The sequence below is a fragment of the Archocentrus centrarchus genome, chromosome 7 (assembly GCF_007364275.1).
Source record: "Archocentrus centrarchus isolate MPI-CPG fArcCen1 chromosome 7, fArcCen1, whole genome shotgun sequence".
NCBI lineage: Eukaryota > Metazoa > Chordata > Actinopteri > Cichliformes > Cichlidae > Archocentrus > Archocentrus centrarchus.
This window is the reverse complement of record NC_044352.1, coordinates 15,587,069-15,730,397: the sequence shown is the minus strand read 5'-3', so window position 1 is coordinate 15,730,397 and position 143,329 is coordinate 15,587,069. Positions and strand designations below refer to the sequence as shown.

Below are 143,329 nucleotides of genomic sequence, written 5' to 3'. Positions count from 1 at the left end.
CCTTAGTCCACCCTTATATTATAAAGTGTTACCCCTCATAGAAATGCAGCTGCTTTGATTAGAGTACAGGCGCTAAAGGACTTCGTTACTTTCCATAAGTGTCAGTGAACACACACACACACACACACGCACACACACACACACACACACACTTCATGACTTTGACACCGACACTTTGTGGCTGCAGCCGCGACTCCAGACAGGGCTCATCTGTGCGTGTCTCTAGAAGCAAGGAATGTTGGTAGCATCAGCCCAGGAGAGGCTGTGTCTGTCTGGGTATGGATGCTGCCCTGTCACCCACCCCACTGCTCCCACTCCACGCCTCCCTCTGCCTGCCTAAACAGCAGCACCAGCAGCAGAAGCACCAGCATGGCATGAGAACCCTGAGACAGAGTCTGCATACAGACAAGAGAGGGAGGCTGGAAGCTGAAATCATTTGTACTAAGCTGTGTGGTGGAAGTTCGCAAATAATAATTTGCCAATTCATTCAGCCTTTATTAATCAATGTAACATTCCTCCTCCCACGTGAAACCTTGAAAATGTTTTTCACTTGACCTGTTAGAAAGGGTGTTTTGGAGTATTTGTCACAGCAGCAGCAGTGTGACAGGAGGCAGCAATAGTCTAATGTTGGGGGAGGAAAATATCCAAAGTATTTACAAAACACCCGTGACACGTGTCAAATCAATGCTGCTTTGCTGTTTGTAGTCGGCTCTTGATGCTACCAAAGTGTTGCCAAAAAGAATTCTGTAGTGCTGTGGCTCTTCAGCTGGGTATTGCATTTTCTGACTTTATGAAATGAAATCTGTGTGTGTGTGTCTTTCCCAAGAAACACTCATGAATTCCAAACTGCTTTCACAGATTTTCAGAGGCGTGAACGGGTCTTTCTTGCACGCTCCCTCTCATCGCCCTCATTCCCTTTTTGTCAGTTCAATCGCATTTTCAGTGAATCCACAAAGTTTACTGAAATAACTTTGAAGTACAATCTGTTCTAGATTACCAGAGAAATGCCATCTTTTGGGACTTTTATACTTCTCATTTTCTTAGTTGATTTGTTTCCTTGTTTTATATTATCTATCTATCTATCTATCTATCTATCTATCTATCTATCTATCTATCTATCTATCTATCTATCTATCTATCTATCTATCTATCTATCTATCTATCTATCTATCTATCTATCTATCTATCTATCTGTCTGTCTGTCTGTCTGTCTTCCTTTTATCTGAGTTCATTCACTCACTTCATGGCAGTACATGAAAATGTATCTGCAAATGTCAAACCTCTTCTGTTGTCATTTCTTCAAGCCTTGTTAGGACAGTTATTAAAGATCCCTGAACAAGTGCAACAAAGGGGCAGACAATATCATTTTCCTTGTCATTAGACATTGAAATTCAGCATCCATGACACTGACAGGTTTGTGTCTTTCAGGTATGACTGGGGTGAATGTATTGCTGTTGTCTGAATGGAGCATTTCAATGGAATTTATAATATGACCTATTTCTGACATTTCTCACTACCGAGTTCTTTGTGTTTTAAACTCACACAATAACAGCAGTCTGTGTGGGATAAACTGTGGATCACTTTTCATTGCTTTGACATGAGGGTGTTGGGCTATATCTGTATTGATGACCATGATATTTAAAAATGAAATATTGTTACCATATTAACAATACACACATGATAACACCATAAATAATCCAGTGCCTGTAACTAAGAACTCCCACATTCTGCACTTCCAGTATCATAGGGAACACTTGTTAAATAGTTCGGAAGAAAAGGAGACCCATTGAGATGTTGCTTAAATAGAAGGGGTTGAGACAACAAATATAAGCCTTGTGAAATTCTTTTTTTTTTTTATCATAAAAAAAAAAAAAAATATATATATATATATATATATATATATATATATATAGGTATTAGGCACATCACAGCACTGTTTACAAACATTTTTGAAAGAACTTACCAAAGTCAAGTGTGGTACTGTTATAGGATGCCAACATTGCGGCAAGTAAGTTCATGAAATTTCTTCCCTCCTCGATATTCCATGATCAACTGTATATGGTATTATTGCAGAGTTGAAGGATTTAGAAACCACAACAATTCAACATGAAGTAACAAAGAATGTAAAGTTACGGAGTTGCAAAATGCTGAGGCATTTAAAACTTGGCATATCTCGGCATATTGCGCTGTGTGCCCTTAAAAAGTCTGAGGAAAGTGGACAAGTGGCGGACAAAAGAAGAAGTGGCAGGCTTAAAAAAAAAAAACGTTTACAGCAGATGAACAGTATCTGAAAGTTATGACCTGAAAACATTAGAAAAAGAAAAAAAAAACCCCAGCAAAAACCTGACACAGGACCTGAGAGATGCATCTGGCCCTTCAGCTGATCCAGCTACTGTTCACTGAAGCCTCAGAAATGGTCTCAGTGGAAGAGTGGCTATCAAGAAGCCATTTTTAAGGAAGGGAAAAATTACACAAGAACTGGTGACAGGTCTTATGTAGTGATGAATCCAAATTTGAAATTTTTGGTTGAAATCATTGTCAGTATATTCAGAAAAGGTCAGGAGAGAGGTACAACAGTGAGTGTCTACAGCCATCTGAAAAGTACGCTGGAGGCTCTGTCATGGATCAAGGCTGCATTTCAGCCAGTGGTGTTGGGGGTCTTGTCAAAAACTCATGGAAACATGAACACAGAAAAGTACTGTCAGATTTTGATCTTTTGGCCATACAGTACCATCTGGAAAGTGTCTGATTGGCAACAGCTTCATTTTTCAGCATGAAAATGATCCCAAACACACAGTGCAGTAAAAGTTAGAAACGGATAGAAAACACACAGTCACGATAGAGGCTGGACCTCAGCATTTTCAAAGCAGTGTGGTAGCCAACAATCAAGGAAGAGCTTTGGAATGTCTTTCAAGAAGCCTGGAGAACTATTCCTGAAGACTACTTAAAGTAATTACAAGAAAGCTTACCTAAGAGTGTTCAGACTGCGCTGAAGAATGAAGGTGTTTATCTAAGACATTGACTCTGAAGATCATTAGAATTGTACAAGCTGTGTTTTTGCTTTATATACTGTATTTTCATATATGTTTGCGTGGTGCCATGGGTGCCATCAAAGGAGTATATCCTTAAAAGGCCAGTCTCCTTACATTAGCATAATCCTAGTGTTTTTTTGGCCAAATTGGCTTCCTTGTAAAAAAAAAAAAAAAATGAAAGGAGATTAGGATTGTTTCATTTCAGTTCCTACCTATAATTGATACGCGCTGTACTACTCTCAGGAAGAACTGTGAGCGAATTACTGTAGGCTGCCTGCACCTTGTTGTTGGTTCCAATTTAGAAGGTTTCTGAATTTTGTTTCAAGGACAGAGTGTTGTTAGATACCCCAATCTGCAGGAAATGCTGACTGACAGTAGATATTGCAGTAATATCTTTGTTAAGGAATTACTTTGTTTATTTTATTTTATTTATTTTTTGTCATTGCTTATTTTGTTGTGAAAATCTGATAATGTGACAAACGTACTTTTATCAATTGAAAAAAATGCATTGCAGAAGACACAGCAAAACATGCACTAGATTACTTCATTTTGCATGTATACTCTTGTAAATAAGTGCGTCCAGTACATTAATGTAAGAATATAATAGACTGAAAATATACTGTAAACATTTGCTACATTATAAAAAGTCCAAACTTATAAAAGCTCTGCAGAGAGGGCAGGTGTGGCAGAATCCTTAACTAAACTCATTAATTTTTAATGTATAGATTGTAATAAGATTTATAATAAGTTTTTTTACTACATGACTTAAGTTGAATTTTATGCACAATTTTAATATACAATACTAAAATATACAGAATCACCTTATCTAGAGGCAAAAGTGCATGTTGCACTGAATGCTAAATATACCAAGATGTGTTTGTTTGGGTCTAAATTAAGCATTGAATTTGATTGTAAGAAAAAAATGACACTGAAACACATGGACATGAAAGGAAGAACAGGTTAGGATGAAAGATGCTGTGTGGTTGGCTGAAAGCAGTTGGAATGATGCACCACACAGCGATAAGGTGCTTCTGCCAGACTTCATAGGAAACACACACACACACACACACACACACACACACACACACACACACACACACACACGCACACACACCATCTGTTACAGACGCACATGTAATTCAGGGGCTAAACATTTACTTTACATGACTCAGACAGAAAGTCATAGAGATACCTTGTGCAGTTAAAAAAATTACCTTAAATTTTCATAAATAAATAACTTTTTAAAATTAAAGTTCAAGTACTACTACTTTACCATGGATGATTTGGATGATTGATTTTAGCTGATTACAAGGTGTTATAAATCAAGTCCTTAGCACAACACCAGGCCTTGAAAAGGCAAATAAGGAGATAAGGGACACCACACGTTCTTTGAGCTGAGTGGTTTAGATTAACATTACATTTTATCTGTCATGAGATGAGAGATGTTTGCTTTGTGTAAAATAAAAATAAAAATGCATTTTGTAATATAATGTAGCTTTGTGGCTGTATTCAGTCCACAGACTGACACAGCCATTCACATTTGTACTTAAACTGTATTTTTTTTTTCAGCGATTATATTTTGTATTTTTTTAATTGTTTTACATGTGTGAATAAATTATATTTTGCCTGTGTTTATTGCCTATTTAAGTCTATTAAATATGTGATATATGGTATTTGGTCTCCTCCCATTTTTTTTTTTTTTTTTTTGCCACTGGCTTAGCTTCTTCTGTACGTTCACATTTGGCACAACTCCTGTCTCCTGAAAACCAAATTGCTAAAAATAAAATTTTATGATGATGTGATATATACCAACTCAGCAGTTTTGTTTTTCTAATCTAAAATTTAAAGCATAAAACAGGCAAACTGAACCAGTCAAGATAGTAAAAATGGCGTCACTTGCATATGTATGGTATTTGATGGGACCGGTTTTCTGCCACTTTGATTGACGAGTGTGGCGTAGCTCCGTTTTTCTTACCCAAATGTATGCGTGTGTGTCGACAGAGCTGGTTATGTTTGGCTTCAAATAGAGTTTGGGTCACGACTGGAGGGCTCAAGGTCAGAGTTTAGCACCAGCTTCAGGCTCCGCTGTGTCATCTGCCTTTGTTGGGTAAATCACTTCCCTTCTGCCAGGGTCAAGGTTTAGTTAGGGTCAAAGGTTACCAACAGCAGCGGGTATCTTATGAGGCAAGGTGCTGCGTCTGTTACGTCTGCTGTGTCACAGACACAAAGAAACACACGGGCACACGCTTAGACACACATACACACACAGAAGCTTTGCGGGCCTTATCTGGCCAGTGCAAAGCACCATAAGAGCCAGACGTCTCCCCCCCTGATGTAATGCTCATGTTTAAACTGCTGCTTAATAAGTCTGATCTCCATATCTAATTGACACCCCCACAACACACACATTGATCTCTACCCCAATGACATGCATCACATTTTAAGACTTAAATGGCCTCTTATACTGTGTCACTTATTCCCTCTGTATCTCTTAAAAAAACACAACCAATGAGAAAAAAAAAATAGCCTCTTACTAAATGGTCTTTTCTGTACCTGACTCCCACCCCCCACCCATCCATCCATCCATCCATCCATCCATTTCTCTGCTCACTCCTCCTCCTCCCTCAGCTACCAGCTGAGCCTGCTGACGGTGGCGGCTGTGTCAGGGCTGAGGTCTGTTTGTGGGTGAGGGGAAGGAGCAGAGGGATTTTGGGGGTTGCTGGGGATGAATAAGGTCGTCTGATTGTGTGACACGTGCCGACTGTTGTTTCTGCTGCTGATTCATAGCATCTCCCCCACTTTAAAAACACAAGCTGGCACACGCACACACAGAACCTCAGAGCCCCCCGCCGCTTTTATCTTACTTAATCCATCCATTCGAGTATATACGCTTGACAAACATGGCGGTCTCCATGTAAAGACGCACAAATATGCACAGCATACAGACATACATGCCCAGCTCATCCCTAATCCTGATTGGCTGAGCACACCAGAAGCAGGCAGGGGGGTGGGGGGTTAGAGAATTAAGGTCACATGGTGTGTGCTGCTGTAATCCTTTACTGCACCCAAGGACGGTTTGGCCTCCATCACCACCAGCAGCAGTCACCCCTGACAGAAGAAGAAAAGGGGAACAGTGGTTTCTCTGGGTGGCAGTTCATGACCATGTTTTAATAAGAAGATCAGACGTGTTTTACACACAAAAGTCTGGTGTCGCAGCCCTGCCTGCCCTTAGCTACTGTAAATGAAACAACATGGAGGATGATGTATCAGTGCTGGTAAAAATAAATGGGTGTGTTCATGTAAATGTGAGCTATAGATGCAGACAGAGAAAGAGGAGCGAGTACAGTAGTACAGTATGAGGTGTTGTATCTCCGGGGAAGCTGAGGTGACAGACCGGTACGCCTCTCACTCCAGTGATTTTGCCTGCTGCCTGCTGCCTCATATACCCACAGCTCTACAGTCAGTTGCCATGGAAACAAGACGATAGGGTGTATATTTTTTGGGTAAAATGTACATTAGCGTGTCGAGGAGGATGGGCTGGTGGTGGCACAACGGAGTAATGCCTGTTTGACTTATTCATTCATCTGTGTGTACGTACATGCACTTAAATATATAATGTATATATGTGCGTGTGTGTGTGAGCGGGTTTCATGTTGTCTGGCTTCCACTTTTGTCAAGTACTCCTTTCCTGCCTGTTCACCTAAGGGAGGGAGGATTAGGTGATTAGTGTGAGATTATCGGGAGGTGAATCCCCTGGTTCCGCTAACGACTCAACAGTGGTTCACACTTAGACACACACAGACACACATACACACACATACTAAAGCATCCTGCTGTAATTTCCTAGCTCCATCAGCACCCCTTGTTCTATCACACTCTGGAATAAACTGAGAGGCCCAGATGAGCTCCAATGTTGCAACAGTGTGAGCAAGAATGTATGTGTGTAGTATTGTAGTATGTGTATGCATATTCATATTTGTTTCTAACTGTACTGTACATGCACATACTGAATGTGTATGGATCCATTGGCCAAATTCCTGCACATCACTGTTTGTGTTTAATTTCCCATGAATCAGCAGACTCTGGGTAAACAGAAGCAGGACTAGTTTTAATTACAATGTTAATTGATAGGAAACAAAGGGGGCTTAATTAGGTGCAATGAGGCAATGGGCACAGTGGCACTGTGGACTTAATGATTCAGTGCACTCAGTCTGCCGATACAGACACTCATCTGTACCAGCGTGCGCAGGCACACACACACACACACACACACACACACACACACACACACACACACACACACGCGCGCGCGCGCGTGCGCACGCAAACATAAACACACAGAGAAATTAGAGTATGTGGGAAATCCTGAGAAGGGAGAGAATGAGGCAGCGAGGCAGAAATTTTAAGTTGTCATTGTCATTTATTCACTGTGTCTGTTCTTGTTAACAATTTACTGATATGCTGTTGCTCCACATACTAATGTTGTGGAATCGCCAGAGAGCAGAGGAGGAACAGAGAGGGAGAAGAGAAAAAAGAAATCAGTAGGGCTGCAGCGGAAAACGTTGCACAATCCAATCAATATTTTCGAGTCACAGGCAGCATCAGTCTCAGAAATAAACCAAGCTTGATAAACCGCATATAAAATCACTGCCAAACTCTGACAGATGCTTCTGAAAATTTATCTCAGTGACAGGAAATTTGTATGGCATCCAGGTGATTTGATGTCACTCTATTTGCTTAGCTAAGCATACATGTTTGATGACTTTGATAATTGAGCTTTTGTTTGGGACCTCCCTCCTTTTCCCTGCTACCTACACCTCCTCCTTCTCCATCCCTCCTCTCATCCTTTGCTCCGTTATTGCTGTGATATTTTTCTCTTCTCCATCCCAGAAGTAATTTGGCTTGTGAAATTGCACCTTTTTCCTCAGCACCCCCCACCCCCACCCCCCCACCCACCTCCTTGGAGTGTTCCTCTTCGATTTCCTGTCTGGGTGGCTGCAATCACTCTTGCCTTGTCCTTGGTCCGCGACCTTGGGCCAACATCGACTCCAATCCATCGTCATGGAGATGACCCAACATCTATCACCATGGAAACAACCTCTGAACAGTGGTGGGCCACACCCCACCCTTAGGACTCAGAAGAGTCACCGCTGCTTATACATACACATTAAATCTCACATGCACCCAGATACTAAGCAGTACACTGGTTCTGCATAGGCATATGTGGAGATATTATTGGTTGTTTTCATTGTTTGGTATTCCTGTGAGCTGCTACTTCACTGTGAGAAGTCTGAAAGTCAAGCGAGAGCAAGATCACGGAATTCAAATAGAACTTTCTCACAAAGTGAACAGCACGCAAATAGATCTCTTAGATGTATCAGTCACATTGATATGCTGTGATTAAAGAACGGCGAGATAAGGCGAATGAAAGAGATAGAGATAGGAGAAATGCAGGGAGAGATAGGCACATAAAAGGACAGAGCAGTGGCCCTTCGGGCTGCTTGATTAACTTCTCTGAATGCAGCACTCCCTGTTCTATTTTCAGACATTAACATCAACAAATAAGCCAAAACAGAAATAAGCATAATCACGATTATCCTCCTCATCCTTACTTTTCTCAGCAGCCCTGTCCTTTTTAAGTGTATCACTGCCCCGGTCATCACAATAGGTGTCATTCCTCCATCTTCAAAATGCCACATTGTATTAAAAATCCTCCTCTTACTGATTTCTCATCATGATCCAATGGTTACTACTAAATTTTTAAAAAAATATCTACTGTAGTTCTGTCAATCAATTGTAGTTCTTCAATTAAAATGCAATTATTTCTGCTTCCCCAAGCATGCATAGTACTTCTGTTTCTGCATATGTGGCCATTCAGTATCAGGTAAAAGTCATTTGTAACTGGGCTGATTCTTAGATGCCACCATTGTGTTGTATGTGTTTAAGAGCTCTGCCAAATAGACTTCCTCCGTCTCTATTGCTGAAAGCCCAGTCAGTCTCATGGCATGTGTGCATCTTTTATTACTTCCAATTCAGCACTAAACCCCAGAGAAAAGAGGAGTTGGCAGTTGGAGTGAATGGGAGAGAGGGGAGATCAGGATGAAAGGAAGGAGAAGAGCGGGAGAACTAAAAATAACACACCACCCCTCCATTTACAGCCTCCCAACCTCAACCCCACCCCTCTCACAGAAAGAGAGGGAAAAAATCTGTGGACCCCTGTTGGAATTGCCAGTACCACTCAAGCGTACTCTTATGCAAATTTTGCTGTGTCTGTGTCAACGGTTGCCGTGTTAACAGGGGGAGCTGTGGTACGCAGGCCCTCCTCACTGCCACATCATTTGTTTAAGTCATCCAAACAAAAGCCAGGGGAGAGAGCCACATGATTGGTGAAATATGCTTGTGTGGGACCACTGCAGTGGAATAATGATTGCGGCATTACTCTTGCGTGTGCCAGGGGCTGTGTGGCCATTTCATGCCAGCACTGAGTGAATGTAAGAGATGTTTATTCATGAGGGAAAGACAGAAAAAGGGGGGTAATAAAGGATGGTGGGGAGGTGATACTGATATTACTCCTCTGTGAGCTGCCTGTGTCTATATGTGCTTAGACTTTGGGCCAGCAGAGGGAGGAAGTATAGGATAGAACCCAGGAAGCCTGCAGGCACCAAAAAGAAACTTCTCTATACTGTACCATTAAAATTGAAAACTAAATAAATAAATAATGAAGGTCAAGAACATTATGGGTTAATGAAAATAGAAAATGTCTGTGGTGTATATTTTCTTTTATTCATGCTCTTAGAGATGAAAGTGACATACAGACAAAAATGCTTCTTTTAAATGCTTTTAATTGAATTAGATTAACATTTTCCATCTAAAGCAATTTTGTATGCTTGCCTGATAGTCAGTACAGTCAACACAGCGGTTGTTCTGCAGAGATGCTACAATGTATGTCATTTAATTTGTTTGTGGTGACTTCTGAACAAAATGGTAAAAATCCACACAGAAATTGGCTGTTCTGGTCACTGCCATCTTCTTTGAAGTTCAAACATCGATAATTAAACCAGCCAAGACATGAGAAACAGTCACAAAGTATAAAATTAATGATTTGTAGAGGGTTTTAAGAAATGCAAGGGCAGATTCTTGGCATAGGTCAACTACACAGCCACCTAGAGTGCCACCAGTTGGATTGGCACCAAAGATGAGGGAAAAAATATTTTGTCATTGCTCCATATTTTTAATATTTCTCCTATATTACCTTCTCTTCATTGGCTCTTCAATATTCATGCCCCATCTTATCTTAAAGACCTCATAGCACCATATCACCCCAGTAGAGCATTTTGCTGTCAGACTGCGGGCTTACTTGTGGTTCCTAGAATAGCTAAAAGTAGAATGGGAGGTAGAGCCTTCAGCTTTCAGGCCCCTCTTCTGTGGAACCAGCTCCCACTTTGGATTTGGGAGACATACACCCTCTCTATTTTTAAGATTAGGTTGATCAAGCTTATAGTTAGGGCTGGATCAGGTGACCCCAAACCCTCCTTTAGTTACACTGCAATAGGCCTAGGCTGCTGGGGGCTCCCAAGATGCACTGAGTGTTTTGTTTTCATTCACCTATTTTCACTCTTTATGTGTTTATACACCACTCTTTATTTAATCATTAGTTATTATTAATCTCTGGCTCTCTTCCACAGCATGCCTTTTGTCCTGTCTCCATCCCCTCACCCCCAACTGGTCACAAGAGTTGTCTGCCCCTCTCTCTGGTTCTGCTGGAGGTTTCTTCCTATAAAAGCGAGTTTTTCCTTCCCACTGTTGCCAAGTGCTTGCTCATAGGGGTTTCCTCAATTGTTGGGTTTCCTCCGTATTATTGTAGGGTCTTTACCTTACAGTGAAAAGTGCCTTGAGGCAACTGTTGTGATTTGTCGCTATATAAATAAAACTGAATTCAATGGAATTTAACTGAATTGCATTGAATTGTTTGCCAGTGACATCCAATAGCCCCCACATATTGTTAAAAATACTGTTCACACTGCAGTAAACAGCTGATCCTGCAACTTCAGACAGACTGTAAATGTGTATATGTGTAGTTGTGCAAATAAATAGTGACTATGATCAACATCCCAAATTTAAGACATCACTTATATTGCAAGGTAGAAAATCTGGACATTTTGCTATTGATAGCCTATCAGCTACTAACGAGGGCACGCTAATCTAGCCCAGAGCCAGCCTCAAGAATATGCAACCAGAGCTGGAGACAGTGTTGCTTTGGACTAAAAGTGAAAGCAGTGATAGATGGTCAGCCCTGCAGACTGCTATTGATAGTTTAGGGTGATCATTACATTCTCACCATGCACTGATCATTTGTTGGGTTTCCTGCTTGATATATCTTCCCTCTCACATTTAACACCAAGCTAATTACAACATGGATAGAACAGTCTCACTCAGATGATCAAAGACACAGAGTTCTGTGTGTATGTTCAATGCTTCAGTGGGGGGATATAACACTGCAAATCAACACACAGATATGGTCTCACACACACACACACACACACACACACACACACACACACACACACACACACACACACACACACACACACACACACACACACACACACACACACACACTATGAGCACTTGTGATTGGCAGCAAAGCTCAATTAGAGGCCTTCCTTGTATGCACCCATCAAGAGAAGCTTTCACAGAAACTTATCAGTCATCCACATGATGACATGCATATTTTAGGCTTCCCTTCCTGCACTCCGCATCTTGTCACTTCTCCTCCCCCACTCCTCATCTTCCATGTTTTCCTCCCTCACACTTCCCCCCCTCATTATCAACCCGAGAAATTACGCTCTAGCTACCTGTTCTGTAAATATTTCTCAATCCTGAACTAATTTCCCCAAACAGGTCACGCCCACCTGTGTTAAGGTGTTCCATATAGTACAACAAATAGGGGCAAAAAAGCCTCCATGCCCACCATGAGGATGCAGTTATTGATGTGCATGGTTGCATGCACCAAAACATGAAACATTTTCTAAGTCCCCCCATTTTGCTCCCTGCTGTTATTGCATCTCACTATACGTAGAGACTATTTGCGCAATCACAGCCAAAAGTGACATAGCATCAAAGAAATATGACAGCAAAATACACAAGCTATTGAGACTGTGACAGAGAGACAGGAAGATTGCAGATATTAGTCACAACAGGAGGTAGCGTTCTTGTAGCCTGCTTTTACCACATGGCCCTCCACAAAAAGAGGAAAGGTGTTTATTTATAGAACTGCATCTGACTACTTATTTTAAAAAAAATACTACAATCTGATGATCTTAAACTTTTCATTTCACTTCTCTTTGCAGTACACAACCGAGTCTAACAGGATCAAAGGTCAGCCTGATGAGTGCACAAGTACGTGTGTGTGTATGTGTGTGTGTTCACAGCGTCATTTCTGTTCACCCCTCAGCACACATCTTCAGGCCCAGTGGCACGTTTAGCCAGCCAGGTGTGAAACACAGAGAAGGCCAGATGAGGAGAAAACTACATTCAGTGGAGCAGAAATAACGCTGCGCTGCTTATGTACGAGGTTCTTCTCCACAGCAACCCAGCGGCGTCCCTTAGAACCACAGTTAATATTTCGCGATTTGCTATTTCTGACGTTCCCCGTCTTTGATGTCAGAGAGGCTTTTGTGGCTCTTCGCCACACGGAGAACAAAAGCCAGTGCTGACAATGCAAAGCTTGAATGCATATTCAAGTTGCCGCTGCAAAGTAATCCAGTAATCACTATCTGTTCGACACAAGAGTTTGGAGGATGAGTGTTTGTGTGTGTGTGTGTGATTGTGTGTGTGTGTGTGTGTGTGTGTGTGTGTGTGTGTGTGTGTGTGTGTGTGTGTGTGTGTGTGTGTGTGAATAATTGCGTAAAAGGGTGGGCTTTTGAACATGCCTGCATGTATGCGGTGTTTTTTTTGGGGTGGGGGGGGTGTCTGCATGTACCTGAATGCAAGCCTATGTTCATGCATGTATTGGTGTGAATATGTGTCAGGACCTAAGCGGCATGCTAATTCAGATGAGAGGCCACAGTAGTTATCGGTACTGAACACGCGCCCCTGTCAGTGTGAGAGTCTTTGTTTGGGGGCTGTGCAGTTTAGTAATGAGAGGGACTCTGTCGCCTCCGTGTGAGCTGTGGAGGGAGAGGAGAAAGATACAAGAGCAACACACACACACACACACACACACACACACACACACACACACACACACACACACACACACACACACACACACACACACACACACACACACACACACACACATCCCCTTCTGTTTTCTTCTCATAGGCGCTGCTTTCTTGACCAACCTCAACAGTACATAAATTCAGAGACAGTCACAGAGCAGTGCTATTCTCAAGAGCCCATATCAATATATCTCTATTTCTCCACTTCATCCCCTGCGCAGTTGTGCAGTTTCCTCTTTGTGGCAAAATGATTATTTATTATTTTAAACCACAAGCTCAAAAACATTTTTTGATGTAGACTAAAAAGCTAAGCTTTTTCAGAGATTATATGATTCTCTAAATTTACCTATAGGAAAAATTATATAAATCTGTAACCCACCTTCCCACAAGGGTTTATCTATACCTCTTAAATGTCATTAATTCAGGTTTATTATGTATCAGTTATGTCAAATTTAAAGGACACCATGACACCATGTCATCATGATGAATATGTTCATGAATATCGCAACTCTGACAGCGCTGATACCTTGAGTTGCGTGTGGCCATGGTTAGCAAAAAAATGAGAGGAAAGGACATGAAGAGATGGATGGAAATGGGGGAGGGCCCAGTATAGTGCTAAACTTTGAGCCATGTACACCAGCCATTCAGATCCGACCTTGTAATCAAAGAGAGCTGAAAAGCAATTAACTAGGACAATTATAGCAGTCAGAAGAGGCTGAATGGTTGGCTAAGTAAAGCAGTGTGTCATTGAATGGAGATTAATTGATGAGGGGAATATTTCAAGGTCTCTATTTGGCCTCTAGAAGTTTAAGTGAAACATGTTTTGTCATTGTCAAAGCCCAGAAGCCCATTCAGGGATTTCCCCATTCTCATTATCTGGTTGAGTTACCAAAACATTAAGAGGTCAAAAAAATAATCATCTTTCTATTAAAGTAATATATAGTTAAAAAGTCCATATAATATTATGTTATTCATTTTATATTAATATTATTATCAGTAATGGGACTTTAATGTGACACGTTAGACATCACCTGTATGATATGATGTCTTCCAGTTCTAAAGTTTTTAGCTATATTTTAATTTTGAAGAGGCACAATAGTTGATTTAAATAGGAGAAAATCCCTTCTGATTCCTATTTCACTTGGTTATGAAGGGGCAGATATTTTGACAACTGAAAAAGCTAACATACAAAATCTTCTTTAAAAGAAAAAAAATAATCTAAGAGCAGCTATTAGTAAAAAGCCAATCTGATATAATCTATGAGCCTATGAGCAAGATATTTAAAGTCAAGATGTGAGAAAAAAATAAAGAGATGACTGCAGGATCTTCAGTGTTTATACTGGGGCCAACAGGGTCAGGAAGGCAATGTGTGCTGGCTGGTCGTGGAACAGCATTTAACAGTAGTTCAAATATGACTGAAAATTGAATGCCTTCTGACTAAGTACCATCTCAGCACTCATCTTCATCAGTTGTTGTTTTTTTGTTTTTTTTTTCCTGCTGGAGCATTGTGTACTTGGACAACAAGATACCAGCTGGCTTGTCTGGCACATACAGGTTCTCTACAGTCACTGTGGAGAAACTCAGTACTCCTCCTCGCTCTGTTACAAGGGTCCACACAGCATGCATCACACATGAATAATCACATTTTATCACTACATTCAAACACACTTGAGCCCTGTACTCTTTCCCCATTTCATTTTCTAGTGCTGTGTGCTTCGTCTATCAATAATTCAACAAGCGACAAGATGGAGGAGAATGATTGAGCTTGTTTTCTCTTTATGGTTGGACGACAGTCAGTCCAATTAAAAGTGGAGACAGTGGGTTTTTTTTTTTTTCCGATTTCCCCTCCATTTTTGGATTAATTAACATGAGTGTGTGTATGTGGTTTGAATAGAAGCACAGAGCACAGGGCTTTGCCTGTGCCTAGTTATCAGTGAGGGCCAGCCATGCTGTTGTCTCACTCGGCCTCACACTCAGTCAACGGTGAACTAAATAGCAGGGAGAACCCTGTCACTCACACACGTGCACACTTTGGCACGCACAGTATGTACAAATTCACATGTAACAATAAATACACCTAAAGATGAAACCGGGTGCAATGTAAAAAAGATAATAAAGCGCAGCATGCTTGTGATTTTTAATGAGTTAAACTGCCTTGCAAGTGGAACTGGATCACTGGTGTTCATTGATGATGTGACTGCTGACAGAAGTAGATGGATGAATTGTTAAGTGTACAGAGCTGTACTCTCTGCTCTGTGCTGCTGCACAGTGCAAAAGGATAATCACCCAAAGCACACTGCTAAAGCAACCCAAGAGTTACTCAAGGTGAAACTCTGAACCTGATCTCAAACTGATAGAGCATGCTTTTCAGTTAGCAAAGACAAAACTGAATGCAGAGAGACCCACAAACAAGCAGCAAATGAAGGTGGTTTGAAGTAAAGATCAAGCAGAGCATCTCAGGCATTCGATGATGCCCATGGGTTCTAGACTTCAGACAGTTATTGACTGCAAAGGAGTTTTATCTAAGGATTTAAGACAATCTTTATAATATTTAAAATTATGTTAGTCCAAAAGCAATTGTCCAATTACCTTTGAGCCTTAGAAAATCTATAAAAATGTCTGTAATTCCTACACATCAATCAACACAGCAATACTTGTGTTGAACCCCTTTGAAAGTCTGCACTTCAGTCACATCTTGGTTCAAAAACTCACAAACTTAACTGTAGCTGCAATATAACCTAAATTGCTGTTGTTTTTGTTCAGCTGGTTAATCAGTTGGTCAATATCACCGCTGGACGACTTCTGTCCATAAGAATGAGAGCAGTACACCAATCTGTCAGGAGCAGCACCTACAACTAGACCAAGCTAGATGTAAAAGTCTGCTGTGATCATAATGGAAAAATTACACCACAATGGGAATGTTCAAGTGTATTACTCAGGAAACGACTCCTGCATCATTCCTTTATTTGTGATGGAACCACCAGCTGATAAACTTCTATTTTCAGAAATCCTATGAATACGGGAGGTGCCAGTTTACCAGCTCCAAGTGTGTTGTTATCATCACAGGATAAAATAACAAAGATGAAAGTATTGAAAATGTTACCAGTACTGCCTCTTTCTGTTTATTATGTATAATTCATTTAGACTAATCAGGCTAGCTGGTATAATGCACTCAGTGCGCTGCAGCTGATTTGCTCTAAAGATACGTGCAGATGTCTTTTCCCCCTCGCAACCAATCGATTAGTTGATGTAGAGACGATTTCAGTACATTATCTTTGGTTTACTACAGACCTACTGAGTATGAGGTTGTTATTGAAAAACATAATGAAAACAACAGGCGTGTGAAAACCCTAGACTGTAATAAACCACAATTATCCTTTAAGCTGTAGACCTGAGATTTGACCTGGACCAGCTTTGCTTTGTTTACTTTTCTGGGAATATTTTTAAGGGTTTGTTGTGTTAACCTTACATCTCTGCCACAGCTAGAAGATTTACATCTTTTTTTATTAATCCTCATTGCACAATATTTGCACAGAGAATGACTTAGAAACCCACATATGACTTGACATTGAGTCATCGCCCCAATGATCTCTATTAGGCTAATTAAGCCAATTAACCTACTGAAATAATTCAGTGAGGCCACAGCACCACCTCGCCAAGGCTGAACGAAACCCTGAAGGTACATCACACAGAGGCCTGTGTGTGACTGATCCCTTCCCAGATACACCAAAAGGACAAGCACTGTTTCATATCATTAGCATAAACAAATTAGGGCATCGCTCTCTCGTTAGGCCAAATATGTCTCATTAGTGCCACAGCTGAACAAACCTCCTGATTAGGCCGCACTGTCTCCCTTTGAAGCCCGCAAAAGGAGAGTCTATTTTTTAATTAAGCTCATTTGCATTTACAAATGAGAAGCTAATTAATGAGACTCATTTTCTGGGGCTTTTCTAGTTTGGCAGGAAGCATGTGGAACAGTTTTTACCTGTACACAGAAAAACAAAGAGTCAAAAGAGGACAAGAACATGTGGTTTGGAGAACTTACAGAGCCAATATTGTTTCCACTCTTGAAACTAACAAATGGATGTTGTTACATATTTTTAATTGACATAATTGACAGAGCATCCTTTGTACAATTCCTCCTACTCAAATTCACAAAAAAAAAAAAAATCCTCTCTTTTTTTATAACGTGGTGGTTATGATAGAAGGTACTCATTCAGTTTTGTGTTTGTGGGAACACGTTAGCTAGAGGCCTCTTCTGGTGAGCCCAAGGTGGGCAGGATGGAGTAAGGGGAGGTGTGGGTGGTGTGTCATGCAAGGACAAGAAGGTGACAGGGCAATTACAGTGTGCACGAGTGTTAATGTGTGTGCCCGTGTTTTTGAACGTGCATGTGTGTTAGAGTCAGAAAACAGGGAGAACAAGAGGGAGAGAAAGAGGGAAAGAGAGGTGTGATATCATCAATTAAATAACCCTCCCACACAGCATCTGGTGCTCTCTCTCAGGCCGTCTGTCTCGTTCCCGACCATCGCTCGGCGATTTTCTGCCTCTCTGTTTCTTTTTCCTCTTTCTGTGGGTTAGTGGCGTCAGTCCTTCTTAACTTGAGCAAACTAGTTAGCCCAAGTTAGAGGGTGCAGCTACACTCCCTCTGCCTCACTGAGCATTGTATCTCACTTCCATATATATATATGTGTGTGTGTGTGTGTGTGTGTGTGTGTGTGTGTGTGTGTGTGTGTGTGTGTGTGTGTGTGTGTGTGTGTGTGTGTGTGTTCACAGGTTGGCTTTAACACAGAAGCTGATGGAGGGTAAAACCTGAAAATAGAAGAGTTAATGCAACCAAGTGGAACACTGTTGAGGGTAAAATCACTGACCGCATGTTAATAAGGCAGATGTGCACACTTTGCTTATTAATTCTTAACTCGTTGCGTTAACTGTGCTACTTTGGTTTTGGGCTCACTCCATGATTCAGTGAGACACTTTTTCCATGCTAATGAGACCACTGTCCTCTCTGTCTTCCTCGGCTTCACCATCTTTCCTCCTCTGATTTATTATGAAATGAGGCCAGTTCATGTGTATTGTGGTAAGACTAATATGAGATCCAATGATGAGGACAAAGAAAGCTTTTATATTAATAGGATGAATCCAATTATAAGTTTATGTGAACTGAGCTAGCAGGGAAAATTAATTTGCATTTTAACATTTTGGTTTTTGATGTTAGATTCAAAGATGAGAGGGAAAGAGGGGAAGCTCTGAAATGAGAAAAGGGGGGAAATTACAGATGTGCAATTTGGTGTGAATGGATCAAATCAGCAGTTGGATCTTAAGGTAAGAAGTGATGAATGGAAACGGGAGATGGTGTTGCACATTAGGCTGAGACATAGGGTATGTTTTTTTTTTTCATGTCTGAGTGTTATTCTTTGTGTGAGTGTTGATATGGGGCAACATCTCTCTCTTCATGTGCATGATTTCAGAATCTAGGTCAGCCTGGTGAATTAGAAACAATCTGCATCTCTCTGCATGCCTACAGTGAAACCATCCAATGAGGATCCATGTGTGTGCACGCGACACCCACTCACACAAAAACACACATACGTACACATCAATCAAGCCCTAACAAATATAATCCAATTTTAGATATGAGCGCTAGTGTCTCAAAATTCTCAAAGATTTAAGAGAGGAAAATATTAAAGGCATTTCTGTTAGGCTTGCTGACAAAAAAAAAAAAAAGATGTGTGTCTTTGACAAATGAGGGCATTTTTTTTTCATACCGCAGTTCAGTGCATGAGAATGACACCAGTGTGTGGGAATGAGTGGGATTTGATGGAATCTGTGCTTTGTTGTAGAAACACTCTTGGTTAATGATATGCCTCTCTCATCCAGCCCGAGTCTCGGATCCCCTCCCATTCTGCAAGCGAGAGAGATAACGAGGGAGCAGACAGCCCAAAACTTCACACAAAGAAGAGAGGAATCAGCACAACCGCAATCTCAGCCTTCACTCGCAAAACTTTCTCTTCTTCTCTGTCTTCTGTTTGCCGCCAGTCTTCAGATGCTTGTTCAAACTTGTTCAAATACGCCTACCGATCAAGTAGGGGACAGCTGCACTTGTGTAACTTAAACGTTGGAGGCCTCTCTGGAAACAAGTCCAATCTGAATGTAATGTATAAACAAAACTGAATTCGAGGGTAGCTCGAGGCAGGAACTGCAGTGAGGTGACAGAGACGCTTTGAGTCCGTGACTCATAACTAAGAGGAGTGTTTGCTTGAGAGCGTGCCTGTCTTCACTCTGTGCATGCTCGTGCGTGTGCACTTGCCTTCCACATACAGTACATGTGTATATGGGTGTGCATGAGTTTACGCAAGCTTATATGTAGTATTCATGCATGTATGTGTACGACTCACTGGGACACAGGCTCGTCCCCCTCTAGAGCACCATGCTCTGATGGATGTTAATGTGGACTGACGCAGGGGTGTCCCCCGAGGGAGGGAACATGGCCAACAAGGGAGAAAGGGTGTGTATAAGTGTGTGCATGTGTATGTGTGTATGAGATGGGGAGGGGGATTCATTCTTCTAATCCTCTCCCTTCTTCACAGAGCCAGAGCAAGGAAGAGGCACTGAACCGCCCAATGAATAAATAAAAGCCTCAGCCCCTGCCTCCTCCTTTCCCCTCCAGCCCAAAGCCCTGCACAGGAGCACTTAAAAGCATTTTAACAAGAGAGTCACTTCATTAAATATGAGCTTCCTGTCCACAAAAACCCTAGAAGGAAAACTCTGGGTGACTTTTCACATTGTTAAATATAAGGAAAAATGTGTATGTGTGTGTGTGTGTGTGTGTGTGTGTGTGGGGGGGGGGGGGGGGGGGGGGCATTGATGGGAGTTTGAGGCAGACAGAGAAACTATTGCGCAGAGAGACAAAGGGAGAGAAATGTAGCAAAGCTGGGGAAAAAAAAGGACAAGCAAGGCGAGATAACAGGAGCAGTGAGGTGGAAATCGGTGAAGACCTGTCAGATCTCTCTAAATTTGCACAAAGCACACATCAGAGCAGTTTTGTGTTCATAGCGCATCCTTTTTATGTCTTTTTTTTTTTTGCGGACTGTTACCTGTTTCAAAGCTTTGACAGAAAACAAATGTCATCAAATTACATTACAGACTTGAATAAGACTGGGGGGGGTTCTACTGTGTGATCAGCTCAAAATATTAAACTTAAAGTTGAACTACTTAAAGCTGATGTGGCAACAAAGAGCTTTTTCCAGAATTTTGTAGGAAGTTTTGTAGGAAAAAATGTTTCCTGGTATTTTTGAATCCACTGCAAGAAATGCTGTTATTTTAACACTGAATCCTGCTCAGTGTTGCATTAATGTTGAAAGAGACTGCTGTTAAAAGAGAATATATTGCGTCTGAGCACTTTTCAGGTTCAAGTTCAGGTCAAAAGTCAAATCAGTGTCACATCTGAAGACTAGAAAATGAATCACACACACACAAAAAAAGCTGATGGTGATGTCATGGTGTTTATAAAAAAGTAGATTCAGTCTTAATTTTCATTCTATCTTTTTGCCCACTGTTTAACTTCAACTTCAAAATACATTTAGAAATATGATGGTCACACTAAACACATTCATTCTGTGAATGCAGAGACAAAAAAATACATATATATATATATATATATATATATATATATATATATATATATATATATATATATATATATATATATACATACATATGTTTTAGGGGTGGGACTCGATTAAAAAAATTAATCGAATTAATTACAAGCTTTGTAATTAATTCGATTTCAAAATTAATCTCATTTTAATCACATTTTAAGACTTAACATGAGAACTATTAATTTAAGTTTGGTTGATGAATGAATCAATATACAAGCTTAAACTTCAAAATGTTATTTTCCCACCAGTCTACTACACAGACCAACGAAGGGTGGAAGTCCTCCTGTGATAAGCAAACTCCTGAAATTAAAGTTAAGCATCATAACTGGATAGTTTTAGTCAACATTAATGTCTCACTTGTTATAGTTGGAAATTAATCATTCACTCAGCTGTATTCCTTGATGTTGTTATGCTTGTTTTAACAGCTTATTTTGAATAAAGACTTAAAATTAAACCACAAAAATGAGCAAAAGTTCGTTCTCCGTTTAACCAGCTGCTTTTACACAGCTGTGCTTCGCACTCCCGGTTGGTAGGCGACATGAGCTACGCAGAGGTGACGGCAGGCGATGCTGATATGTAGGCTAGCCGCTCACTTACAATCTTTGCGGTCTTCGTGGGCTGCAAAGGACGTGGGCCGGGTCCTTTGAAGGATGCGGCCCCCGAATTTGGACATTGTGCGTCGATATAATCTGTATGCCGGGAACTCGTGCACTGAGAAACGTTCCACGGTGCAAAGTGCGATTAAAATGCGTTAAAATTTTTAATTCGTTAATTTCCCCGTAATTAATTAATCGAAATTAACGCGTTAAAGTCCCACCCCTAGTATATATAAATAAATATATATATCAGTTCAATACTTAACCCTTGTGTGGTTCTGTTGGAACTGTTTTCACTATTTACCAAAAGAAAACTTTGCAATTTATCATTCTTTCAACCTCAGATTTGGCTCAGTTACATTTTAATGACTTCACAGGGCTAACAGAAATGGCAATTATTCTTGTGCAAGACATCAAATCTGAGCAGGAACTTTTCACCCTTGATGCCTTCTACAAAATTATCCTAACCGGGAGATGTTCCTTGATCTAAATTCTGTTCTAGATCTAGTAAGAACAAAAAGATGAGCTGCCATGATGGACAGGAAGCCACAGTATACATGCATTAAGAGCAAGAAATATACATATATGCAACACACACAGCAAAACTCTGCCCCCCATATGTTATATATGTTTGCATGAGTAAGGTGGGGCTGAACCATAGACTGGCATGAATCTGTTCAATTTCTTATTCAGTTTAAAGATGTAAACATCAATAGTGATGACAAGCTTTGCTTCCTTTATATATAAACATGTTTTTTCCACCCATATTTTGGTTATGATTTTTCTCTTATTACTTTTTATGGCAAAAAACTAAAAGTCTTTTTATTCACAAATGGTCTATAACTGAGGTAAATACCAAATATTAACCACATGTGGTCTTTATTGCTTGGAACTGGGATAAACATAACATCTGTTAAGTATTTTTACATACATTTTTATGGCTATATTGATTCAAAAAACTAAAACATGCAGTGAGTCTATCAGCCCAGCAAACACTGGCTGAATAACAAAAAATGACCACACATGGATTAATATGGCATTCAGTGCGTTATGTTTGGCCTTCAAGATGAATCTAACTCACCAACTTTACTCATGGAGGAAAGGACATTTTTCCTTTGAATGAAACTCCTCCTGCTCTGTGGTCTCATGTCAGCAGCTGCAGCTTTTTCTGGCCAACAAAAAAGGGAAAAGCTTCAGGAGTTGCTAAAAGTTTGCAGCCCCCTAAATAATAACTGTGGGGTATGTCATTTCATCCATTTTTTAAACAGCAAATAGCAAATATTGAACTGCACCAGTTATTATTTGTTTATTTGTGTATTTGTTTTTCCTTTGGGTAAGAGCAAATTTCATATTCTTTTAGATAGCTGCCTACATCCCTGTGTAGGTATCTTATTGTTCTTTGACTCAATTGTGGCATCCTGGCAAAAAGAGGAAGTACAAGGTTAAGAGGAGCCAACTGACATCTTATGATATTGTTCTGGATCGGGCAGTTCTGAAAGAAAATGCAAAAAAAGAAAAAACAATAAAGCACTGATTTAAATGTGGACATAGCAAAGACAAACATCTAAATACCAGCAAGGTTTGGGAGAGTTACTAAAGCTAGACCAGTCCACATACACTCACAGGCCGCTTCATTGTCAATCTGCTCTTGACACAAATATGTGATCAGACAATCACATGGCAGCAACTCATGCATTTAGGCAAGTTCAAAACAGGGAAGAAAGGTGATTTAAGTGACTCTGAACATGGTATGGTTGGTGGTGGTAGACGAGTTGGTCAGAGTCTTTCAGAAACTGCTGATCTACTAGGATATTCCACCACAACCATCCCTAGAGTTTACTGAGAATGGTCAGAAAAAAGAAAATATCCAGTGAGCAGCAGTTCTTGGGACAAAAATATGTTGTTGATAGCAGAGGTCAGAAGAGAATGGGCAGACGTCTTTGAGCTGACAGAAAGGCAACAGTTACTCAAATAACCATGTGTTGTAACCGAGGTATGCAAAAGAGCACCGCTGAATGTACAACACATCAAACACTGAAGCAGATGGGCCACAGCAGCAGAAGACCACACCAGGTGACACTGATGTCAGCTATTTTATATCATAAATTTATAAATTTTAACCCAAGCCATGATCTTTTCTGAAGCTAGTCAAGTAGATCGTGGTATCTCAAACCTAACCAACAAGTGAAAGCAAAAGTAAAAAAATCATATGTCAAAAGCTGGCAAGAGTGTCTGAGATGACAACATCCACAAAATGAGTTAGTAAATAGTATGCTATTGTGTGGTTTGCATTATTTATTGCCAAGCTTAATCTCCATGCAAAAAACCTTAGTTATGGATTAGTTGGGATATTTCAAACAACAAGTGCAGCATGTTGAAAAGACAAGAGCCACCAGTGCACTGGGGCTCAGGGCAGGATTTTAGCAAAGTCCATCCAATTAACAAACAGATGGGTTGGCTGGTTATAGCCAATTATTTTTTGCTGCTTACTAATTTTATTTATTTATTTTACATGAAAATACAATTGTTGACTCCTCTGACCTGCAATATGATTGGGTTAAAATAGCACATCATCATCAGACCAAAGCAGCGCAGACTGTTAGATAACATCTTTATGGCTTACACAGTCAGTAGTAGTCAGCTGGCAGTGAAAACAGAGATGGATGTTCACACAGCCTCTTCTGTTCTGTCTCTAAACAATGCATTTCCTTTCAGCATAAATTGTTTGATGATTTTGACTCCAAATCTGTGATGTACATCTGTCATAAAGGAAAGGCTGGTTTTATGCTGTTTCAGCCGCGTGTGACTCAAAGGTGAGGTGGTAACCTCCAGAATGGAACAATCAAGTCAACGCAGACATGTGAAAACTGGTTGTTTATCAAATGGCCACTTTAAAAGCAAGTCAGTCCACACAGATGATCACGCTCAACTTTACAGCCTGGTACAAAATAAACAAAAGAAAACAGTTTATGTGTATAATTTTCATAAAAATCATCCATTTAAACTGTATTAAGTTTTAAAGTTGTCAAGTCACATGTGCTGTTTTGTCTATCCTGGCAGTTTAAATAAAGGTGGCTACACACACAGTTCATGGACTATAGTCTAAAAACTTTCTGAATGATCTCACAGTAGCTATGTCCATCTTTTATATACAGTATATGGTTATTCACTTACTGGCAGTAAATCTCAGTTTTGTTTCTATGGAAAATATTACAGTTCCTTTGTGCTACTTCTCAAATGTCATTATCACTGAGTGAGAGAGAAATTTTAAAACAAAGAATATAAGTGACTTTCTGCATGTCAGTCCTCACAAACATAATTTATATAGGAGAGTTTCAGCATTGCCAACATCGAATCACTAACAAATATAATTGAGCCCAAGATGTTAAAGCACTATTCAGGACTGACTTAATCTAAATCTGTCACTGATTCAAACTGTTACTTTCAGTATATTACAAAAGCACAGTTTAGAACATCACCTGCTCAGTAAATAACTCTCTTCTATATCTATCACATCATATTTGTTTCTTCTCCATTTGTTCCTTCTTGAAGCTTATAACCAGGTGGTACATTATATCACAGCTAATTGGTACCTTCAGATCAGGTAAAGAAATTACCACTCACTTTGCTGATTCATACTGTTTCGAATGTTGAAAGATTTACTTTTCTTTTGATATACTGGACACTGACATTTTTTAGTTTTAAGTTATGTGGATATTAAGCGATATATGTGTCATTGTCCTTCTGAAACATTAACCTGTAAGTTGTATAAAGCTCCTAACTTTTCATTATTATGTTGGTTGAAACTTAGAATTTTCCAGTGGATAAATGAAATCTATCAGCTCATATATATATATATATATATATATATATATATATATATATATATATATATATATATATATATATACATAGAGAGAGAGAGAGAGAGAGAGAGAGAGAGTACCAGTCAAAAGTTTGGACACACTCACTAATTCACATGAATGGGATTAGAAACACCAACTGACCTAACCCCAGTAACTGCATGTCTTGGGACTGTGGGTGGAAACCGGAGCACCCGGAGAACATGCAAACTCCACATGCAAAATTTTAATAACACTAACAGCTACTGGATTTTTTTTTCTTTTTTTAAACTATGAATCAAACTGCAGAAGGAATAGAGCAAATCTTCTGTACTTTTTCCTTTTTTAAGTCTTATTCGTACTGTATTTCCAGTGGTAGGTGCAACCACATAGAAATAGCCATATGCTTGCACTCTACATGTTACAGTACTAACTTTTTGATCAGAACTGAAGCAGTATGAACTTAAACAGCATTACAAACTCAAAAGACTGCTGTGTGACAAAGTTTTGCCAACAAAATCGCATTTTCCCGACAGCATTTACCGTAGCTCTATGCGCTTGCTGATTAAATCATTCGGCTCTTTAAACCTGTTTACACATCTCGACCTGACTCAGCTGCTCCTTGCTCTAACCTTTGTTACCTTCCAACATGCCAACCTGCAGGCCAAATGCCAAAGATTACTGAACAGACCATTTGGAAGCTTTGGCGTGGGTTCGTCTATCACCCAGTGGATTTAATTCCTGAAGATGCTGTTTCTGAGTGTCTGCAGACTGTGGCAAAACTTGCTGCTCCTGTTTTCTTGACTAGCAGCTGTTAAAGACTCTTAAAAGAGGGCATATTCTCTGTTATGCCAGCTCTATATTTTCATTCTAATCACTGTCGAGTAAGATTGCATGTACTAGCAGTTTATGGCGCTCCATCAGTTCATCCTCTGTCAAGTCATTTTAGTTCTTGTCTCTTTAAGCCCACTAACTCCCTAAAAGCTTAAACGTCCACTTTCTTCTTATTGGCCAAGTTATGGAAGCCTGCAAAAGGGGGAGCACCCAATCCTTGTGAGGTGTCCTGCTGATACATCCTGGGCATCCAGATGACTGTACAAAGAAAACCATTATTTGAAACTGCTGCCAAATTCAGTGTGAATATCTGCATCATCATAGAATAAGTTGCCTTTGGTCACTGTTTTGCACATCATTTCTGCTACTGCCATGATTCAATATGCAGTTGGTAGAAGTTTTTTTTTCCCTGTGGCATCAACACAATTATCACAGTAAGTAAAAGGCATTGTACTTTTTTAAGCAATGAGCTTTATGTAATACAGGCAACATGGACCTCCTCCCCAGCTCTAATTCAGTATAGTCAGTGCCCTTTGAGGATTCAGTCAAAGATGTATTCATATATTAGTGACCACCTCTACTTTAAACAATTCGCTGCTCATGGAGAAAAGGCTGGAGGGCCACTTTTGTTTTTCAGAAAAACAGGTTTAAGGCATCTTTTAGAAGCTGGTGAGTGGGCACCCGGAAAGAATGTTTTTTTGGACTTGATTATGATGCATGTTCTTAAATAGCCGTAGAGATGCATTTGACAGCTGAGACCACACGACTCACTTGTGAATCGGTTCCGTTTTTGTGCCACTCATTTAAACATTCTGTGTTGACTTATTACAGAGTACGGCTGCGGCACCTTTAAGGGGGGTGAAAGGGACTCTAAACTGGGTCAGAGTAAAAATATCTTCAACAATTATTCATGGGACCCCGCCTATCTCTACCATACCTCCACCCTGTGAAAAATCTGCATTGCACTGCAGTGAGAGGAGACAAAATGGAGGGAAAAAGAGATATGGCGCGAGGAGAGTTATGCAGGATGGAATGTCGGGTTAAAAAAGAGCAAAGACAAAGTCGGGGGGGTAGTTTGTTTACTTGTTTTGGCTCGGCTTGTGATGAAACGTGGGTGCAGTGGGTGATGTACAAAGTACAATGTGCAATCTGCTCTTGACAAAGATTTTCTCTCATGTTCAATGCCAAATTTTGCCAACTTTCGCCCTGTCATCATCAGAAAACATCTCCCAAAACAGTAACATTTCAGCTGACTGCTACGACTGGCTGAATTAAACATTTATCAAACCAATCACAGCTATCTTGTGCTAACTAACTTCATGTCAATTGTAACATGAAAGTAGGGGTTTGGACTGGGGAAAGGCTTTGCAAAACAGAAACTTTGTGAAATCTCTCTGATTGGGCAGGTACAAAGTGTGTCCAGTGTTTTGTGACAGCATGGGGATTTTTGGAGACTTGGGATTGCATGCTTAAGCTTGAGTGAGTCTGAGGTTCGGGTTTGTTTCATGAGTGCCCATCCTGAAAGCATCACGATTGGAGCAATGAATAAAATAAAGGGCTCTAATTATTTGTGCAAAAGAAGAAAAAAAAAAGCTAGATTCCAGTGCAGCAGAGGGGTGTCATGGCTGCCAGGTCCCTGCAGGTCTGCACTGTAAATCCACACATTAATCAGAGTCGGCAGGGAGAGATCAAAGGAGCCTGTTCCATCTTTACTCAAAGCAGCACTTTGATGTATGTGTGTGTGTGTGTGTGTGTGTGTGTGTGTGTGGTGGTGGTGGTGGTGGAGGGGTGGGGGGATAGGGAATGAGTCAGACAGACAGAGAGCGCAGGTTGAAAGACAGCTTGAAAAGAAAACTCTCATGCGCATCCCGCTCAGGTTTGATATACATGTTAGCAATAATCAAGACCTGGTCTAACTTTGAATATCTGCACCTGCTAGGACTTTAAAAAAAACAAAACAAAATAAAATAAAAAGCTCTTACAAATTGCTCCCATTGCACTGCATTCACGGGACTCTACAAGCAGCAGAACTAACACACATCATCATGACAGTGTGAAGCCGACACAGCCGTGTGTGCAACATGGATGCTCGCGTCCACACGTCTGCATGCAATCCACATATTCATAAACACATTTGCCTACGTGCTCGCATGTATTGTTCCTGTCAAATGTGACCGCCGCCAATTTCAGTGCAATACAAAGTACTTTCCTGCCCCATGGTGGTCCTCCGCTCTCACTGCAGCGTAAAGCCCTTTTCTCACAGCAGACACAATCACAGCAGGTTCGCTTGGCAGCTGAGCCTGCAGTTGCCATGGCAACACGGACCCGCAGCAGAGGCTTTAAAAGCATCATGTATTATTAGTTGGTGTGTTGACACTTTTGTGTTTCTTCTATTCTCTGTGAATCGGGAGCTTTTAGTGCCCAGTCCTGCTCGGAAAAGGTGAGGACTCTGTGTAGTGAACGCTTGAGGATCTGATCTCAGTGAGCTGAGAAGGAAAACTACACCACTGCTGCATCTACTTGTAAGGCTACGTTTCTCACTCTACAGTAGATCAATAGTTTAAAAGTTAGTGATCTTAGTAGTGCTCAGTGTACACATCAGAGCTTTGTTTTTGTTTACATATTGTTAAGAAATAGCTTTAAAAAAATGTTTTTAAAAAATCATCAATCGTTAGATGAAAATAATATCTGTGAGATAGAAATAATAGATTCAAATCACCCAACATGATACCAGAAATGACCAGTCTTTACAGACAGAGTTTTTTTTAAATTTAGTTTTATTTCATGTGTATAAGGTATTGCTTTCAATTCATGGACATTTCTGCCATCTGCTGGCCAAAATATTGCACATTCACCTTTGCATATTAGAAAAAGAAACATTAAAAAAAAACAAAAAACTATGACATGGTCAAGGTGCAGTGCTATTCATCAGAATAAATCTGGAGTATGTAGTATTCAAGGTCACACACAGGCAAAACTGTTAATATACAACGAAGTTTTCACCAGCAATCAACATGTAAACAGCTGATTTGTAAATACCAGATCCTTATTTATTTAATTTATATATCTTATTTCTATCTTGTATTATTTATTATTTCGGCACCTGGAGGACGGGTCCAAAAAAATTTCACTGTATTGTGCAATGACAGTAAAGATATCTTAGCTTATTTACAACCATCTAAAATTTTAACCCACACAGAGCAGTTTGTGATCAGTGTCTCAGATCTAAAATTCCTCCTCCTGATCTCTGTTGTCTGTATCATATTAAAATATACAACTCAAAGGGCACATTAATGTTTATATGCTGAGGATATTGTAGATTTTGGTGTTTGTTGTCATTTTACTTTTTGACATCCAGTGTGTGAAGCTATGTATACTTTGCTATAAGCATCAACCATTTGTGTGTGGAAAATCTTTCGGCCCTGTTGTATTTTGTTCCAGTTTTCTTTCTTTCTTTTCTTTCTTTCTTTCTTTTTACTGGAGATAATTTTATGTGTCACACTAGGGAAAGCACAGATAATAAAATGAATGAGAGCTAAATTCCATTAAGCTACTGCATTTTCAGAGTCATGGTATTGTGCATGGTTGCAAACGAAGCATCTGATTGAAAACAAAGCAGGTGTTTTATATTACCTTGTCTTTAAATCCACCCTGTAAGCACTTGGGAACTGAGGAGACTAGTTGTAATTTTGAATGGAAAATCGTGTCAGAGTCATGTCTGTTTCTAATGGAGTGCTACCCGAGAGATTGAAGATATTACCCATTCATTCAGTTTTGCCATTTACTCTTGTGCTTAATGATAAAATTCTTGAATTCTTTGGAACTGAAAGTTCATCCTCATGCAGTCTTTCACATGTGAACTCCTTTTCCATCTTTACTTCTGAAAGAGTCATCCCAACTGGGGTGCATTTTTAGGTGCAATCATTTTGATCATTCACCTAATTAGTTGTGAGATATTAACCAGGGGTACACAACAATTTCAGTCTTTTTCGCTGTTTTGTGGCTTCTGTCCCAACCTTTCAGAAACATGTTACTGGCATTAATTTCAAAAACAAAAACAAGAAAACAAACAATTACATGTCTCAGTTTCAGCATTTTATACATTGTCTTTATTCTATTTTATATGAAGTTATTTCAGTCTAATGATCTAGTTTTTAAATCATTTGCAATCACCATGACCTATGATGGCTGGCACAGTGGTACAGTGGTTTAGTTTGTTGCCTCATAGCAAAAAGGTCCAGAGTTCAAATGCATGGGTCAGCTGAGGTCTTTTTCTGTTAAGTTTGCATTTTCTCCCTGTGCCTGTGTGGGTTCCCCAGCATCCTCCCACACTACAAAACCATGTTGGGTTTTTTAGGCTATTCTGTAAATTGGCTGTAGCTTTGAATGGTTTTCTGTCTCCCTGTCTCCCTGACAGACTGGTGACCTGTGACCTCTCTAGGGTGTAACCTGCCTTTTGCCCAGTGACAGCTAGGATATGGTCCCCTGCAACCCTGAATTGGACAAGTGTTTACAAAACTGGATGGATGCAAATCATTGTGTTCTATTTGATTTATAATTCACACAGTGACCCAACTGTACCCAGTGCCCAACAGTAACCCAACAGGGTTATAAAACCTGTGGCTGTCCTACCATAAATCAAAATATCTGCTGTAAAAAACTGACTTGCAAGAGGACTGCAGACCAAAATCTATTTTTCTAATTGCTTTCTATTCTAATATCAAAATTTAATTCCAGTTCTTTGATGTATTCTGCAGAATTCCACATATTTCATAGGAAGGTTTGTGTGTGTTTATCCATCCATCTCCACTTATCCTGTTTGGGGTCACAGGGGGGCTGGAGCCTATCCCAGCTGACATAGGGCGAGAGGCAGGGTACACCCTATACAGGTCGCCAGCCTGTTGCAGGGCCAACACAAAAAGACAGACAACCATTCACACCTATGGACAATTTAGAGTGGCCAGTTAACCTAACCTCAGTAAGTGCATGTCTTTTGACTGTGGGAGGAAACCGGAGTACCCACACAGACAACATGCAAACTCCACACAGTGAGAGAGAGAGGCCCAGGCCAAGGTGGAATCAAACCCATGCCTTCCAGATGGCATTCTAACTGTGAGGCAGCAGTACTAACCACCACACCACCGTGCTGCCCTTTATTTATTCATTTTTTAAAATGTATTTTAACCAGCTGATCCATGCATGGATTCACTCCTTTGTTGTCATCTACCTTTTGATTAGATTGGTGACCTGCCCGGGGTGTACCCCACCTCTCATCCTACGACAGCTGGAATAGACTCCAGCCCAACCATGACCCTGAATTGGGTAAGAGGAAGAAAATGAATGGATGGATGGATGGATGGATGGATGGATGGATGGATGGATGATCAGCCTTGAATTAATTCATTTATGCTAAGTCTGGCTATTCACTCCTCTAATCTTGTGTTTTCTGTAGTGTTATCATGATGTCTTGTTCACTGCTACACTGCAGCTGCCACTGGTCAACAATAATTAAGCTGAATGTCTTAAAATTCAACACAGTAAGCTGCTTCAGAATGTCAGAATAAAGGGTTAGCACACAGCTAAACAACTAAGTCGTTATACATCAACTTGTAGTATGTGTCAGTTTTGATATAACACTAATTCCCAATCCAAAAGAGTGCAAATACAATAACAACAACATAAGGTAGCATGCCAAGAGTTACTAAGACAAGTACTCCCATGGAGAGACTCAGATTTCACATGTTTTACTGAGCATTTAGACAACTTCTAATGCTGTGCTTCCAGGGGCCATTAACCACGTAGATGACTTGACTCATGGTGCAATATCTCTTTTCCACAGCAACAACTGTACACGGTAACATCGGCAGTAACAAAACTAGAAATACCATCAGATGCAGTAAACACAACTCCCTTAACTCAAAGACAAACACAGTGTTCCAGGGGCATGAGAGGAGGTTGCAGTGATGATACTATATGTCAAGCACATAACAGTAATTACATTTGCATATGATCAGAATGGCACACTTTCTCCCCTCATTAAATGCAGGTGCAACCCTCTGTCATTGAGCTTTGCTCATACAATAAATCATTCTGCATGATGAAGGTCAAACAATGAAGTGGCAAGAAGTAAAAACGCATTTTTTTTTTAATGCAGGTAGACTTCTGCATTACACGTTCAACACTACACGAGGCTTCAAGAGTACTGCATGGAATCAAAGCGTATGAAATGATTAAAAAATAAAATATATATGATGAACCTCGCCAAGGTGCTGTCAGAGCATTTTAAGGCATCTCCACAAGGTGGCACCATCACCTAAACAAGAACATGCACAAACGTGAGAGGACCTGAGTGCGCAGAGCTTTGTATAGAAAGTCTAGCTTTAGTTAGTTATGGGAGACATCATTGTGGTGTAATGCTCCATAATGAACTCAGAGCGGCACCGCTATCTTAGCTATCAAGTTAGGCTTCCCTAATGGCAGTTAGGACACCTGTTTCTCAAGCTCAGGAACTGTTTGACTTGCACCACAACACTTACAAATATAATGAGGTTTTTATAACGATTACCATCTGGCATATAATTTTATTGTAAATGTTTCTTTAGCAAAGCTTTCAAGTTGATGCTGAACTAATTTACTTCTATTCTGTCAAACTCCGATTGTTTATTCATGCAAAGAATAGTATTGGCCCAGAATATTATTGTAAAATGTATAAATATTTACCTGTTCTCGTGAGATTTGGTTACTTACTCTATTTGTCTTTCAGTAATCAGACTGAACCGTGTAAGGTGCCACCTGATGTATCTATCCCTGAGCTTTTGATGGTGCTGATAACAGAGTGCAGGTGAAAGGCGGTCAGGAGGCCTGTAAGTTTATTGTTAGTGCTATCAATCAGGAAAGCTGAACAATTGAAACTGCCTCCCAAAGCTGTCAATGCACTGTCATCTCGTCTATCTGTCACAGTCTTTTCAAAACGCAAAAGGCTGAATCAGAATGAACGGAGCCTGGAGGTCACGTTCTCAAACCTCACAAAATCCTTATGTCCTTCACCTCATCCCTCACTATGTTTCTGATCTAGTCTTCTTCAGCCAGGTAAGTACTTTTCTCCGACAACCTAACAGTCTGTCAAGGCTTGAGCTCTTCTTGATGTGTGCGTTATATATGTTTAAAGCATGATAAATATCCCATAAATATCTCTAATTTCAAGTTCATTTAAATCCCCCTAAAATAACAGTTTCGTTAAATGTATATTTATTCGTATACAATCGCGGAGAGCACAAGGATACACACGGCTGTGCTGCGCGTCAGTTTGCGTTGCATTTATCACTTTATGATTGAAAGTGGGAGCAGACCTGCGCTCTTCCTGAGTTAATTAAAACGCCCCCCTGATTGGACGGGCAGATAATCCCGGCGGGCCTCGTGCTCCTACTAACTTGCAAGCAGGGCAGAGCGCCAGTCACAATCTGCCCAAGGCGAGGGAGGGCAAGAAAGACGCGCGAGAGGAAACCGACCGTACGAAAGGGACACGAGCGCTCCGATCTCACCGAGCACAGTTAGAGAAGTGTTATTGAACGTGGGCTATGCGCGCAACAAGGGGGGAGCGCAGTGTACAGAGGAGGTGAATGCATGTAGAAGCTCAGCTTCAGATTCACAGACTCCTTCTTGAAGAGTCATTGCACTGACAGAGGAAAGGAGTGAAGAAGGAGAGGAACTCCTTGAAAACAGCAACTCTTGGAGAGAACTACGTGAGAACACGCTACAGTCCTCAAAACAAAAGCTAGGATAAAGGAAGCACGGAAGAGTAGACTTTTCCTGGTCAGAATCTGCTGTGGAAGAGAAAATGAATGTTAGCGAAGAGAACCTGCTCAAGTCCATCAGCAACGACGCGCTCCTCGACCTGACGCAGCGCTACGGCCAGTCAGCCTTCGGGTTTGGCGCTGGCCATGGTGCTGGAAGTCCCGGTCGGTACCCGCTCACACCGGCCACTGATTTCCTCTCCGGGCAGACCGCGAAGTCCAACGAGAGTGGCGGGGAACACACGAGCGACGACGAGGATGGCTTCGACTCGCTGGAGTCCCGGAAAAGGGGCTCGTCATTTGGGGACGATAAGCCCGGAGGGGCCCTCGCCAAGAAGACCAAGGAGCAACGATCCCTGCGGCTCAGCATCAACGCCCGGGAGAGAAGGAGGATGCATGACTTGAACGACGCGCTGGACGGCCTGCGCGCCGTTATTCCTTACGCCCACAGTCCCTCGGTGAGAAAACTCTCCAAAATAGCCACTCTCCTCCTGGCCAAGAACTATATCCTCATGCAGGCGCAGGCTCTGGAGGAGATGAGGCGGCTGGTGGCGTATCTGAACCAAGGACAAACCATAACTTCACCGATCCCCACCGCCCTGGCGCCCTTTGGACAGGCTGCCGTATACCCTTTCTCGGGTTCCGCACTCGCCACCTGTGCCGAGAAGTGCACTACTTACTCTGGGGCACCGTCGAGTCTCTTCAAACACTGTAACGACAAGCCTTGATTTGCTTTAACTCTCTTTCCTGAACTTTTAGCCTACCTATACTGCACCCGTGTCGGTCTCTCACCCACTCTAAGTTAATTTAAAACCATTCTGTGGAAAATGAAACGATTTTAGTCTAATGCATAATCTTAAGATATGGTTAAGTAAGCATACTGCAGTGTTTCATCCAGATTTAACTAACGCTACATAGAAAATGAACTGCTTAGGCCTTCTTATAGGATGACGTCCCTGTTACTTTGTCGCTTGTACTTTATAGACACCACAGGCCATGTCCAAATTTGGGTAAATTTGAGAAAGCTTTTGTTTTGAGCTCATTTGTAATCTATGCAACATTCAGTAACAACAACACGAAACGAAGAAACGCGTCCTAACGCCAGAACATTTAGATTTAAAACAGCAATTAAGGTTTCCCTACACTGACTATGATGCTATGTGGGAGAAAAAAATCTCATGTGATTCTGACTGATATATTTTCTGATACCATGTGTTGACAGGTTTGTTTTTATTTTTACGTTACTGCACATCTCACATGATTGTATTGTACAACTTAAAAAAAATCACTTGCTTCAAGCCCGGTTATATTAATGGTTATATGACTGCAGCCTATAAACTGAAGAAGCGTTTTGGTTGTGTCGCAACATGGATTTCATATATTGTTTATATGTCTTTATAATTAAAACACATATCTATGCTCGGACTCGGTTTGCTTCATTTCAACAACAATGCCACAGCTTTAAAATAATTTCACGAAGAACACACCGCTGATATGATCTTAAAACGCCAGGCAATGTAAAAATATATACTTTACATAATGCAATATAAATGATTCCAAATACATTTTGCTTACATTTATGTTCTGGACACAATATCGTGTACTATACGAACCAGTGAAAACTCACCCACTTTTAACGCTCCTACTTTTTAAGGCAAAAAAAGGTGAAAAATAACCGTAAATTGTAGCTACAGACAAAATTTTAAAATATCCGAAAATCAAAAATCTGTCACGCGGCTAAAATGACCTCCACTTCGCCACCATTTGAGTACACCCCCACCCCCCTCAAAAAAAATGAGTTGGCAATTTTCTGTTCTTGCATTTCAAGCCCTTGACATGAAGAGATAGGTCTAAACGAGCTCAGTGGGTCTGGTGGGGCCCGTTTGGCACGCAGTGGGGTCGGTGGCGCTGAGGGGAAGTACGCAAGAGCCGCCCGGGGCACCCAGGACCTGTCTCTGGTTATTTGGGTGATTGGGTGCTTCCTTGGCGGGCTCTTAAAGCCTGGACGGCTATTAACACGATTTCTGCTCCTGTCTCCTTGGTAGACAATTCAGTGAACGTTACAGGGCCACTTCCCGTTTGCAGGTTGGGCAGTGGAAGAATTTAGAGCAAAGCATATACATATTTTCATTTATTTATTTATTTGAAATATGGTTGGTATTTGTGCTGGTCAGAGAGCAGTGATATTTACACTCCTGAAAACAAGTATTTGTGTCTTTTCTTTGTTTCTTATTGTCCTTAATTGTCTGACAGCATCTTTACTTGACACAATAACAACTCGGTCTTTGTTCACTTATCACAGAGTGTACATAAGTGCTTCATTATTGCTCTTTTTAGTTACTCATTATATTTCAGTATGGGGTTTGGGGGTGTAAACAAAAACACCTAACAGTCTGCAAGTTAACACCGAAGATAGATCTCAGTACAATTCATAATAGTAGATTAGTAGTGGATTAAATAGCACTGCCATTACACTGATTACATCTTCGAAACTGTAAAGTAAAAGCGCTTTTTCTAACCAGTCTGCAAAGTACTGTGATTTTGTAGGTAAGAACTTCAACCATTTATAGTCAGACGAGCTACAACAAAATACCTGTTACCTTTAATCTCACAGGTGCTTTTCCTTCACTGACATATTCACATTCATTTGTGTTCATTCGCCACAAACTAAGCCACTTGCTCTAGTGAATACATTAAACCAGACATTTATATTTGAGCAGTCAGATAAATCCAGTCAGAGACTAAGTGATCCACCACAGTGTGCCTCTCTTACAATTTAGATACATGTCACAACAACAGGCCACCCATGGCATCTTAAATGAGACCTCTGATGACACATGCTTTGTCTGAGGCCCCGTGAGACATTTAGGACAGCAGAGATGAAATGTGACAAATGCTGCCAATGATGTGAGGACTCGGGCCCTGTGCTTCATCAGTCCCTGTACAGCCTAATTGCCATAAATGAGACCGTTGCTTTTGTGTACCGATGGTTCTGGTGGTCACTTTTCTCCCTATAGGCCTCAGATGTTGAGCTACTAAGATATATGTTATAGTTTTGGCACCTTATTAACTTAATGGCCATCAGTGTGCATGGTGGTGGTGTGTCATTTGACATGTTGGCTATACATTAAGACAGATTTGTGATTTTGCTAGTCACGTGGTAGTGTTCTCCGACGCTTTAGCAAGCCAGCAGTGGCCGGAGTGTGTATAAAATCACCATTTATCTTCGTCTGTCTGTATAATGAGGATAATTTTGTAGGTTACATATGCGTAAACCACTTTTTATTTGTGTTTTTTACAGTTTCTTCTATGTAAATCTGTATTTGAAGAAGAGAGAAGTGGCAAACATGCATTTTTGCTGTTGTGTTGACTGCTCATTTGATTTGCTGATAAAGAGAGGAAAATGAAATCATTTTTATTAACTTAATTTTTAATTAATTTAATTAAATAAATGTAAATTAATGTCACTTAAAATGTTAGTTTTCTAATGCAATATAAAAAAAATACAATCTGGTGTTTAAGAAACATTAAAATGGAGAGAAACCTAATTAACTGTATTCATAACATACAGCAAGAAAAAAAAAAACAAGACTACACATAAAATATTTTTAGCAATACAGCTAGAATTATACAAACTAATTAATTTTTTGATTCAACACAAAAAATAGGACAATTTCTGGGTATGCTCTGGGCAAGGTTAAAAAATCTGCCATGTGTGTCTGAAGGCTACAATAATAAAGCAAGATTTAAAGTTATCATTTAAAGCTATGAACGAAGTACCGTTAAAGACAGTTGTGTGTACTTATATTCCTCATCTGCACCTGTCTGATCTATTCTACCAATGACAGATTGTGGAGTCACCTCACACACAGAATTTAAAAATAGTCATATTAACCTGCGTCATCACTGTCCTCTCCACACAAAAACACATTTTCAGACAGGTAGTGGGAGTACTCCAGATGAACATAGATTCATCTGTAAATATGATGGCATTTAAGGCACATTCATTATATTTCGTGTAGTTCAAACTGTTTGAAACAAAATATTTTATAATAAATGTATTATAGTATCATATAACATATAGTAATAATTGCAACCCATTATTGCTGCCTTTTCTCACCTATTTTCTCCTGTTGACAGTGTCTTTATTCAGTGCTCTACCATTCTCACAGCCCAGTGTGGTGCAGGAGTACGGACAGACTGTGTGATGTCTGTAAACATTTGTGTTTGCTCTCGGTGGGATAGAAAAGGAGTGATTTCATTACCATGGCTCAGAGCTTTGAGGTATGTTTGTGTGCTTTTCTCCAACCCGATGGTATAGTACTAAAACCATATGCCCTTAAGTGCGTACCTCTGCCTAATGCATCTGACAGCGCTGTTTTCTCTAATTAAGTTCTCTCCATGTGCAAGCTCATGTGTCTGATGCACATTGTAGCACTCCATTTCACACACACATAGCCCAACACACAAACTGTACTTACAACAGGGGCCTTGAAGGAAAATGAACACCCTTCGACTCTGATTAAGCTTTCTGTGGGGGACCAAAGGGTTTATTAAGCGTTAGAGATTTTTTTGTTTTCATTAAAATGTGCTCACAGAGGCATAGTTGAAGCTTTGTATGCAAAGTGGCATTGAAGACTTGTTTTTAATGCAGGGTTCGGGGGGGTGGGGTGAGGATGTGAGACAGAGAATAGACCTAGACAAGTGGATGCGTGTGTGAGGGGGTTCATCAGTGTGTGAAGTGGTAAAAACAGTACATGGAGGAAGACATGAGGTGCTGAGTGTCAGAGAGTGCCAGAGGTTGCACTGTAAGGATGCCCCACATTCACCCATCCACCCACCCACCCGTGGACCTCCAACTTCTCTGCTTCACTATGACATCACACTTCATCGTCCCTCCCAGCCCCGCCTTGTCGGAAGCGATAAGCGGGTGAGTCAGTTGGTTCCGAGGAGCCATGTGATTCGGGGCGACGTTTCTACAAGTGCAGCGGGACGGGCCAGGGCCCTTCATTCGTTAATCAGATGTCTAAAGGGGGGTGGAGAGGGGATGTCTGTTTGTATGTGTCTGTGTGTTTGTGCACTGCGTGAATGTGTGTGTGTGTGTGTGTGTGTGTGTGTGTGTGTGTGTGTGTGTGTGTGTGTGTGTGTGTGTGTGTGTGTGTGTGGATGGCTGTGTTTTGTGCTCATATGGCTGAAAACCCTCGAAACATGGCAGCCATGCAAAGCGTTTTGCCTATCGCCACAAGGCACCTGACACGACGCATGGTAGACCGAGAGAGTGTGGCAGGGGCCAAATTGGGCCTGGTAGGAGGGAGAAGAGCTGGGATAGGCAGTACAAGATGACAACACTCTCAGCCATTGTTAAAAATGATGTAGTAGGCCACAGTTACCCGCCCCTTCCTTTTTTTTAGAGATCCCAGGACATTTGGATTTTCAAAGGCCCAATTTTGTTGCAAGAATTCTTTTTCACTTTGCTAAAGCTTTTCTCCCCCTCCATTCTCCTGCTAACTTGCCTCTGTTTTTCCTCCTCCTGCAGTCCCTCCCCCTTTCCTATCACTGTGCTCATCACACTCTTTCTCCTTTAGCTTGTTGTCTTGACAGAGGATATGAGCTGACAAACGGGGGCATCCATTATTGTAGCATGGCCTAATCTCTGTAATGGCCCCACACATACAGAACTGGTGGTGAGCAAACACTAGACATTCACAGACACATACACATAGACACACAAATACACCTCAACTCACTAGACAAATGTACATGCATGCCCTGGAGTCAGCACTCAGCAAACCCTCCATCACACATAACATTTCCTCCCAGAGACTTACCCTAACTTTAAACACTACTTGCCTCATACTAACCAATACTCCAACTTTAAAACATGTCTTATGAATCAGGAGAGAGAGACATATAATGCAAGTATGCATGCATACACACACACACACACATACACGCAAGGCCCAGCACCCCTCTCCCTACTCAGTACCAGCTGAGGAGCAACATGGTTTTGTGGGGAGCAGGGGGAGCTCGTTATCCTCATTAATTAATGACAAAAGCGATGTAATTGGCCATCCATAATCCTCCATGCAGAGACAGTGTGACAGGCAGGGCTGGGACCATCCTCTACAGCGAGTGCTACTCATAAACACACACAGCACAGCGTAAATGAAGACACATTTTGTCCTGTTTTTGCGTGTCAGCGTTTATGTGTAGCTTGTGATGCACTTGAGCTGAAAGAATGGCTAGTTCATGCAAAGTGATACCAAAGGTTGCAACAAGAGGGAAGCATGACCCTGTATGTTTCCACAGTTTCAGTGTAGTTCTACACAAATGAAGAGCATTACAAAGTATGTCACTTGGATTTTAATTCTCATCTTATTGTACTGTTTAAGACTCCACTGGGCCCAGGCTAGAACGCCACGTGGCAACATGCTGTACCCCCCTCTCAGGATGAAAAGACAAGATTAATGGCACTTCCTGTCGCTGACGATCTTGCACTAGCCTAATTAAAACCACTGGAACATGCGCATGGCCAAGGATCAGTGGCTTTTAATGAGGATCTTGTAGGCTGATTTGGGCCTCATTTTCTGCTTAATAAGGCCGGTTTAAAAAGTAATTTTGGAGGGATGTGACTCCTTTAAACCTGCTCATTATCAATGATAGCGCTTCACTTAAGTACTTCAGGAAACGCTGTGTTTAATTAATATTGTGTCGCGCACGTGGATTAGCTGACAGGCTGAAATGGTGGAGTGCAAGCAAGTGAGCAAGGGAGCTAGAATTGATGAAGAACTTTCAAGGGCACTGATTTCATTAAGCAGCTTCATTACAACCCAAATAACTCTTCATGTCATTTCAATGCTCCAGTCACTCTCACTGTGCATATACACATTCTCTCTCTCTCACACACACACACACACACATGCAAAATAATCCTGTGCTGAACAAGGAAGGTGCAGCAAGGTTTTTTTTTTATATTTTAAGTGAAAAGACAATCACAATTTTGCTTCAGGTGATCTTGATGACAGCTGTTCTCAAGCTGAAAATGTTTTTGTATTCTTTCTTTGTGTAATGCTGCCAAACAGAATTAGCAACACTGCATTTAGCCATTTTATGTGGTTTTGTTTTTTTCCTCCTCTCCCCATAGCTTTTTTTTCTTTGAAAGCTCATAAACATTAAGGTCAAGCAGTTTAAGGGCTTGTGAGTGCTGTCACAACTTTCATTGTGTGCTTCTAACCCACCCGCAACACAGAGGATACACAAAACCTCTTACAGCCTCTTTATCCCATTGTGTTAATCTTCTTAGCCCCCTGACTTCACTGTTCAATATGTATAGAGCAGGAAAAAGCTGGACTTGAGGGGCTTTGAGTGTCGTACAGCTCTGGGATTTTCTTCACTCCAGGACCAATAACCACAAACAATCAGTCTGAGGACTTTGTTCTGTGCCAGGAGGCTGTTAAACTGAGACAAGCGTACATCAGTGAGTCTAGATTTCAGCAGCTGATGATGTTCATTTTGTTTCATTTGCTGTCTAAAATTTGTTTTGGTGTGGGCAATGTGTGAAAATGTGCTTATACAGAAAGAACCTGAATGAGTTAACACAGTGGTTCTCAGTGTTTTGGCATGCCCCCCCCCCCCCCCCCCCCCCCCCCCCCCCCCCGTTAGAAGCTGAGAAAGGTTCACGCCTCACAACCCACATTTTTTTTTAAATCAAATATTAACAATAAAAATTGATCCAAGATACATTTTAATTAAATAATAAAAGTCAATTTGATAGCATTTGGGAAAAAATGCTGTTTGTTTATTTCCCCTAAACAAAAGTAATTCATTTATATTTTTCCACTGGGCAGCCATGCCCTGCATGCAGTGGCTCTGTGTCCTACCACTGAGGCCTGCCCCACAGATTGAGAACCACTGAGGTAGTTACTTTAGGAGGAAAACAAGGCCTTCATGTGTCCTTCACTATCAATGTTAGAAAAAGAGAAGAAGATAAACTAAACAAGATGAGCTTAAAGCCATGCTAACATCTTGTAACTAAATACTAATGCCAGCATCAAAGCAATGACCATGCCAATGCCAAATGTCTGTTCAAAATTTCATAGCAATCAAAGCAATCACAAGCTGTTGAAATGGACCAAAGTCGTGGCCTAACTGACACAGTGACATTGTCAATCATTGAATGACTTCACTAATCATTGCTGAAAAATCACAAATGTGTAAAATGCTCAAAGCTGACTGAGAAAAGTGAACCCAAAAGCATTTTTATAAGATGTCCCCTTTTCCCTAATTAACCCTTTTACTGGACAGATAGTAAGTGACTTCTGTTTTTTTTAAGCTGCATGACAAAGAAAAAGAAACAGTGGGTTTATGATCCACTCAGAAGCAAGGAGAGAGAAGATGAACTTCAGAAAAAAAAAAATCAGGCGTTACATTTTGGGGAGAAGATAAATTGGAAGGGAGACATACTCACTTTAATATCCAGAATGGGGAACTGCTTACATTATTTTTTGGCATGCCTTGTTGGTAGTATTCACACTGTACAACATCCTATCAGGTAATATCACAGTCTTTGAGGGATTAGTGGGAATAAGAGGGGTTTTATTCTGTTTTGTGGAAGGGATAATTCCTCTGAAATTTTTCGAACATTTTATTACTAATATGGAAATGGATTGTAGAGTATTTTTTTTTTCAACGCTTAGATTTCTCTAGGACAATAGAATAAACAAACAGGGTGATTTTAGTGATTGGATGAGAGAGGAAGAAACAAACAGACACAGACGCTGTAGTCTCAGAGAGCTGGGTTTTAGCAAAAGTGTTATGCAATAAAGCCTCTCTCTTTCTCTCTCAGTAAGAAACGGGGTCTTTCAAGGCTTTTAATTTTTGTCACCCTCTTGATGTAGCATCTTGAGCTACATGACCAAGTTAGCTTCTGGCTACTAATGCTAATCCTAGAGTGGTTAATACAGGAGCTCTAGATAAGCCATGGCTCTTCCCCATTGTTTTTTTTTTTTTTCATACAATACAAATAAGAGGATAATAATGCCAGATATGATCCCCGGAGACTGCTATTGTTCTCTATTTGTTTTTGATTCTGAGTCAAACACCAGAAAAACACATCTTGTTTGTTTCTCCAGTATCCCCTGTTGTTTTTGTTTTGCTATGGTGAATATCTGGAAAGAGATGAAATAATATGTGAGACCTAATAAGTGCAGTACTCAAAACATCATCTTGTTAAAAGACAATATTCTTCTCAGCTAATGAATCAATCAACTTATCTAACTGTCAAGCTCCTGTATATAAATCATTCATTATCAATGCTCTGGTAACCTTCTGGTATTATCTCAGAGGTCCAATTGTCATCCCTCAGGTCTCCTGTCTCAAGGTTGATCTGCACAGAGGATGGACAAGAGACAGCTGCCCATCAGTCTCCTGCTACAGGAGGCCATTAGAGCACAGCCTGTGTTTGTGTCTATGTGTTTGTCATTTATAGGTTTAATTAGACAGTGCTGTTAATGGAGGAGATGACTTTGGGGCCGTGGATGAATGACAGTCCTTCATCTCAGGCTGCAGGGCTACAATATGTTTCACTAAGAGTTGAGGAGGGGAGCTGAAGACAGAGAAATATGTTAAAAGAGTGGAGAAAAAGCAGAAGGAAGGAGTGAAGAGTGGGTCATACTGATATTATTTATGAATGGATGACTCTGTGTGTGTGTGTGTGTGTGTGTGTGTGTGTGTGTGTGTGTGTGTGTGTGTGTGTGTGTGTGTGTGTGTGTGCGTGCGTGTGTGTGTGTGTCTTTGGTAATGGAGCCCCATACTGCATCACCGTTGGTCCAGGTCACCTGCCGTTCACTCTGTTGTGTTAAGGATTATCCCAGGAAGTGAACTGGAGCAACAATAATGTGAAGTGTGCCTCTTACTGTAAGCTCACCCAGGAGTTGCTGACACACACACACACACACACACACACACACACACACACACACACACACACACACACACACTGGTGAGGGCAGCCCTTCCTCTCTCACAAGCACACAAAAATTGCATAGTTTGCCAGCAGCCCGTAATGGTGATTTGCATGTTCCACGTTAAGAGGTATTATATGATTCAGTCTGTTAGCTACAAATTGTGGATAAGCAGCATTACTGCAGATCATTATTTTTAGATCTCATACATACAGAACTATCTGGTCTTTATTTAAGTTTTTGGCAAAATATTGCTATTGTTGGAGTGGTAGCTAAAGATGAGATGTCTAGCTGGAATTTAAAAGATGTTTGTCACTGTACGGAAAACATTGGCAATCTGAATAAATTAAAACTAGAGTGAAGCACTTAGTCTGGCAATAGATTTTGGGACTAATATAAATACTTAATGTAAATACCTAAAGTTTTTTGTAAGGGGCTGGGGGGTCATCAACACTACTTTATACACTTACTATATTCTGAATTTGAAGATGTGAAGCTAGGATGGAAGTGCAGAGGAGCAGCTTTAAATCTGTGGAATTATTAACAATGTTGGATTAACTGTTTATGAATTTTTAAATTGTCCCTTGATTTACACAAGTAACTGGACAAACTGACACAATTATAAACATTAGGAATATTCTTGTATGGAAAGTCAATGACTGCATGAAATGAAATATGGAACACATGGACATGACCGAAGAATGAGTTTCCCCTCTTTGTGATGCTATTCCAAGCCTTTACTTGTTTGGGGGTCTTTTTTCTTTCAGTTTTATCTTCAGTAGATTGAAAACGAGCTCCATATGCCCATGAATCACTACTTCCACCATGTTTGACAGATGATGTTTTATGCTTTGTACCAACTAAAAATATTGTTCCAGAACAGGCCATTATAATAATAATAATAATAATAATAATAATAATAATAATAATTATTATTATTATTATTGTTATTATTATTATTATTATTATTATTATTATTATTATTATTATTATTATTATTATTATTATTATTATTATTATTATTATTATTATTATTATTATTATTATTATTATTATTATTATTATTATTATTATTATTATTATTATTATAATAATAATAATAATAATAATAATAATGTATTCATTTTTCAGTGTTTTCTAGCAAAGTTTTATTTGTCCTTGAGTGTTATCAGTGGACAATGATAGACTTACCTTCTCAAGAGACTTGGTAGGATGGACCAAGTCATCATCATCTTCTGAGGTTTTAAAGTCCATTTGGTGTTGCTGAACTCGACAGTAAATTCTTTTCACCAGTTCCTGAGGTTAATGCTATTTACATGGTAGGTCTTTTTTGTGTTTTCCAACTACTGATGACATCCTTCACTTTCATGGTCCTTGGACTGCATGTTGACAGTTCCTATAAACAGCTAACAAAAATTCAACACTTTCTATCAACCCCAGATCAATTATCCCCTTAATTCTTTCATGAAATATGGAAGAAAAAACAGGATAGTGGACTATATACCTAAATTATTTATACATTTGTTAAAGCCCTTGAATAAAAGCTTGGCGTCTATGATTCTAGTCATATCTTGATTGCTGCATTTCAAATTGTTTGTGGTAGTATAACAAGGCAAAAAACTGAAAACTGCATCATTGTCCAAATACTTATGGATCAGAGTATTTCACAGTATGATTTATCTAATAAATAAATAAATGGACAGATTATTCAAGCCAAGTCTGTATAGCCAGTGGTTTATTTCATATTTTGCTGCCATTTCATAACAGGCATAATCCAAAATCCAGCTGTACATTTGGAATGTGTCCATACAGGTGACTCTGTGCTGCATGCTGCACATTAAAAACATGTTTTGCCCAAAACAAATTGCACATGAACAAATTAATTTATTACTACTAAAGGATGAAAAAAATCAATATTACTAATCCAATCCCACTAGCCATAATCTTTCTTCTATTAATACTGGAGACAATAAAACCTGTGTTTTGTGATAAAAGCTAGAAAATAAGATTTATCCTCCTATTTTATGCACACACACACACACACACGCACACACACACACACACACACACACACACACACACACACGGCCACAGACACATAAAAAGTCCTGTTTCCACCGCTTAAGAGGACAGTACATTGACTTACATTCATTTCATTGAGACTTGCCATGGCCATAACAATAAATTCCTAATGAAACCATGAGTCTACGTAATTTAAATTGTGAAGACTTTTTGACATAAACGGGGGAGGTAGGTCCTCACAGTGACTTTGTATACAGATGTACATCCCCATAATGTCAGTAATATGAGTACATACACTACACACACACACACACACACACACACACACACACACACACACACACACACACACACACACACACACACACACACACACACACACACACACACACATTTCTGATCTTCCTCATAAGGTGAACATGGGATTTCTGGTAATGTCCCAGCTTCATTTTCATTTTAATCATGACAATGGGATCAGACAAGCTAGTGGGACAGGCTTGGCCTGGCTTGGTTGATTGTTCTGATTGAGTTTTCTTTGTTTGGCAGATATGTAATGCAGCCTGCTTAAGAGGATTTGATAAGGGGAAGGAGGTTATTGTGTGTGATTTAATCATGTTCACTGAGGTGAACCTGCACTTATCCAGTTCCTGACAGGCAGAAAGTGGTCTTAATATTTCAGCACAGACAGGGACAAGTTTGTTCGTATTATCATCATTCTGCTGCTATGCTACAGTGTGTGACACTGCATAGTTTACAGTAGGAAGTTTCAGACATTTTTCATACAGTTCTTAAATAATCAGTGACGTTGTGCATTTCTATTGGATAGTGCTCCTGACTGTGTAGGATCAGAGGGTGGGTGACAGAAATAAGCCAAAAGGGATTAATAATGATATAGGTTGTCAAAATTTTAAATATTAGACTAGCAATAATAATTTGATGCCCCAATGAAGTTTGACACACCAAGCCCGTTTATTTCACACGAAGAAATAAATATGTAAATACATTTCCTGAAACACCTCGGAATTATAGGAAATAGGAATAAATAATTTTTTGTTGAAATTATTTTGAGCTGTGCATGTAGTGTTTACCTGAATATTTACAGTAGTCGCACAACATTTGCCCTACCGCTGTAAATATAATATACCATGGTCTCTTTCATTCACTTTTAATTGTTTTTGATAATAATGTAGTTTTATGGCAAAGGCTGTGGTGACACAAGCAATACTTTTCAGTCAGATTCTTCCACTGAATACTCATGTTGACACTAAGACATTTTTTTAAAGAGTAAATGTTGGAATTTAGGAGACTGAATGTCTGTTTGGCTTATGTTTAATGTTTGGGGGATCTTTAACATTTGACACAGCAAAGATGGATTAGTTAGAGGAACCCTAGATACATAATGGGCAGATTATGGTTAAGCAAATGCCACGAGGACAAACTATGTCATGAACAATGTGCAAAGGATTAAAACAAATGCAAACAGTTACTGTGTTACAAAGGGGCTTTTTTGAGGTAATTGGGTTTTCACGTCCACAGTTTTTCTTTTTAAACTGCTTCTAGTGCAAGCTAAATTCAAACCTGGAGTAAATTATAGATAAAATAAATATGTTTTAGTTTCTACTCATACCTATCAGATTCACATAAATGCCAAGTGTGCCACCAGCATGTTCATATAAAACCAGTGCTCTTAAAATATCCATAGGGGCTCCTTGATATCTAACTGGTGTTCCCGTCTGCCACTGGGAGGATTAAAAAGGCTAAGATTGGGGGGTGGGGGGGGTGGGGTGGGGGTGTCCCACTCCTCCTGATGTTCACTCTCCTTACATATTCACCATGTGCGCCTAATTAATATCAGTAAAAGTAATCACCTGAGGATAGTAATCACAAAAAGGCAAACTGAACTACACCAACAAAATAATTCTCTACAGTATTACAAAGTCAGAGGCTTAAAATATAAGGCAGTGTGCTACTGTACTGTATGTGTGTGGGAGACAGAGGGGCAGAGAGATAGTTAAGCTGAGCATTAGCTTTGCTCAGTTAGTGGGGTTTCCTCCATCAGCAGCAGTATTATTTACATGAGTCCCAGCAGGGTGCCTGCTCCTGATCCAACACTTCTACTGGTTAGTGTGTTGATATTTTGACATGACAGTTTAATCTAAATTGAGAGCAACAAGATACAGTATGCAAATTCATATTTTTTCTACTTCACTATATAGGAAATAACATAAATGTATCCTTTTCAAACAAAATTATTGTAAGAGAGAACATCTAGTGTGTTTGGATTTCCTGGATCTAACCATTACAATATTATTATACATTTTTTTTAACAGTGTACAATCAGTTGCTTGAGCTTGTGCTGTATATCATGTGAAAATATAATGCGTGTGTGAGAGAATATGACATGACCCAATGCAAAGACATTGCCCCACCCAAATATATTGCGACAGCATGACCTCGACAAACATCACCATTCAGCCCCTCCCTTCACCTCCTGTCATCCCCCTCACAAACACTCAGACAGGCCCATCTCATTATAACCTGATCAGGATTTACAATATGTCTATATACATCTACACTGTTTATCATAGCATCTTAAAACTTGGATAGAATCCTGATTTGCTTCATGAAATCTTCATTTTGAGCATATGCTTTAATTTTGTGGGTTTTTTTTCTTTATTTTGCACTTCTCTATTCTTTCTTGCACACACACCATTTTTAATATAGTCCATGTGTGTGAAAAACTATATTTCAACTTCCTTTAAAATGTCTCCACCTTCTTCTGTCTCACATTGTTTTTAGGCCTATAGTTCCACAGCGGCTTTGTAGCTGACTTGCTGGCTGGTTGAGTGTGACTGGTTGGCTTAGCGTCAGCTGTTGGCCCAGTCAGGCTCAGCTCAGATTGCTCCAGATTAGGAGATGGGGCACTCTGAGAGCAACTATGATCCATATTAAAGCTGCATAAAATGAAAATTGCAAAGATTTAGAGGCGGATCATAGGCCACAGAGAATTTAATCACAACCTGGCAGTGTGTGTGTGTGTGTGTGTGTGTGTGTGTGTGTGTGTGTGTGTGTGTGTGTGTGTGTGTGTGTGTGTGTGTGTGTGTGTGTGTGTGTGTGTGTAACTGCATAATACAGAGTGCACAGTGACATGAGGATTATTGATGTAGGCTGTATTTACTTATCAACCCAGTGTTTAGAAATGTATCACAAATGTTTTATCTGTGCTGCAGTTTTTTTTCCGTTAAGGCTCCCCATGAGCATGGTCATGATGCACAAAAAGTGCAAGGCTTCTATGATTTAAACTTTGGACACAAATGTAATGTGTTCACAGACCAAAAAAATAAATAAATAAATTAAGTCTTGCATTTGTTCTGTGTTGGTGTATGAGTGGGCGAGAGAGTGTGTGTGTGTGTGTGCTTGAGCACAGCCGGGGATGATTCTGTTCCGGTGTCCTCAACACTTGTAATCTCCCTAAAGCTTTAAATACTGTATTCAAATTGTAGTCTGGTAATAGATAGCTGCACAAAGGTCCTAAATTTAGCCATGATATTTATCTATATTGTGTAATATTTTCTCTTAGCTTTCAACCATTTAAAACTATTCATTTTCTTAGTTACTTTATGTGTATTCAGTCATTACCTATTACCCAGACATTGTAAACAGCACAGATTAAGTCCACAGTCCTTCTAGTCATTTTAAATTACTTAGATAACATACATTAAGAAGCCTGCTGCCTGCACTAGTGGCATCATACAAAGAACCTTTTTGTTTTGTTTTTTGTTGCTTGAGTATTTTCATTATTTGCTACCTTACATTTCAATATTAAATATTATACAACAGCTTGCTATGCGGATTCAAATCAGAAAAACATTAAATCAGTTCAGTAGCCTAAATTTTTAAGAGATAGTTGTGGTTCGGGCAGCCCACAGCCATAAACCACTTTCAGATTTGGCTCATCAGCCATCAAAATTCTTCTGAAAGATTATATAACAAGGGCTATTATGCACAAATACTTAATTTACTTTAAAACTTGCATAAGTCGATTTTTACTACTACTTAAGTATAATTTTATGCACTTTTACTTTTTTTTATTCAAGTAAATGTTCCACAAACCCTTTTTATACCAGTAATCATGTAAGTTGTTTTTAATCCTGACAGTGTTGGTAATTTTTTTAAACCTCTTTTTTTTTTTTTTGCTTTTTGTTTGTTGTGATTTTTTTTTTTTTTTCTTTTGCATGTGTGTGTGTGTTTGCATGTTTGTTTGCAGCCACAGGCTGGATATGCTCAGGAAACCTGACAGAATTTATAACTTGTGCCCTATTTCTGCTTACCTGTATTTGTGTCTCTGCTGCATCTAAACACATTCGATGCTGCCTACATGAACATTTTTCCTGACTCTCTTCTTATATCACTTTCACTGTATCTTTCTTCATGTTAGCACAGGTTTTTGTTGTTCATATCTGTTAGCTGCTTCATCCTCTCTTTCTTCCTCCCTCCTTTTTCCTCCATCCCATATTTCCAAATCCCTCTCCAAGAGCACATTGTGTGTGTGTGTCTGCATGATTGTCATACACACAAATGTACGCGCACACATGCACAGAACGCAGACTTAGATCGAGCAGATGGTGACCGTATTCATTTTTTCCCCGACTAACATTAACCATTCATTATAGACAGCAGACTAAGCCAATCCCACATCCGCCCCCATGCAACACGTACACACACATCCACATCCACACACACACATCCACACACACATACACACATAATGTCCAATAATTTTGCCATTAGCTCAGTGATGGTCCCAAAATCTTGCATGCCCCTCCGTCAGTGTTGATACTCTCTCCTTCCAGACGGTCCCAGTTCTGCTCTGACTCAATCTGTTGACATTTCTGATTCCGTCTCTGTGACTCAAATTTCTTCTCCTTCACTTCAGCAACCCACAACAGGAATGAGGAGCATCTGACGATTCCCTCTGCCTCCCTTTCCATCCAATCCATCTATTTTTTTTTTCTTTGTTCTTTCCACTTTCACTGTCTGGCTTCTTCTGGCAACTTCCCCACAAGTAGGAGACACAATCACACAATCACTCTGCTTCCTTCCTTTGTTTCTCTTTCTGCCTCATTTACATCCTCTCTTCATTTCCATCTCTCTGAAATTAAATAGAACAAAACTAAAACCTGTTAGGCAGTAAATCAGGTTTAATCTGTGGCTTGAAGAAAAGATGAACATTAATCCACATCTGTCCATACAAATGTTTACCGCTGATATTTCAGACGTGATTAGGCTCTGCTGTTAATCTGCATGCTAACGGTTATGTACAGTGCATGCATGGCTGCAAAGGAAAAAAGGGAGGAGAGAGGCAGGGATTCTATTATTTGCATGCAAATGTATTGTAGCTTATAGACATGCACATTTGCCTCTTTGCATTCGTCCCCCTGTAGAGAAAGCCATCTGAGGAGATTTTGGCCCTCTGCTGCTCTGTGCACTCTAAAGGGTGCAGAGACAGAGAACTCTCACACACTTAAACTAATGAGAGTTGTAGCTGCAGTCAGAGAGCACAGTGAGTAAGTGTTCCTAAGCCACCCGCTGGACATCAATCGCCCCAAAAGGCCTGAAGGCTTGAAGGCTTTACTCAGTTCCCTTTGCTAAACCGCACCCATCGCTGCCCTTTGCACACACTTATACAGACCCACATGCACAGACACAGTCAAGGTATCTTTCTTGAGGACTCTGTTTTGTGATCCATGCCAGAAAGGGGTGTTTCATCACAGCGGGCTCCTCTGGAAAAGCAGGTATAAAGACAGATGACTCAGCTCTGACTCCACACAAGCAGTTGGTACAACAACACGAAGTTTAAAGGTGCCCTGTGGAGATTTTGACTACCAAGATTGCTATGGAGTAATGTTATATGGAGGGGATCCCTGTTATTGCTTGTACAGTGCATACAAGCAAGCATATGAATGACGCAAAATACCGCCCCTTATTTCAGCTATCCTGCTGATATTTTTGACAGTAACAAAAATTGCACTTCAACCTATCAAATGGGAATGTGAACAAAGCTTGGTTTAAGGTATTCATAAAATATCCTTTGTAGGTTTTATTAGGAAGTAAACGCATGTAGCATCTTGTTGGAGCTTAAGGATACACAGCGCACATCACTAATGTAACCTTTATTTTAGCATCTTTCTAAAAACTGTAGGCATTTTTTGGGCAACTTTTATTAATCACTAGAATCACAAAACAGAGTTTGTGTTGACGGTTTGTGCTATTGCTTGTATAATAATCATGTTGAAGTGTTTTACATTGCACTTAAGTTTTCTGTGCGCATAAAAAAAAAAAACTCCCCTTTGCAACATAAAATGCAGTGGTGACCTTAAATGTTTGCTTTTTTGGTTGGATTGCTTTATTACACATTCATTTGATGTAAGGCACAAAGGCCATGAACCCTTGGTAATGCCTGCTTTAACTGTAGATCTTTTATATTCAATCTTCAGTTGGAATTTTATTATGAAAAAAAGCAGTGGAAGTGCCCACCTGTGTAACGCAGGTCTGTCAAAATACATTTGATTATCTGCTGCAATTCTTTTTGTCTGCTCTGCCTCTATTTCTTGCAAATACAACCCATCCCCCCTCTTCAAATACCGCTACAACACACCACAAAATACGTTAACACCACTCGTCTTCCTTCTTTTTGTCTCCTCTCGATCCAGCTCCTCTTCTGTCAGTCAGTCGGCTGCCCTAAAACTGTCCTAAATGACTTAATCTACAGGGCGACAGTACTCCAGAGCGGCTAGTCAGTGAGGACAGTCTCTGTGTGCTGTAAGGGGATTGCTGTAATTACTGGGATCTGTGCACCGTATTTATCTTTTCAAGGGATGGGTGATCCTGCCATAAAAAGCCCAACATTTGGCAGTTAACTAATGCACACCATTAGATTGATTGTGCTGGATTTGTGTTTGTGTGTGTGTGTGTATGTGTATGTGTGTCCCATATTTTCCTACTGCTGCCATGCTCTGTGATGTGTGTTAAATAATGCTTGGTTGTTCTCGGTAATCCTGATTAAATGAGGGTTAATGTGTGTCTATTAAACTTTTTCACAGATCCCCCAACCGTGACCTTCTACAGCTAAATAGTTTGCATAAATGAACTGGCTTATGAGATATAATTAGATAGAGGGAGATACAGCAAGACAAGGAAGAGGTGCAAGGATCAGGTAATACCAGAGGCTATGTCTGTTTTTCTGCCATGATGTCCACTATTTCCTTTCAAAAATAAATAAAAACCATTGTCTGATCTGCTCCTTTCTTGAACATAAACCTCAGCAGCTTTCAAAATCTGACATTAGGAGTAAAATAAAAGAGAGAAAATAATGAAAGAAAATGAAATTATCACTCTTCTTGGATGTGGCAGAGAAACAAACAGATTGACCACGCTCCTCTTTCCAAAATCCTCCCCCGTGCAAGCAACATGTTCCTCACGTCCATCTTGGCTGTTTTTTTTTTCTTTTTTTTTCAGATATTTGGTGTCAGTGTGTGTGTGTGTGTGTGTGTCTATCTGTGTGTGTGTTTGTGTGTGTGTAAATGTGTAAATGTGTGCATTGATTTGTGTGTGCTGGTTGTGAAGACGGAGGCTGCACCAGGCTGTCCAGCCTACACACAAACCGTCCCGTCGTTAAATCACCTTACTGTTCCATCCACCATCCACTGCCCTGAGCATGTTTTTCATTTGATGTATGTTTTGGTTGAATTGAAAGACACACGGGGAGAGGAGAGAAAATAAAAATGCAGGGGTATCAAGATAAGATGCATAAACATTGGATGTCAAAGTGACTAAAGACTGTCTTCGCTTTGCATTAATAAAACTAACTTTTGCCATCTTTTAAACTCTCACACGCACTCACTCTCACATTTAATCTCTCTTCGCTATCCCCTTTCTCCCACTTGTTCCTCATTAATTTTTATGTTTCTGACCTCAGAAACGGGCATGAGTACACAGATATATTACAGTAATTATCTAATTTTACAGTGCCATTAAATGTCACAGAAATCCAGAGTTATGACATTAATACAATAAAGAGGTTTTGGGCCAGAGAGATGATAACTTACTACTGGGCCAAACTGTCTGCTGTGGATTTTTGCCAGTTTTATTCTACCAACATCGGCAGTGTCTTTCATAGTTAATAACACTGCATACATTATACAACTAATTTATTAATATCCGGTTAAACGTTTGTTAAATTGCATGTGTGGAAATGTTTTATCTATAACCGAATATTCTGAGGGCAATCATAGTGCGATATGATTGCCAAAGCATACATTTCACATCTTAATTTCTGTATTCAGAGCAATTTTCCAGTAGACATCAGATTTACAAAATATTATATTTAGATTCTCCTCATTTCCCCAGATTCTGGCCGGCAATAGTGTTATTTACTGTGGCTCTGACTGAGGCACATTTGGGAGCAGTTCAAATTCGAAGCTGTGCCAATCTACTCATTCCTTTTTTTTTTGTTTTTTGTTTTTTCCCCCCTCAGTCTCCCTCTATTTCTCTCACTTACTCTCCACTCATTTCAGTGTACCTCTGTCCCAGTAGATGGAGATGTGAAATATTTAAACACACTTTGTTGTTTGGGGACAATGCACTTCAGCAGATGGGCCATCGCTGCACAGACCCCAATGTATGCAAATCTCCATACAAAGCAGCCCAGGATGTTTTCAATATAACACAAGTGCCTCAGGCCTTGTTTTAATCCCTCTTTACCCGCAGCCAATGCACTGTTTCATCCAGTCAAACGCCTTAAGCGCTGTGTCAACTTGGACATCTGGCCACATAACTGAACCCAACAAAAGTGTGCATGTGTGCTAGAGAGAGAACATGTTTATGCTGGGTTAGAAGGGGAGGAAAAGGTGATATAGTGCATGCTATTGAACTAAAATGCCCAGAAATAAAATCATCAGTGGTGTTATTAGAGTCAGAGTACATCAAAGGACCAGTCATTGTAGTTTCTGCGGTGGTTTCTTAGCCCTCAACACCAGGGGAAACAGGTGCCAGTGTTGCTTTCTTCATTGTCTCTTAACTTGTTTTGCTGTTTTTCTCACTTGTTTTTCTCACCCCCACCCTCTAGGAACAGGCAACCAGAAGTACACACATGCAAATGCGTGCACAGATGCACCAACACACACACGCGTGCTCATGTACACAAATGTGGCAAGGTAACACACGCATGCTGCCTGCAGACTTTCTGGTCAGAACACTGATTTCTGTCGTTGTGACATCTGAAGGGCGCTACAGCACAGCCAGACACCTGGATACACATGGCATCCTTCACTACTGTGTGTCAAAGTCCACGTGTGTGTGCGTGAGGGTTTATGTGCTAGCTAGGTGTGCATTAGGTGTTGGGGGAAGGTTCCATAGAAGGCAGCATCTCCTGAGGGTAACTCATGAGCTTTTCCTGGATGGGCCACAAGTTCAGGCACTTAGAACAATCCTGCATGTCCTCATTGACCTACATGATACATACGAACGTGCATGTGCTACATACCTACTGCCAGATTCACCGATTCAGTTTATTGGGCTCAATTTTTAATTAAATTAACCAAACTCGGTGAGTGACAACAGTTGTGGAAAAGGCATCAGTTTATTATTTTGCTTGGAAAGGTTAAAAAAAATACAGGTAAATGTGCAATGAAGAGACATTGTGTGTTTTAAATGTTTTCTGATTTATTTGCATCCGATATGAATGTAAACCTAATGCATGCAATCAAAAACTATGTGTTATAAATTACTGAGTGCATATAAAATATGTGTGATAAAATTTTCCATTTTTTTCTCTTGATTAAACAACTGCATGAAAGAGGCTAGCATCCAGTTTACCTTGCTACTAATGACATTAAATCCTTGCATTTTCTTATTTAAAGCTTAATAAGACTACATGGATGAAAGTGTGGAATAATACAGAGCTTCCGCGATTAGAAATACTGATTGAAAAGCTTTTTCAGCGCATATATCGCTTGGATTTTAATATCTTTGTTTGCAGATTTTTTTATTAAATTGTAAAAATGTGTTCAGTGAGCAGCCACTCTAAATTGGAGCTCTGTAAGCATATTCCTTTTGCACTGTGTTTGTAGCTGGCATGAGAGAGACTGCCTGCAGCTTGTGTGATGGTCTGTGGATATGTGTGGATGTGGGGGGGCTTGTGTGTGCATGTGTACTTAAACCTCAGGCCATGAAAGTGTGTGCGCGTTTGTGTGTGCCTCATTATGTGTATGTGGTTGCATGTGTATGGATCAGTATGTGTGTGTTCAGGGGGGAAGAAAGAGTGTAGGTGAGTGCAGGAGACAAACCTGTCAGTTTCACAGCTGGTTTCTCTGGCTGCAGGGCTCAGGCCGGAGCAGGGTGACACTCAGCATCACAGCACCACAGCATAGGGCCTGGGGTAAACACACCATCATATACTGTAGAGGCAAACACATACACACACACACACATGCACATACCTTGGTTGGCTGCCCTCACCCATAAGACCAAGAGACCAGCGAAACGCACCACCTGGGCAAGTCATCATATCTTGTCAAAGATTTTTTTTTTTTTTTTTCTTTTTGGCTCGATGAAGGTGTGAACAACATCACAGATTGCCTGGCAATGGACTGACCATCATGTTGTAAGGAAGGGGCGGGGGAGGTTGAGAGGAACACAGAGTGAGAGAAATAACAAGAGAAAAGTATAATGTAAGACAAGAATGGATTTACTGAAAGATAGAGTTGCTTGTCTTCCCGCATTACGAACCACAGCTCGTTTGCAACTATCTTGCTCACTCTTGATGCCTTATTGATGATAGAGATTGACGTGGACTATTAGCTGGGTTGTCTCTTCCTACGTCAAAAAGAGATGGTGCTCCCATCCTTTGGTCTCATCTCAGGACTCGTTTTATGAGTGTGTTCCCGATCGGAGTGGACTCTGTGGATGAAAGCGCCTAAGGCTGCCCACCCCCCCCCCCCCCCCCCCACCCCCCATCACACATTTCCATCTCCGGGAAGATGGAAGTGATGGCAATTTCTTCGGGGTATTAGCGATGTTGGCCCTTTTGTTTAGTTCTCATAACAAGTACAGCTTACAAGCAAAATGCACATCAAGGTAAGGAATGTGTTCAGTGAGTTAAGGTGATAATTATCATTCTGTACAGAGCAGATGAGCAACAGAACACAGGTATGTTCAGGAAAATAAACAACCCCATTGTGACTTCTGTTGACATTTTGCAGAGAAAGAACCCAAAGTGAGTCAATTATAAAAATAAAGTAAACATGTTGACAGGAGAAATGAAACTGTGTTTTGACTGCTGCTGTCAAGGGAGGTTCCCCTGTCTAAAGTTTACATAGTAAATGATTATGCCTCAGTGATTCTGCCCCGGATATGTGTGTGTGCGTCTCTGTGTGTTTGAATGTGTGCACTCAGCGATCAACTTCTGCTAAATACTAATTACTGAATACTTAGTACGGATGCCCTTTCTATTGGGTCCCTTTAGTATAAACATTCATTATAGCTCTTTTTCTCCTTTGTAGCTCCATCATCATTATTCTGCCACATCCCCTGAGGAGTGAGACAGAGCTGAGGCCGGGGCCGGGGCCGGACCAGGCTGGGAGAGAAAACACTGTAGAACCAGAGCGCCAGGACCTGGGAATGCACACAAGTGATATTTGTGCGAGGAGATCAAAAAGCGTTTACCTTTAGATGTTTCCCTGATATGAATATTCAACATCCTTATTGAAATCTAATTTGGGTCTCCTTGTCTCAGGGGTCTTTTCATCAGTGCCTGTTGCCTGAGGCCACTGCTGATTGACAGCCAAACTTTAGTAAAGAGCAAGCAGGAAAAAAGGGGAGATCTGGTGGTGCTGGAGATGTGAGCGGTGTGAAGCTGGGGAGAGCTGGAACAGATGAGTGGAGGGGTACTGAGGGGGGGTGGGCGAGAGGGCGGCAGGGGTGATTTATTTAACCTCTTGGTGTGCATGCACAAACAGAATGCAGCAGATTATTGGGAACATAACAAACAAAACAGAACTATATAACAATATTTTATAATTTCAGGCTCTCTATTTTCTAACCTTGTTGTCCACATAGACTTTGCAAAGCAGTTTGTAACGAAGCGTCGCTGCATTGGTATGGCTTATTTGAAAAATAAGGAATTGGACTGCAGTGATCATCTGCTTAATTGATTACCTGCTGACAGAACATTAATCAAAAAATCCCTTGAAGCAAGATTGTTCAGTCTGAGGATTTACGACTTTTCTCTGATGAGTGTCAATGCAAATCAAATGTCTTTAGGTTTTTGACTTTTGCTGAGGCATAATAGTCAGTTTGAAGATGTTACCTTGGACTCTGGCACTGATGAAATGTAAGTATGTTTATTCAAGTGCTATACTCACATAGAAATTCTAGGTACTTGTACTTAACCTTTCCAGGTTGTGCAACTTTATGCTTTATTACTCTGAGAAATATTGTGCTTTTGAATCTACTATGGCAGATTTAGTTACAAGTAAATTTTGGGATTACAATTTTTATACCTCTCGTGTCTATTGAAAGCCACTTGTCTCCAAATATGGCAATTTTAAATGTGACCTTTTTTCTGATAAATGATGAGATTAAGTATGAACTGGGAGTTTATTAGCTATTAAGAAAAAAATGCTTGCACTGTCACTAATATGAATACAGGGCTGCTTTTAGGGCTCGTGGAAAATTTAATTTGAAACAATGGCAATGACAGGAACGGAACAGACATATGTGACTTTGTAGAATATGACACACTACTGTAGATTAAACTATCCAGCAGTATTTAAATCTGCTCAATCTTAAACATCTCTAGCAGTAATATGCAACAATAATGTCACATACTGTATCTGACAGTATGTGACACTTTACTGAAGAATAAGTACTTTTACTTTTTATGCTAGCAATACATTAAATACTTGTAAATGCAGGACTTTTACTTGTGTTGGAGTAATCTCAGCATGGTATTGCTACTTTCATTCAGTAAAGGATCTGCAAGCCTCAGTCACCCAATCACATACATTCATACAGCACCTTGTTTAATATTAATGCTCACACACTGCTGCGCCTATGGATGCATTGAGGGCAACTTTAGGCTCAGTATCAACAATGCCCAACGGTGCCAGCTGCCTGGACCAATAATAAAAGACTAAATTTACTGCCCCAATCTCAGCTTTTAATTTATTCACCTAGAACAGTCAAGTATTCATTTTATTCACGATCATATAGCAAGAGATGCACGGTATGTTTTCATTCAGTTTTGCTTATTTCTGCCATTCATGTAATCTGCTAAAATGACCTGAAATCATTAGTCAATAAAATATAAGATAGTCATTTAAAACTGTTTGATATTTTGAATTAATTGACAATTTTATGAGCAATAATGGCAAACATTTTGTGATACCAGCCTCTCAGTTTTGGTGCATGATATAAGTTTTCCATGACTTACATTAGTAAACAGACTTTCTTTCTTACAAAATGTCCAAAACTGATTTTACTGGCAAACAATGTATCAAAAAAAAATAATGGGAACACTGACAGATAACAGAAATAGCTGTTAGTTGAAGGCCTATTAAAAATATTCAGAGGAGTAGAGTCATTCTCATTAAAGGTAATGCAGAGACATTCATTTTTAATAAAAAATACTTCAAATTGTTATGGGTGAACTGAAAAGATGTGCTATATTTACCCCATTAGTGTTTCATTGTTCTGTTCTTGCCTTAAAACCAAGCATCTGACACTCCCTGCCAAAGGCATAGCACCATATTGTTTTCTAAAATTATATTTCTAAACATTTGTTCAGATATTTGTCTCTGTTTCTGACTAAGGACCTGTGAACTCCATAACCATTCATTTGGCAAAAGAAGAAAAATCTGTACTCTCACTCTGACTGCAGGGGAGAGCTGGTTTGCAGTGATGGAGTGCATTTGTGTCTTTGCTTCTCAGGGTTATATAATAAATATTAGAGGCTGAAAACAGCCTGAGCCTCTTTTCTGCTCTTGTGGCTCGGAAAACAGAAAACATATCACTGTAAAGGATTCAAACCAAACATACCTGTGGGTTCTAGGAACCGAACAATTGCAGCTGAGGCTGAAATGAGATACACTAGAGCAATAAATGCAGTGCACATATATCCGCACACACATATACAGAGCACACAGAGCACACACAAACCAACACTGTCCTCATCTGGCCAGTGGGCTGAGCATGGTTTAATGTTATTATCGCGCAGGTGTAGGTCTTGTCCCTCAGGGTTCCATTAAAATGATGCCCCTCTCAATGGAGGCTCCATTTGCTCTTTAGATTTAACACGGGCCATATGTCTAGCAGGAGGCAAACAGCTGATGGGGTTTTAATTGACAGAAATCAACATATTTGGTTGTGTGCATGTGTGTGTGAGATGGTGTGCTAATGGTGGATCAGCTTGGGCATCAGGGGATCTCTTTAAAGGGTCAATTATCTATCAGAGTTTGCACAGAAAGGAAAAGAAAGAAAGGAGGGATGGAGAGGGGTGTTGGGAGCTACAGAAAGGAGAGGAAATCATTAAAGAGACAGAGAAAGCTGAAAGTGTAGTTTAGCACTGTAGAACATAATCCTGCACATCAGTGAGTGATTACATTTCCTTAATTTTGGAGCTGACATTCTTGTCCATTCCGGGAACACCACTGCTTACAGAGCGTTAACTTCATGTTTCATCCAGCTTCACAGAGATAATGCGCCAGGCTGCAGTCAAATCATGTAAAATTACCTCTGTCACAGAGCTGATTTAGGCTCAGGAGGGGACCTGAAACCAAAAGACTGTGTCTGGCGGTGTGTTCAAACTCAATCAAACTATGCAAGACACTGAAATAACAAGATGTAACACAGAAAACAATTTCATGCTCACTAAGATGGAAATATTTCTTGGATGCATTTGGAAAAGTGGGAGAATGGTTAAAAGTAGTTCGAAATCATGAGGGATGACAAAACGTTAGGCTAACAGGCGCAATGCAATTAGCACATAAAGCCTGTCAACGGCCTTCAGTATCACAGCCCTCTAAGGAGCAGAAGACTTATAAAGCCTCCTGATCTATTACCACAAAGTGATTAATCCTCCCTAACAATGACCAGTCTTAAACTGGGCCTCTATATTATTAGGCAGCCCTATATAGCAGTTTAGCTTTCCACTAATTAGCATTCAGATCAGGGGCCCGAGAGACAGGCCCTCCACCACAGAGGAAGGACATAGGATGAGATGGCGACACAGTGAAATGTCATTAACTTGATGTTAATTACTAATTAATGGGGCTATTTCATTTACATGTATCTCTGGCTCTCTGATGGGCCCGCATTTACTGGGTTACTCCTACCTACCAGCCAACAAGTAGGGGGGGGGGGGGGGGGGGGGGGGGGGGGGGTATTTCCCCTTTCTCCTCTACTCTCCCCTTAGTGTTTCATCTCTGCTAATTAAATAGTGGGCCACTCATCATGATTATGTCTGCTTTTACAACACCATTTTCTGTCAGTGAGAGCACTCCAATAAGTGACTGGCCACCTCTTTAACACCGACGTGTTTTTTTTTTTTTTTGTATTAACTGTACATCAAAAAGGGAAATTCACTGCCCACCCCACTCCGCTCCTCTGACTTTTATCTGACTTGTTACTTTCACTCACTTGTGACCCCTCCTTTTCTTTTCATCGCCACGCGGCAGCCACAAGCCACCCGTCTCCATGGCAACCTGCGCCATTCGGGTCCCATGAGGAGGACTGACTAGCGTCTGGCCATTCGCACGTGGGTAGTGCCAGCTAGCCAACATGGCACACAGCATCCTGCCATATGGTGCCACCGCATAAGTACTGCTGGCCTGGACTCGGGATCCGGGCCTGTAGTGTAGTCGGTGGTGTGAACACGACAGACCTGCGCTTAGAACCCGCTTAGACTGGCCTCCATGATACAGTGGAGATCAAAAGGTTCTCAGGTACCTAGTGGGAAAAAAATCTTCCTGATTCCTTATAAGTGGGCTTTGTGGATGAAAAGGCTGTTAAGGGCAGAAGCTGCACTTAATGGAAACTTCAAGAGATGGCTGTGCGGTTAAACTGAGGGACCCTCACCATACATGACCGAAAATGTGAAGTATCTGGAGATTGGGAGGCGCCACGTGCTCTCCTCATTACTGATGCTGCACTGCCTCTATGTGGAGCTACAGAGAAAATACATGCAGACAGTAGGGTGCAGCATACTGAAACAACTCAAAAATAGTTGACAAAAATATATATATTTTATTCAAAGTTAATAGCTTTTAAATACAGTATACCTTAAAAGCATTTGAATACTGCATTTTCTTGCGCTATTGTATTATTCTATCGGACATATTACAGATTATCAAAAACTATTTCTCAGAAGGCTTTTGGAAACCTATAAGAAGTTATGTTTGTGAACACTTATTTATAATGTAAAGGTTTTACATTGTCCAAGATGTCAACAGAAACAAAGGCATGCGGGCATTTGTAAATAGTGCAGTGCAAGCATCTGTGAGATCCAAGAATAATAATAAAAAAATAAAACTGAAAAACTATTGAAGGGTGCTTGTTTTGTACAGTGGTCTGTAAGAAACAAACACATTCTTTGTATGGTCACCTTAAAAACATAGAATTTAAGAAACACTGGGCAAAGATATTCAATTTCAGATAAGATTAAAAAATAATAATTTAGAGCCACTCAATAGGATTATATGTTTTTCTGTCACACAAAAATAAATATGTTTGACATACAGAAATCTTCATTTTTACTCTGAAAGACCTATGCTTTAAATAAATCCAATTACTTACCCCATTTTAAAAACAAATGATAATGCCAACATCAGAAATGCAATTTCTATTCTACCTAAGCTTACGTGACCAAGTATACATAGAACAAAACCCAAGAAAATATAAGCCAATGTTGAGTTGTATGTAAATAACAGTAACAAATGACACAGAAGCAACAAAAATCCTACAAAGAAGGCAAAGATCAGCAATGCACAATGATCAGTAACTGGCACTTCTGTTACCAGAAAGGTGCACATCTTGCAGTTTTCTTCTCGCTCAACTCAGGCACAAAATAACAAATGCATAGATTTAAGGTATCATGTCAAATGAGCATCGAAACCTAACATGAAAACGGAAACTGTAAAACTGTGCCCTGAACACCAAAGATAAATGCTACGTTCACCTAAACATTCAGACAGAGCTATGCAGCAAGCTTTACAGTGCTACATACTGAGAGTTTCCAGCTCTTTGATTGTACTGAACCCAATAATCTGCCATCTTGCCTGACGTTCATCACGTCAGCGTGTAACTTGGAGACAGCCTCAGCGACAGCTAGTGTTACCCATCATGAAACATTAATGCATCCCAATCACTGATATCGCTCCCTTTCTAGTGCCTAAATAAAGGTATTAAGTGCAACAATAAAGGTGGATTCCTCGACCTAAAAAGTTTCCTCTTGCAGAATCTTTTTGTCTGCCTTCTTTTTGTTTTTACCAAGAGCAGTAACTTTTTAACATTATGTCATCACACTGGTGATTATTCACATATATATATATATATATATATATATATATATATATATATATATATATATATATATATATATATATATATATTAAAAAAAACAAAACTTTTTCCTTTCTATTCAATGTGGTAAGAAAAAAATGTGAAACTCATTATTCCATATAAATATAAAATTACTCAAAGCAATTAAGTGAGGTATTTCTATTACATGCAGTTACAGAGAAATAAAATACAATTAATTAAATTAATTAATAACCTTTTTTTCCAACTCAAAACAGACCATTTGAGAGAACAATCAGAGACAGTGCACTTATTCAAAGCTTTGCTGTCATGGAGATGGGAACTAAAGAAGGTAAATTGTATGGGACATTAAACCACCTTCATAGTAATTAGTGGATGGGTAATGATGTGTCATTCAGATTGCTCAGTGATGGCTGAGAGGGGCGTACTAAAATCCTTCAGGTAGGAGAGGCTGGACTCTCCCTGTGTCACCCACACCGCCTGAGGGTACAAACAAACCACCTTGGACTGTCACAGCTCTCACTCCTGAGAGTAACACATCCATCACTCTCACAGCTCTTTCCACACACACACAAACACAGCAGAGCAGTGGGCTTTGGCTTTCAGATAACAATCTCCGTGATTTTCTTATTCCTAAGTAACATAGTCTGTAACATATGATAAGCGTAAACTGTTTTCCACGGTGCACAAGCTGAGACCTGGAAGTAGTGTCTTTCCTCCTCCAGTCTTCACCCTTCCATGTTCCTCCTTAACTAGCGCAGCACCCTTTAACCCAGTTGTCTTCTTCCAGGATCCGAGGCTACAGCTCCACGAGAATTTCCAGTAACATTGTGGAGGCTCTGCTGTGTGGTTTTCAGTAACGGTCGCAGTCAAACAACCACAGAGTCAATCAACGTTTTCCTAATAGCTGTTCATAGCATTTATCTTTGCACTGCTTGATATGCACTGGATAATATCCCAGCTGCTGGTTGTCCAAGATCGCATTCTGCTCCCTCCAATGACTGATGATTTAGATGTGAATATTGTGGTGGCGGACCTTAGTAGAGTCAATGTCAACCCGCCGTGCCTCAGCAAATGCCAGGAAGGTGCAGAGGCCGAGCAGGTTGATTGTGGTGATGAGGGCAAACACAGAAGCCCATGAGCCCGTTGCCTCAATGAGATACCCCGAGAAGTACACCATTAAGACCCCTGAGCAGGAACACAGTAGGTTTTAACAGCAACTCATCACAAAGATGACAATAACGTGCAGTATCTTTTAAGTGGCAAAACCATTTGGTTTTTCCCAGATGCAAATTTCTACAGTGAAAACGTCAGTCTTTTCTATGTCCCTCACAGGACCACTAACTGTCATCCTCTTTTCCCTGTATTATTCATCTGACACAAACTTCATCATGCTCCCTTGATGAAATATGCATGGGACAAAGAGCCTAGCAGGTCTGACATCCAACACATCAGCTCAAAAGTTTGAATTTTGAGAAGTGAATCAATTATTTTAGTTAATAATGTCAAAGCGACTGCTGGTAAAAGATTCATCACCAACAGATATTTTGTAATTCACACAAACTCACCTGAGAAAGCACCACATGTATTCATAACACCTGCAAAAGAAATGTAGAGCAAACACTTGTAAGCTGCGAAATTTACCTTTGAGATATTTTATCATTGGTTTAAAACACATTTTTAGAACTTACCAAATAAAGCTCCAGCACAGGACGGAGCGAGATCTTGAACATTTACAGAGACACCACTGAAAAAGAAAAACATGTTATTGTCATTTTCATCTTAGATAGTTTTAAAATAATGACCCGAACTCAGAATCATCTTCTCCACCATACAAAAAAACCCAAAACAGATAGAGAGAAAATCTATGTCTGTAATGCGCTATTGCTGATTGCATATTTATTTGTTCCTCAGAAACAAATATTCTATATTCTTTATCCTTATCAAGTCATCATGGCTGGAACTTGATTATAAAGAACAGACTTTTCTAGTAAGTTCAAAATATCATCACTGTGGCTGAAAAAAAAAAATGACTTCTTCTACCAACCATAGACATTAGATTTACTAAGGAAAGACAAATATAACTTGGGAAAGTCTTTTATTTTTTTTTGTACACCCTCAACAGTATTAAATATGTTACTAATAAAAACTCAAATGTATAAAAAATTTAAATTATTCAGTGATGTAAAACATTATGAAACATTAACTTTAGATTTGACCTGATAAGGAATTTAAAAATCTATCTTTCAAAAAACCCTATTAAAAAACCCCTATCTTCAGAACGTCCTTAATTCTTCATGGCATAGATTCAACAAAATGCTTGAAACATTCCTGAGAGATTTGGGTCCATATTAAAATGATAGCATCATGCAATTGGTGCAAATTTGTTGGCTCCACATCCATGATGTGAATCTCCTATTGCACCACGTCTCAAAGCTGCTCTATCAGATTGGGACCTGGTGAATGTGGAGGTCATTTGAATACAGTGAACTCATTATCATGTTCAAGAAACCAGTTTGAGATGATTAGAGCTTTGTGACATGGCGCATTTCCTGCTGGAAGTAACCATCAGAACATGGGCACAGTGTGGGATGGACATGGCATTTAAATGATGCTCAGTTGGTACTAAGGGGGACCCAAAGTGTGCCAAAAAATATCCCCCTATACTATTACACTGCTGATACAAGGCAGGATGGATCCATGCTTTCATGTTGGTTGTGCCAAATTCTGACCCTACCACGCGAATGTTGCAGCAGAAATCGAGACTCTTCAGACCAGGCAATGTTTTTCCAGTCTGTTATTGTTCAATGTTGGTGAGCCTGTGTGAACTGTAGCCTCTTTCCTGTTCTTAGCTGACAGGATTGGCACACAGTGTGGTCTTCTGCTGCTGTAGCCCATCTGCTTCAAGGTTCAACATGTTGTCTGTTCAGAGATGCTCTTCTGAATACCTTGGTTGTAATGACTGGTTACTTGAGTTACTGTTGATCAAAGCAGTCTGGCTTTGTAGTAGTCTTGTTTGGTCTAATAAAAAAGCTCCAAAGAATACCACCAATTACTATGTGTTTACTGGGAGATGTGGTCCCACCTTGCAGATGAAATTCCTGTTGTGGTCATGTTTCTTTATTGTATGGTTCTGCCTTGGCAGCAGCTCATCCTGTTAAACTATTCCCCTGCCCTTTCACTAAGTAATTGTGCATTTATTATGGCATAAAATAAAAGAAATGCGCTCACAATTTAAAGGATATCTTGTGATTTTTAATATGGTCTTGATATCTTATTGCTTTGAACAAATCCCTTGAAAAGCTCCAAACCACAGATGAACTGTTTCTTTTTTCTTATTCTTTTTTATCCTTTTCTGTAGTCACCCTTTTTAAAAATGTATCCAGTTCCTCTGTGCCACAGAGCACAAGTGTTGTTCACAAACTATTAAATACACATAAATGAATCATATCATTTTAGTGGATGTACCTTAATTACCATAAACCCAGGTTGGCTTGCATACTCATTAGCACACCAAATGTGTATTAAAGCATTCTTAAAAAAACATACACCATTCAATTTGGGAATTATTTAACCTTATTAGAATAAAAATAAATGTCTATGACCTGTTTGTGACTGGTATGACCTACTCCAGGACAAACAACGTGTAAGAAGGCACTTTTTAGGCAATCATCCCAAAGTTGTTGAAACATTAAATGCTTACAGACAGTGATCGGGTGCAATGATGACTAGACAAACTGCCTGCCTAATAAAAGCTGAGACCTGCCAAGTATTCTTTGCTTAAGCATTTAAGACTTTGTCAAAAAACAAAAAAAAAAAAAAACAGAGTTGTTCACCGGGGATAAAAAAGTGGCAAAATATTTAAGAGTATAATGTCTAAGAAGCTACGCAAAGCTGTTCAAATATGGGTAATATTCTGAAATTGTATCATCAAGACTGAGTGTACAAAACACACCCTCAGGCAACACCACATTTACATGTAAAAGGGTGTTAAAGGCCAGAAATAAGACGGCTTTACATGTGATCAGCAGAAATGTGGGGGTGAATCGGGTCTGGACAATGGCTGAAGTTGTTCTTTCTCCTTTCTCACAGCAGCCTCACTAACCTCACATCTGCACAAACAGGCACAATGGGGCATCCCAAAGTCTTTTAACTGAGGCAGGTTAAAGACCATTTAATATCTGATCCAACCGCACAGGATCGTTGTGTTCTCACGTGCACCTCTGTCGGGTAATGTTTGGAAAAGTGGAGGGCTGCAGCATAAAGTATGTGTGAATACAGCTACAGCGTGTGAGGAAACAGTGGGTGCCAGTACCTGTGACTGAAGGTGGTGAGGCCCATGGTGGCAGACACAAATGCTACAGCCCAGGGGAAGGTAGTGGTGCCACACAGAAGAAGGGTAAACACACTGGACACACCCATGGAGAAAAACTAACACAAAGGGGGATGAACACACGAAAAACACATCAAACGCAATTGTATAGAATTCATTACATATGTAGTGTAAACAGGACATTCATGCACTTTGGAATGAGAGGAAGAAAATCCACACTAAACACGTAACATATAAAAATACCATGACAACTAACAAATGTACCTGCATCAACTTCCTCACTGATGCTGTATCAAAGCCTGAGGGGATTAGAAGAGAGATTAGGGAAGTCCATTACAGAGCAGCTTTTACAATATCAATGTACTGAACATTCAAAATAATATTGACATACATTATATAGCTCTTGTTGTTTACCTTGACTAATGAGGTGGTCAGAGAGACATCCACTAAAGAGTGATGAAGGTATGGCCACTAACCAAGGAATAACATTGAACACCCAGCCCTGAAAAAAAAAAATATTATTTTTTTTTGGGGGGGGGGCATGATTGGATTTGACAAGAAACAGCAGGGAACATTGATGTCACTTCTTGCAGAGTATCAGATACTTGTTTTATTTTAGTGACCTGTCTCAGTGATGAATGTCATCAATGATCAAATGTTGATCAGCCACTAACTTTTAAGTTTTCCTTTCTCCAATGAAAAACCAGTGGGTTCTTGACTACGTATTTTAAAGACTAAACATCAGTGTTTTGGCCACTGCTTTGTTGTCTTTTAGGAACCAGAAGAACCAGTATTTAGGTCAGAGGTCAATGTACTAAATATACTTGACAAGAAAGCTGAATTCGTAAAAAGTTTTGGAAGTATTGCACACATACACATCAGTGCTAATTAGTGTTAAATAGCAGACTAATCAAAACTAGAGTTTCACTTACCAAAACTAAACACTAACTTCTTGTTTGGTCTATACTACTTAACAAGCCTTATTATTTGTCATGTGCTGCAAAAAGTCGCCAACATCAGAAACGGAGCGGAAAAAATCCTGTTCAGTGCCTCAAATTAGTGCAGGTAAGGTGTAGCAGAGACCTACAGCTGCCTACATCACCAAGTCTGTCAATCAAAGCAGCCACAGCTAAAAAAAAAAAATCAATCTTAAGCAAAACAAGTGAGCAAAAAAAAAAAAAAAAAAAAAAAAAAGGCTCAGGAACTGCAGTTTTTGTCACTTTTTCAGTCCCATAAGTTGCTGCTTGGTCAGAGAGATTGACATGTTAAAATGCTCAGTATTATACAACATGTAAATACGTTTGCAGCTTATTGCAAAAAAGGTTTTGGCCTACATACCTAATATCCTCCTTCATGACAACTTCTGGGAGGTTCCATTTATTTATTTGTTTTATCCTTTTCAGTAATCTGCTACTTGAATTTCCATAAGGCTTAAACGCTGCAGTATAAAAGGCTTGAAGCTAGTTTACCTCAGCTAATTTGAGTCATTGTACTAGATGACTCAGTTGGTCTTGAGTTGTTTGCACCTTTTGTGGCATGTTTAATGCAACTACCTGACAAATAATATTGCTGGCGGCATGGTTAATTGTTACTACAGCCCATCCAAGAATTCTCAAGGGTCAAACTGTAGCAGTTTATTAGTATATTACTTAGAGGGTATCTGTGTGATGCAGCAATATAGTCTATGAACCTTGCTAACCAAGCTAGAAAATGTATTCCTCCACCCTCTCACTCAAGTGGTCACTTCTGGTTCCAAGAAACCAGGATGGTGACGGCTAAAATGCTAAAATCAAGGCTTCAAAACTGGCGCTTACAAAGGAGTGTGTTTTTCCGTGACTTTTCCTCAAGCTCCATCATTTGGTTAAAATGTTAACATGTCCAAAGCTTTGATTTATATAACTACACAACTAATAAAATAGCATATACCTCAAAGCACTTCTGTGTCTAATCACATTCTCATGTAGCCACTGGCATTGCTGTAGATTCTAAGTTTAGTAAATAAAGGTGCATTCTTTCATATTTTTAACCCTTATGCTTTTTTTGTTGATTGTTTTGTCTAATGATCCAAATAGTTACCTTGGCGCCAGGGAAAGTGTCTTTAAAGAATGTTGGCAGCCACGATAAAAGAGTGAAGAAGGTGCTTGCTGTGCAAAGGTGCGTCACTATTACAGCACTAAATGAAAAGAGACAAATCATAGTTAAGTGCATTACAATGACACACCTACACATCAAAGGCTTAAATACTGTCTTCCCTGTTTGACAAAGGTTTGTATCTGTGCTGTTTGTCATTATAAGCTTTATAACTGACATTGTACTAAGGTATGAAGCATCAGGTTAAAATGAGCCAACTGTATATTAATACTGATAAGCCAACATCCATTAAATACAAATGTAATGTGTGGAGGTGTCAGGGGGGGATCAGATACATCAAATAAGAGCACACATGTATTCGGTGTCACTGAAAATGGAGCATGTCAGGTGTATTACTGTATATAAATATCTAGGCCACAAGGAAGGACTAGAAGGAAAAGTACTCAGAGACATGACTCAGCTGAGGAAACCAGACATAATTCTGATAATAAGATGCTTTGCATATTGCCACATTCCTCCTCTTAAATTTTTTTCTCCTTACTCAACACTTATGCAATGGTTGCAATTGATATTCCAAAATTTTGAGGTTGCAGTAAATTAGTCAAAGCATTACAGCAGAACTTGATGGCAGACAGGCACGATTATAGCTGCTTATCCATCTGAATACCAAAACAAACATGCAGTCTTGCATATGTACACAGAGCATAAAATGCCCCTATATTTATGTAAAGGTGCATTTGCAAATGTAGTCACACCTTCACAAATAAACACTCGCTTTATCTCACCAGACAGCAGGTTGTTTTAAGAGCCGTAACCAATGTCTTTTGGACAGTTTGGACTGGGCCCCATTGCTGCCCAGGGACTCTAGGGTGATTATAGGCCCTACAAAACACAGATAAAATACAGGGATGTGAGCATACAACAGGACACTGACTCCAGTTAAGCAGGTACAAAATAATAGACAGCACAGAAACCAGTGAAATGGTTAAAGCATCCCTTGCCTTCTCCTTTGAGTAGATATTTCCACATGCAGTAGGCCCACAGGACCGAAAGGAGTCCAGAAACATAGAAAACACTCTGCCAGCCATATAGGTCCAACATGAGGGAGCCAGCCCCTCCAATGACCAAAGTGCTGGAAAAAAAGATCACAATAAGATAAGTTACATAAACACATCGGTGCAAAAAAATGTTTCAACATCTGATTACTATGACAGGCCATTTTGACATGGTCAAATGACCGTTTTTAAAGAGTAACTACTATTAAAGGCAACAGACACACCCCTCCATATTTCACAAAAAAAAAAATAGTAATGAACTAGGAAGGAACACTGAGCCTTCTCTCACCATCATTCAATTATTGCATAACACTTGACTCACCCCAGGTAGGAGCCACTACCCACGGTGCTCATGAGGAAGCCTCTTTCGCTTTCCACCACCTTTTGTGAGCACAGACTTGCAAGAGAAGGGTAATGAACTCCTGAAATGAAAACACAAAGCACAGCCAATTTTTATTAGGCCTTAAGGTTCAGTGGAAGACGATTTCACAATATCGTCTAATAAGACAAACATAACATCTGACAGAAAATAGAAAAACAGTAGCATATCCATTGCTGTGTTGGGTGCTTGATTATTTGAAATAAAACAATGCTGCCAAATCAGTTTAAGGACACTCTTAAATCACTACACTTAATTGTTGTTCTCAAGCCAAAGAAAGCAAAGTACAGATGGCTGTGTCACAAACTGAACATGCCACCAACAGAGGAGTATATGTCTTGTTTACTCAGCAAATATGAAAATTATTTGTTTTCTATGTAAAAACTAACCATAGGCTACATATTACAGTCTAAAAAAAAAAACTGGTATTCCTGTGATCCAGCTTTTAAACATTAAAAGATTGGCTGGTATGAGGGTGTTTTCAGCATTTCTGTGTTGTCTCTGCAGAGGTGGTGGTCAAGTCACATTCCTTGTAAGTCTTAAAGGGCTTTTAATAACTGATTTTTTGGAGTGAGGCCAGCTCAAAATGACCCACAAATGTAATCATTAAACACAAGACAAATATCACCTAACAGGAACTGACAAGGACTCTAACATGTGTCTACGTGAGTTCATGTGGTCAGGCTATATCAACTTCCCTTACGCGGACGGTAAGCTGATACACTGCATATAGAGTTGTGTATGAAATGCCACAGAACATAAATGTAAGACCATTTCCTGGCAAATGCCTTATAGGCCTTCACACTGGCAGCAGTTGTTGTGGTCAGATGCATAATGTTTTCAGATTGTCCGTCCCTCCTCTTCTCATGTGCCGTATCTCTAAAACACACTGAGAAAATCTCTTCAGATCTGGGGCAAACATTCACTGGGACTGAGAGAAGCTTATTCTGACCTCATATCCCTTTGCTGTCTGTTCTATTGTGAACATGATAGCTCAAGAATGCCTAAAGTAAAACTCCTCACAACTGTTTACTGGGTCTCTAAAAAGTTTCTAAAAAGGCCATAAATAGATTCATGTGCTAATTCTGAAAAGCGAATTGCAAAAATGTCCAAAGGGGGAAAAAAAATTAGAGTGATGACATTTTAAATCCAAAGGTCAAAGATTCAAATCACTAATGGTCTGAAAAATAAATTTAAAAAACCTCTGGCCATTATTCAACACCATAACTCTGAAGTCTTCACTATATGAGTCCATGTAAACTGAAACTCGACTGGTTGGCAGGGGCACACTACGGGAAAGCAGCAATTCTAGTTGCAAAAAAAAAGGAACCAGAAACTGCGACCCATGGGAGTACTGTATTTCTGGACCTTGAAAAAAGTGTAGACCCCTCTCAAGTGATGATGATTCATCTTGCACACACACCCAATCTCACCTTGCAGCAAGCCCATAAGGAAGCGGGCTAGTGTCATGGAGAGGATCGGCTGGGAGCAGAAGTGGGCCAGGATTGGGGTGAAAGCTGTCATTGAACCCCAGGCTGCTGCAGACAACAGGAGGACTTTCTCACCTCCCACCCTGTGGACAGAGTACAGATGGACTGTATTAGCTTTAATTTGGACTTTTAAGATAGCTGCCTACATCACTACAAGTGAGAGGTTTTAATCTCTTGGATAACTTCTGCTGAAAATATTATCTTAAAGAATCTTTGCTACACATTCTTTAAAGTCAATATGTACAGGGTAAGCATTTGGAGGAAGGATTTTGGACTATTAACAATTTTTAGTGTGGAAAAAAAACTGTGCAAACACACAAGTAGCTTATCTGTTAATGACACACTGACTCTACAGTTAATAACATGATAATACAGAGAAAACATCAAGCTCGGTGCACCACATTATCTCTACAGACTGAGCAAACACAACTGGGCTGGTTGCATCACTGCCAACACTGTTCAACACAATATGACTCAATATTAACTGCAATTCATGTTGAAACAGATGCCAACCGAAAACCGGTGTCAAAATTCAAATAAACTCAGAGCATGTCCACGGTCAGAGCGCACGTTTTCTCACCTGTCACTCACGTAGCCTCCGAACACCTGGGTGAAGCAGTAGCCCCAGAAGAAGCTGCCCAGTACCATGCCGGACTCCCTCTTGCTCCAGCCAAACTGCTCTGCCATACTGACGGCACAGATAGGCATCGCCACACGGGCACAGTACAGGAGGCACGTCCCCAACAGCAGCACCACTGTCCATATCCTCGCCACAGGCCTGCACGGGAGAAAATCAGAATGATTTGAATTTGACTGCACATCCTCCAACAGCTGGGGACAAACTTTGGACTTGTCAGACCAGTTGATAGGAGCTGTCATAAGACAGCTCCTATCAACAGCATGTGGGAGATGCAAATTCAGCCCTTATAGGACATCCAGAAAGGGTTCTTCAGTGGTGATGGGCTCTAATATGGTTTGGTACACAAAGTGTACAGCATAACTTTATAACATTTCATGACAGTTTTATATATATATATATATATATATATATATATATATATGCAGTACTGTTACTTCCTTCCTTTTTAGCCTATGTGGCACTACGTATAAGCACTGAAGCATGAAAAGCCAAAAATGATACGTGTCACCAGCAGATACAGTACTTCAGAAACCGTGCATGGGTGACCTGAAGGGTGACAGAACCGCCAAAACAGCGTCACTAATGATTTAAAAGTTAAAAACTCTTCTCTCATAGTGTCTCTGTGAACCTTTTGGTGGGTGGGATTTAAGATGGTAGAGTTGGTTAAAATGAACACTGCTGAGCATTTGTATCTACTCGCGTTGACACCGGTTACCTTGACCAGCTGGTGTTGTGTTCAGGCCACTTCTTATGGCACCCAGGGACTCCGATCTTGGCGGGGGGATGGTTGTCCTTGTGGCAGACCAAATCTGGACTATAGTTCTTGCCATATTTTTGAATAACGGCCATTCAACGCGAAGTGACGGACGGCAGCCTCTTCTCAATCGCTCCGGGTGTATGCACTTTCTCTTTCCGATCGATTAGTCAGAAAAGTAGCCGTTTGGGGTGAAAAGGGGAAATCTTCTCGTAAAAGTATGCGCGCAGTCACATCATAGATTCTCGACAGTGAATTCCATAACCTGAAAGACCGGACTAACAGAGACAAAGGCTGGGATCGCGGTGTACGAAACAGAGATAGAAGAGGAGGCAGGCTGTTTTTCCTGATGCCCTAGGAGGAGTAATCCACGTGTCAGTTTTTCTCCCCTGCCTCCTCCTCCAAGCCAGCAGCCACGCAGCAGTTCTTCTTCTCGTCGGTAGAGTTAATCAGGAAGTGATTTAGCCCGGCTGTTTGATCCATTACCATTATCATCTGAAACGTCAGAGAGACGCCTGTGACTCCGGGCCCTTCGCGACGGTGATGACGGTGCAGTACTGCAAATACATCCGTGGACAACCAGGATGGACTTTGTAGGTACGCTGTCCTTGCCGGGTGACGATGTGTTGGTCCCCGTGCTGAGATGCAGCTGTCGGGATGGGGCACCAAAAATGCGCAGTACCTAGAAGGTTGCTGAAATCCTCCCCCGGCTATCTGAGTTAGCAGGAAATTGTTACATAATACTCCACAGCATGGACGGTGGTGGGGATTAAAGTACAACAGTGTAAAGTAACAAATTTAAATAAAATGTTAATAGTAAAATAAATTAAGTGACTTATGTTTTGTATAAAAAAATGTAAAAAAGTAAGATAAACTTTACATTTTATTGCACTAAAAAAGGTGCATATATTTATACGCACAGATACACACACATAAGAGTAAAATAGTTACACATTAATGCGTCTTTTAGGGGATCTGCTTCCATCTCATCCTGTCCCTAGCATCCTCTTCTGTCACACCAACCCCCTGCATGTCCTCCTTCACTGCATCCATGACCCTTTTCTGTGGTCTTCCTCTTTTCTTCGTTATCCGCTGTCCTCCTCTGCACACCATCTTGACTTTACCTCTCTAACCATGTATCCAAACCTCTCAACTGGAGCTGTGCCTCTGAGATACTTTCTAATCCTGTCCTTCCTGGTTAAATCCACAGAAAATCTTAGCATCCTCATGCCACCGTCTCCAAACCATACATAGCAGATCTCACCCACATTTTGTAAACTTTCCCTTTCATTTTCTCTGCTATCCTTCTGTCACAAAGCACCTGACAATCATCTCCAACTACTGCACCCTGTCTGTACTGTCCATTGTTTTGGACGGTTGACCTATCTACTCCTTGTATGTTCACCTTTCAACCTGTCTCCCTCTCATTCATACACATATTCTGTCTGGCTTCTACTGACTTTCATTCCTCTTCTCTCCAGACCATACCTCCACCCCTTCAGGCTCTCTTCTACCTGCCCCTACCCTTGATACAGATCACAATGTCATCTAGTTATACATTAATGCAGTCAATCAGTAATAAAAACGATTCTTGTGTGGGGCACTTTGAGTTAATAAACACTTCCTCAATTACTGGTCATTGTGTCTCTTTCAGTAGAGTTTTACAAGGTATGATACAGCTTGGATAGTAACCACTGGTATCCTAATGTTTAGTGCAACTGCTAAGCTGTCAAATAGCTATTGGGCAAACAAAGTATCCCAGAACTTTGGAAGTCAATATACTTGGTTGCTTTTTACCTGTGCAGTTTGAAATGTCCAGAATTGAAACACGTTAAGTCCTTCAAGACTTTCCCAGTTTAAAAATCCCACTTTTATTGCAAAATAAGATCCCAGCAAAAAAAAAAAAAAAAAAAAAAAAAGCACATAAAATTTTGCAATTTTGCAAAACAGCGACTTGTTTCATAAATGTAAATAATCCATCTGTAAAAGTGTCTCCATGCCTGTGGACACAGAGTTATCCATTCACATCTTTAAACATCATCTACAGTATTTAAAACACTGAAACTGAGGCTGCCTTTACAATTTACAGCATTCCAGTAATCCTAGATTTTCCCTCTATTGCTACTATTACATTTGAAAGTCTTTGTTGGCATCTTCTGGTAATGCCTCAAGCAACGATTCAGCATAAAATCCGAAGCAGATTTTAACTTTAAAGGTCACAGTAGCTTCAAACACCCCAAGTATTGTGTTGTGGCTACTGCTATCACACAAGAGGAGAAGCTAAAAGACCAATAGCTTAGCTGGGCAGATTTCTTTGCAGGGAAGGAATATATATTTATTTGAAGCAGTGCACACTGAGCCAACCATTTATCCCGATCAAACTTTTCCTCCTCTAAGTGGTAACACACAGAAAGTGACAGCCTAATTTAGGCTTTATTCACACATTCCTATGCCAACAACTTTCCCTGCCAAAAGACAGAAAAACTAGTGTAACTTAAGTATACTAATTTTATATAAACAAATATGTAAATTAGAATACCAAGTGAAATACTTGCACATTACTTTAGTGTGAGAGGTCATTTTAAAATGCCATCAATCCAGTTTCCTGCACATTCTGAGTTATTAAAGTATCAAAAAGCAACCCTTACAAAAAAGAAAAGGTTGTACTCTATATGAGTCAGTTTGTTGGGGATATGACTAGATAAAGGAAATGTATCCGTCTTGTAATGCTGTGGTACTTTCATTCTGATCCTTATTTTGGGTCTTCAATGGTTCCTTTGCTGAGGTCAGTCATTTTGGGATACTTCACTTTCTTTTGGTCAAGTTCATTTTGAGCCCACAGCAGCAGCTTCAGGAGCTTGGCCAGCTTTGGGGTTGACTCTCTGTTTTCATAGTCTAGTACACACTGATTTACTTCACTCCACACCTGAAGAAAAAAAAAAAGAAAGCAACATATAGATTAATGCCTTGTACTATATGAACCTAAGACTGCTTTATTTCACTTTTCTCAGACTATAAAAATGTGTCTTCAGAACTACAGCAGACTTCGCAGGACTTGCTGGATGTCTCTTCATGTTGAAAGGGAGTTCTTCCCTCACACTATTGACAAATGCTGCTCGTAGTAGTCTTTAGGAATTGTGTGATTGTTGGAGTTATCACTCTAATGCTGTAGGGTCTTAGATCTTATTGCATAAAGCACCTTGAGGTGACTGTTGTGAAATGGCACTACATAAATATAACTGAATTTAACTGAACTTCATTGTTTCACAGGTGAGAGTAGTCCTAAAGATTTAAATCATCTTCTTATGGAAAACTGCTGGAATGACCCCTTCAAACAGTTAATGGACATGACACCTATGCGAAACAAACCACTTTTTTTTTTTTTTTTTTTAAATCAGCTTAAATTTATAATTTTTTATTTTAATATCATCTTTATTTAATCAATTTTTCTTAAAGGCATCAAGGTCATCAACCCCAAAACACAAAAAACAGCATCATTTCATAGTAATCTATCAAATGAGAGATGCAAATATAAAGAAGAAAAGGAAAAGTTAAGTCCATACAATTCTGCACCTTTCAAATATGCACCGATTTTACCTTTTGCCTCTGCATCATGTTAAGGAGGTCTCCAAAAGGTGACTCTTCTGGGTTGTCAAATGCCAGCAAAGCCAGAGTCCTCTCCATCTCCGTCAGACATTCTCGGCTTTCCTCCCCCTGTTCAGCTAGCTGAGACTGAGCAAATTCAAGGGCAGCTTCAGTCTCCCTCAAACGAATCAGCTCAATAAGATGCTGCTGCTGCAAAATACAAAAAGCCATGGGTGCAAACAGAAGTTAAAATAGCAAGATGTGCATAACACAAAGCAGTACAAAGCTGACATGTCTCACCTGGAGATGAAAGTAGAGGTAACGATTTGTATCCAGCAGTTCTGGGTGCAGACTGTTGATTAGGGCGATAGCATCCTGGATCTGCCCCTTCAAGATCATTTCTCTGATCTTAATTCTTTCATCTAAGGAATCTAAGTCTACACTAGGCTCTATCCCAGACTCCATCCTGAACTTCTCTGCTGCTTCCTTGAAACCCTCTGTTGGAAAAAATAAAAACAGTAAAAACATCAGCATCCAAAATCCTTGATCCTTATAAAAATCTGAAGCCAAACTTTAAGTAACAACAAAAAATGTACTTCACCTGTCACCAGGTAGTTCATAATGAGCCTGTTCATATCAGCCCTCTGAATGTGGACATTGTTGAGTTTTTCCATCCAGTCCTCCCTTGTTATATCCTCCGGCTTCTCTGCATAACTCATTATGATAATATCCTGATGGAGAACAGGAGGATTATGTTTATATTTCAACAAGCTGTCATTTCAGACACCGACGACAATCAATTACGTAACATTAGCGGTTTGTGTAACTAACTGTCAGCCCTGCAACATCATGACACATGAAATTCTACATAACAATAGTTTGGGCCTTCTCTGAAAAACACAACACTGAAGCCTGACTTTCGTCAACACGGATCAAAACAAATACAACCTGCACCTTTAGATGCATATATTTCGGATAAATGCATCAAGAACGATCCCTAATATATTTAATTTTATTCTATTAGTATTTACATACTACCTAACATCCACATAAATGTCTACTTTTTTCACAATACCTGAATATTTTGCCGCTACTTTCAACCAGTAGCTAGCTAGCTAACGGAAGGTAAGATTCTTCTTCGTCCTTCCTCTTCCTTATTTCCGGTACCATAACACGCTGCATAAAAGCTGCTGCCCCCTACAACAAATCGGAAGCACAGCACACATGGCAAATGACACAAGAACTGGACTGAAAATCAGAAGAAAAAAAATGAGAGGCAGCAGTCTTTGTATTCAAACAAAGAGTTCTTTTTTTTTTAAAGATATCGGTGGACTTTGAATAACCCCTTTAGGCTTCTGTGTGCGTTTTTTTTTTTCAGCAGTAAAGTTACTGTAAAGGCTACCTGCATCTTTCTCTTTTGCTGTGCAAATAAACTAAACATACACTATTTCTTAAAATCTGAAAACAAACAAACAAACAAAAAAAAAAAAACTAGAGCACTGGTGTTTTTAAACTAACCTTTTGTTTACTTCACATTTTTCCCACAGGAAAGTGTGGACTTCCAGTAAAGACCACACTCAAGTGAAAATACTACATTAGTATAAGAAAACAAAACGAAAACATCAAAATAACATTATTTTAAATAAATATTCCGTTTCTGACATGATGTAGTGGAAAGTGGAGCACTGGGTAAAAGACCCCGACATGACAGTTTCATTAAGGCTTAAAAACATGCAAACAAACTATTTGTTTGTCAAGCAGCAAAGTTTTTAATATAATACAATCTATAATATATTTTTAATACAATAATATTTTTTGGGCATATTATTGTACTTGAATGTAGATTACTGTTCAAAGTCCTTTGCACAGTCCTTAGCAACAAACTCCGCCTTTTCCTGTAGCCTGTATACTGTTTCTATGGTAACGATGCTGCTAGGCTTCACTAGCCGTTCAGAGGCTAAGTTGTCATTATTAGTCATGAACAAACCAAGCAAAGCCTGAAGATAATGGATGAACCAACAGGTAAATCGACAGATTTTCCCTGCATATAAATACTATAATAAATATTGTAATGTGGCGTTTGTCTGTTAATGTTGCCAGAACACTAAAGTTAGTTGGTAGCTGACTAGCTTAAATTCTTTAGTTGCTTCTTTAGTTGGTTTCTTTCAATGGCTTCTTGTCAGAGATGGACACCTCTGCTGGAGTTTTCAAAGACAGACCGGGGAAAGGCATGTCCAAGTTTCCAGTCCTGCCCCCTATTGAAGGGACGCAGCAGCAGAGCGAAGTCGATCAAATCGCAGCCGAGAAGAAGGAAATAGCTGAGAAGATAGCGGTCCCCATGAAGCTGCTGAGACACAGAAGGAGTAAAGTGCAATTAAAGCAACGCCAGATGATCCTGTATGTCCTTTCCTCAGCTATGTTTTTCTCTGTGTTAAAATGTCCATATATCTTACATAGGTAGTTATTTATCATATTCCTGCAATGTGACAGTTTGTTGGTTCCATTTTTACAGGCTGTCTAAAGCAATGGAGGATTACAGACAGAGTAGAGAGAGGGGAGCTGTCCGCAGCCCGTCCCCAGAGCCACAGCTTCCACCTTCTGTATGACATCTGCTTATTTCTGCACACATAAATACAAGTAGTAGTTAATACAGAAATGTTTTCCAAAATGATGATGTTTATTTCAATACATAATTTACAGATGCTTAGTGAGCAGCGAAAACAAAGGGTATGTGCACTTGTTAGTATTAAATTTGACATAAACAGACTAAACCCTAGTTGCATCTATATGACCTTTCCTGTTTCTTTTTTTTGTACTTTTACAGATGAATTACAACTTCCTGAAACAGTGTGTAGAGAGGTGCAAATTTCCACCAGTTCAGCAGCAGTGGTTAGACTCGATTGTAGATCGAGTCCCTGCAAAACTAAGAGCGAGCCCTAAGACAAAAAAACTACTACAGGAGCTCTGCGAGGAAGTCAGCGACAATTTCCATAATGTAACTGTAAAGTACACAGGTAATACCAGTTACTTATGGTGTGTGAATGTACAGTGCAGAGCAAAAGTGTAGGCACTAAAACTAAAGACAGAAATCTTTACACTTGTACACTTGTAGGTTTTTATGACTCAGTTCGAATGTTTTATGGACATTGCTATGCTGCAGGATAAATGTGACGCTAATCAGTCACCTCCCTTCTCTAACTGATAAAAATGGAAACGTCTAAAATGCCTTAAACTAACCAGCTAACCTGTGTGTCACTGTGCTGTGTTCATCTCCTGTAGTGGGCACAGTATTAAAGAATCCACAGACAGAAGGACTGAGCTCAGTAAAACAGAAAGCCACACAACCAAAGTGAGTCCCCAGTGTGCACAACCAATTTGGACATAATGACTAAATGATAATTGATCTGTTTTTTGGGGGGATTTTTTTGTTTTGTTTTGTTTTCCCAGTTGTAAAATTTATTTTTGATCATTTGCAGAATTCTCAATTTCTCCCATCCATGGCATGAGAGTTTCATCAGAAGCCGCAGGGTGATAAAGGCAAACTTGCACATTCTTCATCCTGTAATGCAGACTCTGTTGAATGATGGAAACATGACATATTCTTCACTGGTTCTGGTTGAGCTTTCAGGATGCAGGTGAGGAAAGAGACCATGAAGCCAAACAAACAAATCTGAGCTGTCTCGATAAAGTTTGGTTTTATTTTGGCTTCTGTTGGTATAGAGCTTCAGGACCTGTGGATTGTAAGAGCCTACAGAATAAAATGACTGTGGAGTGTAAAAGGACAGAGGATCGCATCATGAAAACCTGGTTTCCCAACGTCATCCACTTATTAACAAATGAAGAAACTCTGAAGGGAGTTAAAGAGGAGAAACTTGATTCCTTTTATAACTGTGCTTCCACCCTCATTTCCAATCAGGTCAGATTATGCCCACATGATTTTGACCTCAGATGTGTCATAAGGAGCATTTCAGTGTCATTTACATTGATTTCTATTTATTTTACTCATTTTTTGAAACCAGAAGCAGCATGAAAGTATATTAATCATGTGTCTTAAAGTGTATTTTTAACAAGCTAAAGTTGTCAGACATAAATATCAACTGACAAATGAAACATTTTGTGTTTATAGCTGTTTATTTAAATAATTAATTAGTTAGGGAAGGTTGTAGGCAGTAATCTTATAGTATTTGTTAATTGAGGTCTGATTGCTGTTGTTAGCTCTTTAAATAAACATGTCAGAACTAATTTAGCTATTTTAGCTTTTTAAATTAAATCTATGTGTTTCTTAATTGCACAGTTAGTCTTATTCATGTTTTTTCCCTGTAAATTCTTAGCTGAAATCTCTTCTTCATGCAAGTGTAGAGGAGTTTGTCAGTGTATTTGAGCCAAGCAGTCACCACTGCTTGCCCATCTTTCGGATGGCTTTAACCTTTGATGATGAAAAGATAGAAATTTACCCCACCTCACAAGATCTGGAAGCTGCTGTTCTTGAGATTTTGAATGCTATAACAAACACCTTGCAGGTGAGGCTACCATTTCACAGCACAATTTTTTTAATGTAAAAATATAATTTGAGCTGGTAATGATACCTATGACATTGTTTTACAGAAAGTACAGACTATCCAGTCATGGCTGGCACAAACCACATCTTCATTTGTGGATGCCAAGGTGGATGATCAGATCCATGCTTGGGCTCTGGCCACTGTGAAGAGTGCTGTGCGCAAAAATCTAGAGGAACCTGAGAAATATTTCCAGAACTATGGTGATGTGCCATACTCTAATCATTTCCAATCATTACTCCAGTAATATTATTTCAGTTTGTTGCTTATTTTTGTGGTTTATTTTGTAGTTGACAGTTATGACTGGCTGGTTAATGGAACTGCACAGGTTCAAGTAGAGACGTTTATGGAAGAGGAACACTCTTTTGATGAGTACACAAAGGTAACAAATCATAAATTTGAATTCAAATTCTTTTACTTTGCTTATTTTACCTTGTTTTATGGTGACTGTCATTGTGTAATCTCACTGCTTATTAAAGCAAGTGGAGAAGTTTCGTGCTCTGTCAAAGGAGATTATGAGCCTCCCTTCAAAAGCCCACTTCACAATGGTCCATCTGGACTGTGAAGAGCTGAAACAAGGGCTTGCCAACAAAGCCAAAGCCTATGCCGACATGCTTCTGAAGAAACTAGTCTCCAGACACCGTGAGAAAAATCTAGAGTAAGTCCGTTCTTAAAAACAAAAACTAAACAAATGGCCTTCTGTGTTTAAAATGTTCACATTTTAACGTTTGTTTGTGTCTGTGCAAAGGATTTGCTCTGAATTTGAAAACATCAGAAACAAAGCTTTGAAAGTTCCACAGAATACAGAAGACATGGCTGAGGTGCTCGACTTTTTGCATGTAGCTAAGACTGACGGTCTTACACATCTTAATGAAAAAATTAAGGTAAATAACCCAGTGACTGCTTCTTCCTGTCTATAAAAGCATAATAACTCCTGTATCTTACATCAATTCTAACCTGATTTGGTGTCTTGCTTTGACAGGAAGCATGGTGCAGACTTACCTACCTCTTGGAAGTCTGCATCATTGAACCAGAGGACCTGGAGCTTAATTCAACAGTTTTTCTCTGGCCACAAAACATCCTTCATATTTTTGAACTCAGTGATGAGGTAATGTCTTGTGTCTGCTTAATTCAATCTACCATGGCTGGTTTTTTTTTATGAATAATCTGATTCTGGACAGCTCTATTGTTTTCCAGGTAATGGAGAAGGCCAAGCAGAAAGGAGAGAATGAGTTGGTTACCAAAAGAGAAAAATTACTGGTACAGCTTAAAATGTTGGGAAGTAAAATTGAGGAGTTCTCACGTTGCTCTGTGCTAAACATGATGCATCAGGTAAAGCATCATTCAGATTTCAGATTATCTTTAATCAATAGTTTCTTTTATTTCTTTTTGTTTAAGGAAATCCATGCATTTATCTTCTTACCTACCCATCTCCCATTGCTACAGTGAATATGCTTGTTACGTTTCACAGACACGCAGTTCACAAGTTGTAACACAAAGGCTCTCTGGCATTAAGTACTCTGGCCTAATTGCTGTGTAGAGTCAGCTGCAGAGAACTGTAGCTCCTGAGGCTGGAGAGAAAGACAGACAAACCCACTGCATCAAAAATAGGCTGTAACGATGCTGCTGGAGCCCGAGGCTGTGTAGCTTAGCTTAAGAGACAGTCTGTCCAAAATGAAAATGTGGCTACGATCATCTCCAAGCTCCAGGAAGTCACTGTGCATGCGTGACAGATTTCTAACAGGGTTTGGTTTTTGCATAATGAGTTACTTCTGGGCAGAGCAGGATATCTGTTCCTTTTCATAAGTGTTTTGCAGTGCTAAACTAACTGGATCCAGCTTCATAATAAACACTTAAATTCTGAAAGAATTATCAAATTTTTCAAAAAGTCATATGACGTTATGGGCATAGGCCTGAATTTCATGTCATTCTGACATATTTATTACACATTATTACACATCACTAATAAAACTATATCATCCAGTTCTTTCCAAGTAGACATTAATCAGTAGCAAAACAAGTCTACAACATAACTGTAATATTTTTAATAGTATGTTGCAGATATCCGTACAGTTCAAAAACTTCTCCATGAGGCTGAGGAGGATATTGCCCTGATAACAGCAGAAGAGGACTTCTACAAGTGGGACGTAACATGCTACCCAGAAGTTGAGGTCCTTAAAGAGAATATTGAACCATATCAGAAACTGTTTGGATTTGTCCTGACCTGGCAACGCACAGAGAGAAGGTGAGATTTCCATTTGATGCATGTTTCTTTTTTCTTTTCTTTTCTTTTCTTTTCTTTTCTTTTCTTTTCTTTTCTTTTCTTTTCTTTCTTTTCTTTTCTTTTCTTTTCTTTTCTTTTCGTTTCAATCCTGATAACCTTTAGTCTTGTTTGTGCCTAGGTGGATGGATGGCTCCTTCCAGGACCTTAATGGTGAGACCATGGAAGTAAAACTGGATGAATTCTATAGGGAGATCTTCAAGATGTTCAAGTTTTTCCAACAGAAAAAGATTAAGGCTGTGCAAGAGATGGAGAAGATCTCTGAGAAGAAGAGGCGACACCCTACTGAGGAAGAAAACCCAACAGTCCGTTTGTGTTCCACTGTAATGGAGCAGATCAAAAATTTCAAGGTATTCTGCACAATTGTTATTTAAAAAGGGGACATGAATGAAGTGTTGTTTTTTTTGTGCTAACCCATTATGAGAAATGTGTTTGTGTCAACAGAACCATATCCCCCTGGTGTCCATCTTGTGTAACCCTGGCCTCAGAGCTCGCCACTGGGCCCAGATGTCACAGATAGTTGGATATGACCTCACACCCGACTCCAGTACCACACTACGGAAAGTTCTCAAGCAAAACCTGACTCCTTACCTGGAAGAGTTCGAGTCCATCAATGCTGCTGCTAGTAAAGTGAGAAGAGTTTGAAAATTTGCGTTTGTTTCTAAAGGTTGCACCCAAGCCTTTGTTTTAAATGTTATATGCCTACCCTATCTCTCTCTGCAGGAGTTTTCCCTGGAGAAGGCCATGCAAACCATGGTGCATGTTTGGGATAGTCTCTCCTTTCACCATCAACCTTACAGGGAGACTGGAGTGTCCATCTTGACTGCCTTAGATGACATTCAGACAATGTTAGATGACCAGATTGTGAAGACTCAGACTATGAGGGGCTCACCTTTCGCTAAGCCCTTTGAAAAAGAAATTAAGGTTAATATTAAGTTTTAGATTTGCATAACAAATATAAACTGAATTTACAAGATAATTTTGCCAGTTGTGAGTACTTTTTAACTCTGCCTATATAGAGAGTGTTTTAACTATTTGTTGCGTGATCTTAGGCATGGGAGGAGCATCTGCTTCGTATCCAGGAAACCATAGATGAGTGGCTGAAAGTGCAGACCCAGTGGGTTTACCTGGAGCCCATCTTTTCTTCTCAGGACATCATGCAGCAGATTCCAGAAGAGGGGCAACTTTTTCAAACTGTTGACAGAAATTGGAAAGAGGTCATGAGGCACTGTGCTAAGAACCCCAAGGTAAGAAAAGAAATGATTTACATTCACAGAAAGAAAATCCAAAACTGTTATTCTGCGTGATTCACTGGATGATTTGTAAACATAGATTCTGCCAGCAACCTCACTGCCTGGTTTGCTAGAGAGACTGCAAGATTCCAACAACCTTCTTGATAGAATTATGAAAGGCTTGAACGCATATTTGGAGAAGAAACGTCTCTTTTTTCCTCGGTAAAAAAAAGAAAAAAAAAAAAAAGATTTTGCAGATCTCATATTTGTGCAGATCTTCCATAGTATCACAGATTTTGATATTTTATGCTAACCCTGATGCCAGGTTCTTCTTTTTGTCTAATGATGAAATGCTGGAGATTCTGTCTGAGACCAAGGACCCACTGCGAGTGCAGCCGCATCTGAAGAAGTGCTTTGAGGGTATTTCCAAACTGGACTTTCTGCCCAATTTGGATATCCAGGCAAGACTGTCACAAGTGTTGTTTTCATTACACAAAAGTGTGGATGATTAACCTGTTGATTAAACTGGAGAATATCCTTGCCCAGGCCATGTATAGCAGTGAAGGGGAGCGTGTTCAGCTCACCGAGCACATCTCCACATCTGAAGCCAAAGGCGCTGTGGAGAAGTGGCTGGTTCAGGTGGAGGACGTGATGCTTCGCAGTGTCAGAGATGTAATAGCCCGGTCCCGGGTGGTGAGATCACTATTCTTCATATCAAATTTTACATGTACTCTGGTTTGTTAATTACACTGCTACCATGTGTGTATGATCTGGTGCATGAACGTGAGTCATTGACAGATAAGTGACTGTGTGTGGGTGTCTCTGGCAGGCATATGCTGAGACTGCACGGAGCCAGTGGGTCAAGGAGTGGCCTGGGCAAGTGGTACTTTGTACCTCACAGATTTTCTGGACATTGGAGGTTCACGAGGCTATCAGAGATCAGCCTAATGTGGGTCTTTCTAAGTTTCTAACAAAGCACTGACCACTCTCAAGTAACCTGAATATCTCTTCTAATGATCCAGACAACTTAAAAGCATCACCTTGCAAAGAAACTAAAATAGGAACTGGGCTGTTCTCTGCAGGGTTTAAAGAACTACTATCAGAAACTTCAGAGTCAGCTGAATGACGTTGTAGAGCTGGTGAGAGGAAAACTTGACAAGCAAACACGGATTACTTTGGGAGCACTGGTCACAATTGATGTCCATGCCAGAGATGTAGTCATGGAACTTATTGAGAAAGGTACTGCAAGGCACAAAATAAGTGTATTAGTATTACTTATTGTTATATAACATTTGCACAGCACAGAGATAATGCGCCCAGATTCAAATGTTTTCTCAATTTTTAATAGGTGTATCACATGAAACTGACTTTCAGTGGCTAGCCCAGCTTCGTTATTACTGGAGTAGTGATAATGTTCGTGTTCGCATAATTAACTGTGATGTTAAGTATGCTTATGAGTACCTGGGGAACTCGCCACGCCTGGTCATCACTCCTCTGACTGACAGATGCTACAGAACCCTGGTAAAAAAAAAAAAAAAAAAATTTGAACTTGAATGTGCATGCTAGTCACTTTCTTTTGCTGTAATAACAATAAGTGACAAAATATTTAACACTAAATTCCAAAACCCTCCTTCTTTTTTAGATTGGTGCTTTCCACATGAACTTGGGTGGTGCACCAGAGGGTCCAGCTGGAACAGGAAAGACAGAGACCACTAAGGATTTGGCTAAAGCACTTGCTGTGCAGTGTGTCGTCTTTAACTGTTCTGATGGACTGGATTATCTTGCTATGGGAAAAGTAACACCCACGAGTTGGAAATTTTCCATTTTAGTGCTTTTTTTTATACATTCAAAACATGGTTTGTTAACATGTAAACTCTTACAGTTTTTTAAAGGACTGGCTTCATCTGGTGCATGGGCCTGCTTTGACGAATTCAACCGCATTGAGCTGGAGGTGCTGTCTGTAGTGGCCCAACAGGTTCTCTGTATCCAAAGGGCCATTGAGCAAAAGCTGGAGTACTTCGACTTTGAAGGGACCATGCTTAAACTCAATCCCAACTGCTTTGTGTCGATAACAATGAACCCTGGCTATGCAGGACGGTCAGAACTCCCAGACAACCTCAAGGTCTTTTACCAGAAAAAATATTTAATCACATTTATTTACACTGTCATTTATGAATATATGCTTGTTTGTTTTTTTACTTTTCTGTTTCAAAATTCACATTTTGGTGCGCTGCACATCCCCTAAGTATAATCTAACATAATGTGTGAATTGTATCTTTGTGCAGGTGTTGTTCCGCACAGTGGCCATGATGGTCCCCAACTATGCACTTATAGCAGAGATATCTCTGTACTCATATGGCTTCCTCAATGCCAAACCTCTCTCAGTGAAGATTGTGATGACCTATAGGCTTTGCTCAGAGCAACTCTCCTCTCAGTTCCATTACGATTACGGCATGAGGGCTGTGAAAGCGGTGCTTGTAGCTGCAGGAAACCTCAAGCTCAAGTATCCCGAGGAGAATGAAGACAATCTGGTATTTGTGCAGATTTACTAAACATCAGTCTATACTTTGTGTTGTGATTGTGAACTTTAGTGCCACTTTTTGATTCGTTCAATTCTTTATTCATATTGTAACATTCAGCTCCTGAGATCCATAAAGGATGTTAATGTGCCCAAGTTTCTCTCCCATGACATTCCACTGTTCAATGGAATCACCAGTGATTTGTTCCCAGGGATTTCCCTTACTGAGGCTGACTATCAGGTCAGTGTTACCTAAACTTCAACAACCCCTTTTTTTGTGTGTCGTCATGTATGTTATAATCTGTTTTTTGTTTTTGTTTTTTTTGTCATCTTTGTCAGCTGTTTCTAGAAGCTGCTGAAGAATGCTGTAAAAATCACAATGTACAGCCAACAGAGGTTTTCATACAGAAGATGATCCAGACCTATGAGATGATGATAGTTAGGCATGGGTAGGTTATATGTTTAAGTTTCCATCCTGTTGTACTATATTAGTGCTTTTCTGCTTGCAGTGCTTTCAGTTAGACAGCCTTTTGCGTGCTTGGGACATGTGAATGGGTGAGTACTGTATGTAAAACACTACATTGCTTTATAATGTTTTCAAGATTCATGCTGGTGGGAGAGCCCTTTGCTGGAAAGACCAAAGTGCTACACGTTTTAGCTGACACGCTGACTCTCATGAAGAGAGGGTACGGTCAGGAGGAGAAAGTCATCTTCCTGACATTAAACCCAAAATCCATTACAATGGGACAGCTGTTTGGACAGTTTGACCTAGTTTCTCATGAGGTAACCCTGTGCCTTGGATCTTTTGTTTTACAGATAAATAAAAGCTCAGTGTATTTACAATATAAACATAGACCTGGAACAAAACATGGCCTATTCATCCTTTTCACTTTTCCCCCTTATTTTTAGTGGACAGATGGGATTGTGGCTAACACATTTCGTGAGTTTGCTTCGGCCATCACTCCTGACCGTAAATGGGTGGTGTTTGATGGTCCGATAGATACACTATGGATTGAGAGCATGAACACTGTGCTGGATGACAACAAAAAGGTACATAATGCACAGGAGAAAAAATGTTTCATTTATAATATTTAATTTATATATTTTTCATACTTTTTTCTTCTTTTTTTTGCTTTACTCTTCCTCGACAGCTGTGCCTGATGAGTGGTGAGATCATTCAGATGTCCAGTCAGATGAGTTTGATTTTTGAAGCAATGGATCTGTCACAGGCCTCTGTGAGTTACATGTTAATAAAGTGATTTATTTGCTAATTCTACTTTAAAATGTAAAAGTTGCTAGTTAATTTGCGAAATGGTCTTCTTTTTTTTAACTTATGAAAATGTGTTTTTTAAAGGTGCTTGATAAGACTGCTATTGCACCATTACTGTAGTTTGATTGGCAGGACATATATTTTGGGTTATTTTCTCACACTGCAGCCAGCCACAGTCAGTCGATGTGGCATGATCTACATGGAACCATCTCAATTGGGCTGGAAGCCCTTGGTGATCTCCTGGATGAACACTCTTCCTGATGATCTTCAATCTCGAGACAATCGTTCCTTGTTACTGGAGCTTTTCGACTGGCTCTTGCCACCTGCCCTCACAATGCTTCGAAAACATTGCAGAGTAAGTGGCCCCAGAATCCAGAAAGTTTACATTCTAAAATATGAATCTTTTGTCATACTAGATTTCGGTTTGGTTTACAGGAAGTTGTTTCCACTAGCAACAGCAACACTGTGGTGTCTTTGTGTCGACTGTTTGAGATGCTTCTCTCTAATCCGGTGAAGATGGGTCAAAGTGATAAAAATATTCGCTGCTGGATAATGGTAACAAGGGCTAAATCTTTTAGAATTTGAAATCATTTTTTAACTTATTTATTTCAGATGTTTGTTTGGATGTGCATCTTGCAAACATTGCACCTCCATGCAAACACTTATTGTGTTTTAGTATTTGCACTTTGCAGTGCTTCTTTTTCTTTTTGCCTGCAGGCAGCCTTTGCGTTCTCCCTCGTGTGGTCTGTAGGTGGCAGCTGTGACACAGACAGCAGACAGAAGTTTAGCAACTTCTTCAGGGTGATGGTTTTAGGACAATCAAAAGAACATCCGATCCCTGAAACAGTGGGAAAATGGGAGTGTCCAATGGAAGAGAAGGGGCTGGTGTATGACTATTTCTATGAGGTATTGTATAATTGTCATTCAGAAGATTTTGCTTGTGTTATAGCAAAAAAAAAAAATCATAATGTAATCTTTCATTTCCAGTTTAAAGGGAAAGGCAAATGGGTTCACTGGAATGAGGCCATTAAAAATATCAACCTGGGGGACAAAAACACCAAAGTGCAAGAGATCATTGTGCCCACCATAGACACAGTTCGTTACACCTACTTGATGGATCTTTGCATCAGCTATGGAGTGTCAGTATTCAGTTTTTTTTAGTGTTTGCAGCTTTAGCAAAAAGATGATAATACTATAGATAGTAATTCTATACATTCAACCAAGCATAATAATTGTTAAAATTGTTGGTTTGTTTTGTTTTGCTGCTAAGCCCTTCACTGTTTGTGGGTCCTACTGGAACTGGAAAGTCAGTGTATGTGAAGGAAAAACTGATGAATAATCTGGACAAAGACTGCTACCTGCCTTTCTTCATCAATTTTTCAGCCCGCACAAGTGCAAACCAGACTCAGGTCAGGATTTAATGAGACATATATGAAATAATGTCCCTTTGAAGAGACCACTTTATTAATCATATATTATGTGAGGTCTTCATTAAATTTTGTTTAATTTTTTTTTTGTTACATTGTGCAGAATATCATCATGTCCAGGTTAGATAAGAGAAGGAAGGGTGTTTTTGGACCTCCTATTGGAAAAAAGTGTATCATCTTTGTAGATGACATGAACATGCCTGCACTGGAACAGTTTGGAGCACAGCCTCCTCTGGAGCTTCTTCGGCAGTACATAGACCATGGAAACTGGTGTGAACCAACCACTATTACAAGACAATTTCATATTTAAACAAGAGAGATTAAAGCATTGTTCATTAAACAGACAGACTTCACCTGTTATACTGTTATAGGTATGACCTGAAGGATACCTCCAAGATCACTCTTGTCGACCTCCAGCTCATCTCAGCTATGGGTCCCCCTGGTGGTGGAAGGAATGCTGTGACGTCTCGCTTCCTGCGACATTTCAACATTTTTAGCATTAATCCCTTCAGTGATGACACTATGGTTCACATTTTCTCCAACGTTGTGTCTTTCTATCTCAAAAACAATACATTCCCACCTGAAATTTTCACTGTTGGCAACCAAATAGTGACAGCTACAATGGAAGTGAGTGCCTGAAAAACACAAGAACCAGAAGGCTGGCTAAATTTGTTTTGCACTTGTATAAAAATCCTAAGTCATCTTTTTCCTGAATCCTTTTTTTTCAGTCTTTCTCAAGTAAATCATCTTTACTTTTACATTTTTATTTTCTATAGGTGTATAAGAAAGCCATGGAGAACCTGCTTCCAACTCCAGCCAAGTCTCACTACACTTTCAACCTGCGTGACTTCTCCCGTGTTATCCAAGGTTGCCTGCTGCTGAAGAAGGAGTCTCTGGAGAGCAAATACACTATGATACGGCTTTTTGTCCATGAGGTCTTTCGTGTCTATTATGACCGTCTGGTAGACAATAAAGATCGAACATGGCTCTACACGCTGATGAACGGCATTGTGAAAGATCACTTCAAAGTGTCCTTTGACCAGGTCTTTAATCATCTGAAACTGGGCAGCAAAGTAAGCAGAGAATTACTTTACCTTACTGTTTCATGTGCTTGACTGCTGTTATGTTAAACAACAGGTACAGCAAAGAAGATCTGCTTCAGCCAAGCTCTTTGCAGAATTAGATTTTAGCAGCATTTGAATATAGTGAATATTAGATTTTTTTTTTGTCTATTCAGCTACAAAATGTCCTTAGAACATGATTAGCAAAATGTATCTGCATGAATCTGTGGCATTAAAATTTGTGAATTTTTAGTTGGTTGAAGAAGACATGCGAAATCTTCTGTTTGGTGACTACATGAATCCTGACCTGGAGGATGATGAGCGCTTGTATGCTGAAGTGCCTTCAGTTGAAAACTTTGATAAGGTGGTAAAGTCTTGTCTTAAAGAATACAACCAGATGCACAAGAATCGGATGAACCTTGTCATCTTCCGGTAAACAGCGTTCAAGTACATATATATATATATATAATTTTTTTTTAATTTCATTATTAATACATTTACAAGAGACTCAACCTTTGTACAATAAGTGAATAATATATCTGTAATTTATTTGTACGTAAGCTTAATTAACTAAAACAAAATCTTATGTAGCTATGTCCTTGAGCACCTGTCCCGCATCAGTCGTGTGTTAAAGCAGCCAGGAGGAAATGCACTCCTTGTGGGAGTGGGAGGAAGTGGACGCCAATCCATCACCCGCCTGGCCACGTTCATGGCCCACATGACCATGTTCCAGCCAGAGATCTCTAAGAGCTACGGTATGACTGAGTGGAGAGATGACCTCAAGGTAAAGACTTCAGTTTACTGTTATTATTAATAATACATGTATTTTGGTCATATTATTCTCATTAGATTCTGTGACTTTTTTTTTTTTTTTAACATTCCCAGCCACAGTTTTCTGTCTCACTGTTTTTAAATTTAAGATGTTGCTCAAAAAGGCTGGGGTGAAAGGACAGAAGACAGTGTTCTTGATAACTGATGCTCAGATCAAAGATGAAGCTTTTCTAGAAGACGTGGACAGTGTCTTGAATACAGGAGAGGTTCCCAATCTTTTTGCCATAGACGAGAAACAGGAGATCATGGAGGTAGAATATTATAATCCCTTATCTTGTATAAATCCCCTATGAACTTATGCGTAATAAAAATTCTCATTTCATCTGTTTTTCTCCAGGCAGTACGTCCCATTGCCCAAGCTGGTAATAAAAACTTGGAGTTGAGCCCTTTGGCTCTGTTCGCCTTCTTTGTGGCACGCTGTAAAGAGAACCTGCACGTTGTTGTGGCATTTAGTCCTATTGGAGATGCCTTTCGAAATCGCCTGCGCCAGTTTCCATCTCTTATTAACTGCTGTACCATTGACTGGTACCAGGTATTACACATATAGGCATTAGGAGACTGTATTATACCTGCAAGTAAAATATATTGCAAATAAGAAAGTCTGAAACACTAAAAACTATATACACTATATTGCCAAAATATTCGCTCACCGATTCAAATCATTGAATTGAGGTGTTCCAATCACTTCCATGGCCACAGTTGAATAAAACCAAGCACTCAGGCATGCAGACTGCATCTAAAAACATTTGTGAAAGAATGGGTCGCTCTCAGGAGCTCAGTGAATTCTAGTGTGGTACTATGATAGGATGCTACCTGTGCAACAAGTTCAGCTGTGAAATTTCCTTGCTACTAAATATTTCACAGTCATTATGTTATGTTGTGGGGTTGGTGTTCAGGAGCTGGGCTCTGCTCCTTAGTTCCAGTGAAAGAAACTCTTAATGCTTCAGCAAACCAAGACATTTTGGACAATTTCGTGTTCCCAACTTTGTGGGAACAGTTTGCGGATGACCCCTTCCTGTTCCAACATCACTGCACAGCAGTGCACGAAGCAAGGTCCATAAAGACATGGATGAGTGAGTTTGGTACGGTCGAACTTGACTGGCCTGCACAGAACACCTTTGGGATGAATTAGAGCAGAGACTGCGAACCAGGCCTTCTCATCCAGCATCAGTCTCTGACTTCACCAATGTGCTTCTGGAAGAATGGTCAAAAATTCCAATAAACACACTCCTAAACCTTGTGGAAAGCCTTCCCAGAAGAGTTGAAGCTATTGTAGCCGACATCATATTAAACCCTATGGATTAAGAATGGGATGTTACTCAAGTTTATATGCATGTGAAAGCAGATGAGTGAATACTTTTGGCAATATACGTAGTGTATGCATCTGTATGACAGTGCTCCTTGATCCAAGGATAAAATCAAAGAACAATGTCTGCAGTCTGTCTTTGCATGCCTGACTTTGCTCCTGCCTTTCATCTCTGTGCTCTGACAGCCATGGCCGGAGGAAGCTCTTGAGCGAGTAGCCAACTCCTTCCTGAAGTCACTGGAGATGGATGAAAAGGAGAGACAGGAGGTCATATGCATCTGCAAAACATTCCACACCTCTGCCGAAGAGCTTTCAGAAAGGTATGACAGGTTTATTCATAACTTGTACATTGAAAGGTAGAAAACACTTCTAAACCTTTAATTACATTGTTGTTTTCATTGCAGATTCCTTGCTGAGCTTGGTCGCCATAATTATGTGACGCCCACATCCTACCTGGAACTGATTGCAGCTTTTCATCAGCTGCTCACTCAGAAAAGAGACACTGTCATGAAGGCAAAGCAGAGGTACAGCAATGGTCTGGCTAAACTAGCCTTTGCTGAGTCTCAGGTATATGAAGAACTATTATTACGTTTGTTGTTTTGTTTTGTTGTATATATATATATATATATATATATATATATATATATATATATATATATATATATATATATATATATATAATTACTCCTTTGCAGTAGCTAATTTGAACTATGTCTTTCTGTAGGTGGGTGAGATGAAGAAGGAACTGGTAGACCTACAACCCAAACTAGAACAGACAAAGATAGACAATAACAAAATGATGAAGGTGAATGCATTTCACATATTCTGTCACTATTAACATCCTCCCTAGAGTGTGTGTGTGTGTATATATATATATATATATATATATATGTGTGTGTGTGTGTGTGTGTGTGTGTGTGTGTGTGTGTGTGTGTGTGTGTGTATATATATATATATGTACATACATCAGTGCATACATACATCAGTACTGAATGTAAACAAGTAATGTTTTGTTTTTGATTTTCAGATTATTGAAGTGGAGTCTGTGGCGGTGGAAGCTAAGAGTAAAGTTGTACGTGTTGATGAGGAGGCAGCAACTATAAAAGCTAATGAGGCCCAGGCTTTGAAAGATGAGTGTGAGAGTGACTTAGCTGAAGCTATCCCTGCCCTGGAGGCTGCTCTATCTGCCTTGGACACTTTGAAGGTAAGCACCCTTCAGCAAAACGTCTTTTTTTTATAACGTATCATTGCAGTTTAGATAACTGAGCAAGTCAAGCTGTCCATTTCTTTTCAGCCCTCTGATGTCACAATTGTGAAGTCTATGAAAAATCCACCTTCAGGGGTGAAGTTGGTGATGGCAGCTGTATGTGTGATGAAGGAGATAAAGCCGGATAAGATAGCTGATCCAGCTGGGACTGGAAAAAAGGTTAGACTGAGCAAAAAAAATAAAAAATCGTAATAAAGAAATGATAAATGTCCAGTACTTATTTTTAGCTCTGTAAAACACAGCCAAACCTCATTATAACAAAACCAATTTTCATTATGTAAAAAAAAAACATAGCAAAAACACAGTGAGTGATATGTTTCCTTTATTATCTAGGTTTTTGACTACTGGGGTCCAAGCAAGAAGTTACTGGGTGATATGAACTTTTTACGAGATCTTAAAGAATACGACAAGGACAAAATACCTGTGAGTGTCAGGAAAATTACATCACTGTTTAAAAGGTTATTGCACTTTCCTCTAACTTACTCATTTGTCTCTGGGTTGCAGGTCCATGTGATGCAAAAAATCAGAAGTGAGTACATGACTAATCCTGACTTTAACCCCACTATAGTGGCAAAGGCCTCCTCTGCAGCAGAAGGCCTGTGCAAATGGATCAAAGCAATGGAGGTGTATGACAGGGTGGCGAAGGTACAGTGTCTCGGGATTTTCAGACTTCTGACAACTTGTCCTGATAATTGTACCTGCACACTTACTTTCCACTTACTGCTTTGGTTTTAGGTTGTGGCTCCTAAGAAGGCCAATCTTGTAGTGGCACAGGAGTCCCTGGCTGCTACCATGACCCTTCTGAACCAGAAGAGGGCTGAGTTGAAAGAAGTTGAAGATCGCTTAGCGGTCCTTCAGAAAACATTTGAGGAGGAGACAGAAGAGAAAGCCCAGCTGGAATTCCAGGTGGACTTGTGCGCCAGGAAGCTGGAGAGGGCAGAAAAACTCATTGGTGGTCTGGGTGGAGAGAAGACCAGGTCATGAGGATGCTTATAAATATTTGGGGGGCAAGCAGTGAAGCTTAACGAGGCACTTGTTTTCACACTTTTTCTCTTATGTCTACTTATTATTATTATTATTATTATTATTATTATTATTATTATTGTTATTATTATTATTATTTTCTCACTGGACTGTGTAGTAAAACATGTCTGCATCTGAAGTACTGTAGCACCACTAATGGGTAGAAGTTGGAAATATCTTCATGCGTGCAGCTTTTTAACTATTAGCCTGATGTTTTAAAGTGGTATCTCTTTGAATTCCTTGAATCAGTGTTAAAGCTTAAATCTTCAAGCTATACTTAAAGAGTATTTTTGAAGGGTTTATCCAATCTACACCAAAACTGGCACAGATGAAATTCAAATCAAGCTTCACAAAAGTAAGCAGATGACATTTAGTTTTTCAAAACTGTTTGTTACAGCCAATCACAATTAGCAGTGAGATCATATCTTTTTCATGTAATGACAACCAATTAAAAGATCTGTGGTTGTCCCAAAAAAAGTTTCCATTTGGTGAAAAGGAAAAATGCTTTTTTTTTTATATCAGAGCGTATGTCTATTCTTTTACCATGATTACATGTTGCTATGACAGTTGTGCCCAGCTGATCTGCTTGGCCCCCTCATCCCTGGTGCTTTGTTTTGTTTTTTGTTTTCTGCAGTGGGAAGAATAACTGCCTACTAATGACTGAATCTGACTCTGTATTTAGGTGGTCTAAGGCGGAAGATGACCTGCAGAACACATATGACAACTTGACCGGAGATGTTCTTATCTCTGCCGGTGTCATCGCCTATCTTGGAGTTTTCACGGCTGGCTTCAGACAAGAATGCACCAAATTATGGACCAAACTCTGCAAAGTAACGGTTCTTCCTTCTGTCCTCTCTTTTTTATTGACTCTTCTCCTAACTTAGATGCATGTAGTGCATAAATATCTGTCTTTGCACCTCCCTCCCTCCATCTCTAGTCTAAGAACATTCCATCATCAGATAACTTCTCTCTCAGTAAAACCCTGGGAGATCCCATTAAGATCAGGGCGTGGAACATTGCAGGGCTTCCCAGTGACTCTTTCTCTATTGACAACGGAGTCATTGTCAGTAATTCACGCAGATGGTAAGTTTGTATTTCTAAAATTCATGAAACTTATGTTGAAATATTTATGAAAAAAAAATTGCTTTTCACCTAATGTTAATGTTCTTGTAGGCCCTTAATGATTGATCCTCAAGGTCAAGCCAACAAGTGGGTCAAGAATTCAGAGAAAGATAACAGCCTGAGTGTAATCAAGCTAACAGATGGGGACTACATGAGAACTTTAGAAAACTGTATACAATTGGGAATGCCACTGCTGCTGGAAAATATAGGAGAAGAACTGGACCCTTCTCTGGAACCACTGCTGCTTAAACAAACCTTCAAACAAGGTGCTGGAAATGTGAAATGGATGCCAAAGAATCGTTTTGAATTTTAAAAATGTGAAAATTCTTAGCTCCTAATTTTTTTTCTTTCACTTAGGTGGTGTTGATTGCATCAGGCTCGGAGAGAGTGTGATTGAGTACTCCAATGATTTCCGTTTCTACATCACCACAAAGCTCTGGAACCCCCACTACCTACCAGAACTGGCCACCAAAGTGTCCCTGCTCAATTTCATGATAACCCCTGAGGGCTTGGAGGACCAGCTGCTAGGGATTGTGGTTGCCAAGGAGAGGTAGTACCTGCAAAATGGTCACTTCTTTATTCATTTAAGCACTTTATTTATAGGTCTTTTACTCATGCCATCTACTCATATCTGCTTCATATTTCTACAGGCCAGAACTGGAGGAGGAGAGAAATGCACTAATCCTACAGTCAGCTGAAAATAAGAGGCAATTAAAGGAAACTGAAGACAAGATCCTAGAGACACTGCAGTCCTCTGAGGGAAATATCCTTGAGGATGAGAGAGCCATTCAGATTCTAGACTCAGCAAAGATCATGTCCAACGAGATTACCAAGAAACAGGAGGTGTGAATTATGCATAAAATGAGACCTAAAATGCACATTTTAAGCGTCTTTTCATTTATCTGATCATCTAGTAGTCTAATCTCCTCATGTTAATGTCTTTCCAAGAATGCAGAGAAGACAGAGATCAAGATAGCAGAGTCTAGAGAGGGTTACAGAGCTATTGCAAAACACTCATCCATCCTGTTCTTCAGTATTACTGAGCTGACCAACATTGATCCAATGTACCAGTACTCTCTCAACTGGTTTGTTAACCTCTACATTAACTCCATACAAGACAGGTGAGTGATCCACAAGGATTAAACTCAGTTAGTTGTATGGTGAAGAAGTGAACTATGACAAATCTACCAGAACTGATCACTTTTAGTTTGTCTGTGTTCATTGGAAGCTTCCTATGTTTTGCCTTTTGTTTATCAGTAACAAGTCCAAGATTCTGGAGAGGAGGCTTCAGTTTCTTATTGATCACTTCACCTATAACTTGTACTGCAACGTATGTCGTTCTCTGTTTGAGAAAGACAAACTCCTGTTCTCCTTCCTTCTCTGCTGTAAACTACTGTTGTAAGTGATGAAGCTACAAGCAATTTTGACTTTACCTCTCACGCTTAGTGCAAATTTATGTGGATTTTTTGCTTTTATATTTGATGCTATCTTTTATCAATGTTTTCTTGTCAGAGCAAAGGGAGAGATTAAACACTCTGACTTCATGTTCCTGCTGACTGGGGGAGTGGGCCTGCAGAACACCACTGCTAACCCTGACCCCACCTGGCTACAGGACAAGAGCAGGGATGAAATCTGCAGAGCCAGTGAACTCCCTGGCTTACAAGGATTAAAGTAACAAGCTTTAATCACTCAACCAAAAATGATCTTATTTACTCCATTGCTCCCATTTGTTATTATACTGTACTTTTGACAAAAGAACTGGATTGTTATTTATCCCACAGAGAAGCTTTCTTCAAGAATCCAGAAGACTTCAAGCCTATTTATGACAGCAAAGATCCATACACCGTTGGTTTGCCTGCTCCGTGGTGTGAACAGCTTAATGACCTGCAAAAGATGATCATCGTTCGTTGTCTCAGGCCTGATAAGATAGTGCCAGCTGTGAGGAAATATGTGACTTGCAGCCTAGGGAAGAAATTTGTCCAACCTCCTCCCTTTGACCTGAGTAAGAGCTACCTGGACTCCAACTCTACCATCCCACTCGTGTTTGTGCTGTCTGCAGGGGCTGATCCAATGGCTAGTAAGTCCCAAAGAACTGATTTACCGATTTTCAAGCAGCCATATAATGCTAGTCTCAAAACCTGAAACTAGGAGAACTGATTCTTTTAGAAAAACTAAAACTATCCCTCCACAGGCTTGCTGAAGTTTGCCAGTGAAAAGAACATGGGTGGTGCCAAGTTCCAATCTATCTCTTTGGGTCAGGGACAGGGGCCCATTGCTGCTAAAATGATATCCACTGCCATGCAAGATGGGACATGGGTGTGCTTACAGAATTGCCACCTGGCTGTTTCCTGGATGCCAACCCTAGAGAAAATCTGTGAGGACTTCAGTCTCACAAAATGCCACCAAGACTTCCGCCTCTGGCTCACAAGCTATCCTTCAGCCAAGGTAAAGCCAGCCTAGTAAATATGCATAAATTAACAACTGCAAGCAGTAGATAGATAAAGCTTTCATCTGATAGAGTAGTCAGTATAATATAAAAAAAACCCCACCCTTTTTTAAATCAGTTTCCAGTGGCCATCCTGCAGAATGGGGTGAAAATGACAAATGAGCCTCCTACAGGACTTCGACTCAACCTGCTCCAGTCTTACTTGTCAGATCCTATTTCTGATCCAGACTTCTTCAACAATTGTCCCAATAAAAAACTGGTGAGTTATAAGGAAACCCATCTTGATATTTTTTTTTTTTTTTTTTTTTTATGCGTAAGGATGTATTAATTCAATGGGTGTATAACACAAAGGGCAATTCATGATGAATGGATTTCTTCACTAGATTTGGGAGAAGCTCCTATATGGATTGTGCTTCTTCCATGCTCTCGTTCAGGAGAGGAAAAAGTTTGGTCCACTGGGCTGGAATATTCCCTATGGCTTCAATGAGTCTGACCTCCGTATAAGCATCAGACAGCTACAGGTATTTACTCAAGAGTCTCAGTTGTATGTGTTTCTGCGTTCACAAAAATCTGAAATTCATTTCATTTTTTTTTTCCTCTTTAGCTGTTTGTGAATGAATATGATGAGGTGCCCTTGGAGGCCATAACCTATCTGACTGGGGAGTGCAATTATGGTGGCCGTGTGACGGATGACTGGGATAGGCGGCTCCTGATGACTATCTTGGCTGACTTCTACAACAAGGACGTCATTGAGACATTTCGCCATCCTTTCTCACCTAGTGTTAAATACTGTGCACCACATATATCCAGCTATGAGAGTTACATTCTATTTATCAAGGTGCAGACACTTCGGGAGGAAAAATATATATTTTTCTATATAATGACTTCTAGCTGACAGCAGGATCTTTGTTGTCCTCTAGGAACTTCCATTCAGCCAGCATCCAGAGGTGTTTGGGATGCATGAAAATGCAGACATTTCCAAAGATTTGCAGCAGACAAAACTGCTGTTTGATTCACTGATACTTGCTCAGGGTGGAGGCTCCAAGGGAGGGACCAGCTCTGAGAGCGACAACATGCTGTGTGACATAGCAAATGGCATCTTTACCAAGGTATAAACTAATTAAACTTCCTCTTGATTTAGTTTTTAGCCATGCCAGTGGTGTAGTTGGTTGAAACAAGAACATTTAAACAACTAACAGTTGAATTGCCATGAAATTTTATGCAGAGGAATCCTAGTAACATTGGTTCCTTAGCATTCCTCTAAGCACCATCAGATATCAAGTTTTTACGTATCCTGTGAAATACAGCATCTCAGCATCTGCTTAATGAATTGGCATGCTTTTTTAAATATAAATTCATAGTTCCCAGACAATGGCTTCAATCTTAATGACTTTGATCTGAGTGTTTCTTCGGTGCTGTGTATAAAGATTACAGTGCAGGTGCCCCTATCTGGATGAATTCTTTTATTGTTAGTCCGCACTGTAATTTGCCCAATACTTTGGTGTATGACTTCTTTATGTGCTGTGTAAAAGTCTTGAGCCACCCTTCATTTCTTTATATTTTGCTTCCAAGGAGCCACACTGTCTCAAAAGTTTTAAAATGAATTCGAGCAATAGTTCTTCAGGCTGTTTGAAAGTCTTTCAACACGTTTCTTTGGACATTGGCTCCTTTTTCACTCATTTTCAGTCCAGCCCCTGTGCCTGACCATTTTCAGAAGAAAGTTTTTTTGCTTGTTAAGCCACTTAACACTGACCTATGAATCATTCAAGCATAAAAAGGCACCTAACTCAATGGATGAATCAGTGTTGTGTATACACACAGCTGACAGCTTAGCAAAGAGCCAATTTTAAATTGTGTTTTGTGCTCTTTGTTCCTAGAAGCCCATTGCAAAAACACATCATTTATTCCCATTTCTTAGTTGAATCTCTGAAAAATGCCAAAGACAACAACGTTTGGCAGGCATGAAAAAGTATTTTTGCACCAATATGGTGATTTCCAAAGACCTATAAGACAAAAAAAATTTGGCATATCTTGGCACGGTGTGCAGTGTCCTTAGAAATTTTGAGGAAACTGGACAAGTGGAGGACAGAAGAAGAAGTGGCACCTAAAGAAGAACAGTCAAGTCATGCCCTTAAGAAATTGAGGAAAGACCTGACACAGCACCTGGGCCTTCACTTGATCCATCTACTGTCTGCTGAAGTTTCATTGGAAATGTGGCTATCTAGAAGCTTCCTACGGAAGAGAAATTGGGAGAAAAGGCTGAGGTATGCCAAATTACACAAGAACTGTACTGAAAATCAGTGGTAACAGGTCTTATGAAGTGAGGAATCCACCTTTTTGTTTCAAATCAATATGTATGGTGCAGGTCAGGAGAGAGGTACAACAATGAGTGTCTACAGCTAAACACGTTGGAGGCTCTGTCATGGGTTGGCGCTGCATTTTAGCCAGTGGTGTTGGGGGTCTCGTCAAAACACACGAAATTATAAACACAGAAAAGTAACATCAGAATTTGATGCACCATGCAGTACCATCTGGAAAGCGTCTGACTAGCTACAGCTTCATTTTTCCACATGACAATGATCCCAAAAATGTCTGCTAATGCAGTAAAAGCATACGTGGCTAGAAAAACACAGTGAAAAACAATCTGTTTTGGACTGATTGAGTCCGGACCTCAATGTTATTAACAGAACAAAAGGCAGCAAACATCCTGCCTGGAGAATTATTCCTGAAAACTACTCAAAGAAATTACAAGAAAGCTTATTAGAATTGTACAAACTCTGTTTTTGTTTTATATCATGTATTTCCATATACGTTTTCATATTTCAGTAACTTGCTATACCTATTTCTCATTGTCCAGGCAAAATACAAAGAAATGAGGGGTGGCTCAAGAGTTTTGTACAGTACTGTAAGAATAATTAAATTTTTAAATCTATCTGTTTTTATTATGGAATCCTTTTAAAAATACTGTACCTGTGCTTTGTGTTTACTACTAATTACTGAGAATGTCAGCATGCTGACTACATTTCCATGTTCTTTCTGTGCCTGTGTGGGTTTCCTCTGGGTATTCTAACTTCCTGTCACAGTCCAGAGACAGTGTAAGGAAGCCCTGCCCTCCAGCCTTATGGTTACAGGAGCTAGTGGTAAAGAAAATTGATAGATGGATTGTGGGCATGTCAACATACTGTTAATAGTATGTTACTGTCATCATGCTTTTATTCTTTTTGAAGGAAGTATAGTATATGTATAACTCTCAACTATGTACCAGCATTTTCCTGCTCCGTGACTGTGCTCTATATCTACTTTACTGTGTGTTTATAACTATCACATTTGCTTATTTCCATAAGCTCCCAGCTAATTTTGACACAGAAGCAGCGCTCTCAAAGTTTCCGGTGCTATATGAAGAAAGTATGAACACAGTCCTTGTCCAAGAGATGGAGCGCTACAACACGTATGAACAAACAGCTCATTGCCCGACTTTAAGCTGTATAGTCATCACCAACCGTGATTTTTTTTTTTTTTTTTTTTTTTTTTGTTACTTAACATATCTTTGCACCCTCAGGTTGTGCAGTTTGATTCGGGTTAGCCTGCAGAATTTGCTAAAGGCCATTGAGGGATTGGTGGTGATGGATGCAGAGCTGGAGGCAGTTGCAGCCAGTTTGGTAGTGGGAAAGGTGCCAGAGAAATGGGCCAAGCGCTCTTACCCCAGCCTCAAACCCTTGGGCAGTTACATTACTGACTTTCTGTCAAGGCTCAAGTTTTTGCAGGTAAGACTAGTGCGCAAAAGTGATTTAAATGAGCAGTTTTGACCTGTCATATCAGAGGTTTGTTCTGCTTTTGAATCCCATTATATTTTCACTTGATTTTGTGTACCTGCAGGTTTGGTATAACACCAGGAAGCCCAATGTGTTCTGGCTGTCTGGCTTTTTTTTCACACAAGCCTTCTTAACTGGGGCCATGCAGAACTATGCCAGGAAACACCACATCCCCATTGACCTGCTACGTTTTGATTTTGAGGTCTGAATCCTGACACTTTGTTATCCTTCTCTCTCCATATGTGAAGATCTTCTCATAGCCCTTAGACATAACTGTTTTTTTTTAATGATTTTATCTCACAGGTTCTTCCTTTTGATGAGGTACAGACAGCGCCTGTGGATGGCGTTTACGTTAATGGACTGTTTCTTGATGGAGCTCGATGGGACAAAGAAAGGTACGTGCTCACAGTAAGATTGGTTTTAGACTATTGGCAATATACTTACAACAGTCAGTGGGGGGGAAAACGTAGGCACAAGTCATTCACTGTACTTAAGTAAATATGCATAATATTGTTTATTTATATAATATGGGAATTTTACTTTAAATTGTGATTTATTTTTATTATTGAAGTTTTATAGTCAGGGTAGTTTTACATCTTTCATCGCTAGTGAAATGTAGGGAGACCCGATAAGGACTGGTTTGTTTGTCTCACTCTATCATCAGTGGAGTTCTGGCTGAGCAGCACCCCAAAGTCCTGTTTGACTCAGTTCCTATCATCTGGATAAAACCCAGTAAGTGTTACCCCACTCTATATACTTCCAGTGCTTTTGTTTCAAATCTACAACAAATGAAATGTGCACAGTTCATGCCATCCATGTTTTCAAATATCTCTTTCAACTATGATTGCTTGATTTCTTTTATTATTTCCTGACTCTGCCTCTCATTTCTTCGGTTTCTTTGCTTTTACTTCTGCCAAACAGCTGAAAAGAAGAGCATCAATCAGCCCAAGAAACTGTATATTTGTCCTCTCTACAAGACCAGTGAAAGGAAAGGCACCCTGTCCACCACAGGCCACTCCACCAATTTTGTAATTTCCATGATACTGCCCACCAACAAGAGCCCACAGCACTGGATCAAGCGTGGGGTTGCCATGCTCTGCCAACTTGATGACTGAGATCAGGCAGCACAGTGCTCACGACTCAAGCGCTTTACTGTGGCACGCTTTAATGCTGCTTAGATTTTGTTTAAACTTTGTGCTCCTTAATGCAATATTAAACACAGTGTGTGTTTGTGACCAGTTTGTGTTTCAACACTATGGTCAGAGCCTTAATGTGGCTATGCTGTGGAGATGCAGAATGGTCTATGATGCAATTTTCAATTCATGTCTTTGTCCAACAGCTACTGGAAAAATACAAAGCTGCTCTGTTTTCTCCAAAAAAATGTAAAAGTAAAGATTAAGGGCATACGCTGTGTTAGTCCCATTGGGAAAACCTGTAAAAAAAAAATGCCACAACAATGGTTTCAATAAATTTAGCTCACATTTTAAAAATATATTGCCTGCAGCTTCTTATTTTATTATAATATATGACTGCAGTACATAATAATAAGGCAAGAACACCGCAAACATTCTTCAACTACTTAAAGGATAGAAGCAGTCTCACCGCAATTATGTCTTATCAGTTTTTAAAGCAGGCATTTAGCCAGGTGTGTCTGTAGAATGACTTTTTGGGTGCATTTACAGTCATGTACTGTAATACATGTAATACATAAAAAGGTGGCCACAAGGGCAATGAAATTATTATTCTAAAATTAAAACCATGGAATATAATTAGAACAGAAAAACTGATGATGAAGACCTTCAGTGTTACCAAACTAGTTTTGCCAGAAATGCTTGATTGATGTAATTATTCTGTCCTGTTAGGGCTTTTGTCCTTTTTTCTCTCTGCCCACTTGCCTCCATAATCATCTGCTTGTCTCCTTTTGCCTCAGTGTCAGCTGTGTATGGATTTTTATACACCCCACGTGCAGCAACAATTTGAGTAGATAGTCTTTTAGCATGAATGATAACAGATTAAATATTGCTTAAGAGTGTGTTAAGCACAAAGAAAACAAGCTTGTTAAATCAGAAAAATTGTGTTTCACATTGGATGAGCAGAAGAGGATGGATGGATGGATGGATGGATATTTTATGGCAGGTGTAGCTGCCTAAGTGAACCCGCTGTTTGTTTCTTTGCTTTTAAATATTAGATGTGTGTGAACTGAATGATGGCAGTTGTTCCAGAGCTTAGCATTAGTGGGTCAGAGCTAGGTACTGGCTGTGAAGACCTTGTGATCTGATATTTATAGTGTGTGTGCGGTGGTGCTGGGGAGGGGGGGGGGATATAAATAGCCGCAGTATGTGTGGCTACTAAGCAGCCCCCTGGCTATACTGGTGTTAAAACTACATAGGGAGCACAGCTATTTGAAGGTAAACACCACATTTGGTTAAGAACTTGATTGATTGGTGTGGAGTTTGAATGCCAGGCTGTCGTGTTACAGACATTTTATAACTTCATGTTGTGTTGTAGCCTCTGTTTTTGTGACATTTCTTTAGCTATTTTAAATCTTTTTTTTAAGAAATGCTCACTGCATTCATTTTTGAATCTCCATACTTCTCCATAAAAAAAAAAATATGCAGCTTCTATATTGGTGACCTGCTTGTAAGGTTGAGAGTTACTGAACTGAAAATTGAGACAATAGGTCTGATTAAAATCATTAGATTCAATATCCTGCATGCGTTGTGGTGTCAATAAAGTAAAAACAATAACGCTGACTGCCACGATTCCCTGCTTAGCTGCACTGTGTTGCAGTTGGTATTCAGGACTGTGAGTGCTGTGTGATTTAATCCTCTTGTTTACCTTATAGCTGTGCCTCCTCGGAGTAACCCCTTCTGCATTGGCTCTTTTTAGACTCAGATGAGCATGGAAACAGAAGATGATTTTTATCAGTCAGAGGAAGACCTGGATGAAGATGAGGCAACACAATATATTATTGAACAAAGTCTAATTCAGTATAGAAAACTAAAAGGATTAAATCCAAGGTTCCTGTCTATTTCTCTAGCATTCAAACACCCTTACCTGCATTATGCATCCCCTTTTTTTCTTTATGTGAATCCTTATTCTGTACAATAACTTTCAATAGTGATCTGAAACCCTGTGAAGACCCTGATGAGATTTTTAAAGCAATCAAGGAGGGTAAGCTGATGACTTTTAACCTCAGCTCTGATTCAGACAATCATGAATCTTGCTCAAAATTTTATGTCCATGTCTTCATAACCAGGTGATGAGGATGCCCTGAACAGACTTGCAGCCCAACCAGAGACTCAGTCCAGAGTTGATGAACGAGGATGGATCCCGCTGCATGAGGCTGCAGTGCAGCAGAATAAGAAGACATTAGAGATTATCTTTTCAGGTAAGTGTAGCTGTAACATGTGACTGTACAGGCTCGTTATTTTCTATCCTTGGGTGTTGATCAGTTCCTGGGTGTTTGGGTTCCAGCATCACCCCCGGGTGCAGCCCAGTGTCGCACTCTAAAGGGTGAGACGCCGCTGTTTTTAGCTGTGGTCCACGGGCTCAGAGAGAACGCTACATTCCTTTTACAGAATGGTAGTAACCCAGACCTCCAGAATGATGAGCAGGATTCTCCATTAGTGGCAGGTATCTCACACTAAGTTCATCTAACTTCAAACACATTTTATTTTAGAGATACCTCAACATATTTTTACATTTTCCAATCATTTTCTCTTCTGCTCCTTTTTTTTTTTTTTTCATAGCTATTCTAAATGATCAGTATGATTTGGCCACGCTGTTGCTTCGTTACAGTGCCAAAATAGACCAAACAGGACCACTGAACAGGACGGCTCTACATGAGTGCGCTTTTTTAGGTTTGGAGAATTTTGTGCATCTGCTCTTAGAGTCTGGTGCCAACCCAAACGCATGTGACATTAAAAAGAAAACTCCACTGGCTCTGGCTGCACAGAATGGACATCTGAATGTAGTGGAGGTTCTGTTACAGAAAGGTAAGTATAGTGATTTAACCTCCTCTTGCTTTTCTTTATGTAATCTGATGACTGTATATAAGTAAGTTTATGTATGACACAGATTTAACATGCATCAGTCAAGATCAAGACAAAAGCAGCCTATATGCCCCCCCCGTGCCTTATACACTTTGGCCTCAGACAAAAAGGAAATGCAGTACAGGACATTGCCTGTTAAATGCATGTTCTCAGAATGCCTTTATTTGTTTTGTAGGAGCACATGTGTGGTGTGAATCAGAATCGGGTACTATTTTGTTTGATGCAGCAGCATCAGGAAACCCTGACGTAATCTCCCTGCTGCTGGAACATGGTGCAGATCCAAATGTACCCCTTTATAGTGGGCACCTGCCAATTCATCGAGTGGCATACCATGGACACAGACTGTGAGGATTATCTGTATTAGTTCTTCTGATTTTTCAAATAGTGTTTCAACCAATGGCATGTTCTTATAAAAAGTCTTCTTTGTTTGTTTTTTTTACAGGGCACTGGAACACCTCATCCCAGTGACTAAGCTGCATGCTGTAAAGGAAAGTGGGATGAGTCCTCTCCATTCTGCAGCTGCTGGGGGACATGCCCAGTGTGTGGAGATCCTGCTCAAAGCCGGCTATGATCCAAACTTCATGCTGCACCCAAGGGTCCGCCGCAACTATGATGATGACCGCAAGTCTGCCCTCTTTTTTGCTGTGTCCAACAATGACCTCCAATGCACCCGCTTACTGTTAGAGGCTGGGGCACTCGTGAACCAGGATCCTATCAACTGTCTACAGGTGGCTCTTAGACAGGGCAATTATGAACTGATCAACACTTTGCTGAAGTATGGGGCAAATGTCAACTACTATTCCCGTGTCAACACCACTCACTTCCCCTCAGCGCTGCAGTATGCTTTAAAAGATGAGGTCATGCTGAGAATGATCCTGAACCATGGTTATGATGTGAAGCGCTGCTTTGACTGTCCATATGGTGACATTTCCCATGATTACACTGCTTGGACAACCTCAGTAATCAAAGACATGGTGGTGAGGCCACATTTTCTCTAAGAAAAAGGTTGCAAAGAGTGAAACATGTGGAGTGCAATGGAGTTATGCTTTTCTACAAAGTTTCTATTTGACTGCCGCATGTCTTTATTCCTTTCTAGTTCTGTGAGGTGATAACAGTATCCTGGCTGAAGCACTTATCTGCCCAGGTAGTGCGCATCATGCTTGACTACACTGACCAAGTCTCCTTCTGCACCAAACTTAAGGACACCCTGCAGGAGCAGAAACAGTGGCCAGAAATCTGCCATATTCAAAGTATGAACTGCTTACTACTTATTGCCAGCAATAGTGTATGCTTTATCTGCAGTCTGACTTTACTGACTTCTTTGGTTGACAGGAAATGCACGAAGCCTGAAGCACCTGTGTCGCCTGCGGATAAGGGAGCACCTCAATCGCCTGCGCTTGAGAGCACCAGTTTTTATCAGCTTCCTTCCTCTTCCTCCTAGGCTGAAAGATTATCTGCGCTACAAGGAGTTTGATATTTACAGCAGGGGCAGCATGATTATCCCCTGATTAAAACATATTTACACATATCAAAGATGCCACTATTATACAGGGAATGACTACCTGTGAGCTTCCTGCCTTGTTATTATGTGTTATTAAAATTACATTGTTTATAGGCTTTGTGCCTTGCAGTTGAACAATTTGCACAAACATTGTATTCACCTTCTAAATAGAGAGAAGCATATATGAGGACACTGAGACAATGTGTGGTGGGAATGACAGTTTGTTTGCAGTGGTGATGGACAGATTGAGGTCAGACAGGGGTGCCTGTGGATGGTGATTTTTACAGACGATATTGTGATTTGTTGTGAGAGTAGGGAGCAGTTGGAAGAGAACCTGGAGAGGTGGAGGTATGCTCTGGAGAGAAAAGGAATGAAAGTCAGTAGAAGCAAGACAGAATACATGTATGTGAATGAGAAGGAGACAAATGTAACAGTGAAGGTGAAAAGGGGTAGAGGTAGTGAAGGTAGCAGAGTTTAAATACCTGGAGTCAACCATCCAAAGCAAAGGACAGTGCGCAAGAGAGAGGTGAAGGAGAGAGTGCAGGCAGGTGATTGGTGACAGAAGGACGAACAGGATTAGAAATTAGTACATGAGAGGGACAGTTCAGGTTGAATGATATGGAGATAAAAGTTAGAGAGGCAAGGCTGAAATGGTTTGGACATGTACAGAGGACAGATGGTGGATACATTGGACAAATAATGCTGAAATATGGAAGACCACAGAGAATGGATGCATTGAAGGAGGATATGCAGAGGGTTGTGTGACAAAAGAGGGTGCTAAGGGACAGGTGAGATGTAGGTAGATGATATGCTATGGCGAAAGAAGACTTTTAAAATATGAATTTTATCAAATCATATGAAGACAAGTGAATTACCAATGTACATAGGAGAATCACAGCCTCTCTACCACTACCCAGTGGTAGAATGGGGTATTACAATAGTTTGACTGCTCTATAGTTGCGTCCACACACAAGATTTTAGTGCACATGAGTGTAAGTACTTATTTATTACTTGATATTTCAATTTGTGGGCAAACGTGTAAGAACAGGCTTTTTTATGAAATAAAAAATGATGCACAAGGGTATTAATATGCATAACTCGCACAGTCAGGGTATTCACGATTTCAGAGCAGTGTTTCACATCCTCTTCCTTTTTCTCATCGACTTGTTTTTAAATGGGAGAAATAGTTTCACTTTCGCCACACTGTTCCCTCCGCAGTCACTCATACAGACGGTCACCGCGTCATGTGTTGCAGTACGTCTATCGACCGCTGGGTGGCGCGGATTTCCTTGTATGTAAACAGTGACGGCAGCGTTTTGCAGTGGTGGAGAAGAACGTGTACGTCATTTTCACAATGGCGGAGGCTGGGTGAGGAGGAGAGTGTGTGTGTACAGCGGTGCCGTAATCGTTAGAGCTACATTGTCTTTATTACGTGCACGGTGCCCGAAAATGGCCCTGAACCCCAGCGCGGTGGGAAAAAGGAACTCAGAGTGTACCGAGACGACGGATCTCCACCCGGATGGTGGCGAACCCCAGAAGAATTCAGCCGCCACCTCGGCCACAGCCAACCAAAATGGCGATCAGCCTGGATGTGGAGACAGTGTAATGCCCGAACAAGAAGCCCCTGAGCGGCGGAGGAGCGTGCAGGCGGACGCTCGGAGCTTTAGCGGTTCTCCTCTGCCTGCCCAGAAATCGACTGATGAGCTGCCACGGAGAAATTTCCAGATCCCGAGGAAGATAAGAGAACGGAAAGGTGGTGCCGTATCGCAGCTATTTTGAACAGAGCCTGTCGTGTCTTTCATAATTCTGCTGCTGCATGTTGCTAGCGTGCTAGCTAGCTGGCTTCTTTCGCCAGTTTTATCGGTTTAACAAAATGTAAACATTTTGTTAGCATTTTGAGTTCAGACTAGATTGCCATCCTGCAGTTCAAGCACACGAATAGTTTCGGTTGGCGTAGCGTTGTTTGCAGACATACCGCCAGCTTTGGTAGTCAGGTTTCACAGGCATTCAAGTTAACCAGCGGGTAGCAACGAGAGTGTGAAGGCGCCACTTTGAAGACTGGTCATCTGAAAGCACACCTTGTTTCGTTTATTCACCTTTCTCTGGACCGTAGTGTTATTGAATAATACCGCAGGAGTCATGAGCGTGTTGTAGTCATCACCTGACAACATGTGGGTGTCTCTTTGACCTCGGTGAAGGGCACGGATTTATCCACCCCACACGTCCATCCCTGAACGTTTTCACAGCACCATGGCACATTTAATGGGGCTGCCCACCCCTAAGGCCAGCTTGATGTTGCTGGCATTTCAGAGCATCAGTTTTGCACTTCACCTGAGTACCCCGGAGAGCATTACTCTGTGCATTCACCTGCCTACATTGGCCATCTTTCTTTCAGAAAGGTGGATGGACAGTGGTGGTTACAAACTAAGCTGTGGAGCATCGGTTATTTGGATATATGCAAAGTTGAGATTAAGTAGCTGGACTTATAAATTCAGCCTCTTATAAGCTGCCATGCCTGCATTATTTTAGCACAGTAGGTTGCATAAGTAATTTATAAAGTGTGTTAGTTTCCTGACAGTGCTGAGGTAGACTTGGTTCCTCCGTTACCCTGTCTCCAGTATTCTTGTCATATTGGCTTACAGTAGGGATGTTTACTACCTGTTACCACACAGCTTGAGGTTGATGATGCCTCATTCAGGTTGCTTGTTGTCTGCTAGTGGTGGTTTCACTTCTTTGCATGAGTTTGGTTTGACATGATAAGCCTTATGTAAATAAAGGCAGGTACTAGGTTTCATCCACTTTACTGCAGTGTCAGTGTAGCTGATGGGATTGTAAAAAACACAAGTGGATTCTTTCCTTAATTACATTTTTGGTACTGTTGGTGTTTATAGAGAAAAAGTTAAGTGCAGCATTGAATGTCCGCTTTCAGTTTTGTGTGCTTGATATCTAAAAAGATAACATGTGACACACATATTCAGTTTTAATACATCATGTGCGGTTTCCCTAAGAAAGAACCATATATGTTAAAATCTTAATGTGCGGTTATCATTTAAATGAGGGAAAATGTTTGTGATCAGATTGATGCAGCTGCCTCCAGTTCAATATGCTGCTTTCCAAAGTGATCGTCCTCTGCTCATTCATTCAGTTCTGCATAGTGCAGATGGCAAACACTAATCCACTGATTCACTTCTCTGTGTGCAGGCTTGTACCAGTTTCTGCCCCCCGAGAGCCGGGAGTTTGAGGACCTCGTGAAGATCATCTCCTCGTTTTACCTGGACTCATCATCGCGAGGAACCTTCACCTACTGTAAAGCCAGGCTAATTCACAATGAGCTGCTGGAGAAAGAGGTCAGTAATGGAGGAAAGTCAGGAAATTTTTAATAATTATGCCAAAAAAGGTTAAAGATTGTGAGTTTGTGATGGCCAGGCTGCATGTCTCATTTATTATCTACTTCTTTACTTGCCAGTTCATAGAAAAGCGGAGAGAGATGAAGCAGGAGGGGCGGACCGAACAAGAACTCGCAGAGTCGTACTGCTTCCTTTTCCCAGACAAATCCAAGGTTGGCCTGCTAGCAAAGCCTCGCTCTCACACGTGGAAAAATATTGACAAGTTGGGGAGGCATGAAGGGTTTTGACTCGTGACTGAGTTTTGCATTTTCTCTTATTTTCCAGCTCCAGTGGATCTGTGAGAAGGGTTTATCAGTTGGACACTGTAAGATTAATACACTAGGAAATCCATCAGTGGGTAAGTTGGATGCTTGTGTGTTGCTGTTAGATGGAAACGGTCTCTGCAGAATAACTGCAGTTTTTATTTTACTGATCTGCATGTTTCATAAGCATTTAAAAATTTAGGTCAAAGGTAAAGAACAGTTCTTGGGCACATTGATTTTCAGTCATATTAACAAGCTTTCACAACTAATTGACATAAACTGATTTGATCTTTGATATGTGTTCCTTTAATTCTTTTTTTAAAAATCCTATTTACTTATTTTTTAGGTGTTTACCTCTCCAAATATTCAGATTTATTACAAATCAATCCTTTTGAAGTGGGCGCGTTTGGAGACATGATCATTTTTAAAGTTATGAGGGTATGAATAGCTTTCTTTTTTTCACACTATCTTTGACAGTCCTCTGTTTCCATTTGGACTTCAAGTCAGTAGATGTGTTTTGTCTCACAGGGACGAATAAAGCACATCCACGAGAACACGCCGAAGAACGCAATTGAACCTTCACCCAAGTTTGACTGTCACTTGTCCAAAAGTGCCAACAGGGTTACATCTTTGCTGTCTTACAGGGCTTTTGAGCTTACACAGGTAAGTGCTGGTTCTTTATTCACCTATTTATTTAATGTGGCGTGTTATCGTGCATTAGCCGGGTTCTCCCAGATGTCCCTTCCTGTTAAGACATAGTTCTTCCTCCCCACTGTTGCCAAGTGCTTGCACAGTTGTTCTTGGGATCTAGTGCTGCGTTTTGATCCATCTTCCTTTGTGTCTTGCAGCAATTTTTTTTCGAGTTTGCATTCGATGAGATCAAAGCGCGGCCCAGGCACGTGTGCCCCTACGCTGTGGTTTCCTTTCAGTACAAAGGCAAGGAAGCTGCATCTACTCCTATGACTGCACACAGGTACATAATCCTGCAGGAAACGGTGAAACCCATGAAGCATTTCTAGGCCATTTAGGAGGTTTTGAAAGAAATGTATTACATCTCCACCGACTTTGTAAACAGGCTTTTTATTTTTCTCTTGAACAGGTTTAACACTATTTCCCCCGAAGGAAGTAAAGGTAATGATGTTTGAAGCTTTTCTTAAATACAATTAAATAAATTGGCTTCTTTGTGTTGCGTTGAATGAGGGTCATGTTTTTGTAAGCTGGCTTGTATATCAAGTGAGCCGTGTAAACAAATACTGAAGTGTGGATAGATATATGGTTCATCTGTCTTTAAGCTTTATCAGGCACACAGCTGTCATTGACCCCAAACATCAAATAACCCACTGAAAAATGTTTGAGTCGTTGCTATTCAGGCAGTCTTTTGAGACTGCGTTCATATTGTGATAATGATGTTGTCTATCAGTTGGCACGTAAAATTAAAGAAGCAGCAGTTAAAGAAAGTTAATAGCTTGCCTTTCTTTTGATCTCATATCTGATCTTTTGGCTTCTGCTTCTTGCAGGGAAGAGCTGCTACACTGTGTGGAGCGGTCCACTAGTGAACAAGGGCCAGGAGTTGTTCCCTATCTGTTTACGATCCTCCGCACGTCCTTACCTACCTTTCAAACTGTGAGTAAACTTTTAGTCTCTCATGCAGGTCTTTCTGTCCTGACAATAGGTCCACGGTGATACTATAGTTTTCTTTGTTAATCATTAAGGACACGCTCTGCTACACAAGGTTTTTATGTGCTGAACTTTAACTCTGTGCATATCTTGTAGGAGAGAAGAAAAATCTAGAATTCCCTTTTTCGTTGTTTGATGTTCTTGATTAATTTAACATGTGCCCCCGTGCAGGCCTGAGAAGTTAGAGGTGAATCAGGGCATGCAGCTAGAGCAGGTGAAGCGAAAGATTCCCTCAGTGCTCTTTTCCTGGGACACCTACAGCATATCACGGGAAGGTCAGTCCAGAAACCACATTTATTTCTCTCTCTTTCTCTCCTAGTGATCTTAATGGCCCCTGGCTTGTGGGCAGTTATGCATTATTTGAAATTTGCTTTGTAAGGCTTTTCTAAAAGCGTTCATGCATCACGAAAACCCGGCTGTCTCATTAAATCCACAGAAGCTATTTTTGTGCATGATTTTGTGTAACATAAATGACTACATGGTGAGTTGCGCAATTATGCATTTCCACCTGTTTCTTTCTGTCTGCAGTTATGAAGTGTGGGATGTCCTGCAGCCTGTTTGAGGTGGTGGATGGAAAAGGCAAACCAACCAGCGGCAGCTTGGCTGCACTGGTCAACAAACTGGAGAGAGACCGGATGGTGAGTCACATACCTGTAACTTACCCAGTTTCATTCAGCAACATGAGCAACATATTCTCAGGATGTCGAGTACTGAGGTAAAAAAAAAAAAAAAAAAAGTTCCCTTTGGATCATTTTTGGATTGTCTGAGAAAGAATCGAGTTACATATTTGAATGAAAGGAGCCTCTCTGTTTTGACAACATTGCGTTTCTGTACAGTTGTTTGATATAATTAAGGCGGATTTAATTCCATAAACAAGCTGTCAAAGTAATCTTGTTTTATTTGTTTTAGTAACTCTAAACAAATACAAATAAACCTGTCAGTTTAGTAAACGTTTACACACCGAGTAAATGAAATCCATTCCAGAAACAGACTGGTAATATGATTGCTCTCATTATGTGGTAATGATATATTCCCTGGTGTTTTGACTGCAGTGTCGACTCTCCTTATTCAGGTGCTGGTGAAGTCCTTATTTGACAGAGGCTTTCTCTTCCTGTTGTCCTCGGCTCAGATGCTTGAGTCCAAAGGTGCCAGAAAGCTTTTTCTACCACTCTCTTCTCGTAAATCTCTGTTGTGCGAGTCGAACACCTACTTGTTGCCTCCGGTGAGAGTTCAGTTTTAAAAAGGGTTTCTGTTTGTTTTCTAGAGCGGCGGGGGCGGGTTGAGAAGAACCTGCAAGCATTATTCATCTTTCAGGAGTCAAGGATGGTTGTCAAGTACTGTAAGTAATATTCATTGGCTATACATACATTTTCTGACTGGGCCTGAGTGCCGGCATCTCCGTGAAGCATTAAAAGGTTCTGTTAGAGAATAGTTCATTTGTGTTTATCACTCATGTCTTTGTCGCGTCGGCTTTCTGAAAGCTCTTCTGGCACGTCTCCAGATGGGTGTCTTTTGCATGATTCTGATATGTTTTTTTCTTCCATCTCAGCATCGAGGCTGTTCGAGCCAGAGCCGCTGACAGTGGAGCCTCAGCCATCTTTCACGTCATCTGTGGAGGCTTTCATCCCTGCATTGCACTATGCGCTGTTCAAGTTGCGCCCGAACCCAGGCAAGGACCTTAGCTCTGGGGTGGAGCGTCAGGCTTCCGATTACCTAACTCGTATGGATTCAGGCACTGTGCGGCCATTCATTCTACCCGACTACAAATATAATGTAAATGAAAGGACGAACCCTATTACAGCACCTAGACCCAAATGTAACATGGATGCTGTGCTGCGATCGTACATTCACAATCCCGTCAACTATATTTTACCTCTGAACAAGTCGAAGGACATCATTGAACGAATACGGAACCCTACACCCATACCCGCACCCGCTCCAGCCCCAGTGGAATACAGCCCTGTTTCTGACTGGGGTGGCTCGGACAGAGGCTCTGACAGAGCAGAGAGACCCTCAGAAAGGCTATCCCAGGAGAGACCGCCTCCAGAGAGGCCAGCTCAGGAGAAACCACCGACAGACAGCAGCAGCAGCAGCAGCAGACGGAGGCTGGGGGTGGCCCATTCAAATGGGGCCCAGTTGCAACACAAGTCCCACGATGAGGCCCAGCCTCAGCCACAGAGGTTGCGGCTGTCCCAGAATGAGTACGATAAAGACAAAATGAAACAGCTGCTTAAGCTGATTCAGCTTCATAAGAAAACACTCGTGAAGGACCCTGGGAAGGAGCGGGGAGAGGACGGGGCCTGGGATGCCAACAGTCTGAAAAGGAAATTTGAAGGGGACGAGAGAGGAGGCGCGAACAAACATCAACGCACAGATCAGTTGAGCAACGGAGAACCCAGCAGAGGTGAGGCGGGCTGCGACCACCTGTGTTGCTTGATTTCAGTTGTATAATTTAAGTCAAAGCCAATTCCTTCTGAATGAATGAATATTTAATTAGTTTCACAACAAAGTCTGATTAGTTCTCAGTAATTGAATAATTTAAATACATTTTTAAACAGGTTCACTTCAAGATGCTTGTCTTTTCATTGCTAACCGGGGGGGGGTTACTGAGAAGGACATTTTGCATCTGAAAAATAAACTTGTCTTTATTTTCTGATGGAAAACCAATGAAAGAAGGACAGTGTTTCAGAATAACCTCAAACCTATTTTGACACGTCTGCAATTTCAAAACATCTATTTACAAATGCTTAACATTAATTACATGTGTCCCACTAGGTGCCCAAGCAGACGACATTGTAGATGAGGGTGGGCAGAATGAAAATCTGACGGCAGTAATGGAGAGCATGGGCATCTATGACACTGACCTAAGGGCCCGTGGCAACACCAATACCTCAGCAGTCAGCGAGACCCAACGCCTTCTCAAGATCCTTCTGGCCACACTCAACAAAGCCGTGGCTCAGGGTTCAGTGTCCGTGGACTCAAACCACGGCGAACCATCAACGGGTTCAGGAAGGGTGGAACCCATTTACCATGACCCAGACCTTAAGAAACAAAACGAGCCGGCATCACAAACAAACTACACGGAGGTGAGATGTAAAGAGCTAATATGGTTGTTATTTTGGAAAATTTTGCCATCCAAAGATGTAGAAATATGTTATTGGACCTAAAAATATATACTGGTGTTTTCTCTCTGCACAGGAGGATATGGACTGTAGCCCAGGTAGTCCATTCAGCCTGGGCTCCCCACCAGAGCAAGGACACACATCGGAGAACACGGCCTGGGATATCCCTGCCAATGAAGGTACCACAAAGCAATAAGTTCACACTGGCTTCCATCTTTTAGACATATTGGGGTTAACAAGCCATCACTGTGACTAATTTCATATCTGGTTCCCTCCAGACAAAGCACAGCCTTTTAATGAGCCGAAGCTTGAGCCGAAGCCCGAGGTGAAGCCCGAGCCAAAGCTTGAACCGAAGCCCGAACTAAAACCCGAACTGAAGTCCGAGCCGAAGTCCGAACTGAAGCTCGAGCTGAAGTCCGAGCCAAAGTTTGAGCCCAAGCCTATGATAGTGGCAGACAGTGACCCAGACCCGAAAACACCTGCAGTTGTGGAAATAAAAAAGGTGGCTGCACCTACACTACCAGTTGTAGAGGAGGTTCCATTCAGGCCTTCCATCAGCCTGGACACCATACTAAACCAGGAAATTCACAGCCTCTCTTCTGACATTAAAAATATCATGCATACTCACCAGATCAGCTATTCCTCACAATTGCCCCTCCGGTTGCCTCCACGCCACTGCTGGGTGCCCAACAGCTGCTTCTCACACTTTGTTGTACCCTACATCTCCCCTGTCCCCATTCAGGGGCACGTCAAAGCACTGTGTGAGAAGATGGACAAGTTGATCCCAGCCCCACCTGCTCCCTCCAAGGTCACTTCTCCACCTCCCCCAGCGACAGCATCTAATCTTACAACCCCACCCCCTGCCCCTATCCAGACTGCTAAAACTAAAGCAGACCCCTCCCTGTCAAAGAGCGCCACCTCCTCACAGAGCAGTAAAACAAGCACCATCAAAGAGACGACATCCACTAAGACTAAATTGGAGGCCCTGTCGTCAGAGCTGGGGGGAGAAGTCTACTCTCCTTCTCAAGTCACAGCAGAGTCTCCGGAGCAGAACTCTCAAAACCCAGGCTCTACTACTGGCAGTGGGCCTGGCCTGCTAGCTGGCAGCCTGATTGGTCAGTTGAAGCCCGAGGTTTTCAGCAGCTTGGTGGAGATTTTTAAGGATGTTACCAAGAATACGGTTAAATTCTACATCTATTCTGGGGATGAGGGGGAGGAGAGTGCTGTCTGCAAGGAGATCAAGGTACAATACATGTGTCATTGTGTTTTTAAAGAAGATTATTGATTAACCGGTGGATTCTGTAAATAAGATTACAGTTACATCTGTTGTCAGTAGGAGGCCAGAAAATAATAAAAATGGTGTTTGTGACTTTCCTGAAATCAAGATAAAAGATAAAAGCACAAATATCATGTTTATCTTTTGTTTGTTATGGGATTTTTTTTCTCTGTTTTTGGGCAAGTGAACACTCCAAATATGACTAAGAGGTGGAGGGAGACTGTAAATCTGCAAATGTATAACAGTGGCATAGTTATTTTCAATATAAGCCTAGGATATCTATATTTAATTGCTTAAATATCACAATCATCAATCATAGTTTAAAAAAATGGATCCAGGTCAGCAAATATCAGTGCCTTAAACATGCATTCTTTGTAATGGCCAGCAGAGGGCAACTCCTCTGGTTTCAAAAGGACTACATGGTATATAGAACCTAATGGGAAAATGGCCCTCAGCTGCCTTGCTCCATGAACTCAGAAACCCGGGCTCAGGCACGGGTTTCAGATCACGTCTAATAAAATCTGAAGTTCATTTTATAAATTATGGTCATTATTAGGGTCAGAGGGTATCCAGGGTATACTCACTGGCTAATGACTTATGAGTGAGTAGTCATTAGCTAATGAGTGTGCGCTGTCCTCAGTCTATGATCCCAGTATCTCCCTAACACCCCCAGTTGACATAAAAAGTCCTACCATTTAAGAAGAGCTACTTAAAAACATTATTTAGAGCTGCAATGGTTACTTGAAATTTTGATCAAGTTTTGGTTTTCACTTCTAATGTTCTCAGTTTTCAGCTTTTGCTATTTTCATTGTGTGGCAGTCTTCAGATATCATTGACTCCTGGAATGTCAGATATATAACAAGCAAACTGATGGCAGTCTGGGCTCATTAAAAAAGATGAATATCACTTTAAAAATTTAGATAAAACTAATATTTGGAAGAAGATTGTGAGCGATTTAGGCAATAAAAATGGGGAAAATTGTTTGCAGCAGTAATGGTATTGCTGCTGCCCATTTTATATGGCTGTACATCAGTTTTCTTTCACGTTCTTCATCACCTCTTTTTTTTTTTTGTTCTTGTACTGGAGCCAAAGAGCACATGTATTTCTGCAGACGACATGCATACACGAGTGAAAATGCAGGTCATTGTGGGAATGTGCAAGGCTGCACTTACTCCTCTTTGTCACTGCACGTTCATGTCTAAGCGCTCGGCTCTTTCTGTATCTGTCAGTACCTGACTGAGTAAGAGAAGAAGACGCATTCATCTGTCTGTCTCTAACAATCTCGTCCTCTCTTGTCTGTCACAAAGGAGTACTTGAAAAGTCTTGGCAACAGTGAGTGCAGCCCACAGACGTTTTTGGAAAACAGCGGCAGTTTGGATAAGCTCCTCATCATCATTCGGAATGAGGACATTGCTGCACATGTGCATAAGGTACGATCACCCCCCGTTACCCTCTCCAGTCTCTCACATCCACAATGTAGTTCAAATGAATCAGCACCTGCTGAGCTAGGTAGTGATAAAGCATAAATAATGGCAAGTTTTTACATCTCCTGCAGAGTGCTGTTTTTCTTCTTGTTGCCTATTATTTACACGTTCCATTTAGTCATATATAGTGCTGTGAAAATGTTTTAGCCACAATAGCAAAGCAGTGATGCTTTCAAAATATTATCATTAATTATTTCAATTTATTTTACTTCACACAAAGTGCAGTAAACAAAACTAACAAACAACTGAAGCAGGGATCTAGTCAGGAAAAACATTCACAGCCTGGCAGTATTGGGGGAGGTTCAAAGTACTTTGGTGATAGTTTCAAGCATTTCAGATATTTTTTATTTTTCTTTGGGCTCTCAGTTGCTTCTGTTGCTTAACTGACTCACTAAAAGATGAAATCAGGGCACTTTGGTAATGTTGGACAGTTGGATGAATAGATTAGGCTATATGACAATATTTATTTTTGCTTTTTGTTTTGTTTTTCTGTTATTTTATCTTGCTTATTTAGTGGTGTCTGTCCTTGAGAAAATTTCTGTAAATAAATAACTTTTACAGCCCAGTTGCTAAATTACGGATTAAAAAAAAAAATAGGAAATAGCCAACTGCTGACTTGGTGGTGGCTGGTTTGAAAATATTTAAAATCACCTACAGTTTTTTTGTTCTTCTTAATGGTGTAAATAGTTCTTTATGACACTGGCTGTGTCCACTTTTTGGGTCTCAGTGATTCTGAAGAGTTCATTTGGGATCAGACACTTTCCTGATGCTAAATGCTGGACTGTATATTTCATTTTAAAAAATGTTTCATTTAGAAAATTATAATGTTTACTCAACAAAAATATAAGTGCACGAAACAGTGTACACACTCATTATCATTTCAGGCTTCAATAGAGTCCTATGTTTCCGATTTTTATGCAACAGTCTGTGTGTTATCACAAAGTTAACACAGCGTGGTCGGCAATCAGAGTTCAGGGCACTGTGTCCACTGTTGGCGTCATGCATCAGCGGCGCATGGACATCACCAGATTATCAATAGTGGCCTGTGGGATTTTGTCCCATTCCTCCTGGCGTGCATGGACATGCTAAGGGATAGGTCATTTTAATTTAACCTTTTGGGTTTGTGTGTTTATATTTTTGTCGAGTGTAGCTTCATTTGTGGGGGGGATATATGACCCTTTTCCTTACCTTGCAGATTCCAGCTCTGGTGTCTTTGAAAAAGTTACCTTCAGTGAGCTTTGCTGGAGTGGACAGTCTGGACGATGTCAAGAACCACACTTACAATGAGCTGTTTGTGTCCGGAGGCTTCATGGTTTCTGATGAGTTTGTCCTCAACCCTGATCTTATCACGCAGGGTAAGTCATGCTTTTATTTTGTGTGAGCTGTGCAAGGTCCAAAAAAAAAAAAAATAATGCTCAAACAATAATGGAAAGCTTGTATTGGGTGTTTTGTCCAGATCGTTTGCAGGGGTTGCTAAAGTTCTTGGAGGAGCAGAGCACCCCCGAACACCCCTGGCAGTGGAAAGTGCACTGCAAGTCCCAGAAGAAGCTTAAAGAGCTGGGGAGGTCAGTATGTCAGTTGAAGATTACCCGTAATAGTAGTATATACATTAAAATTTTTGCCTTTACTGATCTTTACTCTATATGGAAATGCTTATGCTTTTTTTTTTTTTTCTTTTTCCCTTTAAAGGTTAAACACTAACGCCATGGGGCTGCTGAACCTTCTGACAGCCTATCAGAAAAAACATTTAGTGGAGTTCCTCCCTTATCACGAGTGTGACAACCAGTCGCGTCAGGCTCCGGATCTGGACTGCCTCATCAAGCTCCAAGCCCAGCACACGCAACAGCGACACCTCATTTTCCTTACGGGTATTTCACATTTATCCTCATCACTATTACCATGCGCCTCGTTAAGTTGTTGCAAGTCAACTTTGTGCCAGTGTTGCGGTCTTTACGATTGTATTCTCTCATATCCTCGATTAGGTTGTCAAAAAAAAATTCTGTTGTAGTTGGAACCGTCCTTCTCCTTACTGGAAACACTTATTTTTTACAGAGAGACCATTCGAGATGTTCCTGCAGTACTCGAGAAATGGAATTGTGATAGCGAGCATTGATGATGTTATGAGCGGTTTCCACAGTCTCATTGGATCCATTAATCAGAATGAGCTTCCAACACCTCCTTCTACTGGTGGGTAGCGTCAGCAGGGGCACTGAACACTAAAACACTCTGGATTTCATGTTTTCTGTAGGCTTGATTGTTTTGCTAAATTGACTTTTTCTGCAGCCGTCTCACCAGTTAAAGATTTATGTACTGCCAGGCAGTTTTTTTAAGCTGTTAATGCAGCCATAACACATTGGTTGATAAGATCTTTCTTTCCACTTTTCCATTACTCTCTCTCTGCCCTCTCCTGCTCTCCCAGTAGTGAATGATGAGTGTGTGGAAGAGGAGGACATGTCATTAGACTCTGATGATGGCGAGCCACCAACCATATTAGATCCTCCAGAGCAGAAGCAGCAAGTTGCAAAGAAGCCTCCGCAGCCACCCCCGCCAGAGAGGGAGGAGTTTCGTCCTCCGCTCCCAGACCAGCAGACCACCCCTGAGACGACGCCTACACTGTCTAACTACAGTGCTTTCAAAACAGCCATCTCTCAATTTAAAGCCACCAACCAGATAGGCATGGGCTCTTCAGACATTGGCAGCTTATCACCGGGAGGTTTCCCTGTGAATCCCCACCAGAGCTTCCTGTGTCCTTCAGCCTCGTGGTCATCCTATACGGGTTCCTCTAGCTATACAGCCTCCCCAGCCTATCCTGCCTCCCCCTGCAGCAGCACACAGGAACCTCCAACCACAGCTTCTTCTGCAGCCCCAACCCCACCTGTCATTCCCACAGCAGGACCTCTAGCCAACCTGGCCTCACTCCCCTTGGAGGTCAAGCCTCCCCCTCCACCTCACCTCATGATGCTGGGTCATGGATATAGCTCGGACACTGGAGTAGCTGGAGCTGCTGGGACATCTCCACTCACCACCATGGTCCCCTTCACAGACCCTAGTGACGCAAGTCAGCCAGGTTACATGGCTGGCACCCCTAAGAATGCTAGTGGGACCCCCACTCAACCAGACAGGACACTCAGTGGACCTGGGGATGGGGTATGGGGGACTGGAGGGACCACAACTTGTGAGAATGCAAGCAACCAGGGCATGGTCCCGTCTGCCCCAGTGGATCCCAGTGGGCTGCCTAAAACTGGAGAAGCTGTTATAGGTGGCAGCCCTGGTAGTCAGGGGGTCAGGACTCAGGTGAATTGCGCTGACAGCCTTGGTGCATCTGTGGGTATTCCCACAGTGGCCAGCAGGGGGGGCTCTGTACTCAGACCTAAGCTGCCTCCGCATCCAATGTGTGGTGTGGGCTATGGTAGTATAGGTAGCATGCCTCCACATATGGACCACGGGCCGTTGATGGGTGCTATGGGTCCTGGTTCTTTAGGAAGTTATCGAGGGAGAGGAGTCCCACCAATAGGACTTTGGCCTCGACCAGGACGAGGACATGAGCGGGGCGGTGGGACTGGAGGTGGACCCTGCTCTTGGGGTTACCCGGCAGGCAGGGGTGGGCCTCCAAATTATTACACAGACTATTCATATTCTCACAATTATGCCCCTGAATAGACAATCAACATGATCAAAGGGGCAACACAAACCATACACCAGAGACTGTAAGTGCTGGCTGAATGTATATATTTCCTTGTCATAAATGCATTGATTTAAAGCAGAAAATAAGGATCCTGGTTTTCTACATTATTGAAATTGATACAGGCAGGGTTGAGTGTCCTACTGTCATGTAAACCGTCTGTACACTCTTTCCATGTGAGCTATTTGAGACCCTGTTCAAACCACTATATTTATATTTGCCAACAAATGTTAATGGCCTTCCAGCTTCTCAGAATTAATCATGTTCTGTTTGTCCCAGTTTGGAAACGGTTTGTGAACAAAGGGGAAAGGCTGATATTTTTTTAAGGAAAAAAAAATAAGAGTGAAAGAAATTTCACTTTTGCTGTTGGTTTTCTTTTTTTTTTTTTTTAATTTTACACATTTGGTTGTCCAGAATTCTATAAAAATAAAACATTTCAAATCTTGTGTGTGTGATGGGTTTGATGACAGTGTCAAACAAACCATTAAAAACATAAATCCCAGTTGTCTTACTGTCCCTTCACTGAAACCTCATGTTATTAACCAACCAAACAGTCCCATTTTCAGCGTGAAGGTGGATAATGGAATTAAAAGTGTAATATGGATAATATAAATCAACAGTAAAGTGATCAAATTAAAATATTAACATCAAATGTTATTGCTGGTACTAGTGTATTTAAATAAATGCATCACTTAAACCCTTTGAGGCTCCATACTAAGCAGCTAGCTCTTCCAACTTGGTCACAACTTAAAAGACTCATTAAAAGGGTCTTTGACCTGCTTGTGAGTTGTTTTTTGCTATGTGATAGAAACAGCGGGGGGCGCTGTTTTCTTCTTAATGCGAGAAATGGGTTAGCACCTTTTTCTCCAGCTTCAATCCAGTTGTGCCATGGAAGCTTATGGAAATGTGAAAATAAGTTCTTCCTGCTAAATCAATTATGGCTAAGACACGTCACACAAATGCTGAGCAAGATGTATTTTTATTTTTTTTCCAGCAACCTACTCCACACGGTTATTTATACTTAAAATACCCACTATAAATGCAATATTGAACTGAGTTCTGGGGCTTGTATACCTCATCTGAGGGATGCTTGGCGATGGAGGATGAAGCACAGACAGACTTTGATGGGACATACATATAATACAAAAAACCAAAAACAATTTCCAGAATAAATGCACTGGGTATGTTGCTACTGCCAGCCTTTGCTACTTGCTGCTAAAAAGTTGTAACTATATAGGTTGGGGGGGGGGGGCATACTGAGGTTTGTAATACATTTGAAGCAACTGATAGAGGTTAAAAATTAAAAGGATGAAGAAAATAATAAATGTAAGGTCTTTATTTTGAAAATAAATTTCAACACATAAGTCTAAATCAAGTTTGAGGCTTTTATTTATTTATTTATTTATTTTAAAATCCCCACAGCATTAACAACTAATAAGTAATTTGAGAATTTAACTTTTAAAAAGGTGACATTTTAAAATGTTTAACTGGGAAATTTCTTTAACCCATCACCAACGTGGCTAACAGATTCACATGAGGCCGTACTCACTTTCCCCTTAGCTTGTTTGTTCTCCACCATCTCCTGAGGAAAATGTATCTGATTCTCACTTTACCTGCACAGGTAGTGGGTAAAGTAGTTCTTAGTGCTTTTGTTGTTTGAAAGCAGGTGGCTGAAACAATGACTGAACCTTCATAGAAAGAAAGAAAAAAAAAACAGGTTTTGGCAAAAACAAAAACAACAGTTTAGTTTTAGCTGAAAGATGTTAAAATGCTTTTATCCACTCTGTTTGTTGTATTTATCTGTGAGTTTGTCACTAAGAGCCGTTTTGGAGCATAATTGAATGCATTTAGTCACTTAAGTATAGATTGTATGAGGCACTTGACTGAAGCACTTCCGTTTTATTCTTCTTTATACTTCCACTCCCTCCACTACATTTGACAACTCTGGTTGCTTTTCAGACTAAAACAAAGCCTGACTTTTACACCTTGTCACATTCAGAAGTCTAGGAGTGAAGCCCCCCCCCCAAAAAGAAGATATTTCCACTCTAAAGCTGTCAGATGGTTTCCATTTAGATAACTGTTTGAGAGGCAAAGATGAAAGAGGAGTCAAAAAAATGAACAAATTTGGATAGAAGAACTTTGCTACCCTATTAATCATCTCTCAGCACTTCAGCTTTATCAGATAAAACTACCCAGCTGTATATAATAAAGTAGCACTCTGCGATCAGGTTCAAGAGTAAAATGTTTGGTAAAGCACTGATGCATCAGTATTAAAAGTCATAAATAATATTTCCATCACAGGGACCCTTTTTTTTTTTTTTTTTTTTTTTACAGAATCAGTACTTCAGCTTTTGCAGCCTTTGGTGCCTTTAGCTGAGAACACTTCAGTACTTCGATATAGGTAGGATTTTAGAAATGGATTAACTTTTACTTAGTATTTCTTAAAGTGATATTTTATCACCCAGTAACAGAAGAAGTTTTCAGGTATTTTATTTAAGGTAAAGTGCCTGTACTGTAGTGGATATAACAACATTAGTAAAATACTTTTTTTTAACAAGTAAAAGTCCTGGATTGTAATAGTTACCGAGAAAAAAAAAAAGGAAAACCAAAAAGCATTTCTGGCAAAATACACCCATTGTTCTATTAATAATACAATACATCAAGTTAAATCTTTGTGCATCCCACCACTGTTGGTATTTCACTTAAAAATTCTGATATAATACATCTTTCACCACTAACATGTGCTCATTTTGAGCATTATACACTCCATTTTTTAAACAGGAACAAACTTTAGTTGATTATGGAATACAGTGGAAGAAATAACCAGGTCAAGAGGAACATATTTTGCAAAGCTTTAAAGTTGGTCCTGTGGGTTCAATCACCCGCTGAGTTCCCTGGTGTGACCTTGTAGATGTGCCTCTGCAGGATGTAGGGATTGTGCCAGTGTGAAACTTGAGCTCTGCTCTTGGACAAGTGTAACCGAACACTGGTATCACTTCTCTCGTTGCCTCGCATTATGAAATGCCTATTCCTCATTCCGCTGCTATTTTTCTTATCTTTAGTTTGCAGCCTAAAGGCAACATTGCAAACATTACATCAGAATGGAGCTTGACCAGAGAGAAGTAATGTTGCCTAAAGATGGCTTTTATGAATCCCTTAGAGGCGAAACTTTGTTGTTCGGTTGGACGCACAGAACAATGGAATCAATACAGCACAGGGAAAATATATAATCCAGTGCTCCTTTTTGAGGCTATGTCACCCACCTATAGATGCATTAACATTATAAATACAGCCAACATGGTGATACCATAATGACAGCCTTGCAGGCGACACTGTGAGGCTGTAGTTAGACACAGAAGATATTTCAGCTACTGTCATGTGAAAAAGAAAGTTTTCGCAGGATTCTGTGCAGTCCTGTGAAAAACTAATTACACCCTTGCTGCATCCATAGGAATTAAGAGGGTAAATAGCAGCCAGGTGCTGCTAGTCAGATGCACTTGATTAACTGATGATCAGCAGGTGAGACCACCTCTGTGAAAGCAGAAGCTTTGGCAGTTTCCTTATCTGGAGCATTCAGGTGTGCATTAACACAAAGTCACAATCTAACCAGGAGTGGACGGCCCAGCAAATTCACCCCAAGGTCAAACTGTGCTTAGAGAAACTGCAAAAAATCCCAAGAGCTGCACCGCTTAGACTCTACAGGTAGAGTCAAATAGTTAGTTAAATGTTAAGGTTTGTGACAGTTCAATATAAAGACTGAAAAGACATGGATTTGCAGCCACAGGCCCTGGGTAACTTGCTGTCACTGAGTTGACCATGAACTGTAAATAAAAACATTATAGAGTCAAATTTGTCTGACGGGTAAAGCTTGGCCGAAACTGGGTCATGCAGCAGGACAATGACCACAAACACAGCAGCAAATGTATAACAAAATGCTGTATGAGCTGTGCATAAAGGACTGCCCCTGGATTTCAATTAACTGAAGCAGTGTAACAAAGAAGAGTGGGCCACAATTCTTCTGCGACCATAATGCTACCTTGCTGATGTTAAAAAAAAGTTAATTTATCATGTTCACCTCCTTCCCTAACACTCTATCATTTGCTAATTAACATGACACACAGAGAATAAAACTGAATCTCATGCTGTCATTCTGTAAATATTCAACCCTACAGTAGTTCGTAATGAAAGATCAGGGGATGACAAAAGTTATTCCAAAAACATTTTCAATAAACCTTGAATGTATGTGACACTTTTTATGGCAATCCATTCAACAGTCTTTCACTCAAAAATCTAATATCTTCAGATTTACTCCTTTGAGATCTGTACACAATGTAATGGAAATCCATAAAATAGTGGCTGAGATGTTTCAAAGTTTTGGACTGACAACCATTCTGTAAGTATGGCAACAAATAGCATCATAAAGCACAGTGCTGTGTGTCTGCCACCAGTGACACTATAATGTGTTGCAGACAGGATAGTACTAGCATCTCTGACAGTTAAGTTCTTTTTTTTAATAGAAATAATAAAGCCAGATTTCATCAGAGTTTATTGTTGTCTTTTAGTGGACAAGTGTGACAGGTCATAACAAAAGAACCACCAGTACAACATAATACAGATACAATAAAGCCAGTGGGGAAAAAAATTACAGCTGGACATTGAGTAAGAAGAAATAAACAAGACAGTGTTGTAAAAAAGTAGTCATGGCCTTCTGTATAAAACTTAAACACACTGGGTCATTTTGATTGTCAGGTCCTATAATATCCATCTAAATTCTACTTGTTGAGACACAGTGAGTCAGAGACTGCTCCAAACATGCTGCATAAGCACCCATACGCATTTGTTTGCAATGAAATGTGACAGACCCGTAGGTTTGATTAAGGAAGTATTCATGTGCTATGTACTCCCTGATTGAGACCAGATTCCCGCTGCTTTTCACTGCTTTGAAAACACAGAACGTGGCTTGCATTCGCATCCAGCTCAGAGGTATGATGAACAGCCTGTTGTCTGGTGTAGCAGTGCACATTCATTTTAGGCTTTTCCTGGAAGCAACTGACCTAGCTCCTATGATAAAAAAAAAAAAAGATAATACAGCCTAGTCAGTCGCTTTTCTCAAGCGCATATTCCAAGTTAGGTGCCCAGTTAGAATAAAATAAGGATTATAGGTGACACACGGCCCCCGGGGAGTGTGTGTGTGTGTTTGTGAGTGTCACAGCATCTGAAAAATGAGTATGTATCTGACACAGCTGGATGCCTCCACTCTTGCCTGATGACTGTTTTGACAGTTCAGTAATAGCCTGTGTTGACAGTCAAGGCTGCCTTCCACGAATGAAAGCAATTCGACTTGTGCTATTCAGAGTAAAACTCCTCTTTCACAGTAATTAGATTCTTGACTAAGATGATTTCGAATCCCTGGGAGCCTAGTCGAACTTGGGAAAACAATTAATCTGGAAAGGGTAAGTACATGCTTTAATTTAGACCTGATGGAGTGTTTTGCTTTGGAGAAGGGCATCTTTTCAAACATTATGGGGTGCTTCCTTTACATTTGGGTAATTTGTTAGAACGCCTCAGAATAATTTGTAGAAAGCAAAAAAGACTGAGCCGTGTAGACTCGCACCTTTTTGTGGAAGCTGGAAATTGGATATGTAGTTTACAGTGTTATTATTAGGACTATCCATCAGGGTGTAAATGTTAGTATAAACAAATCAGGAAATGCTGGAAAGGTCCTGATTTCAGCAAACCAAATCTCCCTGTTGACTGCCTCTTCATATTTAAAATGAACTGGAAAATGCACAACAATTTGATGGAACAAAAACAAGCATTCACTCCATTTTTTTTTTCCTTTCAATGCGGTGTTGAGGCCTCCCATTATCAGTCAAGTGCTTGCCATCACAAGGTTAAAATAAAACGCTGGATTCCAAATGGCTTTAGGATAATAACTTCACTCATCCTAACTCTGACACGCTGCCTACACTGAGGTTAATGTCTTAAAGCTGGAGTGAGCTTACATAACCAGGATCACCTGTGGACCCTCTGCGAAATGGAAAGCCCTTCATGAAAAGCTCACAACGCGTCCTCTTCGTTTTAACCTGTCTGCTAATCATATCAGAAACAATAAACCTCCAAGCCAGCTGTGTTTGCTGCGTCAAAGAGCAGATTGGAAGGGTTTAAAAACAGAAAATTCATAGAGAACCTGGTTTTTATCCTTGTGGTAATCTCCTAAAATCTCACTCCAACTCATCGCACCATTTAATGTTTCTAGTACACTGTGTCTAAAAAACAACGGGTCATGACAGACGCTGATACAAGACATTACATCACACGGGCGCACAGCAGCATCTTATGTAATCTTTGTTGAGGAATTCAAATGGTGCTTACCACACTGAAAACGTCTGACACTTGATCAGCGATAGCGTCATAAATAGAGTGGTGGGCTACAGTACGGTGCTTTAACAGGCCTCATCCACGTAAACACACTTCTGTTTTAAAATGTGTAATTTCACTTTTGTTTGCGATTCGCGTCCACACGGCTACAGCTCTCAAGGACCCCTAAAACAAAGACTTCAGGAAACATTCCTGACTCAGTTTTCATTTTAAAACTCCAAGATTGGGCTGTGATCTGTACAAAGGAGTATTAGGGCCATTTAAGTATAAAGTTCAGGTATTACTTTTAGAATAAAGTGGAAATGTCATGACTAAATCAACTCCCATGGACCTAGTATTTATTACCACACTTTAGGTACTAAAAGTAAAATGATTTTCTCGTTATTAAAGCCAATTCTCTTAATTTACGCAAGGCATTTTGTAGAAGCGGCCATGACGGAGTTAGAGAGGTAAGGCTGACATGGTTTGTATGTACAGAGGAGGGATCTTGGAGCTGCAGGAGGAAAAGAGAAAAACCACAGAGGAGGTTCATTGATGTAGTGACGGAGGACATTCGGAGGGCTGGTTGGGGTGGCTGTAGCTCAGGAAGTAGAGCGGGTCATCTACTAATCAGAAGGTTGGTGGTTCAATCCTTGGCTGCTCTAGTCTGCATGCCAAGATAGTGAACCCCAAGTTGCTCTCCGATGCGTTTGTTGGAGTGTGAATGTTAGAAAGCACTTAGGTGTGGAAAAAAGTGCTTGTATGAATGGGTGACTGAGGCATGTTGTATAAAGCACAATCAGTTCATTTCAGGACAGGGTGAAATAGTGGCAGATGAACTACTGTGGTGACCCCTAATAGGAGCTGCTGAAAGAAGAAGATCTTGTAGAGCCAGACTTTATTGATGAAATAGTATAAAAATTGAAACATTATAATTGAAAAAGTCATTTTCATTTAATTTCAATGTTATATTACTTTTTAAATTTTAGATATCTGGACAGGCAGAAACTTTGTGATTACACTCTTCGTTGTTCTGGATTTGACTTGCAGAAACCTCCTGTTAATTTCTGCAACTATGAATACCTACGACCATCGGTCAGCGCAAAGAGTAACTTTTTGCCACTTCTGTTCATTCTTTGCAGTGTATTATCTCTCAACAACCAACCCTGCCCTTCCTGCTTGTGTCAACACACACATGCCCATGTTGTGTATGGCCAGTATTACACTGCTCAAAACAAAAATTAAAGGAACAATTAAAAAAAGAAAATGTCAAGGAGCTGTTGCCTAGCCTGTAGAGCTCAGTGCGTCGCTCCATGGATATGACTCCCCAAACCATCACTGACCCACCACCAAACCAGTCACGCTGAAGAGTGTTACAGGCAGCATAATGTTCTCCACAGCTCAGGGTGAACCTGCTCTCATCTGTGAAAAGCACAGGGTACCAGTACTGGACCTGACAATTCTGGTATTCTATAACAAATGTCAATCGGGCTCCACAGTGCTGGGTTGTGAGCACAGGGCCCACTAGAAGATGTTGGGCCCTCAGGCCATCCTCATGAAGTTTGTCTCTGACAAAACAATCAGAAATATTCACACCAGTGACCTGCTGGAGTTCATTTTTTTTTTTTTTTAGGGCTCTGGCAGTGCTCATCCTGTACTTCTTTGCACAAAGAGCAGATACTGTACCAGTCCAGCTCTCCTAGAGTAACTGCCTGTCTCTTGCAATCTCCGCCTCCATGCTCTTGAGACACAGCAGACTTTCTGGCAATGGCATGTATTCATGTGCCATCCTGGAGGGGTTGGACTACCTGAGCGAATACACTGATCCTAGCCAAATGCAAAACTACTGAAAAAACAGAAAAGATAAGGAGGGGAAAAAATGTCAGTGGCCTCCACCTGTAAAACCATTCCTGTTTTGGTGGTTGTCTGCTGCCCCTCTAGTACACCTGTTGTTAATTTCATTAACACCAAAGCAGCTGAAACTGATTAACAACCCCCCCTCTGCTACTTAACTGACCAGATCAATATCCCAGAAGTTTAATTGACTTGATGCTCTACTCTGATTAAAAAGTGTTCCTTTCATTTTTTTGAGCACTATGTGTTCATTCACAGCTGTGTCAGGATAGACAGAGATTATTTCTTAAGCTGTTCTGAGATGTTTTCTGAGATTGTTTTCATTGTTATGAACCCAAAAAAGTCTTATTATGGATGCAGCTTTAGTCCCTTAGATTTTTTGGGTTAATCCCTGAGAATTTAATACTGATGAAACTCATCGCTGTCAAAGAGTCAGTCTGTTCCACTTTCATGCACCGTTGGCCATTTGATATCAGATTTACCACCTCTTTTTGAACTTGAATTTACATATAAGCTGCACAACAATATTAGTCCCCTCTGGCTTAAAAGGAGTCATGCTTTAATTAAGGATTTAGAAATAATCAAAGGCCCTAACTATAATCACAGGCTCTGCTTTGTAAAATGTGCAGTTACTGACGACTTCTCGCTGACATTATATGAAGGATTACATCTGATCCCTCTCAATCTTGATGCAATCCCTAGTCCCACCCAGTGTTTTTATTAAGATTAAGCTACAATCTCAAAACATTATGGATGCTTCGAGTTGAAGAAATTGATTTGTTTCTTTTGAGGCTGTTGTTTGTCTCAGCAGGGTTCTCTTCATCATCGACCAGCTATATGCTGTCTTTGCTCTTTCATGCCATCAACTTCAGCATTTTTTCCAGGCTCAGAAATGGCTTTCTTTTAGGGTGACACAGCAATAAAGCCTGATTGATCTGCATACAGCAGAGGCCATGGGCGATAAGAAATCTGTGCATTTTTTCCTGACCATTTGATGAAATAAATCCCATATCCAGATATAGAGCTGAATGAATGAAATCCAAGTGCACAAAACTGGTTTGAATCAAACACCGTAAAGCTGTAGACGAGAGGGGAGTCGAACCCTGGAATTCAAAGACACTTCTGCTTGTTCAATAATTGTTTGATAAATTGTTTTTAAGCTCTTCTAAAGAGGGTTTAAATTGCTACTTTTATTCTCAGTCCCTTAATCGTTTGGTGCTCCTTGATTTTCCTTTGGGGGCTGGCTAAAACCTCTGCAGGGGGTGCGCCAAAAATGTCTTTATGCAGGAAAAACCCTCTCACCCACGTACTTATGTTCGCTCGTTGCAGTGCATGCGAGTCTTTTCTTTAGCATCTTTCATCTCTGTTGTTGGAGCGTGTAATTCTGTCATTTGAAGCATGTTTTGCTGAATTAAAAAAAAAAACAGAAAAACAAAAACAAACAAGACTTCAGTCACTTCAGTCAAAAAAACCCTCCAAAAAACACCAAACGCGAACAACAAAGCTGTACAAGCTATACAAAGTAATGCCACCTTCAGGGTTTGAGTCACAGCTGCTGGAAGAATTTGTCACTTCACTCACAATTTAGTGGCTGTGTTTATTCTGCAGCGTTCAAAGTGCTGCACTGCGTTTGATCAAAAAAGATGCTGTCTTTGAAGAGCAGGCCAGTTGCTGTTTTTTTTTTTTTGGGGGGGGGGGGGTGTTGACACTCCTGATTTCTACACTTCTCTATTTGCCAGATAAGCAGCGTGCAGATAGGCATTCACTGTTTTTTTTTCCCCTGCCAGATTAATGCAACAGGTTTATATGAAATGTATATTTATGATGGCTCGCTGCAGGATGCACCTCTGTTTTCAGCTAGATAAGATTTTTAAATGTTTGCTGTAAGCTATAGGTTCTGAAAAAAAAAGAAAAGCTAAAATAATACAAAATCAGACCTAAGCATTTGAGGAAACTTCTGAAGTTTTCAGGAGCTGGTGCTACATGGTCAAGCTACACATTAGAGATATAGGATGTATATTTAATATTTAAACTAATCTTCAGCTTATGCAGTGTTAGTGCTTATCTACACTGCGTTAATTATAAAACCTCAGTCCAGCTAAGATAGACAAGCTCCTGCAGTCGGTACAGCCATTCACTTGCAGTTTTCTTTTCTTTTTTTTTTTTTTTTTAGGGACTTTAATCCATCTCAAAAAACTTTGAAAAGTGAGCCTGATTCATTCTCAGATCCCATGAGAAATATCCCCCCTAGTACTGTACCTGAGCACAGAGAAATTATTAGCTGATTTTTCAGACTGATAATGGCTCTGCTGTGATTTGGTGGTGTCAGTACATTGAGGGTATAAACCAAAGTTGAAACTTTCATTTTGACTACCAGGCCACATGACAGAAAAGAGGAGAACTGAAGCAGGAGATATTGCATTTTTGTTCAGGATGCCTCTTAACTGCATCTGGCATTTGAGAAGGAGACATGAAGTTCTTTTCTTCCTTTATAGCATTACCACTCAAATAGCATCTCCTCGCTAGATACTGAGGAGTTTTCATTTGTCCAAAGGTTTTCCACTTGGGCAGGGAAAAAGATGAGAAAAAAAAAAAATTTTGTACAGAATCAACTTTCTAGAGAGCAGTCTGTTCCTTCTTCTTTCATCACTGGCTCAATGAACGCTACGTGCTTATCAGTTTGGTTTTTGGTCTGGTCTCTTGTAGAGCAAAAGAGGACAGAAGATAGGCCGCTCGAGTCATAAGGTTTTGACCGTTTACAGTAGCTGCAGCGACACGGAGTCAGATAAAGGTAGACGAGGATGATCACCGTGGTCACCATACAGCCGAGCAATGTTGTGTAGCCAGTGTTGAATAACTCTGCCGCAGGCAGCAGCACCGTCACGTTCACCTCCCGAGTTGCATTAAGTGCCTGTTTAATATCCACAGCTGTGCACACATACAGTCCTGAGTCATTGACCTTGGTTGCTCGGATCTCCAAGGTACCATTAGGAAACAGGCTAATTAGTGTGTCTATGCTAGCCTTGGTGATGTACCCCTTGCTTGGGGAGAGCCACGTAAATGAGAGGTCTGTGCCCGTCAGGGATGTTTGGCAGTCTAGACGCACCCTTTCTCCCTCTGAAACCAACACGTTGGAGAGGAGAACTGTTACTGGCTGTGAAACAGGTTTTTCCACAGTGCAGTTAAGGAAGAAGCGGTTCTGTTTTAGAAATCGTATGGACGACCGTGGGTCCCCATTAATGGAACAAATATGCTCCTCCTTAAAGTCCTTCACTGAGTCATAGCCCCTCAGATCCCAATGCCAAAACATGCTATACATGAAGCAGTCACAGATCAGAGAGTTGTTGTAGAGATACAGGCCCCGCTGCACCAACCTAGGCAAAGCTTTCACATCCTCCCACTGCAGATGGGTCAGTCGGTTGGATGAGAGATCTAGCATGCTCAGGAATGGATGACTGTGATCTTGGATTGAGAAAAATGGGAAGTCTGTGATTTGGTTGAGGCTGAAGTAGACCTTCTTTAAGCTGCTCAGGCCACTCAGAGTGCTGGCCTCCACCCGTGTGATCTTATTATTGAAGAGAAGGAGCTCCTCCAGCCTCCAAAGCCCCTGGAAGTAGTGCTGCTCTACCACACTCAGCTTATTGGAGGACAGGTCAAGGTGCCTGAGGCCAGAGACATTGTGAAAAATTCCAGGAGTCAGGGCCTTGAGCTGATTGTGCGCCATCAGGAGATTTTCCAGTCTGGGCATCTTGTTGAAGAAACCTGGACTCAGCCAGGATATGTGGTTGTGGCTGAGGTCGAGACTGAGACAGAAAGAGGGCAGGGAGTGAGGTAGCTTGGTAAGACCACTGGAGCTACAGCTTACTGCATCGGATATACAGAGGCACACGGAGGGGCAAGTCTCCTCAGTGCTGTGGAGAAGACAGAACAGCATCAGGAAAAAGCCTGGATTTAGTCCGCAGGTCATGTTTTTGGAATCCTTCAAGGTTTCAAATCCCTTTGATTCTCCCTGGTAAGATAAGAATCAAATGAGAAACAGGGTGATATATGAGAAGGGTTTTCTACTTTCAAGCTGATCAAGTTTTGAGCTGTTCAGCTGACATCTAAGATGACTAAAAGGTTAAAGCCATACTGGAGTCCGTAGTATCATTTGTACAGTAGAAGATGAAGTGGTTCACTTTCGTGGCCACAAATCCTTTTAGCTGAATAAAAAAAAAAAAAAATCTTTGGGATGCCTTTCAATCAGAATTCCTCAAGCTAGACTATTTTCAAACGTTTCTACAGTCAGATTCATAAGGACTTCTTCAAAGGCACAATTTTAGTGATTATGCCTCTGTCAACCAGCAAAGGGGGATTTGAAATGACAGAACCAAGAAGTGCAGACCTTCAGCTTTAATTCAAAGGCTTCAACAAAAAATATTGCAAATACTGTTTAAGAATCTTTTCCATAGTCCTTCTATTTTCAGACACCCAAAAGTATCTGAATATTCAGATACTTTTAAATATAAAGACTGTTTTTGACTGCCTAAAGTCTGGAATACATGGACATCACCAAATGCTGCATTTCCTCCCTTGTGATGCTCTCCCAGGCCTTTAGTTGCTGCTGGTTTGTTGGCCTAAGTTTAATTTTGCCTTTTGAATAGATATCAGCTGGGTTGAGATCAGGCGATTGCTCTTGGATTGCTTTCTCAGGGTGTTTTATTATCCAGCTGTGAAATGCCATTCTGCAGCATTGCAGAAAGTCCAGCCAGAGTCATTTTAGAAACAAGTCTTTCCACCTGTCAGCCATCTTAAAACTCCTCTGGGTCTTTATTTTGGAATATTTCTTAAATGAATTTTACTTTCAGAATAGAATCACCAGTCATATCAAAACCATTTAAGATCATTGCTGACTTTTCCCTGAAATGTTTTTTCTTTTACCAAATTACCATTTTCCCTGCAAGTTATACTTGTACCACCATCTGTGCTGATACAAAAATCGACTACAGATTTCAGTTCTCTTATAGTGTCTCTGTTACACTTCTATACACTTAATAAATGTAGCAGTCACATCCACTGACCGCTGCTAAATCTTCTCTCATTTTCTTGATAGGTTTGTTTTGCTTTTTGGTCTAATGATGACCTCTTCTTTTGCAGGACCACCTCTTCACATTGCTTGTTGAAAGTTCCCGATTTGCTCCAAAATGCAACTACTTAACCAAAAGCAAACAGCTGGAATCAGTTTCTGAATTTGTCATGAATAATGTGAAAACTGACCAACTGTGAACAGCACAGTAAACTCTCCTAAAACTTTTAATTCTTTGAAAAAGAAGACTGTGTATAAAAGTGGCTGTAATTTCTAAACGGTTAATGCATTACTTTTGTTTACACCCTTGAATTAGAGCTGAGAGCGCAGTGCAATAACATCTTGATTGCTTCATTTAAAATCCATTAAGTGACCACAATCTAAATTGTGAAAATTGTGCTCTTGTCCAGCTACATGTGGACCTGTAAATGCAGTAATCACTGGCTGCAAATAACACTTTTTTTCAGAAGCTGATCTTTGTGTTTTTTTAACTGATTATTCAGTTTAAAAAAAAAAAAATTTAAACTGAAATTATTGGCAGATTTTTTAAAAAAAAACAAAAACCACAGTTGATTAATTTCCTGTTAATCAGCAAATTGATAAACTGACCAATCACGATAGCTCTGTATCATTAAAACTTTTCAACCCATTGTGAAAGGATAGTGTGGAAATGTCACAGTGGGAAATACTTTACCTTAAAAAAATGTTTCTGCTCAGTTGCTACCACGTGACTTGAACATTTTCGGAGATCGGTTGGCAGATTTGCTACTGACTTGTAAAGTCTTTATGAAATTGAAAACTCAAAGGGAAAAAGTTCACACCACTTCCAGACAAGTGGGCAATTTGGCTCAGTTAATCCAATTCTCCCCTCCAAAAAAAAAAAGAAAAGAAAAAAAGAGAAGGAAAAAACCCAGCCAAAACACAAATCCAAAATAAACTGCTTAGCGACAACATGAGACTCCAACTTTCTTTCGTATTTCCTCTTTCAAAGTTGCATCCCATCAATGAATACCCACAACATAGCTGTCTAATCCTTATCTTCTTTTCGGATCCTCCTCCCGAGGCGCTCGAGGAATAATTCACGGCTCTCGCCTTTCTCCTCAGCTAACTTTAAGGTCCCACTACCAGGCTTTTTCTCCTCTTCCCAAATGAGAGTGCCACTCGACAAACATCCTGCGGTGCTTTGCAGTGTATAACAAACAGCATAGAGCTCAGTTAATCTCCCACAATCCCCCCTCCTTCTCTGTGTCATTTAGAGACCAGTCTTGTGTCTCCCTCTCTCAGCACTAAGTAATCGTGCTGGTGACTGCCCTTCTCTTTCTCTTTCCCTCTCTTTCTCCATTCCAAACCAATGTCTATATTCCCAGCGTATTCTATTAATATGCTACTAAAGCAGATTTGTATTATTTTGCTTACTAACATATTAGCAGAGCCCAGGAGCTTTACACATGAATATTACATGTGTTATCCGGTAACCTTTCACCAGTAATCCCAGAGGCCTGAAACTTGGCTGTGCTCACTCTTTTTCTTCTGTGTGTGACTGTGTCTGAATGTTGGTTCTCTTCACGCTGTAAATACACCTGTTTTTTTTTTTTGTGAGTTCTTGAGTTTGGCAATGCCTGTCAATCCCTTTTCATCTTTGATGTATTTTGCAAGCTTTTGTGTTGAAAGTCTCTCAGGCTCTCCAGGTCCTTCCTCACCTGTGTGCTCCTGTGGTTTTGTTGCTTCTATTTTAGTGGTTTTAAGCTTCGCCCCTGCCCTGCCCCAAACATGCATACTTCCACTCTTCCTCTAAGTGCCTTATGCAGCACATCCTCTGCTTTCTTTCTGAGCCCCAACATCCCTCCCTTCCCTTCCCTTGGCTGTGGGTTTGACTGGATATATGCTGTCCATGGTGCTTGGTTATGGTGGGCCTGACAGCTCTGGTTTCTGTCACAGTGAATTAGCTTTGCCTCCCAGCAGCCACCTCCTCTCTGCTAGCCCCAACCCGCCACCTCCCTCAGTATAAGTGCTTGGGGCTTTGACTGACTCCCACTCGCTCACTCACTCACTCACTTTGCAGAGGCACATAACCTGATTCCCAACGGATTCAAACTCGCTGGACAGGCTTCACTTCTCAGGAGGTGGGCTGATGGGGGAAGATGTGGAGTCTGCAGGAATGCGGATGCACACAACTAAAGAAGAATGTTACGTTCAGCAAGAGATTGGTTAAGAAAATTGCTCCTTGGTTAAAAAAAAACAAACAAAAAAAAAAACTGGTTGAGCATAAAGAAAACACATTTGGCTGTATTTGTGCTGAAATAAAAACGCAATGACACAATCTTGTCCCAGGGCTACTCATCAGCTTGGCTGCAACATGTAAGAAATATATACACCCACACATGTACATTTGAGATATGTTAGGAATGGATTCTAAACAGGCCCTTCTTGTAGGTGTTATGTTTATGTGGGCTTGTAATGTGGCTCAAATGGCTCTCTTAGTAATTTGTCTATTTGGCTGCAAATTGAACTTTGTCCTACTATAAAGAAAGCCTTTATCTCGATAGCTGTTTAAATATTCATGTTTCATTGATTGTTTAAAGGTATTATGTAACACTGTTTGTTGAATGGGCTGCTGAATGCACTGTTGTAGTGTTAGTCCCTAAGTCCCTGATTGTAAGTGGATCACATATGACCTACAAGCCAGAGCGTACATAAGCAGATAGTGATTCATGGTTTGGTATATGAGGCTTTAAATTAGGTGTATGATCATGCCAGTATGATGTCACCGGCAGCATTTGTTTTTAGCTTCGGTGTAATTGTGCAGGGAATAGATTCTTTTGCTCAGGCAGCCCTTATTTTGCTGCTCTGGATATAACTTGAACAATTGCAGTACCTTATTATTTTTTGGTTTTGACTCCAAAGAAGTAAAAAGATTTCATTGTTTTTTGTTTTTTTTTTGTGAAGTCATTCATCATTGTCCTCAGAGATCAATTCAATCAAAGCACTGGGAGGTAAACAAAAGAAGAAGAGATGAGCTTCTATGCCGTTTATTCACCTAAATTGTAAAACAATTATTTTTGCCCTTTCCTGCTGATTGTCTCTCATCATACAGTAATAGTCTGTGTACTTTTAACAGAATGAGGTCCCCTGGAATGTCACGATTAGCACCTTCTCCACCCCCCCCCCCCCTTTTTTTTTTTCCACTTGAGATTGCCTGCAGATCTTTTTGTGAGTCTCTATTTGTCTCTGCATGCTCCTGTGTGTGTGTGTCTGTTGTCAGGCTGGTGTCTGTTGCTCTGGCCTGCTGTTATGTAAAATCCCTAATCTAATCAGTATCTTTGTATCCAGCTGCTTCGCAAATCCTGCCTCCTTCTTCTTCATATATTTGATTGGACTCAGTCAATGTAAAATAGTCTTGTCAAATCAGCCAGGTTCATAGTGGACCTCTAAGCTTAAACCCTGACCCCGATGCATCCTGCCCCCAGCAGAAAGTGATTTTCTTTTTACCATCTGCCGCAGAGAGGAGGGGGGGTATAAAAGAAACACTTGTGCACAGGAAAACGTCTGCTCTTATCTTGCCCTTGAGAAACCGCAAAGCTCGCTAAGAGTCGATAATATAAAGCTTCAAATTCTCAGATGCAAGAAGAATATTTTTGTTGAACATTAAAGAGATGCGTAGATGTAGAAAAGTATTTCAGACTTCTCCTGTTATTATACTTCCTCTTACTTAAAAATAATTCCAGGGCTCAGAAAAACCTCCCAGAGATGAAAAATCTCTTGCAAGAAAACCCCGACAAAGATAGGCAGCAAGAAAGATGAACGCAGGTAAACAACATTACACAAACAATGCAAAAATACAACATCTCTCCGCAGAATACTATCAGAGTGAAAAACACCTCAGCAAGAGTCTTGAATGAAAAATATGTTAATATCACGAAACATTCTGACGTGACTTGAAAGATAAGCTGAAGTGAAGGAAAGATGGGGAAATAATGTCAAACCGAGTGTTAATCACTGAATAAATGTTTGACACTGTGACAGGTTGAGTTGAGACACAAAAGCCGGGCCTGATTGTCACAAAATTGCACAGGAATGTCCGACATGACCTCCCAAACCCAGCAGATGAGGGGTTTCCACTACCTCTGTCTGCCAGTTGTGAACCCCTGAACCTGAACGCACGTACCCTTGTTCAATGTCTTTCAACAGCTTTTTGTTAGCATGGCTGGCAGCCAGGTTCTCAAATATAAATGAGTCAGCGCCTGGATAAAGATTTGGAGCGTTGCATTTTATTTCTTTTCTCTCCCTGGGTGAATTTGCAGGCTGGATGAGCTCTTTGCTGAAAAGGAGTTGCAGTCAGTATGAGATTGTTTGCTTGTCACGAGGAGCTGCTCAGCTGCTCCATATGCTCTGTGTTCACAGCGATTGCAGTGTATTATTGAAAGCCTTACTCAAAGCCCCCTGCAACCTGGTGAGATTTTTTTTTTTTTATTTCATGTTGCATAATCTGAATCACAAACACAACATACTTTAGCACAACATGACTATCTCCAATTTTCTCCACTAAACCCTTCTCTTGCATAAAGTGCACTGTAACTGTGAAGAAACAAGTACCCCATCTAGTGGTTTAAGACTTTAACATTCCAGTTAATCTCTTTTTGTGTTTTCGTATAACAATTACTAGTGCTACAAAATAAATATCAATAAATGACATAATTATTCTGTAACATTTAGATGAATTTAATTAAAAACTAAACAAAACTTGCTGGATGACACGTAATACTTGAATAATGACACAGTCAACACAGTCTTTATGTAGCAGTTCAATACTGGAAATTTGGAGTTTGACGAGAAGGTTAGTACCCCTCATGTATATTTGTTGCACGTATCCTGAATCTGGAAACAGTTGGCTTAGTTTAATGGTGAGAAATGGCTAGCGTGGCTCTGTGGAAATGCACTCATTCAAGTCTGTGTATTATTTACTTCATGTCCAAGCCGTACACATTAAACACATGGTGCATAACTTGATAAAATAAGGTGGTAACGTAGCCAGGCTGGCTTTTCTCAGTGCTTCCAGCCCTTCTTTTTATAACTGTCTGCTTGCTGTGGCTCCATACTTAACAGACATTTATGAAATTAATATTGATCTTGGTTTAATTCTCTGGGTAATTCTGCTGATTGCATTTAAACAAACACTGACAGTTCTGGACATTGTTCGATTTTTAAACTCACTTGAATCTGCGGCGCATGAAGTGGGCAGAAAACAGAAGTGATTTGAAGTTGAAAAATGATCCCTCACTGAGGTGAAATCGCACCTCACTGCTTTTATGTTCAAATGTCTGGTGTTTACATAACCCATGAGCACAAGCACAATTATTGGTTATAATAATAACGTGTCTTCATGTGTATCCAACGCCAACTTGTGGCCTGGCATGGGAACTACATCGTTTTCATCGTTTCACATGTCCTCGTGTAAACGCGGATCGTTTCTGAAACGCCATCGTGTAAACGAAAGGCTGAAACGCATCAAAACGACACCGTTTCCAGTGAAAACGGCTTCGTGTAAACGGCACCTCAGTATATGAAGA

General features: G+C 40.4%; 7 protein-coding genes and 1 long non-coding RNA gene across 9 annotated transcripts; 5 read left to right on the top strand and 3 right to left on the bottom strand.

Annotated features, from left to right (window-relative positions):
- Window positions 1-28,522: 28,522 nt before the first annotated feature.
- Window positions 28,523-57,890, top strand: LOC115782438 (uncharacterized). The gene is made up of 5 exons (XR_004020149.1): window positions 28,523-28,708; window positions 31,425-31,508; window positions 32,950-33,049; window positions 33,147-33,275; window positions 57,525-57,890. It is a non-coding gene; the product is annotated as an uncharacterized LOC115782438 (long non-coding RNA).
- Window positions 33,638-35,398, top strand: bhlhe23 (basic helix-loop-helix family, member e23). Its single transcript, XM_030732583.1, has one exon. The coding sequence runs from the start codon at window positions 34,024-34,026 to the stop codon at window positions 34,705-34,707; it is 684 nt and encodes a 227-aa protein (XP_030588443.1). The 5' UTR covers window positions 33,638-34,023; the 3' UTR covers window positions 34,708-35,398.
- A 5,764-nt stretch (window positions 57,891-63,654) lies between the features above and the next one.
- On the bottom strand, window positions 63,655-74,395 carry slc17a9b (solute carrier family 17 member 9b). Its single transcript, XM_030733761.1, has 13 exons — window positions 74,262-74,395; window positions 73,487-73,684; window positions 72,850-72,989; window positions 71,360-71,459; window positions 70,984-71,114; window positions 70,768-70,864; window positions 69,968-70,064; window positions 68,306-68,393; window positions 68,156-68,190; window positions 67,874-67,989; window positions 65,250-65,305; window positions 65,127-65,156; window positions 63,655-64,746 (listed from the first exon to the last, which is right to left on the bottom strand). Exons 1-13 carry the CDS (start codon window positions 74,393-74,395, stop codon window positions 64,568-64,570), a joined length of 1,401 nt encoding a protein of 466 aa, XP_030589621.1. The 3' UTR covers window positions 63,655-64,567.
- A 1,804-nt stretch (window positions 74,396-76,199) lies between these two features.
- Window positions 76,200-79,046, bottom strand: LOC115782991 (glucose-induced degradation protein 8-B homolog). Its single transcript, XM_030733560.1, has 5 exons — window positions 78,961-79,046; window positions 78,487-78,616; window positions 78,186-78,382; window positions 77,898-78,095; window positions 76,200-77,226 (listed from the first exon to the last, which is right to left on the bottom strand). The coding sequence occupies exons 2-5, from the start codon at window positions 78,602-78,604 to the stop codon at window positions 77,053-77,055; spliced, it is 687 nt and encodes a 228-aa protein (XP_030589420.1). The 5' UTR covers window positions 78,605-78,616; window positions 78,961-79,046; the 3' UTR covers window positions 76,200-77,052.
- Window positions 79,047-79,793: 747 nt separating this feature from the next.
- Window positions 79,794-105,511, top strand: dnah12 (dynein, axonemal, heavy chain 12). Its single transcript, XM_030734176.1, has 74 exons — window positions 79,794-79,907; window positions 80,069-80,282; window positions 80,398-80,485; window positions 80,586-80,612; window positions 80,710-80,899; window positions 81,165-81,234; window positions 81,362-81,520; window positions 81,606-81,801; window positions 82,217-82,405; window positions 82,491-82,644; window positions 82,732-82,823; window positions 82,921-83,099; window positions 83,190-83,325; window positions 83,424-83,549; window positions 83,639-83,773; window positions 84,493-84,686; window positions 84,844-85,072; window positions 85,167-85,352; window positions 85,446-85,646; window positions 85,775-85,969; window positions 86,055-86,176; window positions 86,280-86,415; window positions 86,501-86,647; window positions 86,784-86,903; window positions 87,037-87,193; window positions 87,303-87,475; window positions 87,597-87,749; window positions 87,837-88,076; window positions 88,240-88,485; window positions 88,594-88,713; window positions 88,812-88,921; window positions 89,075-89,255; window positions 89,382-89,522; window positions 89,624-89,707; window positions 89,909-90,097; window positions 90,178-90,297; window positions 90,460-90,648; window positions 90,730-90,881; window positions 91,013-91,151; window positions 91,273-91,439; window positions 91,541-91,796; window positions 91,946-92,242; window positions 92,484-92,662; window positions 92,822-93,014; window positions 93,151-93,312; window positions 93,399-93,593; window positions 94,554-94,687; window positions 94,772-94,934; window positions 95,092-95,172; window positions 95,395-95,571; window positions 95,662-95,793; window positions 95,968-96,057; window positions 96,139-96,279; window positions 96,370-96,611; window positions 97,340-97,487; window positions 97,595-97,740; window positions 97,831-98,045; window positions 98,137-98,329; window positions 98,430-98,622; window positions 98,728-98,900; window positions 99,037-99,177; window positions 99,292-99,450; window positions 99,561-99,856; window positions 99,971-100,224; window positions 100,344-100,484; window positions 100,609-100,746; window positions 100,830-101,063; window positions 101,146-101,334; window positions 103,570-103,673; window positions 103,785-103,989; window positions 104,102-104,239; window positions 104,341-104,432; window positions 104,702-104,769; window positions 104,959-105,511. Exons 1-74 carry the CDS (start codon window positions 79,892-79,894, stop codon window positions 105,150-105,152), a joined length of 11,925 nt encoding a protein of 3,974 aa, XP_030590036.1. The 5' UTR covers window positions 79,794-79,891; the 3' UTR covers window positions 105,153-105,511.
- Window positions 105,512-106,395: 884 nt separating this feature from the next.
- Window positions 106,396-109,600, top strand: asb14b (ankyrin repeat and SOCS box containing 14b). The gene is made up of 10 exons (XM_030734404.1): window positions 106,396-106,445; window positions 106,927-107,057; window positions 107,159-107,211; window positions 107,297-107,428; window positions 107,515-107,673; window positions 107,790-108,035; window positions 108,268-108,436; window positions 108,535-109,069; window positions 109,189-109,342; window positions 109,425-109,600. The coding sequence occupies exons 2-10, from the start codon at window positions 106,933-106,935 to the stop codon at window positions 109,598-109,600; spliced, it is 1,749 nt and encodes a 582-aa protein (XP_030590264.1). The 5' UTR covers window positions 106,396-106,445; window positions 106,927-106,932.
- A 1,330-nt stretch (window positions 109,601-110,930) lies between these two features.
- On the top strand, window positions 110,931-124,985 carry tasorb (transcription activation suppressor b). 2 transcript variants are annotated; one of them, XM_030733492.1, is made up of 23 exons: window positions 110,931-111,346; window positions 112,795-112,940; window positions 113,060-113,152; window positions 113,265-113,337; window positions 113,589-113,680; window positions 113,771-113,905; window positions 114,091-114,215; window positions 114,342-114,373; window positions 114,760-114,865; window positions 115,091-115,194; window positions 115,448-115,557; window positions 115,992-116,064; window positions 116,184-116,258; window positions 116,469-117,323; window positions 117,695-118,005; window positions 118,118-118,220; window positions 118,320-119,284; window positions 120,625-120,747; window positions 121,997-122,156; window positions 122,258-122,366; window positions 122,491-122,669; window positions 122,854-122,988; window positions 123,224-124,985. In XM_030733492.1, the coding sequence occupies exons 1-23, from the start codon at window positions 111,043-111,045 to the stop codon at window positions 124,459-124,461; spliced, it is 5,646 nt and encodes a 1,881-aa protein (XP_030589352.1). In that variant the 5' UTR covers window positions 110,931-111,042; the 3' UTR covers window positions 124,462-124,985. The 2 variants fall into 2 exon arrangements, with proteins under 2 accessions (XP_030589352.1, XP_030589351.1); XM_030733491.1 differs by having other exon boundaries at window positions 123,221-124,985.
- Window positions 124,986-134,912: 9,927 nt separating this feature from the next.
- On the bottom strand, window positions 134,913-138,889 carry LOC115783590 (amphoterin-induced protein 3-like). The gene is made up of 2 exons (XM_030734486.1): window positions 138,457-138,889; window positions 134,913-136,706 (listed from the first exon to the last, which is right to left on the bottom strand). Exon 2 carries the CDS (start codon window positions 136,662-136,664, stop codon window positions 135,306-135,308), a length of 1,359 nt encoding a protein of 452 aa, XP_030590346.1. The 5' UTR covers window positions 136,665-136,706; window positions 138,457-138,889; the 3' UTR covers window positions 134,913-135,305.
- Between the last annotated feature and the right edge of the window lie 4,440 nt (window positions 138,890-143,329).

Bases quoted from the DNA above. Each gene is read 5' to 3' on its own strand.
- bhlhe23 (XM_030732583.1), top strand. From the start codon at position 34,024: ATGAATGTTAGCGAAGAGAACCTGCTCAAGTCCATCAGCAACGACGCG.
- slc17a9b (XM_030733761.1), bottom strand. From the start codon at position 74,395: ATGGCCGTTATTCAAAAATATGGCAAGAACTATAGTCCAGATTTGGTC. The intron at 68,394-69,967 runs GTAACTATTTGG...TTTTTTTTTCAG, and splicing joins ACACTTTCCCTGGCGCCAAG to GGCTGGGTGTTCAATGTTAT. The intron at 64,747-65,126 runs GTGAGTTTGTGT...GTTCCTGCTCAG, and splicing joins TACATGTGGTGCTTTCTCAG to GGGTCTTAATGGTGTACTTC.
- LOC115782991 (XM_030733560.1), bottom strand. From the start codon at position 78,604: ATGAGTTATGCAGAGAAGCCGGAGGATATAACAAGGGAGGACTGGATG. The intron at 78,383-78,486 runs GTGAAGTACATT...TTTTTCCAACAG, and splicing joins TATGAACTACCTGGTGACAG to AGGGTTTCAAGGAAGCAGCA. The intron at 78,096-78,185 runs GTGAGACATGTC...TGTATTTTGCAG, and splicing joins ACCTCTACTTTCATCTCCAG to CAGCAGCATCTTATTGAGCT.
- dnah12 (XM_030734176.1), top strand. The intron at 87,750-87,836 runs GTAACACCCACG...AAACTCTTACAG, and splicing joins ATTATCTTGCTATGGGAAAA to TTTTTTAAAGGACTGGCTTC. The intron at 95,794-95,967 runs GTTAGACTGAGC...TTTATTATCTAG, and splicing joins CAGCTGGGACTGGAAAAAAG to GTTTTTGACTACTGGGGTCC.
- asb14b (XM_030734404.1), top strand. From the start codon at position 106,933: ATGAGCATGGAAACAGAAGATGATTTTTATCAGTCAGAGGAAGACCTG. The intron at 108,437-108,534 runs GTGAGGATTATC...TTTTTTTTACAG, and splicing joins GCATACCATGGACACAGACT to GGCACTGGAACACCTCATCC. The intron at 109,070-109,188 runs GTGAGGCCACAT...ATTCCTTTCTAG, and splicing joins CAGTAATCAAAGACATGGTG to TTCTGTGAGGTGATAACAGT.
- tasorb (XM_030733491.1), top strand. From the start codon at position 111,043: ATGGCCCTGAACCCCAGCGCGGTGGGAAAAAGGAACTCAGAGTGTACC. The intron at 114,374-114,759 runs GTAATGATGTTT...TGCTTCTTGCAG, and splicing joins TTCCCCCGAAGGAAGTAAAG to GGAAGAGCTGCTACACTGTG. The intron at 114,866-115,090 runs GTGAGTAAACTT...GCCCCCGTGCAG, and splicing joins CCTTACCTACCTTTCAAACT to GCCTGAGAAGTTAGAGGTGA.
- LOC115783590 (XM_030734486.1), bottom strand. From the start codon at position 136,664: ATGACCTGCGGACTAAATCCAGGCTTTTTCCTGATGCTGTTCTGTCTT.